This window comes from Tetrao urogallus (genome assembly GCF_951394365.1).
Source record: "Tetrao urogallus genome assembly, chromosome: 2".
NCBI lineage: Eukaryota > Metazoa > Chordata > Aves > Galliformes > Phasianidae > Tetrao > Tetrao urogallus.
The window spans coordinates 78,734,803-78,878,981 of record NC_136814.1 but is presented as its reverse complement, the minus strand read 5'-3'; the positions used below and the strand labels follow the sequence as shown (position 1 = coordinate 78,878,981).

At 37.4% G+C, this 144,179-nt stretch overlaps 1 protein-coding gene across 1 annotated transcript; it reads left to right on the top strand.

The window, feature by feature from the left end:
- Positions 1–50,518: 50,518 nt before the first annotated feature.
- Positions 50,519–120,512, top strand: MEI4 (meiotic double-stranded break formation protein 4; the record flags this gene model as incomplete). The annotated part of the gene is made up of 5 exons (XM_079550366.1): positions 50,519–50,579; positions 55,060–55,308; positions 67,482–68,041; positions 81,340–81,471; positions 120,261–120,512. 5 exons carry the CDS (start codon positions 50,519–50,521, stop codon positions 120,510–120,512), a joined length of 1,254 nt encoding a protein of 417 aa, XP_079406492.1.
- Between the last annotated feature and the right edge of the window lie 23,667 nt (positions 120,513–144,179).

Genomic DNA, 144,179 nt, shown 5'->3' with positions numbered 1-144,179 from the left:
AATTGTTGACACTGTTACTGTCTTCTAAATGATAAACAAGTCTAGCCTTACTTGAAGCATATATACAAGTACATTCATTTAGTGTGTGTTAACCACTGTGCACACCAATGAGCAATACGTTCAGGAAAGGATAACTGGAATTTTGGTACTCTGCAAATTTTATAGATAAGATCTATTTAGCAACAGAAAGCTTCCACTTCTACCAGAACACTGAATGGAAGAGAAAGTTAGGTTCAGTTGCATATATAATGGTTGCCTGGTAACACACCTGGGATTACAAGTTAGCAGGGTCACTGATGTAGGCTTATTTAATCACCAATACAGAGAGAGAGAAAAAAAAAAGGAAGAAAAACCCAGCAAAACATGTTGCTTGTCTAGTTCTGTTTTTAGTATTTTGTGAGCAATGCAGTGATGCCAAGCTTTTAGAAATATATGTTCTAGAAATGTAGAAACAGAATAGAGGGCTGTTAGTCATTGCTTTTGTTGTAGCAATAAGAATGCCAGTTTTGCCTTTGGGCTTGGATTAGATTTATTTTCATTCGCCTTGCATGTCAGTTTTCAAATATACAACACACTCTGGATGCTCCTCTTCATGCTCTTCTGCTTTAATAAATATTTGTTGATACACCTTTTGTAATAACTTTGGACCTGATCCCGAGTCTAACTTATCTTGAAAGTAAACTTTATTTAATAAGATCACTCGTGTCTTCAGCTACTACTCCTCATCACTAAGAGTGGTAGAATTAAATTCTACATAAATGTAGACTGATGAGATTTTCTAAGCACGTGGACTTAAATCTATACTTGTGTATTCAATTTCTAAAAAAGTATTTTAATTAGCTCTGACATTGAGTACTTACAGTGAACATCATTTGCCATGGGCATTTTTTTAACCTCAGAATGCCATGATTTAGACAGCAGTGAAAAATTTTGCAGTCAAAACATTCTTGAAATTGTTGGTTAGCAGATACAGTTCTCACTGCCATATTCTTAAGACTACTTTCTTTCTCCCCAAACATGTTCCACTTTTCTGTCAAAAAATCTTCTCCAGCCAAACTGGTGATAGATACAGAAGTCTGTGCAACAGCTTTCCCAAAGGAAATACCTTTTCCCTTGAAGTCTTTTATTTAACTTTCTCCAAATTTTTTATTTCTCTGTTTAAATCAACAGTGATTGATGACAAATCATACTGGCCATTGAGTTTCTTATGCCATAAAATGAATATTTCGGTTTTTTGCATAGATGGGCTCAGTCTGTGATCTTACAGCTGGTAACCTATGCTGAAGCATAGTTCAATAAATCATAAAGGGCCTTAACATTGGTTGGGGAAAATCTCTTTTGCAGCCCCCTGGAATCTTATCGTAAGGAACAGAAGAACTGTCAAATCAGCCAGCAATCCCTACTAGTGCAACTTAACCAAAACAGAGAAAAGGCAAAGCCAGCAAAAAAAAAACAACCCAATTCATTCCCATGTCATAAGATGTCATAATTCTGATGTGGGGAAGGATTGGTGAAGTTGTTTTTGTTTTTTGCTTCTGATTTATCCTCTTGTTTGGTAAATCCTTATGTCTCATCTTTGGTGCACTCCACTGGAGGATAATCATAGGATTATTTAGGTTGGAAAAGATCTTCAAGATCACTAAATCAAACCATTAACCAGACCTACAAAGTCCTATCACTAAGCCATGTCCCTTAGTGCCACATCCAGGAATTTCTTACGTAAGTCTAGAAAGAGGTACTCCACCACTTTCCTGGACAGTCTATATCAGTGCATGACCAGCCTCTCCATGCTTCTTAATATCCAACTTGAACCTCCCCTGGGGCAACTTGAGGCCATTTCCTCTCATCATATCACTTGTCACCTGAGAGAAAAGATCATCACCCTCACCACTGCAGCCTTATTTCAGGTAGTAACAGAGAGCAATGTGCTCTCCCCTCAGCCACATGTTCTCCAGAACAAAAGCCCCAGTTCCCTCAGCGACTTCTCATAATCCTTTTTTTTCTGGTCTCTTCACCAGATTTGCTGCTCTCCTCTGTGCATACACAAGCATCTCAGTACCCTTGTCATAGTGAAGGGCCCCAAACTGGACACAATATTTGAAAGGTGGTATCACCAATGCCAAGTACAGAGGGACAGTCACTTCCCTAGTCCTGCTGGCTACACTTTCTGATACAAGACAGATTCCCAGTGGCTTTCATGATCACCCGAGCACACTGTAAGCTCATGTGAAGGCAGCTGTTAACTAGAATTTCAGGCCTCCAGCCTGTACCAAGGCACTGGGTTGTTGTGACCCGAGTGCAGCATCTGGCACTTAGCCTTCTTGAATGTCTTGTGATTGGACTCAGCCCATCCACTCAGCTTCTCCAGATCTCACAATGTGATAGAATCATAGAATTGCTCAGGTTGGAAAAGACCTTAAAGATCATCGAGTCCAACTACAACCTAACCATACTACCCTAACTAACTACCCTAACTAACAACTTCCACAAAATTATGTCCCTGAGCACCAGATCCAAATGGTTTTTAAACACATCCAGGGATGGTGACTCAACCACCTCCCTGGGGACCCTATTCCAGTGCTTAACAACCCGTTCTGTAAAGAAATTTTTCCTGATATCCAACCTAAACTTGCCCTGGCACAACTTGAGGCCATTTCCCCTCATCTTGTCACCTGTCATCAGTGAGAAGAGACCAACCCTGCTTTCACTGTAAGCACCTTTCAGATACTGGAAGAGAGCAATAAAGTCTTCCCTCAGCCTCCTTTTCTTCAGACTAAACAGCCCCAGTTCCGTCAGTCTCCCCTCATAGGCCATATTCTCCAAGCACTTCGCAAGCCTTGTTGCCATTCTTTGGACCTGCTCCAGCACCTCGGTGTCCTTTCTGTACTGAGATGCCCAAAACTGAACACAGTACTCCAGATAAGGCCTCACTAGTGCTGAGTACAGGGGCAGGATGACTTCCCTGGTCCTGCTCACCACACCATTCCTGATACAAGCCAGGATGCCATTGGCCTTCTTGGCCACCTGGACACACTGCTGGCTCATATTCAGCCGACTGTCCATCAGTACACCAAGGTCCCTTTCCATCAGACAGCTTTCCAGCCACTCCTCCCCAAGCCTGTAGGGTTGCCTGGGGTTGCTGTGACCAAAATGCAGGACCCAATGCTTGGTCCTATTGAAAATCATACAGTTAACATTGGCCCTTTGTTCCAGTATGCCCAGACCCCTCTGTAGTGCCTTTCTCCCCTCAGGCAGATCAACACTCCCTCCCAACTTGGTGTCATCTGCAAACTTACTGTGAGTGCACTCAATCCCCTCATCAAGATAGTTAATGAAGATGTTAAATAGAAGTGGCCCCAGTACCAAGCCCTAGGGGACACCACTCATGACCAGCTCCACTCCACTGACCACAACTCTTTGGGCCTGGCCATTCAGCCAAGTCTCACCCAGCAGAGCGTACAGCATTTAAAAAGTGGGCAGCCAGCTTCTCCATTAGAATGTTGTGGGGGACAGTGTCAAAAGCTTTACTGAAGTCTAGATAGACACATGGGCAGCCTTACCTTCATCCACTAAGTGGGTCACCTTGTCATAGAATGAAATCAGTTTTATCAGACAGGATCCACTATTCGTAAACCCATGCTGACTGGGATTGATCCTTTGGTTGACCTTTAACTAGTCCATGATGGCTCCTGAGATTGTCCGTTACATAACCTTCCTGGGCACCGAGGTGAGACTGATAGGTCTGTAGATACCAGGATCATCCTTCCACCCTTTTTGAAGATGGGAGTCACATTTGTCAGTGTCCAGTCCACCAGGATATCCCCAGTTAGCCAGGACTGCCAAAGAATGATGGAGAGTGGCTTGGCAACCAGATCTGCCAACTCCCTCAGCACTCTAGGGTGCATGTTTGGATCATCAGTAGTTTGCCATATCTACTAAACAGAACTTTAACATCAAGTGTGGAATGTAAATGCTGCCACTTGTCTAAAAGGAAGGGAAAAATTGAGAGAATCATTACAACAGCTTTTTTCAAGCATTCCGGTCCTACCTTTGTGTAGGTGATGGCATGTATTGTCCAGAGGAGCAGAACTTCTTCACAGTCACTCTTTCCTCCCAAAAGAAATCTTAACCCCTTACATGCTTCTCATGTTTATGCCACACTTTGATCTATAGGGCATTGCAGATTTTGATGTACAGCAGTTTCCCAGTATGTGTTGACCATTTCTACCAATGGATAAATATGAAAGACCTATTTTCATTACAAAAAATGGAGAAAATACACATTGCTTCCTCCAGGTAACCTCACTCCATCAGTCTTGTTTTTCTGAAGTGAAATTCTTGCATTTAGTTTTTTTGATTTCTGACAAGAAAAATACTTTTTTCAATTTTCTTTGCCTTTTTATCTTTTATTCTAACAACATCCTTTAAGGTTTCATTTCTAACTTTATTTCGTAATTAAAAGACATAGGAAGATCTCCTCTCTACTTTCTATCTCCACCAAAAACGAAAATAAAAAGGAAGGTTTTCTCTTGAGCATTCTGACTCTTAATTATCCTCTCAAATTTGATTATTTTTTTGATACTCAAAGTAATTTTGTTTGCCAGCAATTAGCGCTAGTGTGTTGTACAACAAACTGTTCCAAACACTGGGGGAGACCTCAGGAAAATAGTTTCCATGGCATTAAGTCAGACCTGCACTACTGTTGCTTAGTGAGGAGAACAAGACTGAGGCTGAACAGCAGCAAAACAGAGAGGATCTGATGTTCTGGGTGTCAAACTGCCCATTTGGTCACAATGTCCAGCACTGCTGATGTGCCGTGCCACAGCTTGGATGGGGCATTTCAGCAAGTTGAATTTGTTTGAGATTCTTGGTCTGAAGGCCAGGTTATGATGTTTTTCTTTCTGTTTCACTTGCACAGTTCTGATGAATAAAAGATGATGCTAGCATCTTTTATGAAGGGGGAGATCTACAGAGTTCCCTCTATCAAAGCCCATGCTCTTTCCTTAGCTCACCACTCACGTGCAGGAAGATTTCACTGTTCCCTGAAAAACATCCCTCGGCTTCTTTGGCACTGCTCCAAAGCTTCACAGATTCACCCTCAGTTGGAGGTTGGCTACTGACTGTCCTGGAGCAGTAGCTCAGGGAGTCACAGCTGAAACCAGTGTTGCAACATTTTAAAGTAGAAAATGCTATTTCTTGTGCTATTCAAGGGAAGAAGGCAAAGGGAAAATCTCTCTGTAGAGTCATCTGCAAGTGGGACAAGTTCAGGTATAAAACTGTGCAAGAACTGAAGACTTTTGCTTTAATTTGGATGAAGGTGGAACCCGGATATCTAGCTCTATTTAGACAGGACTAATAAATGTCCTTAATAATCACACAAATGTGCGAAGGAACTTCTTTACAGTGAGGGTGACGGAGCACTGGAACAGGCTGCCCAGGGGGGTTGAGAGTCTCCTTCTCTGGAGATGTTCAAGACCTGCCTGGATGCCTACCTGTGCGACCTGCTGTAGGGAACCTGCTTTGGCAGGGGGGTTGGACTCGATGATCTCTGGAGGTCCCTTCCAACCCCTACAATTCTGTGATTCTGTGATGTCTGTGAGTTCCCACAAGGCATCCTGGTATTGCCCTCAGTCCCTCCCCCTCAAATTAAATCTATATGTGTATATATCTCCTGAAGAGAAAAGAGATGTGTTGGTCCTGCCGTGATTGCAAGCAAAATTTGTCAGATTCAGAGGCTTTCCCTGTATTTGTACTGGACAATACCTGCCTGAAAGCACTGCAACCATCTGGGAGCTTTAGAAGCCCCAAAATGTTCACTCAGTGGATGAAGGGCTCGTTTGTGCTGTGGCTCACACAAAGGCCTCCTGTTGCACATCTAGGAAAGATGGGATGGATAGCTCAATACTATTATGTCTCATGCTCCAGGGGAAATAGGGCCCTTTTTAGTGGCTGCTGAAGGGCACACTTTACCCTTTTTATCACCCTCCCTTAAGCATTATCACCAGCATTGGTGCCCAAGTGGCATGCAACTGTGGATTTCTCTGGACTCTTCCCCATGAAGCTGTGGTTTTAGCTACTGCATTACACTGATTTATCAGTCCCTGTTAACTCTCCATCCCCTGTAGATACAGCCCTGTATTTTGCTGTCAAGCTCGGAAAAAAAATCTTTAATGCACTAAGCCAGCTCCTGCCCACAAGTGCTCCATTAATTCCATCAAATCTATTTTGGTCTTATTTCTGCCATCACTTCTGCCACATTTTGCACCAGCTCAAACCAATAAGCTAAATTATTAAGCCTGAGAATCTTGCTCAGAGAATATGGGCACTTTCTGAGCAGCACAGGACAAAGGTTAGTAGAACACAGCAGTGGAAAACAAAGCACAGAAGGGATGTAGCATAATGTTTTTCAGTCCTAGCATTAATGCACTTAGTAAATTTTCCTTGTAATTTCGACTATCCTCTTCACAGTTAATTTTGTATCTGAATTGGAGGACTGGGGCTGAGAAGAACTCTTTTGGCAAAGGGGAGGCTACATTAACTATTTGAGAATTAAAGCAGAAATAGTAGAAATGGGGAAAGAAGCTGAAAAAATTTATCTGGGAAAATGTAATCCATTGGACTTTCATCATGCTATAAAATGAGTGTAAAACAGACTCAATTTTTGTGAGCAACTTTAGTTTAGAATGGTCTCAAAGCTCTTCACAAATTCAGGTGAGTTTATTCTCAGTGAAAGGTACACTTTCCACTGAATAATTATATGATTATAATGGGGAGAGATATGGGATATGGGAGAGAAAATTGGGACTAATTCCTAGATTTTTTCCTCCTAACTTGAGGAGTTAGGTGTTCAAATAGTATATCATACCACCAACAGTGAATGTCATCTGTTAGTGTGCCTTTCCACCTCTTGATATCCATAGTAGGGACTCCAATTTTGTCTGTATAGTTCACCCTCTTCACCTTCAGCGAACTCCCCAAACAGGCAGCTGCTTTGTAAGCAGTTCTGCCCCCAGCAAACGACAGAAGTGGTGAGCTAATGCTTTTCAAGCAATGTCCTTTTCCCACTTGAACAAGTTGTGATGGAAGAATCATCAAATTTCCAATTTCAGGAGTTCAAGACCCTAAAACTGCCACTGTCTATCTTTGCCTGCTTTTTAGATATCTGCCACTTGTTTGAGATGGCATTGCAATCGCTGAGGACATAATGTCAATCCTGGAATCAATGAGAGAAATTAGGCACATCTTCTTCATAAGAAGAAGCACTACTTAAGACGCAGATACACAGATTCTGGCCAATCACATTTTGAGACTTGAATTAAGAGATGTAATGTAGGCAGAGACTGGATTATACACGTGCATCAAAAACTGTGAACTTTATTTCTTTCATTGCCTTTCTTTTCTGAAAAATACGTTTCTTCTCCTCTAAAATCTGTATCAGAAGGGTGAAGCATGCTGATTTGTAAGATTTATTCCCTTTTTATTTCCTCATCACTAGTCTTCACTTGCATAAGCAAGAAAGCTTACTTCTCCGTAGCCCAGAGTTTCAGTTTCTATATTTCTTAGTATAAGCAATTCAGTCCCTTCCTAATCTTTCTTCTTACTCCCATCTGCACTCTTAAAAAGACTATTTTGAGATAGGCCAACCTAAGGACGATATCCCTAGTGTAATTGATTTATAAATGTGATTACAGTGTTTCTCATTTTATTCTTCAGACCAACCTTTTGTAGATTAACTTTTCATTTGTTTTTTTATTTCCATCTCTGTTAGGTAGTGACCCTTAGAGAACTGGGATTAGTAATTTAGGACTGCATCCAGATTTATAGTGGCATTCAATTTCAAATTGCCACCTCACAATACTGCCTATTTCCCCATTTCTTTCTAGTTTTGCCAAGATTATCCTGACCTATATAGTTTTCCTGTCTTGCTGTTTATCACTTTCCCCAGGGTAGATATGCTACACATACATAACTGAGCAAACCTAACATACACTCTTGATGTGCCACAACAGTCATCCACCATTCATTTGGCTTTTTTTCTTTTTTTTTTTCTTGTTTCTTACCCAGTTTCTAGTTTGTGGCAAAAAACTCACTGTCATCATTGAACTTCTTTTGCGTTCAGCATGAAGGATTTTTTAAAGGCAGTTTGAAAATCTAAATAAATTATGTCAATTAATTTTCTTTATCCAATAAACTATTTTCCTGACATTTTGAGATTGCTAAATGGGAAACAAAACATGATCTTCCTTCTAGCATATTCACCCCTCCAAACACTATGGGCTTTAGAGGATGTATAATTATGGTTATCCCTATAACCACTTCACAGAGTATGCATTCAAGAGATTAGAATTTTTATTCTATTTTATTCTATGTCTGATTTTTATCAGACATTAACAGTGTATTAGAATTAGAACAAATGCTTCTGAAAAATCTGATGCTTTTGATTTATTTCTGAGTAGCAAAAAGAGTTTAGACTTTGTGGAAACTTGTCTTTGTCTGCATTCAGCAGATAATCTTCCCTTTGCAAGTCATTTGTGCAGTCATTAGAAGGGAAAGACAGATAGTGTTACACTGATCTTTTAGAACATACAGGAGACCTCAATGCTACTGATGTTTTCAATTACAACCACCTTGTTTGGCAGAAAAGTAATTGCAAGATTTAGGTGAGTCATTCTTCAGAACCCCAGATTTGTTACATGTCAAAGCATGCTGGCATACATCAAACACCCTTAAAACATGAACTCTGTATGCTTTAGGGTTGATTTGGCATTAAAGCACTTTGACGTATTTGCTTATTTAAATAAACAGTTCCATTAATGAATATAAGCCATTGATTTGAACAGTCTTAAAAAGTAACTTTATGATTAAATAGAAGTTAAACTTGTTAAGAAGCAAATTAAAATGTTAGATCACACTTTTCCTTCACTTTCCCTCTGGAATCCTACATCGCTTTTGCACAGGTAGTAAATGTGAATGTTCCTTATGTATGTGGTCCAAATGTGTCATTCCTATATGCTAATCCCCATAGATCTCTGCTGTATTTCTGTCCAATCACCATTTTTTTCCACATTTTGAACTGCCAGAGTGTGTTATTAATGCAACTCCTTCTAACCAACAAGTAATTTTCTGCACATAATTCTTGTTTTCAGCTGGGATAAAAAATACTTTCCTAAGCTTTGTAAAGGTCCTGGAGGCCCAGAATGAAATAAAATATTTCAGAGTGTGAGCAAACCTATCCTACAATAGCCATCAAAACAGACAACATGCGTTGCCTTAGGGAAGTACCTCTTCACTGCCTGTGCAAAGTATATGATTCAACTCCAGGACTGCATGTACACAGAGATGCCTGATCTTACCCCATAGAAGAACAGTGGGCACCCTGCCCTCATGAACCAGTCTTGAAAATGCAGCGATGTGACTGGTGCTTTTTCAGGGTCTGAAGGAGCATGCTGGTATTCAGTGGTGCCTGATGAACTTTACGTGTCATACGCTGCATTAAGTAGATGTACCATAAAGGGCAAAGCAAATGTCAGATGGAGATGGCAAGTCCAGGCTCAGAAGCTGCCAGGAATGTGGATTTATTTTTCTTTTGACATCACCCACAGAAACATCAGGGTCTCACTTACAGTCTGGGGTGATATTCTAATGCTAGAAAAACTAATGAGAACCTTGTGGCCTTAAAATTATTAAGACAGGGATTCAAGAAAGCCTGGTGAAAACCTTTCGGCCTTAAAATTATTAAAACGAGGACACAGGACAACATATATATATTTTTTTTTTTCTGGAAAAGATTTAATCTCTTTAACTGATTCTAAAGGAATTTTAGACCTTTGGCTTCTTTTCCCATTTTATAAATGAGTTCCTTTCCACATGAATGTGTAGATTTTCTCCATGTGTATAGAAAGACAATTTAAATCAACTTTCATTTTTTATTTTACCAGACCATTGCTCTGAATAAATATTTAATGTATGATTTCCTGAAGAAAAACTAATTTTCATGATGGAAAGCCACTAGAAGAAATTTAAGTAAAGAACATTACTTCTGATAAGTTAAGACTGGTATTTGTATATTAAATGTTATGCCTTGAAAATGTTATTGTCAAAATTAAGTGATAAAAAAAATGGAAGATTCTCTAATGTGTGCCCCTGTATTATTTTACTCCATTTCCATGTGTTTACCTCATTTTCTCTTTGGAGCACAGGTTAGCTATTTACTCAGGCTAATACTGGATGTAGCCTAAATGTGACTAATGTCTTTAAACAAATGATTGTAAAGATAGCCCTTTTTCAATTATTCTTTCTCATAATTTTTTCTGCCACATGCTTTTTTTTAATACATCTTCTATTTACTTGTAATTCAACATTTTCTTTTCAGATTCCACAGAACAGAAAAATAACCAAGCTCTTAAATTTTATGTTCAATTTCATACACTAACTACTTTTTCTTTTCTATTTAAAAATACTTCTGTTATCATATCCAACTAATGTGGTGTCCTGTGCAATTTATCTTCAGAACACAAAAGGTTTGTCCATTGACTGAGCAAGATGTTTGTAAAGACTGTATGTGTCATAGCTCTGCTTTTGGGTATGCAAATCTCACCATCAGATGTCATATTTACAAGAAATGAGCTTGTTTCTATGCAGAAATACCATCATCTCTCTTTACAGCGGAAATATGTGTGAATGAAAACTTGATTTTTCAAGTAATTTTGGTGACTGTGTAGACACATTCCCAATTTGAAATTGTATTTTCCACTCATAAGTTTAAATTACGTAGCATGGAAATATATATATATATATATAGTGAAATTAAGCATATTTCAGGCACAGTATCTGAGTATGTCTGTACATAACCATGTTGGCTCTAATCTATGTATTGAATAAGAGTTACAGATAGTTGCCTTGGTAATCTACTCTAGCAAAAAAAAAAGCTAACTTTTTTTTTTCATCAAAAATTGCAGCTTTTATTGTAATTAGGTATTTCTAGTCAGGTGATCTAAATGGCATAAATCATACTGATTTATGTCAGCTTCCTGTATGCAGCAAGTGGGGAGTCTTTAATTCATTGAGACTTCCCAACTTGCTTGAATTTTCCATTGTGTCTCCTTCTATTAGTAGAATGGCATACAGTTTGTTCTCATCAGCTCCAAACTATCATCAAAACACATATACATTATTTTCTTGGTGGGTCAAACAATTCTCTTTGTGCTATTTTGAATAACATTGGGATTGCTTCTCCTTTGGAGGTTAAAGATCTTAATATTTTCCTTAATTTGCTGCTAAGAAAAATACTTTCCAAAAAGTCAGAATTTATCATGCTGATATAGGAGTTGTTAAATACTTTGAACACAGCTTAAATAAAGTCTTTAAACTTATGAAAGACTTTATCAGAAGAGCTTCTTTGAAAGAGAAAGATCTCATACAGAGAAAAAGCTAATTAATATTGGCAATGGATTCACAAAAAAGAAACAATATTCCTTTCATGTAGTCAAATAAATGACACCTATTTACTCACTGAATCAGAAAAGTTGTCACCTTGCCAAACAATATAGTTCTGTGGTCCAAATACCAGATTCTAAAACTAAACAAAAACAGATTTTCTCACATGTACTGGACAGTTTGTTCTCGGATTATGTCCTTCTTGGCAATGTGTTGTGAGCTCAAGTAGTGTCTCCAAAGGGCTGAGAATGGCCCAAGGGAAAGAGAAGGGTTCTGAGGGTGGGAGAGTCATGACAAGAAGGTGACTGATGGGCTGCATGGGCTTTTATGGGCAAGAGCCCATAGAGATAATACTAAAAAGAGCAGAGACTGACCTCTAACCAAGTACCCACGTGGCAGAGAGAAATATTTTATGGATCAGAGAGAGCTGGTTGCAAATCAAAAGTCACTGTGGTCACAGTAACCATGCAGAGAAGCAAGAACTTGCCTGTAAAGATGCAGTGGGTGGATGAGATTTGTTTATATACAATTTTATTTCTATTCTGTATGAGTGACTACAAGTTTTGTCTCTTTAAAAGGCTAATTACTTTGGCTTATATTTAACAAAATCTGCCCTTCAGATCAAAAAGTGTTTTGGTCTTCTGGTCTCTACCATAATGCAAGCGTCAAAACATCCACCTCGGAGCTTTACCTGGCTCTGACTACATAATATTGTGCACATCTCCTGTTTAATACTACACAGGGTTTAAATTTACCAGAATTGGTGACAAATCAAGATTTCCACCCTGTGAAAATGGCAGGATTTCAAAACTTGTTATGCATCAGACAAAAGAAATATTGACACATCTTTCCATGCATCAAATTTCATCCCATTCTTTTGTTTTGTTTTGTCATTCTAAGCTGAACAACACATCTTGACATTTCCACTCTGAGCTCAGCCAAATTCTTTGGATTCATCTTCATTCAGTTTACTCCGCAACTTGAGCAGTAAATATTGATGACCCAGCTTTCATACCTCCACTGTATGTTAACTCAATCCATGAAGCTTAATCTCAGCACTGTATAAACCAGTCCCAAACTAAATATTTCATCTCCCAGTGACATGATGAAATATTTTATCCTCTGCTTTTGAGTATGGAACTTGTGGTTTTTAATTTTGGAAAATTCCCAATTAAGTCTACTTTTCATGTATAAAAATCCCAGTCTTAATCTGAAGAAGTTTTCTGTCCTAGGGAGTGCAGTAACTCGTAAGTTATTTAATACTAACTGTTTTAAGTTGGCAGCATAAAGCATGGTTTCTTCTCCCACTGGCTGCTTTCCCCATTTGGACTCATCCAGGACTTTCAGAAAAACCTCCAAACATCATAAGAATCCTCTCTCCTCTCCTCTCCTCTCCTCTCCTCTCCTCTCCTCTCCTCTCCTCTCCTCTCCTCTCCTCTCCTCTCCTCTCCTCTCCTCTCCTCTCCTCTCCTCTCCTCTCCTCTCCTCTCCTCTCCTCTCCTCTCCTCTCCTCTCCTCTCCTCTCCTCTCCTCTCCTCTCCTCTCCTCTCCTCTCCTCTCCTCTCCTCTCTTCTTTTGTCCTTTTTTTTTTGTGTGTGTGTCTTCTTTTTTCCCTCCTGATTCACTGTAATTGCATTTTCTTTGTAAAGTATTAAGTTATGAGTATGGGTCTCTAGATTGTAAACCTTATCTTTCAGTACAACTATTATTATTTTGAGTACCCTTTTGTATCTAGGGCCTTAATTCAATTCCTAGAATAACTGCTATTTTCAGATTCTGCTTTCCTGCTTCCCTGTTGGTACTCTCTCCTTATCTCCTCTTGCACAGCATTTCCTTTCTCCCCTGCTAGCTTTGTGTGATGTCCTGCAATTACCACAAATACTACTGCTGAGAGCTGGGAAGGATCATCCAAAAAGCTTCTTGGTTCTGTGGGAAAGGCACAGATAATCTTGGGTTGCCAGAATTTATTACTTGCTTATTTATTTGCAGGCTGAGATCCTAATCTTTAGTTTTAATTGATTCAAAGTAATTTAGAGGTAGTACTCATTTTGGCCAAGCAGCTTACATCATTAATCATTCATGCTTCTCTGGTTTTAACCAGAGTTAAAAACTTGGGAGGTATGTCTGAGATGTTAAATGGCTTCCTAGTCTAAGTGCAAGGGAATATTTTAGGTATCTATCCTTTCTGCCTCATTTATTTTTTAAAGAAAATTTGAAGACACAATGATGAGTACCTAGGAAACTCTTAGAGCCATTCTTTTCTCCTTGCTTTCTTTTTACTCCCCTTTTTTAAAATATAATTCAATATTGAAACTGTGTAATTGTCAGGGTTTACCTTTAGTATGCTGTCACACTTTTGTACTGCTTTTCTTGTTTCCACAATAGCTTGTCCAAACATATTTTTGAGTTGAGAATTTGATAAGAACTGTATCACCTTTTTATTATGCATGCCTACAGTTGTCTTCAAGCACTAATAGTTGTGTACTAATCTACATGACTGACTAAAAGGTAAATGAGAAAACACTAAAGAACATCCCATTTCCTCAATAGTATGCAGTTTTATATCTATATGTGGATGTGTGTGTATATTTACACACAAACATACATGTATCCATTCTAAGCCTAACCAAAGGTTATAACTACTCTATGGCCGTGCGTGAATATTCTGAAGTTTTAAAAAATATACTTTTACGTTGATGTTATGTCCAATAGCCACAGTATTTATGATATTTTCCATGTTAAGTATACAGAACTGTATAATATCTATCTGATCATATTACTATTTTTGTTTAAAATGGCCTCAATATAATGTTGCCCACAATGGCTCTGCTTAGAACTGGGGGAAATGTAGACAAATAATTAGAAAATATTTTGCCGTATCTATTTTCTTTTCAATGTGTTGAGAATTTGACTTTAGATTATGTCATTTTCTTCTTTCTTGATATCAAATTATGATAGATGTCGACTTATTGTACATAAAACTACTTTCTTGGAACCTCTGTTATGAAATTTCATGCTGAAATAACGTATTCTCAATCTCAGTAGTGTATTTCAGGATATAAAGTCCTGGAAACAGCACAAGTGCCTTTCAGTGCACAGGTACTTCAGTTAAAATAATCAAATGTAATGTGGCACACACGCAACAACTGGATTCTGTGCCTGATTTGAAAGCCCAGAGGTAACCACTGAAAACCATGGGAAGTGAGGTCCAGTTTGAGTATGTGAACTCATGACTTGATCTAGATTTAGTGTGTTCTGGTTTAGGAAACTCTAACTCTGTTTAAAAGCCACTCTGTAATAAGCAACCCGTAAACAATAACTGGTTCAATCTACCTGTTTTCATTTTGAAGGAGATACAAAAGGAAAACTAGAAAACTATAAAGCAAACATACAACTAGATAGGAAATAATAGCATGTTATCACACTACCCACATGGTTTATCCTGTTCTGACAGCAGCTCCTAACTGCTGCTCCTAACTGCTGCATACATCTGATTTAAATGCAGAATGCCTAGCAGCAGTTACCAAGCTTTGTGTTGCTAGTTAAGAACTGTTTCCACAGTTTCCCATGAAAGAAGCTCTTTCACATTTCTTATTTCAAGGGAATAAATCTATTCCTTTGCAAGACATTTTCTGTTCTATTTCTAATCCAGTGCTAAGAATTTTAATATACTTAATTTTCACTTGATTTGTTCATCTGCTTGATTGTTTATACAGTGATCACTTGTGTAGGTGCCTCTGGGATGTGCTTTCTCTAGTATTTTTTATAAATTTGCAGTTCTTTGTGCTGCATACTTATCAGAAGAAGTCATCTTTGTTAGGACTCTTTTCAATTATATGGCTGTTGCATTTCACCTTCCTTATTTGTGTAAGGTGATTTCATCCAGAATGTTATTTGTCTTCCTCATTATTATGCAAAAGAGTATTTCCAAATAACTTTCTTCCTTATCTATAATTTGCTTTCTTATAGCTCTTTCTGACTGCTTCAAAATTGCCTTATTTGAATTCCCATAGTTTGACTCTCCTTTCAGCAGGAGAACAGGACAACTTGGACAGTATATCAAAGTATTTTGAAGTTGTTGGTATTGCTGATATTAGTTTTCTTTCCTTCAAGCTTTTTCCTACTTCCACTTTTTGCCCATCATGTTAGCAATATCCTTTCCTGCAGAGCAAGCATCCTTGAAGTAATATGGTGTGTTGTAGTTCTCTAATGCTACTTCTCTTGTTCTATTTCTTCTCCTATTTCTTCATGCTGGAAGATGTCCAATAATACAGCTCTGCCTCTAGTAGTGCAGATATTGTGATACTTAAAGAGTAGCAAAGTGACTTTTTAGATCTTCACACTTAAATGAGGCAATCTTGCTTTTTTATTTCTTTGTAGATATTTAAATACAAGGAAACTTTTACAGACTCTGAAAAGAATTGCTCAAAGGGATAGACCACAAGCAGGTTGGTTAAGATATCTAGGAACACAAAAATTCTAGTTATAAACCTTCAAAGTTCAGAAGATATAATTTAAAAGTTCTTGGCCTACCTTCTGATAGCTGCAAATATGGCTTTCTTACACCTTCTAATAAACATCCCTTAGAAGAGGTAATCTTTAGGTGCATAAAGGAAAATACGTGCATATGGACACTGTAACTGAAGCAGCAAAAGTATGGGCATCGTTATGGCTATCTTCAGTGATAATTTAAACTGATGCAATCAAATGTCTGTACTGATGAATTGCTAAATTAGTCCCTTGCACATATTGACCTGAGTGAAAAATAACCTCCTGACCAGCTTCACAGTACAGGCTGCCTGTGCCAGGGTCCTTTCCCAATAGACAGGTTGGAGTGGCTACCCTTTTTCAGGGGCTATGAGGACAGAATGGGCACAGCCAGCCAAAGCCATCTGGCCTGGGAATTCATGAATAAAGCATGGGATGAGTTAGTTCCCTATATAGAAGTCACTTTCTTGTCCACTGAGTGCTTGATGAGGTGGTAGCCAGCAGTGAAACTGTGGTTAGGTGGATGCAAACAGAAAGAATTTGGTCAGTTGTTTTGTGCAAGTTGTTTTTTGCAAATGAGATTTTGCTGAGGCAGACCTTGAAGTACTACCACAGATCCTGAAGATAGGTTAATAGAGGGTTACATTTCTACTAAATTCTTATTACTGAGATTACAGTTTTCCAGGCATATGCTGGAGGACATATATAAATAGTAAGGCTCAGTTATTACTTCATAGGCACAAGAGTAACAAACATAATGGATTAAGTCACACCTAGAATATGGGTTTTTGCACCATGATGAGTTGATAATTGAGTCATTAGAAAGAGATCAACATTTCGTAACATAAAACACAAAGGCAAGGATTAAGGAACAGTTTCTAGAGCTTCTACAGTGAGTTAGGAGCTCAGACTGAAAAAAAAACCAAAAAAAACCCCCATGTATCTGATAGTGATCCTATGATAGATTGATATGATGAAGCCATATAAAAAGAAAACTAAACAGAATTCCAGAAAGAGTTTACCTGGAATGTAATGTACAATTATGCAATGAATTAAGCATGATAGAAGGCAAAGAAACATAATTAAGATAATTAAGGGAAAAAAAAGGTTTTCTTCTGAGAGGAACTTGGCATTCTCAGTCTAACAAAGAAGAGGTCTATAATGTTGCATGCTAATACACCAGAGAAAAACTATTTGAACTAATGACAACTGGCACAAGAACAAATGAGCATATAGTGGCCATTAATAAATTCAACCTAAAAAGTAGGATTCTAATTATAAGAGCAACACAATTTTTGAACAGCTTTCCTAATTGCTGCCAAAAAATAATAATAAAAAAAAAATTATAAAATTTTAAAAAGTTGTTAGAGAGCATGATCACAACCATGTGAGTAAATGGTGTGATTGAACAGCAGAACTCAGATGCTTTTTTATGGCCTATATTACTTGAGGGAGACATTACACAAGGTTTTGGGTAATAGAAGCAAGGATCCTGGATGTGTGTGTGAATTCACTGCACACTAACAACTACATTTGTTTTTGCTGATTTTTTGTTTGCCTCACTTAATACTTGTTTTCTGTATCTCTTGTTAGTAAAGAAGAGTTTGTATACTTGATTAATGTTTTACTACTGAGATGTTTAACTACATTTTTTTTATTATTAAAGAATCAAAGTAATTAAATATCTCAGTCATTAGATGTGCACTAATTCTTTCAGTAATCATGTATTGTTACATTTCAGTTTGGCATGCTGATGCATAACGCACATTCCCCTCTCCTCTTAGATTTCCATTGGTTGCTATAGTTACCAGCCATTTCTCCCTCACGTCATTTATTGTAGGCTAAATTCCTTATGACACTAAATATCTTATGCCCATCTTGCTGTTCCAATTTCATGGAAAGGCAGTGCACACAGCTTGAAATAGGAAGAAGACTTAGGTAGAAATGAATATAGCTCATCTGCATGACAACCTTGGTCTACAGGTCTGCACTGCCATATATTTGAAGTCTATGTTAACAATAACCCAGCAAGGTGTTGCACATGCTGTAAAAGAGACTGTCTCGATATTTAGTATTTAATCTATTAAAACATTTGGCTCTGTTCACACACAGTTGGGGGACCAATTAAAAGTCCAGAAAAACCATACACATTTTCTCATGTAATTAGGCATTTCAGGGCATGCTATTAAGGGCCATCTGTTTTCCTGGTTGACTAAAACTGAGAAATGAGATGTTTGCTTTTGCAGTTGGGGTTCCGTCTGTCTTGAGTCTTTATTTGATTAGTGCTTTAAGGGGTGGAAGTTGAATTTATCTATAATGGCCTTAATTTGCATTATCTGCTAAGCATGTTTCATCAGATAGGATGTTGAACAGCTTACCATTCTAGATGCCCTTTATTTTTTCCATGAAAATAAGTTTCTAGAGCAATTTTCTCCATCATTTTTCTTGTTTACTTTTCTCCATCACCTTTTGCTTTCCCCCCCACCATTTATCCCATTTTTCCATGAAGTACATCATCACAACTAGAGAGAAATCACTGATTTCTCATGCTTATTGAATTTAGCCAGTAAAATCAAGCAGATCTTAGCATAAAAACAAAACATACATTGTAAAAATACAAGAATGGTCTCACTGTCAGCTCTGTAACTTCTGTGTAGTCCCACTGAAGGTAATGTAGAATATGTGATAAAGCAGAACAATGTGGAGGTACCCAAAATAACTTTTAATTCAGGCATTCTTGCTATTCTACCAGCTCTGTGTGTCACCTTTAAAAGGAGAGCTCAGCCCCTTTGAACTGGTACAGCTGGTTCTCCACATCTTTCTCTAAGTATCTTAGGGTAGGTTCATTTCACCAACATTTAGAGAAAGTTACTTATCAAGGGGTGAGTTACTTACTTTTATCTCTCCTTTTAAGGTCAGCAGATAATTATGAGGATTTCCAAGCAGCGATTATTTTCCCTAACTTAGAGAGGGTATATAATTCTATGTAATTAGCTTCCTTATTTGTAGTGAGATGAATCACCCAGGAGCCTGCAGCTCTTAACGCTAATTGCTAAACTTTGACTTGTCTAACTTTTGACTCCCATAAAGTTGATTTCACTCCCCCTTAACTCCACACACGGCTTCCTGGCCTGCAATAGAAAGAATTCAGCATTTTCCAGCTGTTCATAGATGACTGGAGATGTTCTTCCACCCTCTTGAGAAGCAAGGATATGCATTTTTCTGCAAGGACAATAGAAGTGCAGCCACTGTGACCACGAAGCTACAGCTGTTCGTGATGCACACCATAAGGAACACAATTAATAAAGTAGTCCAAAGTTTATTATCCAGTGAGAAGGAAGTGTGAACACTTCTGGATTTAATTGGAAAGAGAATTAAACCTCCTTTTCAGAGAAATTTCCCTGAAATAAAAAGTTCTTTTTTTTAAAGTGAGTGAAGTTGCTTAAAGAATACAACGAAAGCTATTAAAACTTCGACAGATGTTCTGCTCTGCTGAAATGTACAATTGCATGTTAATTTTAACCTAAACGACATAGAGTATGTCAGAACTTTTTGTTACAATGCTTTTGCAGACTGAAATATTTCTTTTCTTTTTTTTTCCCCCTTCAGAAATTACTTTGTCTCAAATTTGTAGTTATTCTGTAATCAGAAAATTGGAAAAATACTGAATTATTATTTCAGGATTTTTTATTTCATAAATAATGCTTGAAAGCATCAAGATTTGGGGGAACTGGGATCATCGGAGAAAAGGAATTTTCATCATTTTTTGCACTCTACTTAAAGGGTGGACCTCTTTGCAACCTCTTGCAAAGGTTTTATTTATCCTGGGAGCAATCATGCCTGCTCCACTGTGATAATGATGTACAGCATTTTACATAGATTTTAATAACAAATCACTGCAGATTACATCATTACAATAGCACTATGTTTATGGTTGTTGTTATACAAGACAAAATTTTCTGTGCATTTTAAGACTTGTGTGTTCCAGGTCCATATATGCACACAAAAGCTGAAGTCCAAAAAATGGCAGTGCAAGGAGCAGGATGCAGAAAGGTGACTTCTCCAGACCCCTTGGCTTTCCTATGCACTAGGGAAAGCATGCGAGCTCCCCAGGCTCCTCTCCAACCTCAGTAAACATGTATATAGTACTTACAAGTCTTCATTACAATCTGAATAGCAACAATTTCCATACAATTTTGATTGTGTGGCCAGAAATTCAGTGAGGTCTCTGCTAGTCGATGGCATGAGCTCTTTTCCTTCCAGTACTTCACTCAGATACAACAGCCCATTGACTCTCAAAATCTAAAACAAGATCCAGTTTTGGTGACATCTACAGCTTTCATTCTACACAGTAGGTCACAGGAGACCACCACCTCCTGATCCATCTGTAAGGGTCCATGAAAACTTTAGAGATGTTTTCTCTGACTGCCATGGGGACAAATCCCTCTTCACGTCATCATCCCTCCTGCATTCCCACTGAGAAGAAATTGTCTGTGGAGTTTGTTTGTTCTCACTGGCAGATGCTTTAAACCCCACACTTTTGTCCCTTGGCCTAATAAACTCTAGACATCCCTGCAATCTGTGCCCAGGTCCCTGCTGCACATCCTTATGAAATGGGTCTGGGCTAAAGCAGCAACACAAGAAAACCACAGCACCCAGCCCGTGGGGAGCTTCTATATCACTTGAATTAACTTGCCTCGTTTAAATCTTACATTAGTAGAGATACAAATGGGTGCATGTATGTGAAATCTCTCCAGTTAGGAGAGTAATTTAGACTCCATGCTTGATCTTTATTTTAATCAAGGATATAAAAAATACAGATTGAATGTTAGACATATTTTAACAGGCAGAAAGAAGGATGAGTGAGAGCTTAGCAGAATAACACAGGCTAGGAAAATAAGATTCAATGACCTTTTCATCACTGGCTTTCTGGGTTTGTAGAGGAAGATAATTTATTTTCCCCATCCTTCAGTATCTTTCAGTACAGTGGAAAACTTACTTTAAATCAGCCTTGAGAGGACAGATCTTAAATATTGGAAGTTTATTACGGGTTTTGATCAAAGCATCACACCTTGCTATTTACTTGGGTAAGTAAATTACATGTGTAGAAGCAGAATTTCAGTATAAAATAGGTCATCAAATGATGATGTGGTAAGGCACTCTGCTCTGACTCTGGCCAGAGGGTACTGGAGGACCTGTGGTATCGTATGAGACATTTGTACCATGAGCTAAAAAAACAACTGGACGTTAGGGAGCCTTTGACAACCTTCACAGGAAAAGATGGGTTATCACTTTTAAATGTGAAATTACAGATAATTACATTTTCCTCCCTCAGTTCCCATGTAGTTCCAATTAGAGATGCTATTTCTCACTTCTCCTCCCAAAGCGTGGCACGATGCTGCTATGCATTATTGAGCAGCTGCCTCATTTGACCCCAGAGGTGACTGCTTTTGGAACTGGATGGAGCCAGCCGCACGGATTCCTTGACTACACCACAGAAATATTGTGACTGGTTTAATTAGATAATGCTCAAGAAGTGTTGTGAGATACTTGGATTAGAAGCATTATGTAAGGCCAAATTAATTATGAGTATCAATACAATCTTGATCTAAAGAGTAATTTGAATAAAGGATAAAATAATAATGAGATCTTTGTGAGTCACATACAAGAGTGCTTTGCCTCACTGTGTAAAATTTCTCCCACATCATTTAAAACGTTTCTGCGGAGCAGAGCAGGGAGGGCAGTGCCGCTCAGAAGTGGCAGAAATACGCACTGCTGAGTGTGAGTCACAGCTGAACTCCAACACTCGCTCCTTTGTTCATGTTACAGGCATAAGACATCCTGTTCCCTACTACAGAATTGCCAGCAGTTACCTTGATAGAAGAGAAAATGAAGAACCTGGCAGACAAAAAATGTTGTTTGGTCTTGTTTAGAGGAGCGGGGGTTTAGCTTTACTCCATGTACAGATCTCTGGTAATACGGCACAGCCATTCTCATCACAGGGTGAAATTCTGATGTTTCTGAAATCAAGGACATATTTCCTCTGACTTCAGCAGAACCAGGATTTCAACCATTTTTTTTAGTGCCATTCTCTTTCAGGTAAGAAAATACAGAAATACTGAGAACAGCATAAACGTATATGCCATGTAGACAATTTCCCTACAAAAACAAAAAATGGAAAAGTCAGACTGAACTGATTTGACTGTTCCACAAATCTCTCTTGATAGCTGGGTGGCCAGCACAGCTTTCTGCTAAAGCTTTTGGCCCAGTAAGTTTTATACATTTTATTTGATATACCAAAGTAAAAAGTTTAGCATCAGATTTATTTTAATGAAATTTGAATGTATGGAGATCAGACTTTTAAGTATCAAGGTCTTTTATTTCCTAGGATATATTATTTTGATTAAATAAATATATCTACAGGATATAGAGGACATCTGCTTTAGTATGAACTGAGCTGCTTCTAGATTGGCACTGAGTCTAAGAGATATCTGCAGAAACTAAGTAAACTTAGTCACATGGACTTTATAACTTTCTACTTAAGTTTTGATAAGTATTTTAGGGCCTTTATGACACGGGGCTGAAACACTGAATTATTTAATCATATTAAGCTAGTTAGCACAGAAATGTGAGTACAGAATTGTATTTTGCTTTTAAAAGCAGAGTATCTTTGCAGATTTCTTCTTTTGTTTACTACATAGTTGAATATTTGAACTGAGCAATCACTGTCTTTTCAGGTACTTTTTTTATCCCTTATTGGTAGTTCAGGTCAGCAGTGATGATTCTGCCGAGAGAAGCCTGAGGGCTATCAGGAATGACTTCAAGGGACTGGGGAGGGTACTTGATGGAGCGGGCATGCAGATGGTTTTCTCTTCTATCCCTTCAGTGGCAGGGAAGGACACTGAGAGGCTCAAAAAAAAAACCTCCTCATAAATAAATGGCTTAGAGGTTGGTGCAGACACAAGAATTCTGTTTGTTTTTTTTTTTTACCATGGGGCAATTTACTTGGCTCCTGGCATGACGGCTGCAGATGGAACTCTCCTGTCTGCAAGAGGTAAAAGGATCCTAGCCTAGGAACTGTCGGGACTCACTGAAAGGTCTTTAAACTAGGTCAGAAGGGGGAAGGGGACAAAATGAGGGTTGCTGGGGTTGAGCAGGTAGTTTGAGGCTCAAAACAGAGCTTGATGGGTGATGAGGGTGAAGTTCGAAGGGATGGAGGGTGGCAGGGGGATGCTGCTTCCCTAAAGTGTCTGTACACTAATGCATGCAGTATGGGAAATAAACAGGAAGAGTTGGAGATCTGTATGCAGTCACATGGCTACGATCTCATTGCGATCACAGAGACGTGGTGGGACAGCTCGCATGACTGGAATGTTGTCATGGAGGGCTATGTGCTTCTTAGGAAAGACCGACTGTCAAGGCGGGGTGGTGGAGTTGCTCTTTATGTGAGAGAGCAGCTAGAATGTATTGAACTCTACCTGGAGGATAGCGGTGTAGCAGTGGAGAGCTTGTGGGTGAGAATCAAGGGGCAGGCTGGTATGGCTGACACAGCTGTAGGTATATATCCACATATGAAAGGTGAGATGGGAAAAGGCTATAGTGAATATCTCTGCAACTCTACAAATAGTAGAAAATGCCACAACAAACGCATTACGAGCAATCCAAGAGGAGGCATCCTCTTAGTACCAAGTAGTACTCCAAAACAGAATGGCATTAGATCTATTAATAGCTAAAGAAGGAGGGGTGTACACAATGATAAATCAGAGTTTCTGTGCTTACATACATAAGGATCTGAGAACAGACTTAAAGAAAATCTGGGAGCAAACAGAAATCCTGCATATTTTGTACTGCGTCCAGTTCTGGGCTCCCCAGTACAAAAAAAAGACAGGGATCTCTTGGAAAGAGTCCAGCGGAGGGCCACAAAGATGGTGAACGGCCTGGAGCATCTCCCCTATGAGGAAAGGCTGAGTGAACTGGGTCTGTTCAGCCTTGAGAAAAGAAGACTGAGAGGGGACCTGATCCAGGTCTATAAATATCTAAGGTGTGGGGGGCAGAATGGCGAGGCCAGATTCTTTTCAGCAGTGTGTGGAGACAGGACAAGGGGAAACAGCCAGAAGCTGCAGCGTAGGAAGTTCCACACAAATGTGCGCAAGAACTTCTTTAGGTGAAGGTGACGGAGCACTGGAACAGGCTGCACAGGGAGGTGGTGGAGATATTCAAGACCCGCCTGGACACTTACTTGTGCAACCTGCTGTAGGGAACCTGCTTTGGCAGAGGGGTTGGACTCAATGATCTCTGGAGGTCCCTTCCAACCCCTACAATTCTGTGATTCTGTGATTCTGTACTGGACAAATACCTCTAATGACTAGTCTTCACATGAACCCCTCTTACAATACCACATTTTCACATGCAGACTTCCTCATTATGTAAAACTTCAGTTGGCCGGCTACAGCAGAGCATATGAAAGATGTTCTGAACATTTAGTTCTAGTTCTTTTACTTTTGTTTACTTCCTTGCTTCATTATAATGAAATACACATTTCTGTGTGTCAAGGATTATAATTACTCATGTCCGTAGAGCAGCTCACTAGAGACTATAATTATTGCTCGCATTTTGGCTCAAGGCAAGAATTAGACTAGCAAGTCTGACACGGTCATGACTCTTACATTTTAATTTGTTCACCTCCTAGTAGCACCCAACAGATCACCTATGCCTCTCCTAATTTCTCATTACAGAGAGATGAAAGTCCCGCCTCTCTTTTTTTTTTTTTTTCTATGAGGATGCTCTTCATTCCTTAGAATGAAGTTCACATTACAAAGTTGCAGAGCTGTCTAAATTTTCACCTGCTGCACAGAAAAGAATGGCACATAGGGAAAAGAATGGACATGGGTCAATGTCACAGAAACGTCCAAGGCCAAGGAAGCATTGGGTAACAGAGCTTAGCGCACAGGGCCAGAAGGCATTTTCTTGTTTGGGTGAATTCAGTGAGGTCATGGGGCAAACTACCAATCTACCATGGCTGGAGAGATATATACAAGCTGGATGCAGCATGTTACTTATGGGCCTGGTGTGGCTGCTGAGGCATCCTTGAGGGTAGATGTTGCAATGAGAGTCAGCACCTCCCACTGATAGCCACCTTTTTGCTATTACATAACTGACAACTTCCTACTTATTTCATTTTCTCTCTGGTACGTAGTTCAATTTCCTGAGAATTCATTTGCCTCAATCTATCATAAGTCTCCATATTTTAACATGCCGGTAAGGCATTATGTTTTGTGCTACATCTTGGACTATAGTAAACAAGTTCTATCAAACAATACAAGCAGGTAATGTCCTTCCTTAGTCTATTACCTGTGAATTATGAGCCTCTAAACCACTGAAAAACACCAGGCATTCACATTTTGTCTGAGTTGGATGAGTCTGACTATTTGCAAAGATTTTCCTCCACAGAAGGGAGCCCTGACCATGTCCTGAGACATAAGCTGTGGGACCTTGATTTGGAAAAGACAGCCCCAGATATAATGCTAGCATCAGCCAAGACTTCTCCATGAGGCCTTGATAAGGTGCCTGAGTGCATGCAGAAGTGGCCTTTCTCCTCAACTTGTTACAACTGAGTGAACAGAGCAGCCATGTCTTCCTCTATACCAGGCATGTTCAACTCAGCCTGCGGGCTGCATGCAGCCTCACACAGCTAGTAATGTGGCCCCGTGATTAAAAACTCCTAACGTTATGTTTTTTTCTGCAACATTTTTCGTGAGCTAATCCAACATAACTAGCAATAGGACTAGAGGGAATGGCCTCAAGTTGCTACGGGGGAGATTCAAGTTGGACATTAGGAAATACTGCTTCTCCCAAAGAGTGGTCAGGCACTGGAGCAGGGTTCCCAGAGAGATGGTAGAGTAACCAACAGTGGAGGTGTTCAAGAAACATTTAGATGTTGTACTGAGGGACATGGTTTAGTGGGAAACATTGATGATAGGTGTAAGAATGGTAGGACTAGATGATCTTGGAGGTCTTTTCCAACCTTGGTCATTCTACGACTCTATATAGCTTGGCTGCGGACTGCATAGAAGGCAATAGAGCACTGTATAAATATTTTTCAGAAAGAGTGGCCAGGCACTGGAACAGGCTTTCCAGAGAGGCTACAGTGCAGTGCTAACTCTATCTTTTGTGACCACCACACAGGTGCAGTCAAATCAAAACCTGCCTTGTGGGAACACAAGAAAAAACTGTTCAGAGCAGCAGCTGTGGAGCAAGATAAGCAGTAGAGAACCAAGGACACCTTTTGAAGAACAAAGAACGTCTCACGGATCTGATTGGATAAGTGTCTGTGTGAATGATTTAAAAGTGTTAATGCCCTGTTAACATGTATAGAGTAGTGCTTAACAATAAAGTGGACAAATAGCTTTTAACCACATTGGTGTGCTGTTATGTCTCTGGCCATGTTCCTGAAATTCCGTAGGCTTCCCCACATGCCTATAGTTTTACATGCATAGGTGAGTACTTCTTCATTGAGACAAATCATAAGGCGCTATGCTTAATTTGTAAGGAAATCATGTCAGTTTTCAAAGATGACAATTCGAAAAGACATTACATGCAAAAAAACCGCTACCAAATTCAATGCATGTCAAGGAAAGTTTCCAATGGAAAAAACAGTGGAACTGAAAAAAGTCTAAAACAAGTAATTGTTGAAATGATAAAGTTACTACTCAAACAGACTCTATTATATAAGTAAGTTATGCAGTAGAGAACTTGAATGCAAAAAAAAAAAAAAAAAAAATATTTACTGATAGTAAGTTTATTAAACAATGTATGGAAAGTGTGGCGGATGTAATTTGTTCCAATAGAACAATTTTTCTAACATCAGTTTGGCTCACAAGACTATAGCCAAGCAAACTGAAGAAACAGGAAAATGCACTGAAATAAATTTGAAGAGTAAAGCTGCTAATTTCAAATTTTACACTTTGGCAACAGATAAAATAACTGATTCTAAAGATGCAGCTCAACTGGCCATTTTTATTAGAGATATTGATAACAAACATAATGTCACTGAAGAAATGGCTTCTTTGGTGCCACTGACAAACAGCTATGTTTTGTTACTTATATGTATTAACTAAACTACAGATTTTATATGCAGCTCAAGACAATTCCTGTTCATTCAGTGCCACCCTAGAAGGCCAAAAGTTTGGACACTTGTGCTCTATACCCTTTGCTTAGGATGTTACTTTCACTCTGTCACCACTTACAGTTGGCTGCAAGGACTTTATAAAAACCATGTCTATCTTGAAGCCAGGATAAGGAAATACAGCATCTCCAACCTTTTCTTCTTTTTTCTGCATCATGATTAATATTCTGTCACAACATTTTTAGTACTAGAAGCTAGTTGCCAGTTTGGCCATTAGGCGCTTTGTTGACTGGGATATCTCACTTACTGTTAAAGTGAAACAGGATTATAGTTTTTAAATTCAACATGGGATCAGAACTCATGGGAGTTCCATGCAAACACAACTGGACTTAAACGTACTATTTATCTCCTGCTTGAATTTAGCCCTGTACAAGCTCTTATAAAACAATATTTTTTTGATAAATTTTTTGATAATGCAGATAATTTTCTGCATTACAGAAATGCTGGAAGTGGTAAGATGGACTCACTCAAGTGAGTGAGTTAGTTGTAAATATTGCATTTTCTGTTTGAATAACTCTGTGTTGTAAATGTTCACCAAAAAAGTGTAAATCAAAAAGCTAGTTCCACATAATTTAAATCCACTTGCTTCTTTTATAAGACATCTCACTGTAGGATTTTAGGTGTTTTCACAAAATTGCTTTAAAAAAACAAAAAGATTATTCTGTAGTGTTTGCATACACTTGATATATATATTTGCAACTGTTTGTTCTCCTGAGTTCTTTTATTTACGGAATAAAGACTGTTTAAACTTTTACTGAGACAACTTGTAATTTCTTTATAGCAAATAATGAAAGCATTTAAAGAAGCATTTAAAGAAGATTTAAACACAAGAAAAAAGCTTTTCTGTGAGAGCACAACTCTTGAAAAATATCATCAGCTCTGACACTGAAATCTTTATTATTTAATGAAATCTCATTAAGCAGTACTTTATTTCGTATGTGTTAGGAATTTTCAGTCCAAGAGAATGAACTAATGTGTACTGTGGGAGAGAAAGGCACTGGGAAAATATTACAGCAAGACATCTCAAATTTAGTTAGCTCAGTTGCTGATAACAGCAGTTCAAGGCATATATGAGCAGGGAAAAAAAAGAGTCCTGTCCTGTCCCTTCCTTCCCTACTCACCAGCTACATTTATCTACGTTGATACCTAACTTGTCTCACTAGCCCTCTGCTCTGCATCACTGTGACCCAGGTACATCTCTTAACCAACCTACCACATTCAACAGAAGCTCTCTTTGGCCACCACACAAAACCCAGTCTCAGCCAGCAAGCCCAGGTGTGGACAAGGCTGCCAGTACCACATAGGAGGCTCTGGCTTCTGGTCCCCAAGGCACTGATGTACTGCATACAGCAGCAACGAGCCACACTCACCAGGCAGCACCTCCCACCTCCATGGTCATGCACAATTGGGTACCTTCACAGCAAGCAGGAGCTGCTGCTCTGCAATGCCTCTGTACTGTCGGTGGCACCTGCATTCCAGCATAGCAAGGAAATGCATTAAGACCCTGAAGCTGCAGTTTCTCCCACCAAACTCAGCTGTCTAAAGCTCAGAGATCTAGGTGCTGCTGTGCTCTCTTCCTAGCTAATGGACGGAGACAGGAATAGCTGTACTCAGAGCCAAATTTCCCAGAGGATCTCACCACTTTCTGAAGGCATCTGCCCTCAATCTGTGGGGAAGACAGCTGGCTAACACCAGCTGCATGTGACACTGATAACTGCTTGAGCCACTACTACGTCTCAGGAGTTACCAGAGTTTGCCCTTAAAGTACACCAAGTGCACTTCAGCGTTAAAAGAGCTCCCTTCCCTCAGTGGGCAATTTGCTCTACATAAGGAGAGAGATGCACACGGTCCTTGCCGTACCCAGTCCTGATATTTCAAATTTCCCTTGAAGATGTTAAAATGCAAGAGCAAAACAAACAAACATTGTTCTCAATGAAATACTGTAGTTAGGAGGCTAATGAAATAACTATCCCACACCTTTTACACAGGTTTGCCAATATCCCAAGGCTACTCTGAGTTCACTGGAAAGCATTACAGTGACTCACTTTTGATAATTAATAAAACATAAAATCACACTAGCTTTATCTGAGCAAAATTAAAGATGCAAGCAAAAGAAGTGGAAGCAGATCATTTGCACTCCTCAAAGGTTATTTCTGGACACATGTAAAAATGAAAGGGGGAAATTTAAGTTGATATGGTCAGAAACCAGTATATTTAAAGTAATACTTTCAAGAGCATCTCTAAAGTATTGATCCACTTGAAAGTGATATAACAAAAAAGAAAAGTATTCTTGTTATGTGAAGTGCTTTTTAAATTAAGAGGAAAAATTGACCTACTGAGTAAATTCACATCATTCAACACCTGCACAGAAGATAAATGTTATCAGTGAAACAGGAAAAAAAAAAAAAACACTAAGCCTGTTTTTGTTCAGTATAAAGTTTTTTACTTAAAATTCCTAAGATTTTTTCTTATGTCAATACCATTTGATTCTTTATATTAAAGATGTTTCTGAACAGAAAACCGAAGTCTTTTATTTGCAAATAAGAAATAACTTGAAATTTGATTAGATACATTTTGATCAAATGGCAAAGTATGGCACCAGTAAGTGACTGTGAAGCCCTTCAAGTATAGTAAATGATTTGCTTGATAAAAAATACACATGCTGCACTTATCTTTTATAACAGAGCTGTTTTGTCTGATTGTATAGTTTTAGAAGTCAGTGAAAAAAGAATGCTTCACTAAAGTGAAAGTCTTGATCAGGCACTGCTGCTTCTTAAAGCTGAAGTAAACACAGAAGCACATTTCTTAGCACACTTAGATCAAGCTTTCCATCTGCTCACAAATGGAGAAATCAGGAGTGGGTGTAGATTAGGAATTTTTCCAGGCCCAAAAAGAAAGATGGGGGGAAGTTTCTCCCTAAATTTCTTGTAACACCATACCTGTCTTCTCTTATGTATTTTCTGAACGAGATTTTCAACAGATTGGTGACAAATGTGGGTTAGCATAACCATCATGAGTGCTACTGGGAGCGAGCAGTTGTAAATATTTCTCCTAGACTGACCAGAGGGACACCTGCTCTTTTAGACAGTCCCAAAATAGATATATAGATGGATATAAAAGGCCAAGGCCAGTTATATAGATGAAGCTCAGTTAGTTGAATAGTCACTGAGCTTCAGCTGAAACAGTGAGGCTGAGGAGAGAGAGAAGGGTCTTCTGCCATCCCAGACATTGCAGGTAGTGCTGAGCTGGTGGAGGGGCAAGCAAACCCTAAATCCCACACCTCTTGTGTAATTCAATTTCTTCTCAGAATTCAGTAGACACCATATCTTTTTCTTTCAACCATTATTGAGATGAGGAAAAATAGCTTTCCACATCAAACAGTTGCATATCTTTTGTCTTTTCAATTGGTTCATCAGCACTGTCTTCTGAAATAATAGCAAGTCACGTAAGTCATGCTGCTAGATTATTTGTTTGATCCTGTGCAATGTCATGTTTTCCATTTCTAGCTCAGGAACTTATACCAGAGTAACAGTTTTCAATTTGTTGAAGAACTCACTCCTAGTTGTTTCTGCTTGACTACCTTTCTTGGACGCTGGGTTGTTTGGGTTTTCTTTCTCCTTGGTAGAAAGGTATTGTTTATTGATGCAGACATTCCTTTCTACACTGCATCCATCCCAGAACATGGAAAATGAGTTATGCAAGTATGAATGTGTAAATACACACGTATACATACAACAGGCACTGAGACCTCTGAGATCCACACTGAAAATTAAAGAGTCTGTTTGATATCAGAACACACAGGTGCCAAACTGAACTGAAAATTTGAATAAATCTTTACCTTATAATTTCTTCCTATTGAGACTGCAAATTTAACCAATATTGGTCACCTGTTGTCAATTAATTTTCTAAACTTTTTGATTTAAATCTATTTCTCACCTGTTTCAGAAGTGTGAGATTCCATAATTACATACTATTTCACTAAACGTCCTACTTAATCAGCTCAGTTTTCATTTATTTGTGAGAAGAATATCAAAGAATCTCAAGATTTTCTTTGATCTTCTTATAAAGCTTTAGAGATCTCCAGCAAGAATCAAGATAATGTTACTGATTGATACAAACAAGTTTGACACGTGAGAAGGAAGTCATTGAAATGACTGAAATACTGAAATTCTTTGAAGATGAGATTTCTTCTAAAAGATATCTCCCTCAAACAACTGACTTGGGAGTGCTCAATGAAAATGAAAAGCTTCATAGCTTCCCAGTTAAGCTAATATTAATTCTATTAACTAAGCATATTAAGTATTAGAAACAACTTGCCCTTTTGTTAACCAGTTTCTTGAAAACCAGTTTTAGCCATCAACCCTGGTGTCATGGCTGCACCAACCCAAAAAGGCTTAGAGAAATTTTGACTCCAGATAGTTTGAGCAGCATTTTCAACATAAAAATAACAGATGGTTTCCAAGCAGCTTTTCATTCTTTTTCCATATAACATTTAAGATGGATTTTTATTTTCTTAATACCAAGAAGGATCTGGGAATATTGAACTAAAGCCTAGATAGATGGTTACACATAAGATATTGAGTATTTGAATAAGATGTGATATGCTGCATATTGCAAATGACAGAAGTCATTAAAAACTTTAATGTTAAAGACACTTAAGTAATTTATGCAATGTATTGGCTAGCCCACACGTCGGTGTTTCAAGATTAATATTATACTCTTATGGGTTGCTGAACTGCCAGTGGTCAGTTACTTTCTTTTTTCACCACCTTATTTTGTGGTTGTCATTACCAATATCACCTAATACTTTACTGACCTTCCATTTGCCTGTTTTCCCACTGCAAAGATATATTTCGGTTCCCTGCAGCCTAGTACCAAGACAATACCATAAGTAATATCATCTTCAAAATTTAGTGCCATTATGCATACATGTAAGAACACAAAAATTTTTCAAAGACCAGCAAATATAGTCAAGTCAATCTTGGACAGCATTGTTAAATTATGATTTTTCTACTTAGATTTGTACATTCATTGAATTATAGGATCACATAGTTCATAAAAAATAGTAGGTTATTTCTACTGATTTTGCAACAATACACACCATTACATTAGAAAAACAGAACAGGAAAAGAATGAGAATTGTGTTTTTCTATTAATCATTGAACAGTGTATAAAATTCTACTCTGAGCTATTTGAAGTTTCACCTGAAAATTTTTAGTGGCAATTGGTTATCGAAATACACATATAACACAAAAGAGAACTTTATTAACTTCATTAAAATGGAAAAACAGATGTCAAGCACAAAGGATTCCACAAATTATTAAATGTTCCTTTAACACCATCCTTCCATAAGGTAGCTGCATAAAGAGATTACCTAGTTGTTGGATAAAAATACCAAGCCAAATGCTGTTACTTCAGCCTTTCATTTTTTAAAAAAGTTGCACAGTGCCAAAATATTTCATTCCTATAATGTGACAGTTATTTTTTCTCAGTATGCTTTTTTGTTTGTTTCACGAAATGAATGAAAAAAGGATAACAGGAATAAAAAGTGGAAGTTGGGGCTAAAACTATTTATAGTCTTACATTTCCCTGTAGAAATGCTAAATATCCTTGACCTGAGGATAATTGCAGCCTTGGGTGGCAAAGGGCTTAAAGAGACAGGTTTCATTGGTAATTCTCAGGCTTATAGACTACTTGCAGAAGAAGTCCACCTGTTCAGTCCACATCTACATCCCCTGACATGGTCACTCTTGTCATGTGTCATCTTGGAGGTTTGCTGGAGAGGTATGACAGGAACAGCCTTTCCTAATCCAGGCTGGTGCAAGAAGTGTCTGTCTCTTTTATAGCATGATTCCTTTGCATCACCCACTGATCCAAACCATGAAATTAGAGTCACTCTGAAGAAGAAATATAGATAAATCATTCTATGTTCCATCCCTGAAAAATCTTATTGTAGTGTAAATTACAATCAGTGAACAGAGGATGGATAAACAGATGTTATTCTGTTATTCTGTGTGCATTCCTCTTATGTTAATATCATCAATAAGAAAAATCCCTCACCTTCTCAGGCGGGCTGGGAAATACAAACATCTGAGACTTGACTAGCTTATTTACACAGGTATTTTTTGCTAAATAGACACATTCTTGTATCTTCACTGCACAAACAAGACGAGGTAAACAAATACCCCATGGAGACTGCAGGTACTTATTTAATCACAGGACCATTCACTTGATTTTCTTAAGCTCTCTGCATGTTACTCACTTGATTTCAAGCCCATCTATTAGAGAGAATAAGCAATTCACCAAACTTTTAGATTCAGACATCGGAACAAGCCTCATTTATCTGATCAAGTAAATTGAAAATAAATTTTCACAGTCTCTGACACATTAAAGAAAAATCTTTCCCTGGCTCTCCCTCACAAGCTTGCACCTTGTTTCCAGAAATTCGCTGGAGAAGAAACCTGTCAACTACCAAAACTGTTAACACTAAGACTGGAATTAGACAGAATATAGAATAGTGTTTCAAAATTAAGGCAGTAAAGAAATACGGCAATAATAAGGGCATTCTTATGCTTCTGTTTAGTATTTCCTCATTTGCGTTATTGGTTTGCAGCATCAGCATCTCCTTAGAATCCAGGCTAAAAAGAAGGCTTTAAGATAATAGATGTAGCTTTAGGCAAGAATGCTTAAAGGAAAAGGGACAATTTAATATTTTCAAGTCAGTGGAACTGAGTGCGGGCAGTAAGGAAGAGGGACTTACCTGTAAATTTAACAGGGAGCAATTACATTCCTGCAAGCTCTAAATCTCTTCCCCACTCCCAATTAAAGGTATAGATAACTCCTTAATGTACAGCAGCTGACAGTTCAGATGATTGAAAATCAGTATCTATCAGTCTTTGTTCACCTCCTGTTACATAAGGGGAATATCAGCCATTCATAGAATACATGGTGGACAAAAAGAGCTTGACTATCAGTGTAGAGATCATTTCCAGTATCATCCATCAACTCTCTCCAGCAGTACGTGACTGGGTGTTTCACTTGCAGAACACAGGTGGAGCTATCAAAAGAAGAAACAACAGCTTCAATTACCCTTTCAGGCAAAATTTCAAGATCCTAATGACTTTCTGAAAGTCTCTGCATGGTTTCTTAAGCTTCTTTTATTTGCTTTTTTTTCCTCAGAAAGATAATTGCCAGAAAAGTTGATTTGAACTAGCAAGAATTCTTGAGGAGGGGGGAGAAAGGAAAGGGTGTGGGATGTTAACAAGAACAATCAATCAACTCCTGAAGTCTCTCTTCAGTTTGCTTTAAAGCTTATTCAAACCTCTAACCAGATCTGTAAGAAGCTTTAATACTCAGTACCTCATCACAGCCTTTCAATGCTTAAAGAGGGCTCACGGGTTAGAGACTTTTTACCCCTTGTCCTATTCACTACAGTTTACAGTTTTAAATTAAACAAGGATAGATTTAGAATATATATAAAGAAGCAATTCTTTACTATTTACTATTGGGCCCTGGAACAGGTTGCCCAAAGAAGCTGTAGAGGCCTCAGCCCTGGAAGCGATCAAAGACAGGTTAGATGAGACTATGAGCAACCTGATCCAGAAACCTTGGATGTGGCCTGCTGTACTGGGCTGTGAAGCTTTTAGATCCATCCATTTAACATTATGTTTCATTATTTGTGCCTTGAAGTTCAACTACTTCATTAGTAAAATCCACCAGCAAAAGTTGCTTTCAATGCACAACACTGCTGTCTTGTAGCCGAGAAGGCTACAGAACAGTTCCTGATAGATCCAAGGTGTTCCATGTCTCCCCACAAGTTCTTCAGAGGCAAGAGAAACTTGCTCACATATTTCAGGACTTCAGTAGCAGAGTTAATGCCTGGGAGACTTGACCTGCATGGCTTATCTTCTTAAGCACTCTCGTAACTCTGATATATGCTCTTGTCTTTAAACAATCAATCTTGTACCTGAAAGTATATAAAAGGAAGACTGACAAGCTAAGCTTTGCAAATAGGAATCCAAAACAAAAGTCAGGATCACCTCTAAAATATCTGTTAAAACATCCATGTTTTCATATTAATTTTCAAGTTTTGTATTCTCTCTCTCAGCATTCCCTATTCATTTCACAGAAGATTCCAGGATGATCTTTAATTTATCATGGGGATTTTTCAAGGAATTTATTAAATAAGAGTTTAATGAAGATAGCTCATAATATCTTAGTGATACTAACTGTGGAGTAACCAAGGATACCTAAGACATGAATTCCATCTATCATTATTCATGGATCCAAACCAACAAGCCTACACCTTCAGACTTTTGGTACAGGCAGAACTGAATGAACTGCATGAATTGGTACTGGTCCTTAGAAGCAATGAAATTGCTTCTGATAAGTTCTTTGCAACACCAGGCAAAGCATCATAAAAAATGATAAAAATTACATGTAGGAAAAAGTCAAGTCACCCACTCGACAGAAGGTCTAGCTATAAAAAACACCTTCTCCAGGAGTAGTCTTCATCCAAGCTAGTCCTTAAAGGACCCCAGGGAGGGGTGGACCCAGAGTCTGCCCCTTCTGGTCACTTGGGAAGCACAATTGAATTACTTGCACCTCTGCTTCCTGGGCCAGACACCTCCTTCACCAGATGCTCAATCATCAGTTCAGGCCATGACATAACAGCTCTTATATAAATGGCTTACGTGTGCAGTATTCATTTGCCTAGGTTACTTGCTTGCCTGCCCTTGCAACTATATGGAAGTCTGGTAGATTCTTGCTAAAAGCTGAAAAGCAGCAAATCCTTCTGTTGTTTTCAGAAGATGCAATGACCTGAAAACCTACATCTCTAAGCAATGTGTGGAAGGAGCTGAATTAAACCTGTCCAAAACATCTTCTGTAAGAGAAAAATAATCTGCAATCTTTGGAATATCTTGAACGCTTTGTACAATGTTATATCTCAATGATATGACATTGAAAAATTAAATCAAAACCTTTCTGTGTCACTTCTGCTGCTTCAGGATTGTATTTCAGTCTCAGATTGGCAGCAGACTCGGGCAAAGTAAAGACAGCAGGTACTGATCTACACCGATATGATTTACCTCTTTTTTATTCATTGACTTAAGTGATTGAAGATCACCCTCATAACAACTGGCACCAAAAAGACCTGATCAGCTGTTTTTCACCTCACTAGTTATTTTACTCTACACCTGCAGCAGTATTTTTATATATGGAAAGAAAAGATTCTTGCTTTGATCTGAAAATTTCCTATGACTTTTTTATCAGTTCAATCACACCCAAGTAGCATATTTTTGTGTTTAAACATACTGCACAGAGATTTGCATCAAGAAAAGCAATGAAAGAAGTTATACTGATTCTTGGTTGATGTTTCCAGTTTCTGTGCAGAAATTTTCTACAGTTCTTTCTTCTAGTTTCTGAATCTTGGTGTAATTTTCTACTCTTACTATTACCGGGTATTATTTAAAGAAGAAGACATTACAAGGTGCTTGGTTGTTTTTATTTTTCTACTTCACACATCAGAAGAAGGCAATCTCCTCAATAAGTTTTAAAAACATACTTTAAAATGAGATGTTGCCAAATATTTCTACAACCTTTCAAAATCAAATATATTAATCTCTATACCTTTTGGTGTTACAAACATAATGTTAATAACATAATGATGTAACAACATCATTTTTGTAGCTTTTACAACTATGTTTGCTATGAAGCAGAATACTCCTCCCTCCCTCCCTTTCTTTTTTTTTGTCACTTTCTTTGAAATTAATCAATCAATCCCTCACTGAAATGTATCACATAAACACCATGTAAGCCAATCTAGCTTCTAAGAAGTGTGCCTAGACATTAAAAGGATCCCGTTAGCCTTCATTATATGGGGGAAAATAATTAAAAATATGGGAAAAATTTCATGTGGTTTTGTGGAGTCTCAACTTTAAGACTTGAATTTCACATTTATTTTTCATTTGAAAATAGCAATTCATATTTTTACCATTTTTTCTTTTTAGCTTGAGCTGTTTTAATCACCTAACCATTAGTTGTTCATGATTTTATTATATTAATAGCTCAGAAAGTTCCCTTTCAAGGATCTCCTTTGAAAACTCACTAAGCCTTTACAAAAGTCTGATCAGAGATGCATATATGATTTTATAGCTAAGGACCTGTCAGCTTTTCTATTATAAAGTTTTACTCTCAAGGACATTTACATCATCTCTAAATTCCTTCAGGGACATCTGAATGATTCTTTCAGGGTTTCCTATATTTGTTAGGAACTTGAAAGTTCTCTGTGAGCTACTTAAAACATTTAACAGAGACTTTCTTGGGTCTGTGATGCAAGCTTACTGTATACAAGTCATGCAACTGTGACTTAAGTACAGAAAATCAGTACGGGATGACATCTGACAGAGTACTTGATAGCAGGATTTTCAGGTAAAATCATGTAGTATCTCTGGGAGTTCTCGGATTAAAAAACAAAAACAAAACCAAAAAACCTGTCTTGCAAATTTGCAAAGATTTTAGGATTGAGTTTGGAATGACAGTTTGTACACATGCTAAAATCTACTCTTTTGAATTTATAGTCAGGTTACCTAAATACTTGGATTTTGAAAACTGCATTAACATCTCTGTTGTATCAATGTATTTGGAAAATATACAGGGATGTTTTACATAGCCACATCCTGGCTTACAGCTGCCACTCCTCCAAAGGAGGAGGAGGAAAACAACAACAAAAAAACATAAGCTCTACTCTCTAAGTTAACTGTTAATTAATATATTTGTTAATCACATTGGTTGAGTAGGATAACCAACTCTGTTGTGTAGAATGCTAGTAAAGAAGCTGAAGACAGAGTTTAATTTCTTACTCTGTGGTTGATTCCTTGTGTCACTCTGTTTAATAAAGTTTAAATAATGGCACTTTTCTACCATAAAAATGGCCTAGGAAAAAAAAGGGAAGATGCTCAGCTAAGGTAGTAATGAAGTGCTCAAAACTGTCTAAAAGCTGAAGCAAAGCACAAAGGAGAAAACAGATGCCAGCCAGAAGTCTTCAAGTAATTTTCTAACAGTCTTTCCCAGTGCTGTAAGAGAGAAAAATAAGTTAGACTCTGGGTCTGACCCACTGGGGGCTCTTCTTATGCTTTCTGTGTGCTTCCATGTTTGGTGTCACTTCTACTGGAGTTACCCGATATGGACACCCAGGTGAAACCATATTATCTGAGACTCTAGGGAGTGATCCATGTTACACTGGGATAATCTCTTTGCCTGTCTATGAATTTCAAAATGCCATAAAGTCCCAGAGCATTCAAATAGTTTATCCTTCTCTGTTTTCCACAGAGAAATTAAAAACGGTGAGGACAAGTTGGTATTCACAAAAATTGGCAGAACACTTTCTAGCTAGGAAAATGAATATATAGGTAATTATTACAGAGGGAGAGAGGTGTTCACCAGTGACAACACAGGCTTCTTTGAACTCTGGCAGTGCCTTAAGAATTCTGGAGCAGTCTGGAACATTTGAAGTATTATTCCTTGAAGATATTTGATAGTGTCATGAGGGTTACCTAAATAAGTATTTCAAATGAAGAAACAAAAAGGAAAGCATACTTTTTACTTTTTATACCATCTTGCTTGCAATGGCCTTAATTATGTTTGAGAATGAGCATCTATCATGACATTCAGAGGTTTAAGAACCTAACCTACATTTTTTCATATTTGTTCACCACCCAAAAATGAATTATTGTGAAAGTGTGCTAAAAATCCACTTTGGCTGGGCCTGAGTTGTGGAATATGAGCAAATAGATTTTGAATCATTTGAAAAATGTTTAGTGTGCCCTTTTATACCTCAATTCAAGTAATATTTAGCTTGACTTATACCTGCCTTTGGCATGTTTAAAGAAATCTGGTTTTTAAATCACCAAGTTATGCATCTTAAAACTACATACCTCAATCACAACTGAGCCTCATTGCATATTTATTAAAGGGCATATTTTCCCTTGAGAGAAAATGACTTCACTGAGAGTCATACACATATCTGTGTGTAGAATTTGGTGATAAAGCATAGATAAAATAGTAGAGTTGAACAGGGAATGAAAACTGTAAAAACTACTGGAAAATAGCTCCCATCCAAATGCAAGGTGCATGGAAATACAAGAGGATTATCTCCATAAATACATTGCTTGGTCCAATTTCACCTCAGATTCTCAAAGATAAGTGCAGAGGAAAACTTCTGATCAAATCTTACTTTTAACTCTTACATATCTTAAGGAAATTACATATAAGCTACATATATCAAATGTTACATATATTCTACCAAACTTGGATTACTTCATTCTTAGATATGAATTATCCAAGTAACCTACATAAGAATTTCAGTCTGCTGATTTGCTGTTTTATTTTTCGTTGTCCTCCAAATCCTTGAGAATTCAAGTTATGCAACAAATCAAGCTTATAGTAAAGGGTGTTAAACCAAACGTTACTATGCACTGATTTTATAGAAACAGTGAATTTTACAAAATAGTGAATTACTTTAACAAAAAGGCTAGAATCAAACTCAGAGCTGAACTAATTCAATTAATTTTATGAACATCATTTATACAGCAGCTTTTACAGATTTAAATGAAATACTCACTCACAGGAACCTTAGCGATGTTGTAAATCACGATCACTTGGTTTAGTTCCAAAATTACGCATATCATAAATTTATGGTCAGCTTCATTGTAATTCTGTCCTCGTAATCATTTATTTTGGACAAATTCCTTAATGAGTAATTGAGAAACCTTGTTAACTTTTTTTTCTTTAAAGTTCCTTATGATGTTTTTTTTTCCATGTATCAGAAATATGATTAAAGACAGCATGTGTATTTTGTCACATGGACAAAATCTCTTAAATACTCCTACAGAACGGGTATTAGTGGAATCTTACAGGCACGTGCATTTTTCTCCAGTTAAAATATACACAGCCCAGCCTCCATGGTTCTTTTCTGTAACCTGCAGATCACTTACACCCTGTGTATTTTGAGATGGCTGCAACAGGATCTGTTACAATTCCATTGAATCTGAAATCCTGTCACTTGAGCCATGCCATACAGTTGCATGCAATGTCATGCAGATGCTCAAACTCTATATCACCACCATTTTATTTCAGGCATGGGAACCACAGTAACCCGTCTCTCTCATGCTCTCAGCAGAAGCTCTTCTCCACAGCAGGAGCAGCTCAGCAGCTGGAAAAAAAGATTTTTTCCAGGTTCTTCCTTCCCAAATGGGCTTCAGGAACCCCAGGAAGCATAGAATATGAGTTTCAAAGCAGATTCAGTATTGACCGGAGCTCCCTTGATGTGTTAAAATTACGTTCAAACATTTAGCTGTAAAGGACAGTAGCCACTGAACTAGGATGTGATTTTTCTGAGGGAAAACTGCCTGTGTAGGGTAAAAAGTGTTTGCTTTATCTTTAGAAGCCAGTTGGAACATATTAGTCAGATAACAAACATTATTTTCAAAGCTTCTTTATGATAATTTGTTTCACTTCTTCACTTGTAACTGTCTGCCTATGTATCAATTAATCTAAATGTGTGTACATACATCGGTATAAGTACATATTTCTGTACATGACCTATTTGTAGTATATATTGCATTAGAAATTAAAGCTATAGTTCTAAAAAAATCATGGTTTTCTGAACAGTATTTCTTTTTTCTCCTGTCTGCTTTCTCTATTTGCTAGATACAAGGAATTCTGGGCTTCAAGAATCTACATGTTAAAAAATTTAATCTGAAGCCTACATTTGACAGTAGGAAAAATGAATGTGTTAACTGTTTAAGCTTGTTAAACATAGTGGGACACATTTACCATTAGAGCAAACTGACAAAACTCCTTTGAATTGAATGAATCCATGATAATTTACTTTGCTGATTAGATTGTCCTCCACCTCCCCATCTAGCAGAGCAATGTATGTCTTTTGAGGAAAGAAACTGCCCCAGTTTTGAAGATCAAACAGGACTGCTTGGCCCACAGGAGTAGGTCACTAACCACTAGTTATGTGCATGCCTCTGTATGCGAGTGTGCATAGGCTTCCACAAAATGAGAAAATGTTTGCATTCCTTTTTGTGGACTGAAGGAGGAAAATTACTTTGGGCCACATCCAGTTCACAGGCTCTAGGTCTGGAATAGCAATGTCTTTAAACTCTGAAGCACAGCCATCATTCTGATTATCTGCTTCGCCTTTTTTCTTGACCTGGATTTGTGTGAATCTTTTTGTATTGGTTTCTGAATGGTGACATTCTTCATGGGAAAGGTTTTCTTTCTGCCTAATGTGTACCATGTAGAAGAAAACTGAATCTATTGTCATTATCTTATGCGTGCATCTAATTTTATAGTGCTATATAAGTGAGACCCTGGAGCGTGTTCAGAGAAGGGCAACAAAGCTGGTAATGGGTATGGAGCACAAGGCTTATGAGGAGTGGCTGAGGGAACTGGGAGGAGGCTCAAGGGAGACTTTATCTCTGTCTACAACTGAATGAGGGTTGTAGAGAGGTAGTGCTTGGCCTCTTTCCATGTAAGCAGCAACAGGACTAGAGGGAATGGCTTCAAGGTGCTCCAGGGGAGATTCAGGTTGGACATTAGGAACTAGTTCTCCAAGACAGTGGTCAGGCACTGGAATGGGCTGCCCAGGGAGTTGGTGGAGGCATTCAAGAAACATTTAGATGTTGTACTAAGGGACACAGAATCATAGAATGGTTTGGGTTCAAAGGAACCTTTAAGATCATGTAGTTCCAACCCCCTGCTATAGGCAGGGACACCTCCCTTTAGACCAGGTTGTGCAAAGCCCCGTTCAGCCTGGCCTTGAATGCTTCCAGGAAGGGGGCATTCACAACCTCGCTAGGCAACCTGTTCTAGTGTCTCCCCATCCTCACAGTAAAGAATTTCTTCCTAATATATAGTCTAAACCTAGTTTAAAACCATTTTCCCTCAACCTGTTACTACGTGCCTTTATAAAAAGTCCCTCCCCAGCGTTCCTATAGGCCCCTTTCAAGTACTGGTAGACCACTATAAGGTCTCCTCAGAGCCTTCTCTTCTCTAGGCTGAAGCCCCAGCTCTCTCAGCTGGTCTTACAGGGGAAGTATTCTAGCCCTCTGTTCATCTTCATGGGCCTTCTCTGGACCTGCTCCAAAAACTCCATGTCCTTTTTGTGTTGACGGGCTCCAGAACTGGATGCAGTACTTCAGATGGGGCATCACGAGAGCAGAGCAGAGCAGAGCAGCAAGAGCGGAATAGAGGGTCAACGTCGTTTTATGGGAAATATTAATGATAGGTGGACAGTTGGACTGAATGATCTCAGAGGTTTTTTCAAATGTTGGTGATTCTGTGATAGCATTTAAATAAACCACTCTGAAATATCTCTTCATAACAGAGCATACCATGGTAACCAATGACATACTGCCTCTTATTGGTAGCAAGTTGTTTCCCTGTTCTCAAATTGTGTCTAACTTTTTACATTGCTTTTGGAAAAGGGAAATTTTTACTGCTTCAGCTGCTGAAGTGTAATCTCCTTCCTGATGGTAATGCTTTATTTGTGCAGTAACAAAGAAGTCATTGCATAACTCCCTGAACATCCTAAATCAGATGATTTGTTTAGAATTGCAGATTGTGATCAAAGGGGCTAATAATATACCCGAACCATATTTCTGTCATCACAAATACATACAAAATAGAGCAATTGAAAACACTTTACAATCCGTTTTGAAGAGTGTGATGCCAAGTAATCAAGACACATGATGCCAAAATTTTTATTCTTAATTAAATATGCACTGTAACACAGAAGAATGAAAGCATGAATGAGAAGACACTGGCACTGTTAGTGATTTTCACTCATTCTTCTCAAGTTAGTAAGCACTTGCTCCACATCAGCAATACAAAACTGCAAACTACATCATTTGAGACAACATATTTTGTACGTGTTTTCAGGCACTTTCGTCCCATGGGTAAATTGAGACGCACGAAAACATAAAGATGTCTAATGAATTCTGACAAACTGTAGTTCTCCAAATGAAAACTTTTACTTTCACATTTGCTTAAAATGTTGTTGATACTGTAGGCATCCAGTAACAGCAAGGCCTGCATGTTCTACAGTGATATAATTTATTTATACTTAACATTTGATTGAAGGTTGTGCTCTTGTGTTCTTAGTTGACCGCTGACCTGTTTGTAAATATTCAGCATATAGATTGATTAAATACTGAAACTGCATGACCTCTAATGTGATTAAACACCTGCACTGATTTTATATTTAATTATTAATAAAAGCAGCTAATTATTTTGCATGACCTTTTGCCATGAATATATCTTTTGACTGTTTTTCAGATCAAAAGGCACCTTCAGAAATAGATATCAAAGGAATTTATCTTCAGCTAGTAGAATCGGCTCCCTTTATGATCTACAAACGGCTTGTTTGAAGTCAAAGCTTGGTTTTACTTTTGCTTTGCCTGAGATTACATGAACTGCTAATCACTCAGTGTTTGGATATTAAAATGGAAATTGGATCTTATTTTTTATTTATTGGTTATCCTTAGCTTGCACACATGCACAGATCTGCATATGCCCACTCACTGTTACTTGATTACAAAGCTGATCTGATAGATTAGATAATCACTGAGAATACCGAGGACAAAGTTAATACAAGTTTAAAAAAGCATTCAAATTATTTTTGAAATGTGTTCTTCCATAGACCAGAATCATATATCTCAAAGTGAACCTGCAGTTGATTGCACCCTTATTTGCTTGAAAATTCAGTACAAAACCAGAATGAAAATATACTCTAAATTATTCAGTCAAGCTTATTTCTATCATTTGAAGTCTGAAATGAAAGTTCCAACGTGTTAATATTTTTCTCGAGTTGAGATGGTAAACTTATTTTTCAAATTAGATTTTTTAAAAACACAGTAGCTCAGAAATCTAGCACTATGTCTCTTGATAAAAGAGCTTTTATGAAGGGATGGGCTTAAAGTGTTAAAAACAAAGCTGTGCAAGTAATCTGAGAATAAAAAAATGGGCTTGAAAATTGTAAAAGTATATATTGCTTGTCACATCTCTTTACAAAGACCAATCTTCCTATACTGAAAAGTCTCATACATTCTGATCAACCTAACTCCATCCCATGAAACTGGCTGTTACTTGCCTCCTTCCCTCCTCAGCTGCAGACTCCATTTGTGGCCCAGATGGCCTTAATACAAACTTTTCAATACTTCGTGTAAAAAATATAATTGTACATACAATAATAACTTATTTGATAAGGGGAAAGGGTTTAAAACTAGAGGAGGGAAGATTAAGATTCGATGCCAGGGTTTTTCACTCACAGAATGGCAAGGTGCTAGTACTAGCTGCCTAAAGAGGTTGTAGCTGCTCCATCCCTGGAGGTCTTCAAGGCCACGCTGGACGGACCCTGGGCAGCCTGATCTATTGGCTGATATCTTTAAAGAGACTCAAACACCACGATCAAGCTTCATTCTCAGTACTGCTACTAACTGGGCTTGACACCAAGCACACATCAGTGCAAAAACGTGTGCAAGGCCATTTTAGGTGACTCAGCTGATAATGAGCTCCAAATAAAAGCACTACTGTATGAATGGAATGTTGTTTCTGCATTAGAACAAGATAATTTACTAATAGTTCTTTTCAGAAGGGTCTTTTTACTTCATCAGAGGTCTCTGATAGTCTTCGCATGCTCAGCAGATAGATATGGTCACAGAGATTAGGTAGATGGAGTAATTTATAGGTAGAAAGAGTTGAGCTCTTGTTTGCCCAGCCATGTGCAATACCTCTGAGCCTTGAGTTAAAAACAAGTTAGCCCACAGTGTGACAAGCACATCAATAGGCTCGTTATGTTGAATTTTTGGTGCTGGACACACAAGACCTGCGTGACAGAAAACTTGAGAAGTCAGACAATGAGCAATACACATGTTTAGATAGCAGTGATTTATGTTTAGCAGGTATCCATATATTTAGTTAAGCGTTGGGAGGATTTGTGAACCTGAAGTACGCAGCCGATGAGGAACCAAGGGAGGGAGTGTTGGGTAATAGGGCATAAAAGATGTAATGCTGTCTCTGCATTTGCAGAGACGTATTTGCAGGACGTCCGCCATTTCAATCGCAAATAAAATCTGCTGAGCAGGGCCCATAAAGCCTTGGATCGGGTGACTGCTCGCCTCAGTGCAGTCCCTCAGCACGGAGCCGGGCCGCTACCCTCGAGGAGGCCGCTTGGAGCCGAGGTGCGGCCGTGGAGCCTGTGAGCACAGCTTCCCGCCACTGCTCCCCTCCATGGAGCCGAGGTGCGTCCCCCAGGGTGGGGAACTCGCTGCAGGTAAGTTGGGGCTTCCTGGCAGCCTCGAGCTCGGTAGGCTGGGGAGGCGCTAAGAGAAGCTAGGCGAGCTCGCGGCCTCAAGAGATGCCCTCGGCACGCCGCCATTTCGGGGCCGCGGGGGGCCGGTGTCTGTCGGCCACGGCTGTTGCGGCGTCTAAGGACTGCCGGAGCTGGGCATGGCTGCAGGCGAAACTGATCATTTTTTTGTTTGTTTGTTTCTTTTTTAATGCAAATAACACTTAAGCACGTTGTATTGTTGCTAAATTGTCTTCTATAGATGCGTTTTTGTTTGTTTGTTTTTAATGCTATTCGGCTTTTAAAAATAAGTCTTTTTTCATTCCGTGCTTTTATCAGTCACTAACAGAGCAAATTGTTTCCTTTTCTTAATTTGAACGAAGTAGCTCTTAAATTGAATTAAAGTGCAAAACATTATTTATTTTGTGTGGTCTTGGTTGTGAATGCTTGGCACCTCACGTTCTTAGTTTGCTGTCTTTCAGTGCTTCATAAATTATTACTCAAATGCTTCGTTGTGATTATAGTTAAGTTAGTATCTATAATGTAGTAAAGCTTTGGTCTTTTACTGTATATTTTCCATAGGCTTCTAGGAATCTATCTCTGCCTCGTCTCAAGAACATTTGCTTTCTTATGGGCCATCTCACATTTCATTCTTCCAGTATAAAATTTGGGTAGGAAAGCCAAGCTTTCTTGTAAGTTATTTAAAGGAAACTTCTCCACTGAGAAGTACTGATGTGGCAGGTTTAAGATCTTGTATGAGAATGGAATTACTTGGATAAAATTTGAACAGTATGGTGGTGTTCTATTCAACGTATATGGGAAGAGAAAAGGTGCAAAATAATCTGTGTCATCTTCTAGACTTTTTTTTTTTTCAATCTGCTCTGAAATCCTGTGTTTAGGAATAGCTTGTTGCACTTGTTGTAATAAGTAGAACTTGGAGGTACAGCTGCTTGTCAGCCTGAGATTATGATTCAGGGTCCAGAATACCAATTGTGGTTTTATATTTAATGTAACTGAATGTTGTTGGCACATGTGAATATTTGTAATTGACTAACGGTCTGACTTCCACTTGTAAAGCTGTGATGAAAAGCATATCCTTAATTTCCAAAGCAAGTGGAGTTACATACAATTGGTTTGATTACACCTGTGTTTTGGAAAGGAAGCATCTGTGTCATTGTAAGAGCAGAAAAATGCACACCATTGAGTTACGTGTTAGTTTCTGAACAGCAGGCTTTATAGGATAAGTTCCCTTTTGTGTCCACCCCTGAAAAAGGTGGGATTAGTAACAGTAATGTGTGGCAGATTGACTAAGTAACATTGTAAATAACACAGCAAAAACAAACAAACAGATCTCATTGAAAAATAAAACCAGTGCAAGATGAATTCTCCACTTGTAGTTGGAATGTATACATAATTTAAAGCAATTGGAAATCTCTTGCTTACATTATGTTTTCTTACTTGGTCTATTCTGATGGGAATAGAACAAAAGCAGAATCTTTTTACCTCTTTAAGCCACCTGTATTTCATACACTGTCCTTGCTATCAATTGTTTGTAACGTTTCTTTAATAATAGTGATAGGGTTGAATGTTTGAGTGATTTAGGATACTTCTTTGTAAAATCTGATATGTTTTTTTCTCTTATAGAAGCGTCACTACAACAGTATGTTGGGGTGGCTGGGGGAGGGAGAAAGGTTTTAAGAGAACCAACCCTGTCAGCTGATTCTATTCAGAAAGCAAGATGTCAAAACAGCCCAAACCTGCAAAGAGCTAAATATGTAATATAGGTATGGCAGTATTGACATTCTTGTTGTTGAGAGAGTAGTTTTCTTTGGTATCTAAAAATGGGAGTTTGCACATTTTCAAATGCGAGGAAATAAAGTACAATTTCTTCACATGATCTTACTGAACTCTAGTGTATACTAACATTATGAAAGGCTAAACAGGTTGGTTTATGCACGTTTAATTCTGGATGTGCTTGATGCTTAACTTGTCTTACTTAGCACACGTATGCAAAGTTTTCTGTTCGTGAATGCTAAGTGTTCACAAGGCTGTTCTCTTTTTTTTTTTTTCCTGTGTTTTTTGTGTTTTGTTAATTTCTTCAGAGATATTTAGAAGACCTAGAATTACAAACTTCTTATTATTGTAAGTGCTAATTTTAGCCCTGTATCATTTTCCTGCTCGGTTAGGCACTTTTTTGAAGATCTGAGCTTTAATTGCTTGTGGTGCACTCATCTCTCTGAAGTTTGCTGTTCACGAGATGTGTTTGTGCATCATGTCTAGTCATCTGAACTCCCTCTGTAGCCCAGGAAGGGAAACAAGTGTTTCTGGGGCATGACTGACTTAATCACACGGCAGATGTATGAATCGCTTCTCTCATTGTTGACTTTAGAAATCCCTGTTTCTGCCCATTGATCTTAAAGGAAGTCTAGACAGTTAGCTCAGCTGAAGTCTTCTACTCTGTAGATTTCCGTATTCAAGAGGAGATAAATCCTGCCCCTTAAGTCTCACTGAAATCCGGAGGGGGTTATGCTTGCTTATGTACTTAGTGCTAGGCAATATTTTATAGTTGGTGAATCTAAGAAGCTCTTTAATTATTTTTTGGGAAGTTATCTGACTTCATTTCAGAGGCCAACATGATTTAAGAATTAAATTGTTTGAAGAAATAAATTTCACAATACGTTTTAATTGAGTTTCTTTGTGCTTTTGACATATTTCAGAATTTTTTGTTTGTTTGTTTCAGTATCATTTTAACATCTTGTTCTTTTTTATAAAAGGAGATTTTTGAAAATGGCTATGCTGAAGGTGTTGTTTAGACTAATGGTAATAAAACAATGTTTCAGTAAGTATGTACACGTTATATATCTTTGTTTAAAAATGACACTGCCAAGCAGCATTGGTTTAATAAACATTTTACATATTTTACAATAAAAGCTGCTTAATTGGAACACAAGGCATACTTTAGTTCATCTTGATTATACAGCTGTCCCATTATCATTATTTATTATATACATAAAAGACAGCATTATGTTAGGCATACTAATTAAATCAAGTTTATTTTATTGTTGCTTAATGTTATAGCCATATGTGTCTGCAGCTCAGTTCTGCTAGAGCGCTTGCATCATTTTGTGACCTATTTTGTGTTCCATTATAACAGGTCAGTAACTTGGTTGCCATCATGTAATGCATGAGATCACACAGATATGGGTGATTTTTCACCTTTATCTGCAGCATGTAATTGACAAACCTGTTGAAGTGAAAATTGTGCAGACAAAACTGTTTTTCCTATTATGTTTGTACCATTAATGCCAGACCATACACTTAATTTGGATTGTAAACTTTTAAAATATTTATAATGTGATGTTGTGTGGGACTGTTAAATAACTTTCAGCTGCACAGCAGCGGTGGCAGCAATTTAGTGCTACCCTCGTAAGTCCTTTAGTTTGTAACCATCTATTTCAAGTATGAGGAGAACAGAGCTCTTCGATGCCTGGAAGTTAACTGCATTATAGTCTATTTTGTGTCTTACTGCATGAATTCTCGTAGTCTTCAATTTTGGATGATAATGGTCTGAACAAGAAATTGATGTTCTCAAAACAGTAAGGTTTTTGTCAGTGGCATTTGAAGTTTCTTCCATTATTAGATGTGAGTTATGTGTGTGAACTTAAGGTTGATACCCAGGTGTGATGTCCTGTAACAGCAAACAATTCTTCAAATACTTAATGATTTCAAATAAGTTCAGGTTTTGGTTTTATTTTCGAAGGCCTTGCCACTTTAAATCTGAGTATTTTCCTGTTTCTGTAAAGACCACTGAAACTAACCCTCCTATCATTGTGGTTTCCATGTCTTCAAGGTCAGCCAAAAATTTATGGGTAGGGTTCAGACAGATGAATTATTTAAAATTCACCTCCCTTACCCACAAACACTTCCTGAAGGACTTCTTAAAAGTTCTTGAGCAGAAGCTTTGCCTGTGTGAGCTGATTAGCTAATCCCTCAATGTCTGGTTTATGCAGGCGTTTCTGTGATAAGAGCCTGATAGAGGAACCCAAAACTGCCTAGGGAACACTCAGCTCATCCCAAGGTCACTGTTTTGGTGGGGCTTTTTTGTTTGTTTGTTTTACTTCATCACTTTCTTTTTCTCCTTAGTGAGCAGTCCATTTTGATCTGACCGCTGACTTTAAGTTTTACCCTTTCTGAGCTAACTGAGGTTCAGGATGGACTTTAGAGAAAGGTTCTTCACCAAGAGACTTCCATAATTCCAATGCACGTTTTGATATTCTTTAACAATAATATGAAGTCTTTGGAATTTAGAGTAGTGCTACATATATGAAGTTTCCAACTGAGAATAAAGCGAACTTTAAAGATGATTATCTAAAATATATGTTTTTTTCTTATTTTTGAGTCTGTCTTTCTGTTTACTTGTTGTGGGCAGCCTCAGAACTGGGGTGAGATCTGTCAGAATGGTATCTTCCTGTACCAAGTGGTACAGGAACTGGTGTAGGAACTGCTACAGGAACAGTATGAACTGCTGCATCAAATGCAGCTGCAGAAACAGCAAATCACTGTAGAAAGGTAGTGTTTGTGTCTCAGATTTAACCTGATTATTTCTGCTTTCTTGCTAATTTTCTTACCTGAAGGAATGGCATGAAGCTGCTTCAGAGGAGGGTCAGGTTGGGGATTAGGCAAAGATTCTTCACCAGAGAGTGTTTGGGTACTGGAACAGATTCCCTGGGGCACAGGCCCAATCTTCTGGAGTTCCAGGAGCATTTGGACATTGCTCTCAAACGTAGGATTTGAGAATTTTGGGTGATGCTGTGTGGAGCCAGGAGCTGAATTCAGTGATCCCTTGGGTCCCTTCCAAGTTGGAGTATTCTGTGATTATATCTAAGGTCCTCAAGAGATCTTTTATCACCTCTTTGTTCCCCTTTGTCATCTACCATTGAGCTGTGTAGGGCAGCTCGGGACTGCTTGGTTTGAGGTAATCCTAAACAAGTATATAAACTGGGAGAAGAATTCTTTGAGACTTAGGGGTCCTGGTTGATGAAAAACTTAACATGAGCTGGCAGTGTGCTCTTGGATTACAGAAGGCCAATGGTATCCTGGGTTCCATCAGAAGTAGGGTGGCCAACAGGACTGTGGAGGTGACTGTCCCCCTCTACTCTGCCCTTGAGAGGCCCCGTCTGGAGTACTGCATCCAGGCCTGGGGCCCCAATGCAGGGAAGATGAGAAGCTTTTGAAGAGGGTGCAGAGGAGGGCCACAATGATGATCCAAGGTCTGGAATGCCTCTCCTGTGAAGACAGGCTGAAGGAAGGCTTGTTCAGCCTGAAGAAGGGAAGGCTGCAAGGACACCTCATGATATCTAAAGGGAGTTTAGAAACATGTGGGAAAACAATTTGAGTAGATAGTGATTGAAGAAGGGGGAATGGTTTTAAACTAAAGGAGGGAAGATTTAGGTTAGATGTCAAGGGGAAGCTTTTACTGAGAGAGTGTTGAGGTGCTGGAACAGGTTGCCCAGAGGCGCTGTGGATGCCATGTCCCTGGAGGTGTGTAAAGCCAGATTAGATGGGACCCTGAGTAATCTGATCTAGTTCTTGCTCTAGTGGCAAGCAACCCTGCCTTTGACTGGTGAATTGAAACTTGATGATCCTTGGGGTGCCTTCCAACTCAAGCCACTCTACAAATTTATGATTTCTAAAATTTTTTGGTACTTCTTTCAGCATCTGAACACTTACTCAGTGATCTTCCACAGCTGAGACCTATCTTATCTTTAGGTTGGATATTAGGAGAAACTTTTTCTCTCAAAGGGTGGTCAAGCACTGGAATGGCTGCCCAGGGAGGTGGTGGAGTCGCCGTCCCTGGCAGTGTTCAAGAGGCGCCTGGATGAGGAGCTACGAGAGATGGTTTAGTAGCTTGTGGCACTGATAGGAATGGGAGGGTGGTTGGACTAGATGATCTTGCAGATCGTTTCCAACCTTATGATTCTGTGATTCTTAGTAGGGTTTGAGAGCAAGAGGGCTGGAGATAGGTGTCAAGAAGATAGGTGTCTTCTTTGTGTCAAGAATCTGGAGACACCAGGCCTGTTTGACATCTGTTTTAGCTGATCCTGTCCTCTGACTGTGCTCTGAGTGAGGTTTGAGGCTTTGCGTAGGAAACTCGTCATTGGTCTGTATGCCTTAGTGAGGGTGCTACTTCTTGCTGGGCTGCTGAGAGAACCAGAGACTTCCTCCTTAGCACTGAATGCAAACAGAGCTTTCTAAGTTGTTATTCTTACTGTAACTTGGGTACCAGACGTGAATGATTCTTCTTTCTATTCCTGTTGATATATTTTGACATTAGGAGCTAGGATGCATGATGACTTCTTTCTGCTCTTGTCATGGTCATGTTTTGTAATTTCCAGTCTAATATAATTTCTGGTTTAGTTCTTAACCTTTTTCTTCCTAGTCTATAGTGTCATTTCTATGCTGATGTGAGCAAAAATATTATTGATATAACTGTAGCTGCCAATATGCTTTTAGAGGAATGCATTCACAGTTGCTTGTCTTTGGTGCGATACTTCCTGAAAGCAACAGCTTGCCTTGCAATTTTTGCTAATGCACAGTTGGCAAATCTCTAGCAGCATCATCCAGTGTGTAATTTTCTAGGAGCTTTTTATACAGTGGTTTGTGAGAGAGCAGCTTTCCATTTAGGGAGGTGTGGGAAACTTGAATTGGTTTCTGCGATACCTGCTTTTAGTCCTGGAAACATCTCTTTCTGTAATCATAAAAGGAGAACGAGATAGAGATAGGAAGAGCAAAAGAAAAGAGAGAAATAAGCTGTTTATTCTCTATAAAATCTTCATAAAATTCATTGTTTCTAGAAATGCATGTAGGTATATCACTGCTAACCGTGAATTACCTGGTTTCAAGATTCCAATAGTATTATTTCTCCAAATATTGGGGGTTTTTTTGGTCGTGTTTCTAAAGAAAACCATCTTTGTTATCAGTACTGTTTTGTGGATTTTTTTGGCTTTTCTTTGAATAGCAGCCCTACGAGGGTTTTTTGCACAAAAGTAATTCCCTTTTTTCAGAGTAAGAACTGTGACTGCAGAAATCTGTATGGAAATTTAAAGAGGAAAAAGCCTCTTTAAATCCAAATCTCATTGCTTAATTCTGTGCTGTGAGGATTAATGTGGATTGCTGTTAAGTGTTTTGATAACTGGGTTTTAAAGCAAAGCTAGAATGGTTTATGTGATTTATTTATTTATTTACTACTGTGAATCACTGGATATTTCAACTACAAGGGCTGAGAACTTGGAATATTCAGAAAGAACTTCCTTACTTCTTGGCCTTCTAGTAACGTAGACATCCTTTCAGTAGTGGATTTTCAGAGGATGTATGGACTTATTGATTTACTTTCATAATGAAGAGGTATGGGCCAAGGCATATGAAGGGCAGGATCATAAAGCATCAGTGGTCAAACAGACAACTGATTGTTTGCTGTATGAGTGGAAATAAACAACATAATAGAAAAAAGGTATTGATGTTGATTTTTTTTTTTTTTTGAATGATAAAAAAGTGTGTGGATAGTATTTAATTTGAGTGCTTTGTGACTGTTTCCTGCCCCATACCTTCTTGCAGCTTTCTTGAATGTAATTTGTGAAAAAATGCTTGTACTGACAAAATATATTACAAAGCAGAAAGTTAGTATTGCCTTTCTCTTCTATAAAAGCAGGTGAACCAGAAAGATTTTGCAAAGAGTTCCCCAGAGAACTCAAAATGAGAAAACAGCAATAAAAATCCATTTGAAAGAAGAATTTGTCTGCCTTAATCTATAGCTCTGCTCTGCAGACAAACTTTGTAAGAATGGAGCTTGATGTGTGTGTTGAGTGATACCTGGGTGAAACTTATGTTCAAGACAATGAGAATCTGGGAAGTGTATTTCAAGTTCAAAGGCAAAGGTCTTTGATCCTTAAAAGTTACTACATACTCTTCTTTCTGTGTGATTCTAGGTATCTCATTTTATGCACAGCTTTGATGGTAGCTCAATTACTGGCATGGTTCTGTGTTTGCAAAGTACTTCCTTTGATGTATAAGGCAAAAGAGCCTTACAGCAGTTTGTTGTCCCACAGCAGTGTAGATTCTTTTGGGGGGAAGTAACTTACACTTTTCCCATGGAATTCTTAAAAAAAACTTGTGTGAAATGGATTTCAAAAGGCAGAAATCATGCAAAGATATTGTTTATGTATTGAATGATGTAGGTATATAATGGTATAGATAGTGTTGGCTAGTTTCTGAGATCTTGCTGTTTCATTAATCGTTATCAGTACACTGATGCTTAGGCTAATTGTTTTTTGCATGGGTAGAGCAGAAATGTAAGATTTCAAGTGGAGAACAATAATTCTGAGCATGGGTCTAGATGGATCCCTAGGAATTTCTATCATCTTACACTTTGTGCTCATGCTTCAAGATGTGAATGGTGTGTATCTGAATGGGTGGCATGCAAGGAATGTACAGGAATGTTCAGTAACATTGGGAAGGTGGGGGAAAAAAAAAAACCAAAAGGCATCTATTTTTCTAAATGCCTCTGCTGGGTAAATAAATACATAATGTGAGATGACTTACTGTCTAAAGTTGAGGGGGAAATTATCAGTTTAATGATTCAGACAATCTGATGAAAGGATGGCATAAAATACCTCACTAAATTCTGTGCTGTTACTGTTTCAGATATTCAACACAATTTATTGTAGTGCTTGATTCATAGTTTCTTGGATAAAAAGACTTAAAAAATAGGATGATTGAGAATTTGTGTGTTAGGGCTAGGAGAAAAGCATAGGGAGGATTTTATTCAGTGAAAGTTTCTTTGCTGTTGCAAAGAACCTTACTGATGTGAATTTGTGTAAGTTACATGTGAACACGTAAATTCCTGTTTTGAATGGAAAGGACTCACTTTACAGTTCTTGATGGCAGGAATTGAAGAAAAGGCACCTTTACTCCAGCCTGAGTCTGCATTTTGTTAGCAGTATCTCTGAAAAGACTTTTCTGCAAGCGTGAGATATGATGCTTATGAAGACTTAAAACCAAAGGTACAGCAGTACCAGGTACCCAAAACTGGAAGCTACCAATATCCTCAGGTGTTTGTTTTTATTTTTAGAGAATTTTTAGAGTTTTAGAGACTTTTTGATACCCTATCAAGAAATCATATGTGTTGGGTCTAAACTAATATAATACCTTTCTTCAGCCATAGGGTTATAGTGATTTTTCTTTTATTTTTTCCTAGGATTTTTAGCATTTTCACTTCTGTTTTAGTTGAAATAACATTGCTATTTAAATGTTGCTAGTATAAGCCTGTTTGAACTGTTTTCTGATTTCCATAATTGTTATCAAATGCTATGTTTATTGGTGTTAGTACTGAAGCACAGCTCATGGATGTTTTAGTCTCACATTGTAGACAGCTATTTATATTTCTTGTGTTGTCCTAGGTTGATTTTTGGATTGTGGTAGAAATAAGATAATTGGTCTCACTGTTAAATGGCTTTCAAAGCTAAGGAAAGTGTGTGCAATTTGCTTTAATAAAATCACGGTGAAGGTATTTTTTCTTTTTTTTTGTATGCAATAGGAGTCAAAGACAGAAGAGAAAATCAAATCTGGTATTTGAAAATATCAAAACTGGCACTGGCTTTTGCCATTATCCACTCCAAACCACCAGGAAAGAGCTGCAAAGAATACACTGAGCACCTTGCCAAACTTGTATCTGAACAAGACTTCGACTGGAAATCGAAAGTTAAAGCACTAGAAGCTGAAATTTTTCGATTACGTCAGGAGCTTCTTTTGAACAGGATCTGTCAGAGAGTCTGCTTGGAAAATGGTGAGTTTCTGAAATCATTTCTGACAATCGCCATGCTGCAATAGCAAGAAATAAAACAGCTTCCATGTAGCCTGCTCTGTTTCTTGTATGTAGATACTAGAGTTCTAAGTGCTAAGGTGCCTTCGTGGCTTTCCAGAAACCCTTAGACTGTAGAACAGTTACATAAGCTGTGATGAGATTTAGCTTGAAAATTTAATACTTTGTCAGAACTTATTTTAACCCTCAAAATCAACATGTGTCATATGGAATAATTCCAGAAAAATACAAATATTACTGTATGCATGTTAATTCAAAATATTACTCCATAGTCTGCAAGATGCTAGTGTCTTAAAGACATTGTTTTTTTTAACTACTTTAAACAAGCTTAAAATTAGAACATAGGCCTAATATGTTGAAAGCATGAATCTCTGATACATATGACAAGGAAAGGTAGGACAGGCAGAGAACTATATGCATGCTCTCTCTGTTAATGTGAACAGACACTGGATTCTGTGGGTATTTTGTGGAATCACAGCTCTCCAAGATCATCTGGTCCAACCAATTTATTATTATAAATGATGTATTAATGTAAGTTTGACATTGTAGGGTCCAGGAAAACCTTTTAAGTAAGGAATATGGTAATTAAAGACTATTTTAGCTGGAAGGAAGGGTATCTAGCTAGTTACTTTCAAAGTTGTGATTATTATTATTTTTTTTTTTTAGGAAGTTATCTAATGGAAAACTTGATGAGGCTTTAATGATGTAATGGGAATAAGTGCACTCACAGCAAGTTTACTGATGACACTAAGCTAAATGGTACAGTTGATATAACAGAAGAAAGGGATAGCATCCGAGGGGACCTGAACAAGTCTGAGAAGTGGGGCCATGTGACCCTAATAAGATTCAACAAGGCCAAGTGCAAGGTGTTGCACTCAGGCTGGGACAATCCCAGATGTGTACAGACAGACTGGGAGAAGAGAGCATTAAGATCAGCCCTGTGGAGAAGGACTTAGAGGTTCTGGTGGGTGAAAAGCTTGATGCAAGCCAAGAGTGTGTATTTGAAGCCTGGAAGGCCAACAGTGTCCTTAGCTATATCAAAACAGATTGCCAGCAGGGCAAGGGGGAGGTGATAGTCCTGCTCTACTTTGCCTTTGTGAACACCTGCAGTATTACATTGAGGTCTAGGACCTCCAGACGAAGATACAGAGCTGTTGGAGCAGATCTAAAGGAAGGCCATGAAAATTATCACAGGGCTGGAGCATTTCTCTTAAGATTAAGGTCTGAGGGAGCTAGGCTTGCTCAGCTTGTGGAAGAGATGCTTCTAGGGAGACCTCCTTGTGACCTTCCAGTACTTAAAGGGAACTTAGAAACAGAAGGAAAACTGATTTATTGATTTATTTTTACATGGGCTAATAGTGACAAGATAAGAGGGAATAGTTCTCTGCTAAAAGAGGAGAATTAGATTGGATGTCAGAAGAACACCCTTATTTAGAGGATAGTGAGGCATTGACACAGGTTGCCCAGAAAAGCGGTGGGTGCCCCATCCCTGGAGGTGTTCAGTGCCAGGTTGGATGGAGTCTTGGGCAGCCTGATCCAGTTGCTGGCAACCCTGTTGACAGATGGGGGTTTGGAACAAGATAATCTTTGAGGTTCTTCCTATGCCATTCTGTGATTCTGTGGTACTGGAATGCTTTTATATTAAAACTGTGCCATTTTTATTGCCTTGTGAAAAGATTGAAAAGATTTCTAGATTATAAATTTAACTGGGAGGGGTAATGTGTTAGACTTTACTTAGAGATTTTAATAATTTACTTTTTTTTTTTATTACTAGACTCTCTAGAAAAGTGATTTACTAACTATTCATATTTAGTTATTCTTTATATGCCTCTTTTCTGCCACTTATTCCAAACATGAATAGTAGTTGTGGTTGTAAGATGGGAGATCAGCAGAACATGTCAGTAGACTACAGATTAAATCAGTTTGCACTGCTAGTAAACCTTCTAGTTAGAAAACATTTTGACATTTTAAATATTTATAGTTGTTCACATCAGCCCCTCCTACCTCACATGATGTCCAAGATGAGTAGGACATTCACATTTTTTCACAAGGGCTTTCCTTAACATTAAAAATTCCGAGTTCTTGGAGTCTAATTTTGATATGTTTGTCTTTTGTGGTGTTTCTTTTGACTGATTTGACTCTTCCCCCTCTCCCCCACCTCCCTCCAACCTTATAAAGTTTTCTGATAATGAAATTGAGCCATCTGTTCTCTTGGAAGGAAGATACTCTTAATCAGACATGTGACTGCTGAGTGAGCATTCATAGTTACGGTTAAACTGGAGACATGCTCAGCCTCTTATCTTTGAGTAAAGAAACTGATAGGATATCAGTTGGTGAGTTCTGTTCACTCTTCTGTTGGTCTAGTTGATAATTTGTATCAAGAGCTAAAATTAAAGGAAGATGGTTGTAAAGGAAGATGATTTGTAGGGTTGTAAGATGATTTGTACCTGAAATAAGGGACGTTCTACTACTGAAATTTTCTGCTCTGGAAAATAAAATTCTTCTCTGTTGCGCCTGTCTTGAGATTTTCAGGTTTTTGGATAGGAGCCAAAAGGTGTCTGCTGCTGAGATAGGAAGGCACAAGGAGCATGGCTCCCTTTTGGAAAGAAAGTAGTGTAAATGGGGTTCCATCCTGTTTGCCTGAAGGTTACTGTAAAGACACCAAGTTTTCTACCTAATGTTGTACCAGAGAAGTTCCCCTTTGGGCTGAGAATAGATGGGATTGTTCGTAGTGCCAGGTGTCTAGAGACACCATGGATTTTCTTCTGCCTCCGTTTGTTTCTACAGCCATGTATTTGGAGTTGGCTTTCTGCCTAAAACAGTGCAACCTTTTAGAAGAATTTAGATCCTCAGCTTTTCTCTGGCTCTCTTGTGTTCTGTTTAACAATTCTATTAATGCAAAAATAGCAGGGTTTCACAATCTGTCACCAAAAATACTGTCACAGTAAGAGTCAGATACTGTTAGTCTCCTGCTGCCAATTGAGAGCTAAAGAGTTTGTCTTTCAGCCGAGGTTCACCTTACAGCTGAATCTTCCTTGCACTCTGTTCTGAATAATAATAATAGTTTTTTTTTCTGAGGCTTTGGGGATTACTAGAGATGGCCTATGGAATTTTATTTCCTTCATGTGGGAAACTTGTGAGCTCTTTGAAACTGTGATGGTTGTTTTCTTCATCTAAGGATAAACACGGAATGGATGTACAAGCACTTGAAGAAGAAAACAAAAAATACCTGTTTTTAAAGCCATATTATCTGAATTATTTTTATCCAACCTTGCTAAAGACCCTAAGAAGTGTATGTATCCTGGATGAAGGGGAGAAACATGGTTTACTGAACTAATTTGTTTTTCAGTATGAGTTGCTACATTTTAATGTGCTTTTTATGACATTGCTGTGGTATGCATTCACTGACTGTGTGGAAATACTTATTTGACTTCATGTGAAGTTTCTTTCTGAATGCAAGGACTTTGGTATCCCTTTCATATGGTGGTACTTTGTATGTCAGCCATCCAAGAAGCAAAGCAAATCTTTTTGTAGAGAGACTGTGACAGACTGTGCTAATGTAACATCATGCAGTCCAACAAGAAGTGCTAAGTCTTGCGTTTTGGGAGAAACACCTCCAGGCACCTGGGCATGCTGGGAGCCACCCAGCTGGAAAGCAGCCTGGCAGAAAAGGGCCTGGGTTTCCTGGTGAACTCCAAATTGAACATGAGCCAGCAACTAGCCCTTTCTGCGAAGAAAGTTAATAGTATCCTGGGCTACATTAGGCAAAGTATTGACAGGGAAGTGATCCTTCCTCTGTATTCATCAGTACAGTACAGCATCAGTAGTGCTGATGCCGTACCTCGAGTGCTGAGTCCAGCTCTGGGCTCTGCAGTACCAGAGGGACATAGACAGGAGTGAGTCCAGCAGAAGGTCACCAAGATGATGAAGGAACCAGAGAATTTCACCCATAAAGAGGCTGAGAGAGTTGGGGATGTCATCAGTGTATAGAAACATCTGAAAGGAGGGTGTAAAGAGAACAAAGCCAGGCTATTTTCAGTGGTGCTCAGTGCCAGGTCAAAAGATAATAGATATAAACAGGAATAAAGGAGATTCCTTCTGAATGTGTCTTAATTTCAACTGGGATGAAATTTGGGGGATTTTTTGGTGGGTTTTTTTTTTTTTTTTTTTGGTCAGAATGTCTGGTATGATGCTGTGTTTTAGTTCCAGAAGAAAAACAATGTTGATGATACACATGCACACTTGTAAATATAGTTATAACGATGATCCTTTTCCTTTTCTCTAGGTTAGTAAATAAATAGTTTGATCTCAACTCATAAGCTGTACTTTGCTTTTTCTTTTCCCTCAATTATCTCCCACAGGGAAGCTGGGGGAAGTGAGTGAACAACTGTGTGGTGCTTAGCTTCCTGCTGAGTGAAACCACAACAATGCAAAGAAGCACTTCTGTGCTGTGCTGGTGATGGAGCGCTGGCACAGGTTGCCAAGAATGTTTGTGGGGTCTCCTGGTTGGAGATGCCCAAAAGTCACATGGGGCAAGAAGCCAAGAGTGTAGGATCAGTTGACCTCCTGAATTTTCTTCCAACCTTGTAATTCTTTGTAGTTGTTTATTTTTCACCTTGCCAATATTGTCCTTACAGCTATGCCTATTGGTTTAAAAGAAAAAAAAAAAAAAAAAGTTTGACTTTCATTTGATTCACATTAGAATTTGATGTAGAAAAGGAGGCACTACTGAAGAATGAGAACAAAACATTTGAACACTGTTGCCTCTTTGCTTTGGTGCTGCATGAAAAGACAAAAGGTCTTATAAAGTATTGATTGATTTATTCACAGGTTGAAGCACCTGTCATCTAAAGCAAAGTTCTTAACCATGATCAATTCATCAAATCAACAATCGTACTGTTTCTTGGCAGCCTCTGCTGAAGAGATCTGGAAAAGCTTGCAGCTGTTACTGCAACTCAAGAATGCATAATGGAATACTCAGCCCTTTTTTGCCTGGCAAATATCTGGGGAATGACAATTTAGAGGAGATAGATACGTTGCTTTGACTGTTTTAGGCAGATAGGATTGACAGATTCCAAGTTAGTTAGCCGGGACATATTAGCAAAACTTGTACTGCACGTGTCTTTTGTTTTGCTTATCTTCACCATCAGTCTTGGTTTTTATTATTCCCTTTTTGTGCAGGGGACAGAAATTTACTGAACTGGTTGCTTCTTTAATAAAAATTAACAATAAGGATTTTTCCTCTGTTTTTTTAGTATTATTTTACTCATCCTTTCTTGTATCATTTACAGAAGGTCTTCATCTTCCCTCCTGTGTTTTTAGCTTCAACAGTAGCATGTAGTTGCCAGCACATCTTTCTGTGGTGTGCCTGTGTGTGAAGGTAGAAGCCGAATTCTCATTCACTGTATGTGAGCAACATGACTGGTTTTTTTTTTTTTTTTTTTTTTTTTTTTTTTTTTTTTTTCAGCTGTTTCTTGAGGTTGCATTTGACTTTTCAGGATTTTGTCCCCTGATTTCTGCTTTCTGCGCCAAGACTTTTGTAGCAGTTTTTACCTCTTTAAGGAATAAGAAATAGGGACAAAAAACATTTTGTATCCCTTGTTTTAGCTCGTTTACTTAGTGTGTTTCTCAAGATATTTAGCTGTACCTGTGGAAAAAGGAAGCAGTTTTCTTCCTAGATTAGTATGAATGAAGATGCTTCAGTCTATTTTCTTCTTGCTGTGAGTTACTCTTTCTGCAAAAGCAGATTCATACAGTATTAGAATAAGCCAGATCTGAAGTAGAAACCGATAAACTTTACAGAACTCCATTTAAGTATGCTTGTTTTGAGACAGAGTTCAGCTGTATCTTCCATTTCCGCTTCCCTGTAAGTCATGGGTTGAGTATTTCTTGCCCAGCAGATAGTGACAGAACTTCTGGGTGCTCAGCTTAAAGCCCCAATAGCTTAAATAGCACCTTGTGGTGTTTCCCTTCCTGCTTATATTAACAAGAGCAGTGGGAGAACATAATTGATGTGTGTATATATATATATATATATATATACATGTGTGTATATATATATATATATACGTATATATATATGTGTGTGTATATATATATACGTGTATATATATATATATATGTATGTATGTATGTATGTATATATTATTTTTTTTGCTTCCCCTCCCCATCTCTTTCTAGAGAAGACAATTAGGTGAATTCAGATCAGACCAAAACATTTGCATATTTCTCAGTGAATGTATCTGGAATCTTGGAAAGAAGTGTTCCTCTTCAGTGGAGCATCTTTGGCTTCTTTCTTTCCCTAAATTACTACTTCTGATGTGAGAAGATTTCCTGTTGGGCAGAAGTCAATGTTTAGTTTGTTGCTATGGAAAAAAGATATGTTTACTTCTGTCTCATGTTTAGGGATGTGGTATGAAGAGATTTTTTTTCTTCCGTCCTCAGTGACAAAGGTGGCCTTCTGTCCATACAGATCCATAAGGGGAGCCCAGTCTACCTAAGCACCCTGTCTCTCTAATGCAGACAGTACTGCAGTAATGAACAATCAGTTGACATCAGTGTACTCTTGTGCTTCTACCAGCAGTACTAATGCAAGTGGGCAGCATTGCAAATTGTCTTAGAACCATAAAAGTATTTTAAGGAGGAGAGTAGGACAATAAAAACAGATATGAGGTGACAACACTGAGGTTGAAATGTGCTTAGTGTAGAACACGGCTTTTGGAATAAGATGATGAGATAAATCTGTTCCCTGTAATAGTAGTGACACAGCGGGGAACTTAAGGAGAGCTGAGGCCTTTTCAAGATAATAAGTGAATTTGCAATCTGGAAAAAGCACCAGCTGGAGCATAATCATTCACTGAAATTTCAGAGTACTGCTCCTTCCATGTATTGCAGGTCTATTTGGATTGTAGAATTTTCTCTTTGAAAGCTGTCTGTCTAGTCAGGTAGAATTGCTACAGTTGTCCTAAACACATACTTGGAGCGATGGGATTCAAGAAGCATCTTTTTCCTTCCAAGTTTCTGTATGACAAACTCCCTTAGAAGTGAAAACAAACCCATTATCCCAGCAAGACGAAGAGTTTGTGGTTATCACGTGCATTTCTTGTATTTGTCAAGTTCCTGATAAGGTGCACAGTAATTTTTAGGACTGAAGCTCATGCAAGCAAGTGGGATTAATAATTCCTTTCTTTTGGTAAACAGAAAAATAATACTAGGAAAAAATGCGTAGAGTAAAAACTAGTTTAAAAGTGTTGCCATGGCAACTGGGATTCTCTTGCTTGTAAGTCTACTATGGAGAGCTAAGAATAAGTCAGATTGTTCTCATCAAAGGCAAAGTCTTGGAATGGCTGAGGTTGGAAGGGACCTCTGGAGATCACCTAGCCTGATCTGCACAAGCAGGGCCATCATGAACCACTTTCTCAGGACCATGTCCAGGCAGCTTCTGAATATCCCCAAAGAAAATACAACCTCCCTGGATAGAATTAGCTTAACTGAAACTTAAGTTTGAATTCCTCAATTAGCTCTTCTTTTTTTATTTTTTATTTTGGGAAGGACTGGGTGGATATGTAAACATAAATGCCAAACATTGGCATTGTTTTTAAAAAATATATATTTTTAGAAGTGTATAACCCAAGTGATTTCTTAAGGAGAGTATTTCAACCTTGTAAGGTCATAAAGAATAACTGGAGCTGTATTCCAGTTAATAAAGTCACAGCCAGAGGATTGCTGTGTGTACTGGCTGATATTTGTCACTTAGAGTAGCTGAATTTGTTTGAAGATGTCAGCTATTTTTTATAAGACCTTATACTGTACTTGCAGTTCAGATAGGTAGTCTTCATGGGTAACGTGAAGCATGTCAACCTAAAATACCTTAGCTTTTAACAGGAGAGTTTTCCAAGCTGGTATAAAATCCACAGAAATGCTTAAGTTTTGAATGCAGGTCTTCTAAAAATTTTTCTTTAGAAGAATCCTGGAAGCTTATTATTACTATTACTTTGAACTATTCAAATAATAATAGCTTGAATATGTGAGAGATCTGAAGAAAATTTGATGCGTACAGAATTATACCTTGGTTCCAGATCAGGACATGGTGTGCTAACCACATAGAAGTTTGACAGATTTTTTTTTTCCCCCCTCAAATAGCTTTATTAATAATAAAAACAGCAAAACAGAAACAGGCATTAACAACAAGCCTATGAAGAAAATTAAAACTGTTCATGTATGCGAGGAGAACAAACTTGATTCACCGCTCATGGAAAGTGCACCTGTAGCAGATCCAGCAGTGAAAGTTAAATGGAAAATAAGAGCGCTGAAAAATCCAAAAGTGGAAAGTTGAAAGAAATACAAATTGTTTCATATATTTCATCTCCATTTAGAAGCTACTGACTGAACACTTGGAAGCAGAATGCAGTGTCAACAAAGGGGTTTCTAAGGTTCTGAACATTACTGTTAGTCTCATTTTAACGTGTTTTTGTAAGTGAACTGTGCACATTTCAAGCAAGCTTTGTGTTAATCTATGTGCACTCACAAGAAAGAGAATAAAGACAATGCCAAATGTTTGAAACTGCACTATTTTTTTTTTACTTTGTATATTTCCAGTGGTCTTTTCTCTTTGTTTTTCTTACATCTGCCACCTTCAAGCCTATCCTTTGAGAGAGTGTCTTCCACCACCATCCTTCTGTTACAAATGCTGCCTTTCTTATTGGGTAGGAAGAACTATGAACGTTCCTTTGTCTCTTCTGATCTCTGAGAATCCTTATGACTGCATTTCTGGCTGCAAGCACTCTGGCAACAAATGGTTTTCCTGTACAGATTAAGCAACTGATTACTCCTCTCTTTTTTGTCCGTGGTGTCTCTGGTAAGATAACTATTCAGAAGTGACAGAATTTGTTCCAGGGGTAGGGTGGATTTGGTGTTGAGAGAACTCTTCTTTCTCAAGAGTAGCTGGTAACTCCACTTTCTCTGACCATAAGACAGGTTGGCATCACACTTCTGTGATAAAAGCCACTGTGCCCTGTGGTCCAGCAGTAATATGTTGCATTTGAGTTATGTTTCACAGGGTTTCTTCAACCTTACTTACATACTGCTCACAATATAGAAGTCACATTCTTGTTCCTTGAACAGCTGCTGATTTTCAGGCTGGATGGTTTCCACAGTGGTGGATATGTGTAGAAGGGTGCCAGTTCTTCAGCCTTTGCACCCCAAGGCTTTTCTTGCATCAGCACCTTGCTTTATCTGGTGAGCACATAATTGTGGTATTCAGCTCAGGATCTTCATATGGGGAAAAGCTGAAGTCCTAAAAGGGAATTGAGAGTCTAAATATTTCATTGATATGATGTGACATTTTTAAGGAGACTATAAATTATTCATGAACAAATATTTCATTACCTATATAAAAGCAATGTATAATTTTGTGATTAGTGTATAATGCTCAGTATTTTTTGTTTCTTCAGTGTTTTTATAGTCACATTTTCTTGAAATTGCCACTGAAAGATTGTTGTTACTGTGAGACAGGCTTAATACTGTCCTTTTTTTTTTTTGTTATACTTGATAACTACATGGTGTGAACATCAAGACTATTTCCACATTTAAATGATAGGTAAGTATGAAGTGATCAGTTTTCCTCCTTTCAAGAAATAAATGCTGTTTAGACATTTTGAGGGAAATCATGAATCTCATTTCCTGTTTGGTGATTTATTTATTTATTTTAAATATAGCTTCTCATTGCTCTCCATGTAACTGGAAAAAATAAATCACCAAACATTTTTTAAAGTGTTTTCTGTATTAATGGAACTGGAAATGTGTTGCTACTGGGGGCTTACTGTAATACTTTTCTGAAAGCTGATCGTGACAGAGAAGTTTTCTATTTCAGTGAATAGAAGCTGAGACACAAATGCAATATTTGTCTCCTGCTGGTAGGAGTATTTTGTTGTATATGCTGCATCTTTGGTTTTGAGATGGTTTTGTGTTTGGTTCTTACATATATATTTATGCACTGTTAATTTCTTCTCATCGTACTTTTTCTTCCTCTTTTCTTTCACATTATTTTTTTTTTCCTTCAGATAATTAAAAAAACCTCAAACATTTTTTTCGTATACTTCTGTGCTTTGCTTTTTTGAACTCTTGGAGTTATGTCCCCGTAAGTAGTTTCCATGTTATCCCATGGGACTAAGAACTGAACAAAATATTCATTAGTGATCCTCTAGGACCTAGACTAGAGGAGCTATGACTAGGTGGGTTCTGTAGAAGAGCTTTTCAGCAGCAGGAAAAAGAATTTTCAAGTTGTTTTTTTTTTTTTCTGGAGTATCTTTTGCTCGAAGCAATAGGGAGAGAGGACATGAAAGACTGATACCTGTTTTTGGTACTCAGACTGTGCCAAGAGTGCTTTTCATGTTTGCTTGCTTACTGAGTTTGGTTTGCAGGGCATCTGGAAACTCTTTGGTAATATCTAAAATCCCAGGCTCTGCTTCTTCTGCCTTCTGAAAATGTCAGTTGATTTCCCCGCAGTTAGGCCTTTCGTTGTGAGTCAGTTGGTGCCGTTCAGTTTTGGCTTTGTCTGAATGTTAAAGGGGCATGAAACTAAAACTAAAATAAATTTATAAAAAAAAAAAGGTTCGTGTTAGGTATAGGGAAGAATTTCAATACTCTGAAGGTGGTTGGATGTGGAAATGGCTTCCTAGTGAGGTGGTTGTTGTCCCATACCTGTCAGTGTTCAGGAGACATCTGGACGATGCCCTCGATAACGTGCTGTAACTTCTTTGATTAGCCCTGTTAGATGTGGTCAGGTGGTTGGACACAATGGTCTTCGTTCCCTGAAACAAACCCACAGGTTTTCTACCAATCAGAAGCAGTGCTATTAGGATTGAAACTCAGTACCAGAGTATGTTTTTAGTGACTGAAGTCATGGTCAGGATTCAATTTGAAACTGTGCATTTAATTAAATCTTTATAAACTTTAAGCAATAGTTTTTTTTCAGTAGTATATGGAATATAGCAGATTGCTGTCATGTGATGCTTTCAATATTAAAAATGCTTATTAATTTGTCATGGATGCTTTGAAATGCATTGTGATATGCTGTTATTATTTGCCAAACCATTTATATATTTTTAATTCATTTGGGAATGCAGACTCAGAAGGGTACATTATCGCTTGTGGATAATGTAAACAGTTTAAAATTGAGTGGACCGTGTGTGACTGCTCCGGTAAATGAGGCACAGCAAGAGGTTGAGCAGACAGGGCTCTAGTTTTGTCTTGTAGCACTGAGATGATCACGTGTGTTGTTTTTCCACTTCACTGCTCTAATATCTCTTGCACGTTTTAACAGTAATCTTTTGCCATAGGCTGGATGTAGCACAGTGAGAGCCTCTTGTCATCTGTCCCTATGCACCGAGGCATCAATTTCGTCTAAGATGAAATAAAATGATTAAGATTGTACACTGCTCTAAGTAAAATAATTTCTTAGCAGTGCAGATGTAATAAATGCCATCTGAAATACAGTTTGTATGTTTTTGAAGAAGATAGTGTAAAATAGAGTTGAGATTTTTGAGTGATTTTCTTTGTTAAATAATAATAAGTTCAAATGTAATGTTCTGTTCAACTCTGACTCTGTTAGAATTCCTTACCTGGCCTAGTGCAAAAGAGTGTGGGTAAAGGAGAAAATATTATGTAATGCAGTTACAGTAATAAGTCCTTTCTATATATATATTTTTTAAACGCCCTGAATTAATGAGAATAAAAGTAGTGAAAAGTGTTTTGGAAGGCAGAAATCTGCATGCATTTCCTTTCCTGGGAATCAGCGGTGGTACAGATATACGTCCGCTTAAATTTTCTATGTGATGTCCACTTCAGTTATCCCTGTGAATACTTTGAACCATCAGAAATCTCAAACTCAGAATTGTTATACTACTGTCTGCATGAAACATCTGGTTCACAAATGTGTTACTTCCTAATAGTTTTGACTTGAAAAACATCACCTTCCACAGCAGCTAAATGTCAGTCATGAGTAGTTCTTGGGCAGCAAGCACATATCATGTGATTTTTGCATGGAAGCAGAAGGAAGGCAGAAATGGGGCATACTTTTTTGATGTATATAAATGTTTCAACTACACATAAACGTAACTTTCACATTTGTATTTCAGGAAAGCCAGGTGCCTCTGCTGAAACTCTTCTGGATGAGGAACGTATAAATCCAGTGAATTACTCAAGCCAGTTACAGGACTCTGGATGTGATGTGTCTAATGACTATGCATTCGAGTCTTTAGGGACAGCTTCTGATTTCCAAGACCTTGAGCATACTGCCGACACATCTAAACACTGGTTGGAAATAGTTCCCTCACTGAATTTTTGCTGTTCTAGCAAGGAGGAACCTTTGACTGTCCCAGTGCAGTTTTTTCAACATCTGCTTGAAATAAGAAAACTGTCAGAAGGAGGAATGCTGCAAGCAGACTTCACAGAGCTTGAGAATGATTCTTTCACTATATGCAATTCATTGTCTCAGCTGCTTGATGGGCTAACAGTTTTTTACAACAGTCCTAAATTTCCAGTTTCAAGTTTTCTTACTGAGGCAGTTTGTGTTTTGATCAGATTAATAGCTGACACTAAATTATCTAATCATGTTCTGAAGAAGTGTTTCAGGAAGCTTGAAGAATTTATGAAAAATTTAATTCAGATTATTTTAAGAAACAGCAATGTCAATAGGGTAAGTTTTAAACATCTTCCATCTTTTCTATACCACTTAAGTGTTATTAATATTATTATTATTAATATTATTAATTATTAATACTCTTCTGGTTTTATACTTTTTAAAATACTGTCTTGCTACATTTTGAAGAGTACTTCTTATGGGTGGTTTTTGTGGTTGTTTTTGTTGGTTTTTTTGTGGTATGGATGGTAAATGCTGCAAAGCAGTTGGAAAATTTCTGCTTATGCATGCAGATTCTTCTTATCTATTCCCAAGTATAGGACTTTTAAACTGTTAAAAAGGCACTAAAAGAAATTGGTAGAAGAAAAGAGACAAAAGCAGGTTGTTTGTCTCTTGCTGAGTATCTGCTCAGAAAATACTCAGAAAATAATGACCATATAATTTTTATTATTATTCTTTTTAATGCACCTAGATAAAATGTTATTTTGCTTCAGATCGCATCTGTAACTCTCTAGACATTTGCAGAGTTGGGTTTTAAAAGTAAATCAGCAAATGAGTAAAGAATACGGGAGTGGCGCATCCATGGCACATAAACAAGTAGGACTAAGCAGCATTTTGTCTATATTCATCACTTTTTATTGTTCTGTGCATCCCCTTTAAGTTTCATCTTCTGGTTTAAAAAAAAAAAAATCCCTAGTTTTTCTTCACAGTAATTCTACTGTATGAGTTTCATTGTCTGTCTTAAGATTATTTTTTTTTACTTTGACTTTTAGGATAACTTTAAACAGACTTTTAGGATAACTTTAAACAGACGTGGTGGAATTGTTTGAGTGTTAAACATCTCACTGTAGTGTCTACATAAGCATATCTACACCCATGATAATAAATGTAGTTTGTATTCCTGGAACCTGAAGAATGCTGCCTGGATCTCAGGTGTCTGTTGTAGGATGAGCTCTCAAGTTGCCTTGAGCAAAATGAGAGGTTGGACATCTTCTGTGCCTGTAGATACAAATGTGCATTTGTCGTAATTTAGAATGAATCCCTGGGTCACTGTGTGTGTGTAACTCAGAATGTAAACATAAAAAAAAAATACCCAAACAACCAGAACCCAAAAAAGAACAGCATTACCAAATTAAAGGAGGGGAGGGGACATGGATGTGCCTGGATTTTATTTAGAGGTAGAAAAAGTAAAGCTTTCCGAAATAAATGTGTTATACAGAAGTTTTCCAGGACTAGAGTGTTATGTCGCTAACACAAGGATGCTTTATGTTTCAGTGTCACTGTAGTGTGATACTTATTTTTTCTGTAGATATGTCCCTACTCTGTATCTTGAAATGATGTCAGCATGCTTAATGTTTGTGTGATATCAAAAATAGCCATGCAGGTGTGTCTCTTCTTACCTGTTTGAGCGATCACAGAATACAAAGAGAAGACATGAGTTCAGTGAGGCCTGCTCCATAGTTGATGTCTGTTCTTTCCACTTGTTCCTTTCCTCCACTCAAACTGGAATTTTATAAATAATAGAAAATAAAGTTAATTTTAGATGCACAACTGAGAGGCTCTCCAAAAGGGGATTGTTTGTTGATTGGAGGAATCCAGGGGGAGAACAGAGCACAAAGAGAAGGTAAGGGAGAAATGTTACAGATTAAATGAGAGAAAATATCCTGATTGTTATGGAATGTTTCAAGTCTGCAACATGCTTTTAGAAATCATTCAGGAAGAGTGGAATATACCCACATAATTTGCAAGTGGCATCTTTCCTCTGAATAACTTCACTAAACAGATGGCTTTTTATGAGATGTTTTATATCTTGCTTCTACTGCACTATTGACTGAACAGTCATTCATGTCAGCAGTCAATACTCCAATCAAACAGCTTTCAAAGTCTTGAAAAATGTCTAGGACAACAATTAAGGGATAATCCTGATAATTTCCAGATATCCAGGAAGAGGGGAAGATGTGTGTGGTAACTGCAATGTTTATAAAGATTTTTCTGGAAAAAAAAAAAAAAAAAAAAAAAGTATATTTCCACAATTTTGATTTGTTTAAAATGAGCTAAAAATGGAGATAAACATATAAATTCCAAATTAGTAGTGGAAGTTGTACAAATAATTCTTCACGTGCTGTGTAGCAGATACCTCCCAGAGACACTTCATGCTTCACTGTTAATCATCACTGTTTACTCAAATGGTGATTGAAATATCAAGATTATAGGTTTAAAATAAAATTGCCATTAATTACGAGGCTGTCATCTGAAAAGAGTGGCAAACTATGAATTTTGGTCCCAGGAGGATGCTTAAATGCCTGCAGTATAAAACCATTACGAACTGTGTTGAATCTAACCCTACTAGCTGTCAAAAAGCGTTTGTACAGCCAACCATAGGTGCAGCTGTAGGATCTGACGCAACTTTCCCTTTGCTGTCCTCACCTATAAAACTGTCAGGATCTGTCAAGGAGGACAAAGAGCTGAACGAAACACCTTCAAAAAGTGAACAAAGACCCAAATGGCTGTGGATTATGCTGAATGCCTCATCTTCAGAAGTAATCTCGGCGTTTTGCAGAGTGAATTAAATAACGTTAAAAGAACCTTTGAGAATAGTAGGAAAGATAATTATTTCTGCATTAGATGTAAAGAAAGAAAAACAGCAGTAAGATTACTTGCTTTAACTACCGAGTCCCATTGTTTGGGAGGTTTCTAATTATAAAGCACTGGAAGTGCTTCAGGAGCCAGAAAGACATTTACCTAGAGCTTCTCTGCCTGGATTCAGTTGCGTAAAGATGTGCACTTTGGATAGAATTTTTGACCTGAAACTACAGATAGACACAAAGCAAAGAAAAAACATCTTTCATTTAAGATAAAGAGGTAGAGTAAAAGGAAATATTGCATAAAATGTAAAACCATTTAAAATCAAAGAACTCCAATTAACCTTTTGAATTTCCCTTTTTTATTTTTCTTTTCTCCCTCCCTCTATGTACAACTGGCAAACAGTCTTTTTGCAAGGAGCCATCTGGAAGTATCTAGAAGGGGTCTTAATTCATTGCTGCTAAGGATGAAGAATGAATGTGCTGAGGATAAATCATCTGTTAGAAGACTTATCTTTGCTCCTTCTGCCAGCATGATCACACAACCCCGTTGTGCTGACACAGAAAAGCTTGTGAGCATCTTGTATCTAATTCTTGTACAGATGAGCTCTCACACTGTGAAATTTGTGACAGTCACTGCTATCTTTGGATCAAGCTCTTATCACCCATTTGTGAATCTTCATCACTGAGACTCTTGGAGTTTCACGTGAATGTGTTGCTGTTGGTGTTTGTTACCTCTCACTGTGCGAACTGTTCATTCAGTTAAGAGTCACTCCTCTGTCAGCGGAGCCACTGTCCTATTTAGACAGATTCTTTGCAAGTCCTGCTTTGTTGCAAAAAGAGTAGTGCAGTCCACTTAATAGAAACCTTTGTTAGACTGTGCTGTGTTCTGGGAGCCATCAGCTGTACTTTTCAAATGTTCTGTTCTCAGTACCTGACAAAACAGACATCCTTGCTCCGTGATAGTTGTGCTGTATAATCTTAGCCCCAGCAGAGTAGAAACTTTGCTTCTTCTGATGAGATAGAAAGCAAAGGGATGTTTCTTCTGTTTAATCAGTCTGTTTGAGAATTGACAACAGCTATCTCACTCCCCTTTCTCAGAATCATACTAAATGAATGTACACCGTGCCTGCTTTTTTGTCCTTTTTTTGATCTGTCCAGCTCCAAGATGCATTACTTACTCTATTTTCCATGGTGCACTGGAACTAACACTCCTGTCTCCTGTTGTACAACAGTCAGGGACACTGGGAATTCCAAACTCCTGCAGTGTTCAGAATGCTGTTTGTTTCATGTTTCTAGGGAAGGTTTTGCACAGCTCCTTGAAGCAGAGCATTTCTGAGAGGACGCTGAATTCCTTTTACATGGAAAGCTTCCTGGAGCCTGCCTGCAAATCTGCTGTGGGGAATTTGAGCTGGCTGTAATTTCATAGCATATGGAATTAGCTTTAAAAGTCAAATCAATGTAACATAAATGGAGTTACTTTGTACATGTCTTATTTACATCCTTTGTATATACAGCTGTGCAAATCATCAAACCAATTATTGGCAAGTGATTTAGAGTGTAGTTCAGTACTTTGGAGAGAACTTTTTCGTGTTACTTCCTTCAGTTGAACTGTGTTCAACACTGTAGAGGCCATATACTGCCATGGGGTTCTGCATTACAAAGGATCGATGTGATGTGATCCCTGGTGATGTTACACTAGTTTATCGGCATCTTGATGTTCACTGCTCTAGTTGTCTTCCATTAGGTGTTGCTGATAGTGTAATTTGAAGTGTAGCTAATGCTTCAGTTATGTGCCAGAAGATCCTAGCCTTCACTATGGGTTCCTTATGGAGAACTGTGCCCGTTTTTGGACCTCTTGTTTTAAGGACTGAATGAAATCACTGAAATAGAAGGCAAATTCTGCGTTGCTTGAAGGATTCCAGACTGCATTTGTGCTGTGTAGGATTCTCAGGCTATACTATTTTGTAGTGCTTGGTTTTGTTCAACAAATACGTCACCCATCCATCACCCCCACTCTTCTAATCTCTTTCAAACAAGGCCCAGAAAGAAAAGAGCCCCGTTTCAGTGAACCGTGATTGTTTCCTGCTTCTTTGCTCTATTTAACACATCAATACTGACAAAAGATGCTGTCAAGAGTCACGAATTGCCTGCACCATTTAACAAAATGAAAAATGTTATTTGCTGTTTCCTTCCATTTTCTTTTTTATTTATTTTTTTTTGCCCTTGTACGTTGAGAATTGGCTACTCTATCTCTAGGTAGCTGTTTGAAGTTTTTTTGTGTGTTAAGGAATATCTGAAAGGACGCTGAGACATGAACAGTTTGTAGAAAATGTATCCTGTTTGAAACTTTGCTGCCCATTTTAATGTTCCTTGTTTATGTTCCATCTAAAAGTCTTCGTGAAGAATTTTGCAAAAGTTCAAATATTACTAATAGTATGTGTAGTAGAAAAGCAAATGGAAGAATTCCTGGTAGTCGCTTCATGCTTTTATAAGGAAGGAGTCACAAACATTAATGAAAATTCCAGGTTGGAAATGTAGTACAGCAAAAAGAAGAAAAAGGGAAGTAATTGAATCTTATTAGCAATTGTGTTATGAAATATATGGAAGTTTGTTCATGCATTTGAAAAAGTACCATGAACTAGAACCAGGGTTTCAAATCTTTTCTTATCTAGGATACAACTTGAATGATTCATTAATGACTGAAATTGCCAAGTAGAGAGCAATCTTATAATTTTTGATGGTTTAAATATATGGAACTGGCAGTAAGTTCCCCCAGACAAGTATGGTTTGCAGCAAGTTCTGTCAGCAACTGCCAGGACAGGACTTTACTCCTCGGTTTATAAAAACCTTGCCTGCTCAGGGGCAAGTAATAATTAAAAATAGTTTCTCATATCACCAGTGGTTCTCAAGTGTGAAACTAGTGAGTTTCAGTTTTCTGAAATTAATTGAGTTCAAAGGGGAGTATCGTGGCTCTTGAGAAACTGTGCGTTTTGGTTGGCCAGAGAATTTTGCATACATAGTGGAACAGCAGTTCATTTACATGAATATTAGAATGTGTAGCTGGAATTTTATGGTCTAGTAAGAGTCAATGTTTGAATCACTTGATTGTTGAATTAAATTTTCTCAGCAATCTGTTGTCCTATGTGGAGAGCTATTTAAGTCAAATGGTAATCAGTGTCCATTGTCTTGTAAATCGCTACAGTCTAAAGCAATCACCAGATTGACTGACTCATTTACTTCAGCAAAGTGGATCATAGGAGTAGCTGAACAGGAATGAATGAAATAAAATTTTGTCTGCCTCTGAGACTTTTGTCCACCTTCCCAAAAATCCTCAGATGATATACGCCATGAACTAAAGCTGCAAGTTTTAAAGAGTTATGGGATGAAGTTAGCTGAATATTTTTTTTTCTACCATTAGGACAAAGGTTTTTTTTTTTTTTTTTTTTTTTTTTTTTTTAATGGTATCCAAAATGCCTCTATTGCTGTAAACATGCATTGAAGTTTTGATCAGTTTTTTTTAAATGTTTGTATGTATTGAATAACAAGAACCATAGAATTTCTCTGTTCTTTTGCCTGTTTGCTTTTCTTGCAGCTTAAATTGTCATGCTTCTCTAGGAAATACTTGTGTGCCCAAGTAGGATGTGTGTTTTTCTTGCAGAAATAGGTTAGAAATGAAATAACCTCTATAAAGCCCTGTTCTCTAAAGCCAATTGCAAAAGGTATTCCTTGTATAACTTTCAGTGCTCAATTCTGCAGTGAAATCTGCAACCCTGAACAAGGTACCTGTTCTCTTCAATCAATGAATGCTAGGTACTTTGCACTTCTAGTGGATTTTGTGGTGTTCAAAGTTGCTGGCACGTTTTGAACAGAAGGGAATGAGAGATTGAGAGATAAACATCTGAAATCCATTTTCATTTCCAGTGATTGTCTGAATCTTAATCAACTAAATGAGACATTGATTTGCATTCTTAAAATTCCTTAACGGTAACCAGCTCATACTATATTTTTTAAAGGTTAAAAATGAAACAATACTGATTTTATGTGATTTTATCCAGTACCTATTTCTAAGCAGTCTTCAGATTAAAAAATTGAATTTATAGCTCTTCTCTTCTGGCTGAGCTCACTCTTGTTGCTTAGTGTCTTCTGCATCTTTTAGGGTAGTGCAGGCACCCAGCATCAGCAGACAGGTGGCAGTTCTGTACACTTACAAGCTTCTGACCATTGCTATCTAAGAAGAGAGGATCAAGAGGAGTATTAATTTGCATCTTGCAGACAAGGAAGACTTTGCATTTAGAGCTGCTTATAAATAATCAATAGCTTACTCACATTAGTTATTTAAAAAAAGTGGGCAGCAGCAGCACACATTCACATGAGCGGTTGCTCTGAGACTGTAGTTTGTTGAAGTTTTCTTAACTGTTTCTTCACTGTTTTCTTGTTGACAGTGTTTACTGGTCCCAGACTCTTGGATGATTTAGGTGTGTAGATGCCTGCTTCATGAATCGTGGAAAAGGTTCAAATATTGACCCCTGCCAATGTAGCATTGCTTAAAGTAGTGATGAAAAGCAGGATTGCAAGTGTATTAAGTATTTAGCTGGATTTCTTTGTAGATCAATTTCTTGTATGTAGTCTTCAGAGGTACTCATAAATTGTGTGTTTGTGCACCCTAAAGTAATACGTCTTTTCTCTAAAAGCAATGGGGCTGAGGTGCTGTAAGCAAGATGGAAATGAGTACTACCATGTTGTGATAGAATAAGAGTTAAATTTGACTGTGATTTACAGTCCTGAATTCTTCTAAGATTTTTTTTTCTTTAAAACAACAACTCAAGAGATTACCACACTACAAACAAGAAAAAAAACACACAAATCCACAACAGAGTTTGTTATATTTATTTTATCTGATCAACAGGATGTTTTTGTTTTATGTCTTATATTTTCTTGAGTTACATTCAAAATTGGAAAGAAAAAATTTTATCTCATTAAACTGAATGGAAAAAAGTAAAACTAAGTTTAGAATAAAAGACTTGAAGATGGTGTTATTGTAACTATAGAATTTCTAATAAAGCACGTTCTATAATTAAGAGAAAGGTATGAGGAAGCTATTGGGTAGCAGTTTATCTCCATAGCATACAAAGCTGTATGTCACACTGTCCATCAAAAAGGTTTTCAGCCAAAGCTCAGCAAAACAGTACTGAGGTACTGCAATATAAAAAAAAAAAGAAACTTACAGCAAGGAAGTTGGTTGTCCTAGCAGAGAAAATAAGTTTTAGATGAGTTTTAGAAGCATGAACAAGATTATAAAGGAATAAGTGCAGAGGATGGGTTCACAGCAAAGCTTACAGAGCCAATAACGTAACAAATTCCTGGATTTGGAAGACAGGAGAAATAGCACAGAGTAAGCTGGGGAGTAGATGAATGACAACGACCAAATTAATGAAAGAAACAACACAACAGTAAGATAAGGCATATTAATGCTCTCTGCAAATAAGTGATTACTTTCAATTGACCTTGGTGATTTAGGCGTGAAAGTTAGGATGGATTAAACAAAGTGCAAAGATAATGTAAATTCAAAGGCAAAAATATTGCTTTGCTTTTAGTACCCCATAATTTGACGATACCTGTTTAATTATTTGCCTTTGTCTTATGCTGCCACATATGCCAGTTGTTTGGAAGAAGAGTGCTGTTAATTGGCATGACAGCTGTAAGCAGCTGAAAAAGAAACTAAGATTCAATTTTCATAGTCACAAGATTTACTGAATCATGTAATTCAGGAAGGAATTATTTTGCTTGCGTAAGAACTAACAATTTTGAAACTCACTTTTTGAAATTGAAAGAATTGAAGTCTAACATATTCTAAACATATAGTTGATATTTAAAGGTTTTTATCCCAGTTTTCTGGAGAAACAAGTTTGAGCACTGTTTGTCTTGTTGATCACTCTTTTACTTACTAATAACTTTTGAAAATTAGCCTGTTTGAAATTGCATGGCAAGAGCAGTGGAAAGTCAAAAATACCTTCCAGGGGGTTTTAAAATTGGCACGTTGCAGGAGAGACCGAATTGATAGGCCTGAGGCAAGCAGAACATTGATACTGTGTATTCATTTTGGCAACACACATCCTTCCCAACCACTGGGAAAGGTTGCTGTGCATCATGAGGAACGTGGGTAGAGAGTAGAAGCTGGAGTGTGGAATGAGGGTTATGGGCTAAGCGTCTACCAGACTCCATTGTTTTCTTGTTTCTGGTATGTTTTTTGTTGGTTTGTTTGTTTATTTATTTATTTGCGATCTGGTTTTCTGACTACTGAGAAATCCTGAACAGCGCAGGTTTCATTGCATCTATACCAACTCAAGGGATTAAAAGATTTCTGTTGTTTTTTTAATGTTTGGTTGATAGATTTGAGAGCTGAGGAAGTGCTTTATTTTTAATGAAACTACATACTATTTGAACTGTTATCAGTTTGAGTGTTTCTAGAGTTTAATTAGCAACATATGAACATCACTTTGAAGAACGAAGTCTTGCTTTTCTTCTGTATTTGTGGATTGCTTTCTAATCTAATATAAATTTGGTGTGTTTTTAATGTATATTGCCTCTGAGGGTTTTTTTTTTTTAATTCTTTGCTTTCTCCTTTTTTTTTTTTTAATGTACTAAGATACACCAAAATGCAACATTGAATCTGTGCTCTTTAATAAATCACTAGCAGGTGGGATTTTTCAGAGACATCAATACTCATATCTCAAGTTCCGTAAGTACCATCATTATAAAATCCCTATGTACTTAATTTAGTAGAGGCTTAGGTTTTAAATTTGAAGATTCCCTATCACTTATTCCTGCATAATTCCTACTAGAAAATGGTAACTCTTGCCAAAGTAGAAAGAATATAGACTCTTTTTTGAAAGATTCTCTTTCGAGAGTGTTCTTTGGGAAGAGTAGCATTGAAAAATACTTTATCGGACCTAAGGCAGGCTGTGCTATTTGATTTCTGTCTCTGAATTATAGTTGAATCAATGAGTTTTGCCTGTCTAAGGAGCATGGAGTACTGAATAATGTCTAATGAAAGCTCATTAGTTTGTGAAGGTGTCTTCAGATCACATTTCATCTTTTAATTCCTTTATTTGGTCTCATTTTGCTTTTTTTTCTTCTAGTGATAGCTGCAGGTATTTTTTAATGGAACATTTAACTTTAACATTTTAATCTTGCAGATTTTCAAAGCTATATGTACACAATTTCTGAATTTTCTTTAATGTAGAGATTTATTATTTATCTGTGTCAGCATGAAGACTTGATGCTGATCAGAAAAACTTCACTGTCTTTTATAATTTTCTTGTATTTATTTGGAGATTACACCTAAAGGAGGTGATTAATAGCAAAGATTCACTAACGTTTGATTGTTAAGATTGTGAATGGGAGATTGTCTCATAATGGGCAAATAATAGCCAAGCCGATTGGTTGTATTAGGCTGGTAAACAGGCATTACATCAACTATTGACCATTGTGGAAGTAATTGGAAAGCTACTGATTAACGGGTGAGAGGAGGAAGATGCTGGATTGCTTTAGCAGGGTGTGACCATACTGACCCTCAATCATGAAGAAATTAAAGCAGGGTGACTGTATTTTATTACTTTCCTCAAGGATGTGTACTCTTGGTAGAATTAAATGCTAAATAACTTACAGGATATATATATATATATATATATATATATATATATATATATATATATATATATATATGAAATCTGTATATATTCAGGTAGTACATGAACTTGAGAACTTGAAATGTAAACTGTGATATCCTTGAGATTATAGCTCTGTGGAGAAGCGAACAGTAGAGAATGGGAACCACTACTAGTTTCACATTGGAATGAATATAGTCTCTACACCATAAATTGCTGGGATACAGTTGAAAGATCTGTGCTATAAATATGCCTGAAGATAATGAGTCAGTGTGGGTGCTTCTTTGCTTCCATAGGCTTATAAAAGTCAAAAGTGTATTGTCTAGGACTAATAGCTATGTAAGTGTCTAGTAAGGTGTTATTAAAATTGTAACTCTTAGAAACCTTAGCTAATAAATGATAGTTAATCCATTTAAGATGTGAAAATAAGTAAATAAATCTGTAAATTGTATTCTTCTTGAACCATGGAAACCTGAGCACTTCAATGCATCTTAAATGCCATCACAATACTTAAAAGACTGATTGATTTCATGCTTGTGTAAGAATTGCTTTTTAAGTAAAATGAAAGATATAATTAGCAGTGTTTTTGTTGGTAGTAGCAGTATTTTAATAGAAACTGGAACCAGTTGACTTGGCAGGTAATGTTTTGAAACAAGGCAAAAATGTAAATCCATATTCATTGATGTTGAAAGATCCAATTCCCTACTCAAGCAGGCTCAGTCAGGGCAGGTTGTCAGGGGCTGCGTTCAGTCATGCATTGAATATCCCCAAGGATAGAGACTCCACAATCTCTCTGGGCAACCTCTATCACTGATTACTATCACAATAAATATAAATAAATAAATATATTTAAATCATATTTAAATAGAAATTCCTGTGTTTTGTCTGTTGCTTCTTGTCACTTCACCAGGTACCATTGAGAAGAGTTGGGCTACATCTTCTTTACTTTTCCCCATCCGATATATACATTGATAAGATCCCTCCAAACCTTTTCTTCTAAAGCTGAGTAGTTGGAGCTCTATCAGCAGCTTCTTGTGTTTCAGACATTACAATTCCTTCATCACCATCTTTGTTGGTTTCACTCCAACATGTTTCCTTCTTCTCTGCTGGAGAACCCAAAAATGAACCTCAACACTCCAAATGCCTTTCACCAGTGGTGAACAGAGGGTAAAGATCACCCCCCTCAATCTGCTGGCAGTGCTTCTGCTTTTGCAGACTGGGGTGGTGTTGGCTTATGTCATAAGGAATATTGCTAGCTTTTTCAACTTGTTGGTCACCAGGAAGTCTACCACTCTTTCTGCTTTTGTATTGTCTTCAAACTTGCAGTGGAGTGCAGTCTGTCCCATCATAACAGAAGTTACTCGTGAAGATGTTAAACAGCTTTGGTGCCAACAGTAAGCCCTGAGAAATACCAATAGTGAGTGGCCTCTGGCAGGATGTTGTACCTCAGATCACAGTTCCCCAGGTGTGGCAAATTGGGCAGTTATTAATTCCTCACATTGTCCACTTACTCAGTATTTCATACATAATACTTAAAAATTTTGTTGAAATGGGTTTTATGGGAGACAGTGTTGAAAGTCTTATTGTATCAAGGTAGGTCGCTGTTCTCCTTGCACCCATTCAGCTAGACATCTAATCCTAGAAGGCTATCAAGTTGTCTAAGCATTCTCTTTTGTAAGTTCACATTGATGGCTCATCATTACCTTCCTGATTGTCAACTGTTTGGAAATGCTTTTCAGGAAGATTTGTCCCATTCAGACTTGTTAAGTGGTAGTTTAGTTGACAATGTGAATATATATAGAATCATAGAATCACCAACGTTGGAAAAGACCTCAGAGATCATCTAGTCCACGGGTCCACCTACAGTATTTCCCCTCTAAACCATGTCCTTTCATTCAACATCTAAATGTTTCTTGAAGACTTCCAGGGACAGTGATTCTACCACCTCCCTGGACAGCCCACTCCAGTGCCTCACCACTCTTTTCAGAAAAGAATTTTTTCCAAATATCCAACCTGAACTTCCCCATAAACTCATAGCCAAACAAAATGGACAAAGAACAGCAGTTGGTCTGAGTACAGATAAGCATAATCTGGCTAGAGGAATTAACTACTTGCAGTAGTGCTTTTGAGTGGTTAAGACAAGGTCAGAGTACTGTTTTGTCAGTCAGGAATATCCATCTGCAGTGTGTTAGCTGTTTCAGCAGATACTGTGCAAGTGCTACTGAATAAACTGAATGCTGTAGGCGTATAAAGTTTTATATTCATTATATTTAATTTTTTTTCTTTCAATTCTTGCATTAGAAAAACATATTCTAGTAGTGTTATATTAAATGTTTTGTTGCTGTCTAGAGCAGTATGTTATGTAAAGTACAGCAGCGTATAATTACTGTTGCATTGTTAATTGTTAACATGTTAATTACATTGCATTTATGGAAACTAAGAAAATAGATTTTATTTGTTTTAAATAGAAAGGAATAGCAATCATAATTCTCATTTAAGTTCACATAACTCATTTTGTGGTTCAAGAGACATGCCTAAATAACAGCCAGTTAAAAACAAATTGCAAATGAATTGTTTAAACTTGAAAGTCCAATGCATCTTCTATCAGTTTGCATTTAATCAAGTTTATTCTTGATAACTCCATTGACTGAAACATCCAATATATCTCTTAGCTTGTTTATTTCAAATTATTTGTTTGTTCATTTGTCTATCTATGACAAAATTAGGCTCTGTCTGTGCAGAGTGATCACTCATTTGCTATGACAGCAGGAAGGGCATGATGGCATCTAATGCCCAAGAGCTGCCCCCTGCAGAGTTTGCACCCTTGGAGACATTTCTTTATATGGTGTAGTGCTAAATTTAAGAGAGCACATGATTTCTGAGTAAAGCATATGGGTTTTCGTAATGGTATATGAGAATATATGTCTCCTATATGGTGTATTACCTTAATTACATACATAATTTATAAGAAAAAGGAGTTTGATTTCATTCTTAAAAAAACAACATGTAAGTCTTGTTTCTGTTTAAGGGATTCATTTGGGGTAAAAAAAAAAAAGAAAAAAAGAAAAAAAAGCAGGTTTTGAAAGATTACATTTCTTTTTAGTTTCAGGCACTGGATGCTGTGTCACACACTCTTGTTTTGCTAGGAAGGAACAACACACTTCGAAATTCTTTAATGTCTTTTCTACTGTCAGAACTACAGAAGTTTGCTGAGCAGATGTTGCAAGCTTACCAGGTACTGCCATCTTTTCTTCTGGAGAAAATCCAAGCATTGTTGTTATTTTTTTTCTATATATATTTGTTTCATGGAATGTAGTCAGTTCATCGTTCTACACAATGTTGTACAGAGTCTGGCTGGGATGGAGTTAGCTTTCCTCACAGCACCCATACAGTGCTGTGCTCTACACTTACAGCTAGAATGTAATTGATTTACAGCAGTGTTTTGGCTATTGCTGAGCAGTGCCAGAATAGCATTTTAGTCAGTTGATATAAAATGTGCAGGTTTAAGAATCCTAATTCTACCAGCAGATTCAAAAGAGATATAAAGAAAAATAAACATTCCTGATAGGCAAAAGTAAAGTGATCAGAGTATATAATAGGCTGTATAGGTTCTAAGATCATGCTGAGTAATTTGGAAAATACTTGAGTTAATATTAAGAGTTAGTTGAAATTAATTCTTTAAGGATGTAAATTGTGAGCTATGCGGGCATACGACTTTGGTATCCAGCTGGACCCACAAAGAATTGTCTCTTTTTCCATTTGTACTTGAGATTGAAAGTTGTGTTATTTTTCTTCAGAATTAAATTTGTTGCTTCACATTATATTAATTTACATGATACAAATGTTATCCAGCACTTAAAGTTGTATTTTGTTGATTGTAATGAATAGGAGATGAAAAGGGAAATGGAGTGGAGATAATATATTTGGTAAAATTGATTTTTTTATATGGATTTTTGTATTGAAATGATGTGGAGTTTGAATAGATAGAACCAGCATAATTTTTTTCAAGTAAACTATAGAGTTGGAAATAAAGAGAGAATGAGTAGATGTGCCTTTTAAAATTTGGAGAAGATGTGAAATCATGTAGGTTTTCATATATTTTTCATATATTTTTTTCAGTGGTATACATCTAATTAAAAATGGTACAGTCTCAGTTGGGAATATGACTTGATCGGGTAGTGTCCTACAAGGATCAATGAAAAGAAAGCATGCACCTTGTTATTAAGTGAAAAATGAAGTCATTTGTATGTCTAAAAAATATTTATCATAGGTGTATCACCAACACTGTGGTGCAGTTTAAAAAATATCCTACTTGTTGCTTGAGTAGTCTTTATATTTTTCTGTAAGTCACAAAAAGGAAAGATTACAAAACTGTATTATTTGAAGTTGAGAAAACCAGAGTAAATTAGTATGCTATGATTTTAACCACAAAGAGTTCTCCTTAAGCAGTAGCGACTTGGATTTTTCTAAAGGTAATTTGTTTTTATTACTTGCAGTGTAATTTATATATTTACAGGAAGAAAACAGATTGGATTCATACATAAATATTAAAAAATTGGTGATTTAATCCTTGAACAATTCCTGTACAACAGCTGGCATAGTAAATGAATTAAAAGTCTGTTTCTCAAGGATGGCTTGATGCCCTTAGTTGTTGTGTACAACAGTTTTGCAGTTTGTTTTTTAACCAACATAAGCAGAAAGAAATGCTATAAGTGGTTAAAACTTGTGCAAGGAATAGGAGTTTATTCTGTAGAGTTGGTACAGTGGAAAGTCTAAAAGATGCCACAGAGTTTTTCCTCGCTAATAAGTTGTTTTCCTATGTAACCCTTACATAGAACACCTACCATCTATCCTGCCCTTCATCTGGAGGATTTTGGTATGAAATGTTTTTGTGTAAAGAGCTGGCCCAGTTTCAGAACTAAGGAGAATTTCTGGGCAGACAGAAACTTGCATTCAAAAGAAAAAAATGAAGATTCTTTTGACCTGTTTCTTTATATTTACCATATGTAAAAGTAAAAAAAATCAGGTTAGCAAAATGCACTTGTTACTTGACTTTTTCAGCTTCAGGGCCAGGCCTCTTTTCAGGTAGACTCTTTGCTACCTATAGGTCTTCTGCTGTTACATTTTACTTACATTTGTGCTTACTGCAGGTCTTTTCTGTTATCAATACATAATACAGATTTCCAGATTTTATGCTTATCAGAAGCCTTCACAAAATGCCTCCCACCTTTAACATGAGATGTATTTTCACTATTGTGCAGAGGGAAGCATAGAAAATTTTCTGACTATGAATTTTAAAAGCTTAATAACTTAATGAGGTTCCTTTTTACCCCTTCTCTAAACAGCACTTTCTGTGCACCCCTCTGAAGATCTTTTTGGATCATCTAGTTCTCTCACATCCGAGAATTTAGAAATGTGTTTCCATAAAGAAAGTTTACTGCTCTGCTTCTATGTCCTTCCACTGTTAAAAATCTGCCTTTGTTCCTGAAGTGATACACCCTCTTTTATGTGTTTATTTCTGTTTTTATTTTCTTCCCAGCAGTGTTGCACAGGGGTGATGAAGGCATATTGCCTTCTGATTAAGGAATTTGTGTATTTATATTTTTCCCATCTAGTGTTAATAGTGCTTCCTGGGAGTTTAATTGACCTTGATCAACCAATTGCAAACTCAGGGCTGGAAAAGGAGTTTCATATAGTCCTACCAAAGCTTAGGGTGCTTTCTTTCAACTCCTTTTAAAACATGATGCCTTTAAGTATCCATCAGAAGAATAACTGAGTTTCATATACATAGGAAATCTCCAGTGTTTTAGAGTAATAAAGCAGTCTGGAAATGTTCACTGACAGCATGGAGGTCAAACTTTGTCTGGGAAATGGAGAAGACTCTAGGTGACGGAATATGTAAGTACAGGAACTGCATGCAGGTATCTCTGTAGGTGACCTTTTTAGAAGTACAAGATCTTGACAACTGGAAGTCCGTGTAGTTCCCTGTACATAACTAGAGTTCCGGCTTGCTGAGAAATGAATATTTTCAGTTTCATTGATTTGTGTATTTAGTTTTATGTTAATTTATGCACATTCATGTCTTATGTTTACTTACAAACCCATATACATTCTATAAGTGATCATTTTTCTGAAATTTTTGCTTAACACAAGCTTCTCTTCTTAGTACAGTAGAACACTAAACTCCAGTATTTCTGACAGCCTGATTTACAGATCTGTTTCTGAGTGTTTCTGACTTTATGGAGCAGTACCTTTGGTAGGCACTATCCTGAAATAAGTTTTAAATCCTTTTTCTTGTTTTATAATAAGTGTAACAATGCACTTCTTAATTAGAAATATTCAAAATAACAGTTTAAAAAAAAAACATCTTAAATATGTAAATTTGCAAATGGTTAAAACTTTGTATGATTAACTTCCATTAACTGAATGTTATCATTATCCTGCTTTATTACTTAAGCAAAACTTCTATTAATTGCAAAGCTATTTCATGTCTTCCATTTCAGAAAATGGAATTAGAGACTCTCAGGTTTAGTTATGGTAAGAGATGAATGTTGGATGTCCAACAGGAATGTTGGATGTCTTTTTGCTAGCCTGCAATTAATTCCTAAATATTTGGTGAACCACAGAAATTGAAAATAATGGCTTTTGCATCCAAGCGAATTTCTTTGATTTTGTACAATTACTTAAAGTGCTGTTTTCTAACATTGAATTGGATTGAAAACAAAATTCCTTTTAATTTTTCTAAATGGATCCTGTAGACATTTCAAGGTTTTTAGTTTAATTTTAATCGATTTGTAAAATGCTTGTATTCCCGATTATGTAACTTTCTGTTGTCTTGACCCAGGTGCAAGACCTTGCACTCGGTTTTGTTGAACTTCATGAGATTCTCCTGAGTCCACTGCTTAAGGCTGTCTAGGTCTCTCATGATGACACTTAATTCCTCGGATGTGTCAGCCATGCACAGTGTGGTGTCATCTGCAAAATTTTTGAGGATGCACTCTATCTTAGTGTCAGTGTCATTGATGATGATATTAAAGTTCCAGTACTGTCCCTCGAGGGAGGACAACACTCAACACTGATCTCCATCTGGACATTGAGCCACTGACCGCTACTCTCCAGGTACAATCTTACAACTAGTTCCTCATCCACTGATCTGTCCACCCATCAAATCCATATATTTCCTATTTGGAGAGAAAAATGTTGTGAGGGACTGTATCAAAGACCTTAGTGAAGTTCAGATAGTCAGTGGCTCTTCCCTTGTTCATTTGATGCTATCACAGAAGGCCATGAGGTTGAGGCAGGACTTGCCCTTGATGAAGCAATGTTGGTTGTCCCGTATCACCTCCCTCTCTTCCACACATTCCTTAGCGTAGCTTCCAGGAGGATCTGTTCAATGATCTTTCCTGGCACATAGATGAGATGGACAAGTCAGTAGTTTCCTGTGTTGTCCTTTCTACCCATATGTCTAATCTCTTCAGATGTATGTTTGTGTTATAAAAATTGTAATAAAGCGTTTACATGGGATAGAAAAATTCCTTGCTACTTTTCCCAGATATGGTGTAAAGTGGCTTAATTTGTTGATCAGAAGAAAGTAGCTGAGCATATTATGTGACTAAAAGATACTAAAATGATTGTTCAGCCTGTTTGGATTTTTGCATTTTCTACTGTTGACTTACATATCAAATTAGTAATACTTCACCCATGTAAAAGAAAAGAGTTATGCTATGAGACCTCATGAAAATAATTAAACTTGCATCTGGACATCTGTTCATCCTTTTTAAGATGTCATTTCTTTTCTTGTTAAGTTGGTAAGCACAGATTGTAACATACTTCAAACTGTGAATGCTGAAAGTTGTTGCAAAATCGTGCCCTGGCTAAGTACAGAATTATGTTTTTATTCCGTATGACTGTTGATGCTACTGGAAAGAAAGGAATTAATGGTTTTATATAAGGACCAGTGGATCTGCTTTTTTTTTTTTTTTTTTTTTTTTTTCCCCTCAAAGATACATACGTGGTTTGGAGATACGTATTTGTGAAGTCATAAATGTTTCCCCTGAAAGACAGCAGCGAAAGAATCATTCAGGACTCACTGTATGTTAGAAGAGGGCCATATATCTTTGAAGCATACACCTACCTTTGTGTCATATGTCATTCTCTGTAAAAGATTGGATTTTAAGATGCATACAAAACAGTAGGGCATGTCGAAACCAAAAAATTAAAAATGGCTCCTACAGTTTCTCTACTCCCTCATTCTATCATGAAATGATAGCATTGAGGAAAAAGGAGTTGAGAAGTGTTCTTACAAAACTAAAGGGTAGTAGGGTAATGGTTGGCAAAATTGGGGATGACATACAATCAAAAGAACTCAGGTGTGTTAGAGAATTGAAGCACCAAATACTAATTACATGAGGAGGACTTGACATATCTGTTGTCCAGAGAATTATTAGTCTTAATTTTGGTGAATCATCTCATTCATGAAAACATAAGTACCAAAAAAGGGGAAATGCCTGATTTCAAAATTCAGGATATGCCATTCCTTAACAAATAAAAAGGTATTACTCTTAGAAACCCTTGTGTTTTAAATCATCTGAAAAATCTAAACTTTCTAAAAAGACTGGTTAGAAAAAAAAAAAGTAAATAAACAGAAGTTAACATGATAGTAAATAAAAACTTAAATACTTGAATTCTTGATACACCTTACAGTAAATAAATAAGAGATGAATGCTTATCTGGGTTTATGATGCAGTTTGCTTTTACTACTTCCTTATTTACTTCTTGTCCTTTTCCTGTTGCTTTCTTTACAACTCAGTTAATCCTTTGGTAAACTTGAAAGTACACTCTAAATAGAAGAAGCAACATACGTTGCGTACACGGTCATTATTGCCTAATCAAATAGATGTGCTCCTGTTAACTTGCTCTCTTCACAGGACATGCCAAGCTTTGATGTATAAAACAGCATGATGTTACAGAAAATTAACCACAGCTTCCTTACTGCTTTTGGTTATCGGTGTTACCTATGTGAATTAGTTATCTACCATATGTGCTCTTAGAAGCTCATTTTGTAGGTGAGGTAATTTTTAATATCAGGTTTACCTTTTATTTTGGACTTGTTTAAAGTCATCATTATGATGTTCTTCTAACACAGCTTCACCAAATGCTTTTCAGGAAACAGTATAAGTGAATAGCTCCTCTGTCAATGGCTTGCAGTACATTTTCTGTTAGTATTTTATATCTGCATATAATAGAAATGGGAAGCATTGTAGCCCTAGAATTTCTAGCTAGAAGTTACCACTAAATGGATTTCTGTTTGAAAGAGTAATTACAGTTTAAACTGTCTTCTAAATAATCACCTAGTTAAAAATAGTAAAATGTAAGTGGAAGCTAAGGAAGCTAGTGACTTAACAGTGAAATCATGACTTTTTTTTTTTTTTTTGTCCAAAATGATCTTTTCATTTTACAGGACACATTATATATTTAAGTTGCTTCACACATATTTCCCTCTCTCTAAATATGCAGGATGGTTCTGTTCATAAAGAATTAGAGCATTGGCCTGCCCCATTGGGATCTTATTTGTAGCTGATTTTTTTGTTGTTGTTAAAAAGTACCTCTGAAGCTGTGGCTATCAACCTATTGAGTTTTATGCATAGTCATCACTACTGAAATCACAGTGTCTGGAGGATTAGTTGATGTTTGTTCAGTAGTTTCTGAAATGTTAAAGCACTGTGAGATATAACCATGAAGCACATGCACAACGGTGTATCTTCTGTGGTGTTCCATCAAACATAGAAATACTGTTTCTGATCCTTACATGTTCTTTGATAAGCAGTATTTTTGCTTTGCAATCGGTTTATCTGTATGCTTGGGCTGAGGGTCTACGTTTTCAAGGGACCATATGGCTCGGCTTAGATTGTTGGTTGGGATGGCTGCAGTGGACTTACACCTGATTTAGGTTTAGGATTGCAAAATAAGGTTATCAGCAGAGAGGAAAACGTTTGAAAGGTAACATTTGTCACAACCTAACAAGCTGTGCTTATTTTGCTGCCTGGGTTTTAGTCAGGCTAGAGTTGTATTAGAACAAACTCCCTAGATATGCCCTGAGCTGAGAATGTCATAGACAACGGTTGTGGTGGTGGTTTGTTTTTGAATCTGCTCTTCCTGATGACCTGCAGTGAGTACCACATCTAGGCGGAACTGCTGTCCCCGGTTTGCCTCCAAAATGAGCAGACCTCACTGCTAGGTTTTGAGTGATTTACAAGTGATAAAGAGAGTGGTTTGTGGCTGGGCTGTAAGGATTGGCTGTTTGAGGTTTGTTTTGTAGCTAAGGTTTGAGTTCTGGCTCGTGTGGCTGAGGTGTATAGTAGATTAAATCTAGTTCTGTAGTTTAGATTTTTGGTGTCAGCACTCATCTGGGTGGTTAAGGCTTGGTCTAGCAGGGCAACAGTGATATTAATTATGTTGTCCAGAGTGGGAGGTAGGTTTCAGGACTGAAGGCAGCAGGAACTCCCAGGATTCACAAGATTTCTGACATAGATTTAATTTAGGGAGATAGGATGTGGTGAGCTAAAGTTAAACACGTTTATAGAGCTAGACTTAGAGTTGTCATGCCAAGGGCTTATGAATTTGGAGTATCAGTTTTAATCAGGCCTTCTTGATGCAGCCTTCTCAATCCACAGCTAAGTCTATGAATGTAATGTATGCTTGGGTGAGTGCAAGAATGAGAAGTGAGTTTGTTAATGAATTTGCAATACTAGGAGATTGGAGATGCAGGAAGAAGATGCTGTACTAGGTTTGTGTTGAGGGAGAAAAGCAGTAGCAGCTGACTTCATTTAGATCTGAGTATCAATGACGTGGTCTGGTGTTAAGCTAGAGAGCAAGGTTTGTATGGCCATGATTTGTGCAGCAGAGAACGTCTTGGAAATGTTGGGAGTATTCCCGATAGAGGTATGCTTGAGCAAAAAAATAATTTATATGGTTTGATTAGATTTAGAATTAAGATGTTGTTGATTGTATTCATTAACTTGAATGAAATACATGCAACCTGATACTTTTGTTCATCTGAACCACATTTGTAAATGTACACATTCATAGAAAAATTTACAGTAGCACAATTTGTATTGCTTGTCTTACAGGCTTATTTCTTTCCTGCTGAAAGACATTTGAAATTAATACAGCACTAACAGAATTAAAATAGTTTTAGGAAATAATTGTCTTCAATCTACTCAAGTTCACTTTCCTACTGTTTAAGATGGTGCATTTTCTTTTGGTTCCAGTAACAGCTGGCAAAGGAAGAAATAAATTGAATCAACTTCACAGGGAAAGAAAATGGGGAAAAAAAATACGGGAAAAATAGGAGAAAAAATTTGCTTTTTGATGTCTTTTTTTCTTTTTAAGTGTTGGCATTCCAAGTTACATGATTACAGCTCAACCTTTGAAGATTTAACTTGTGTTTTGTATTTTCTTTTGTCTGTCAATCCCTGAATTTAGCTGGCAAAGCACAAGTAAATCTATAGGTGTTAGGTCTTGAAACTGTTGGCTTTATTTCATCCTTAAAATTAGTTCTTTCATTAAAAGTTACTCCTAGTCTCTGTGTTTTCAGAGAATCCAACTTCTAGCTGAAGTTGCTATTTTAAAGAACTCTTTTTTTTTTTCATGTAGCCTCATTATTTAATGAAAACGCTTTTACTGAGCCTAGCTATTACAGTTCCCCATGGTATCCTATATTAAATGTATATGAATGAGAGAGAGGTTACAGAGATTAAAATCTGAGTAGTACTTCTGCCTACAGGAATAAATTATTGGCAGAGCTCAGTTTAGGCTAGAATATTCAGTTGTTCAGTTTGACTCCTTCCTACAATTGTGAGCTACAATTCAGTTCTGTTAACTTGCTTAAATAAAGTAGTTCATCAGATGACCATAGAGTTAATAAGATTGGAAAGGAGCTCTGGAGGTGACTTAGCGCAGCCCTCTGTTCAAAGAAGGTTGCTCAAGCTGTGTCTAATCAAATTTTGAACTTTTTCAACTATGTAGACTACAACATTCTTTTTGTGCAGCCTGTTCCAGTGTTGGGTAACCTCTAGCAGCTTGTAATAAAAGGCTGTCAGGTTGTTAAACATGATTTGCTTCTTTGTAAAGCAGTGCCAACTACTCTTTCACCATGTTGTCCATCATATGTCTGGAAATAGTTTCCAGGATTATTTGCTATATCACCTGCCCAAGGATCGAGGTTATGTGAACTGACCTGTGTTTCTCTGGATGTTCCTTTTTGAAGATTGGTCTGTCATTCTTTATCTTCCATTCCTCGAGAACTCTTTCAGTTTCCAAGACCATCTAAAGATAATGGCCTTGCCATGACATTGCTCATCTCTCTCAACAATCTGCATTCCGTCTGCATTCCGTCAGATCCAATGGCCTTATGTGTCCAGTTTCTTGAGATGTTCCTCAACCTTGCTCATCTCCACTCAGGGTAAATTTTCTCTTTTCCAAACTTTCCCACTGGTTTCAGACATGTGATGCTCCAGAAAGCTGATCTTACCAATAAAGCTCAATCTGAAGAAGGCACTATGCCCTTCATCATCTGTTCCTTTGCTACATTTTTCCTTATCTTCCTTTTGCTCCAATGTACCTCTGAAAATTTTGATGCACTTCATATTCCTATCCAGATTCAGTTCCAGATAGAGTTTTATTTTCTTAACCCTGTCTCTTCAAATTTGGACGGTGTCTTTATATTCCTTCAGAGTTACCTGTCCTTGCTTCCACACCTTACTGCTTCCTTTTTTATTTTTCAGTTATGTCAGAAGCAACTTGTTCATCCATGCAGGAGCCATGCAACTTTTGCTTACCTGTGTATCAGGTCGAGCATTCTTGAACTTGAGCCTTGAAAATTATCTCTCTCACATGCCTCTTCTCTGCAAAGTCATATCACGTTGTATTTTTCCCAAATACATTGCTAAAGAGGCTGAAATATGTTCTCCTGGTACCCAAGGTGGTGACCCTGCTTTTTCTTTTTGATAAATTTTTCAGCAGTAGGTGAGATTATAGTTGCAAATTAGTTGAGTTCTTGAGGGAAATATTAAGTCATAAAGAGATAAGTCACTTTTCCAACCAGCAAGGAACAGACTTTCTCAGGAAGTTTTATGGATGCTTCAGTAACACCCTCAAAGTTAGCAATCTGATTTATGTGAAGATAATTTTTATTGAATGCAGACTAATAATTTTCAATTTGTGGGAGTATAAGGTGAATACTGAGACGTGCTCTTAAACTCTTCCTTTACATTGAATTCCCTTTTGTATAGGTAAGACTGAGTATGGAATCTGTTCTGGAGGGCTCTACATACTGGATTAGTCCCTAGTTTTCCATAGCCAAAAGATATTTTTGAATAATTTCAAGCAAGAAAACATAATCATTAACAAATGCTGCTTGGATCTCTTAGAAATTGCTTTGGCTTTCATCATGCTGTATATCAATTTAATTTATTGTATTACAATTTAATCAATTGTAATTTCAGCTGCAAATTTTCTTGATAAAGCCTTCTTTTGTTTGCTTATATTAGCAAATTTACTTTCTGCTTTCTATGCTTCTGAGCAGTGTAGAACCATAGGATGATTTTAGTTGGAAGGGACCTCGAAGATCTCATCTAGTGGTGGGCTGGAATACTCACCACTATATCAGGCTACCCAGGACCCTATCCAACCTGGCCTGGAACACTTCCAGGGATGTGGCAATCTGTTCCAGTGCCTCTCCCTCCTCACTGAGAAGATTTTTTTCATAAAATCTAATCTGAATTTCCTCTCTTTTCGTTTAGAACCATTAACTCTTATTTTATCACTACACTCATAGCGTGCCCTTCTCCAGCTTTCCTATAAGCATCCATAAATGCTAAACGTTTGTGTTTTCTGACATAGAATTGTAGATTCCTTAGAGTTGGAAAGGATCTTTAAAGATAATCTAGTCCCACTGTCCTGCAATGAACAGGGGCATGCACAGCTAGATCGGGTTCCCCAGAGCTTGATCCAGCCACACCTTGATAGTCTCCAGGAATGGGGCATCAACCACATCTGTAGGCAAGCTGTTCCAGTGCCTCACCATCCTCACTGTAAAGGACTTCCTCCTTATACCCAACCTATATCTATCCTCCTTAAGATTGAAGCCATTTCTCCTTGCATTGTCACCACAGACCCTGCTAAAGAGTCTGTCCCCTTCTTTTCTGTAGCTCTCCTTTAGATACTGACAGGCTGCTATCAGGTCACCTGAAAGCCTTCTCTTCTCCAGGCTGAACAGCCCCAGCTCTCTCAGCTGTCCTTGTAGGAGAGGTGTTCCACTCCTTGGATCATATTTGTGGCCCTCCTCTGGACGTGCTCCACCAGGTCCATGTCTCTCCTGTACTGAGGGCTCCACATCTGGATGCAGTACTCCAGGTGAGGTCCCACCAGCACAGAGTAGAAGGACAGGATCACCTCCCTCAACCTGCTGACCATGCTTCTTTTGATGAAGCCCAGAACAGGGTTGGCTTTCTGAGCTGTGAGGGCACATTGCTGGTTCATGTCCAGCATCCCATACATCAGTACCCCCAAATCTTTTGGCAGGGGTATGCTCTATCCTTACAATCCTCAGCTTGTATTGGTAGTGAGGGTTACCTTGACCCAGGTGCAAGGTCTTATATTTGGCTTTCTTGAACCTCATGAGGTTTACCTGGGTCCATTTCTCAAACCTGTCTAGGTCCCTCTGGATGGCATTCCATCCTTCAGGTGTGTCAACTGCACCACACAGCTTAGTTTCATCAGTAAACTCACTGAGGGTGCACTCGACCCCTCTGTCCATGTCATTGATGAAGATATTAAAGAGTTTCGGTCCCAGCGCTGACCCCTGTGGGACACCACTCGTAACTGATCTCCATCCAGACACTGAATCATTCACCGCCACTTTCTGGCCTCAATTCTGCAGCCAGTTTTTCATCCACTGCACTGTCCACCCATCAAATCCATATCTTTCCAATGTGGAGAGAATGATGTTGTGGGCCAGAGGCCTTACTGAAGTCCAGATAGATGACATCAGTGGCTCTTCCATTGTCCACTGATGCAGTGACATCAAAAAAGGCCACAAGGCTGGTCAGACAGGATTGGTGAAGCTTGGTGAAGCTGTGCTGGTTCTCCATTGTCACCTCCCTATCTTCCATGTGCCTTAGCATAGTTTCCAGGATGATCTTTTCCATGATCTTTCCCTGCACAGAGGTGAGACTGACAGGACAGTAGTTCCAGATGTCTGCAAGGTCATAAGGCCTTGTTTTCACTTGTTTGTAAGTTTTGGCAAATGCTAACCTTTCAGGCTGAGTGTTTTCTTAGAGGTATCTACCTCAGGATTTTTTATATGTGTTTTTTATTTTATTTTTGCTTTGTCAGTGCATGAGTGCAAACTTGAAGTTCAGCGTGTGAGAGCTCACAGCTTTGATAAAAGCCAGTAGGAGCTGTGTTTTGAATTCGTGCATCTCTGTGTAATGCCAGACACTGTAAAATCACATCCAAGTTCTCTAAGTGTGCCATTAGAAGATAGTGTGATTATTTCAAAGATTCTGTTGTAATAAATAAAAACATTACCTCTCTCTAAAACTGCTAGTGAATTATAAGTAATAATGTAGTGTATGTGAAATTGTAGTAATGATTGTCATTAAAAAAATAAATCTGTATTCAGAGCAGAAAGTGAATGCTGTGCATTTTACGTTCATGCGTATAACAAGTGTAGAAAAAGTACTGAATAATAATATTCCTCCTATTTCAACATGATTAGTAACAGAAGCAATTATCCTTGTAAAAACAAAAACAAAACAGTAATTGATCATGTTATTAAAACCATAGACATAGGAGAGTCAAATTAGGCTTACAGTATCATTGTGTTGATTTAAAATTGCTATTCCTAATTGAAAGCAGGTAGCTAGCATCAAGAAACCATATATAATAAATCAGACAATTATTTTACAGTATTAAATAACAATTTGAATTATAACCCTTAATTTTCTCAATGTTTCACAATTCTGCTTATGAGATGTTTGACCAACCCTTGGAATTATATACAGCTGGCTCATTTCTGCATGGTGGTTGCTCAGGTATCGCTTGAAATTAGGTACACAAGGTCTGTACAGTAGGAACTGGAATCATCAGAGAGAGGATGGATGGTAAGAGCAGCTGTAATTTGTAATTTTAAATCTGTGATTCAGAATGGGAGAAGTTGCCATTATGGCTCCTAAAGTGAACAAGAAGCACACTGGTGATTAAGTGTTATAAGCATGTTTTGTTGTTATTGTTAAAACACTTTATCAGTTGAAGAGTAGATTATTGGCTGCATCATAGCATGTATGGATTGAGCACACAGGACCGGGCAACACAGATGACTTCTCATTTACGATGGTCTTCAAGTACATCCATCTTTTCGAAGAGATTTCAGTATACTTAACCTTGGGAGTTTGGACTGGAAATTAATCACCTGAGGACTACTTCAGCTGTAAATCAGAACTGTGCTCACATTTATTTATTACATTAGTATTTCTAAGTATGATCAAAATTTGAATCGGTTGCAAATTTAAAGGGAGGGAGGGAAGAAAGGAAAACTTTACTGGATACGTGATCTGTAGATTTATGTGGAAAAAAACTAGATAAATTATGAGCAAAGCATAAGCAGTTCTCTACATGATTAACATTATATTATATCAACTTGAGTCAAAAGTATTAACTGAATATTGACATATTTATTATGTATTTGTTGTTTATTTAAGAAAAATCCATTTTTACAGAAGTATGATTGGGTTCCCTTTTAGCTGGGAGTTTATAGTTTTCTTCAGCTAGAAGATACTTCACATCGGTCATTTTTATTATGGCCCCAAGTAAAGCATAATGTGATCATTTCTAGTTCTTTATGAAAGCTCTCTTAATGCTGCCTGCACTTATCAGTGATGTTTGCCTTGGTAGTCTGCCCTATCGGATGCTCTGACATAAATCTCCCTTCCCTGCAGAGAGTACCAATTTTAGCAAACTTGAAGTGCTCTGTTTGCATTCAAAAACTTCTTATCAATCAGTGCTGTTATTATTCATGTAAGATGGAAAGAGTAACAGTAGTATGTATTCAGTAACAAATGCAAATATCAGGTTCAAGGAGAAAACAGTAGTGTAAATCTCTTCACAATTGTGATCAATTTCATGCCATCATATTTTTTGTTTGAACAGTTTTAAATTACTGTGCAAGATAATTGAGGAAGAAGTTGGAGATTTTGAGTGGCTACAGGGGTACAAAAAATAAGATATTTGAGATTGCTCTAGCAATTCAGTCTTATTTGTTCTTAAAAGGAGAAAGATGTGTTAAGCTTTTAGTTCAGCCTCCTCCCCTCCCCCAAGGATATGATTGCTGTATTATTTTGGCTATGAAAAATACACAGCATTGTTGCCATGGCATTTGTTCTTTCTCATGACAGTCTAAGAACTTAAGAGGGCTCTTGCTATACTGAATGACCTTGGCACCGCACTGGTCTCAGGTACTGTGGCACAACAACCAGCCCTGACAGCCCAGCAAGCAGTAGGTTTTCCCTTTAAAGCTGTAGGGCCATTTGCTGCCTCAGCACCACAGCACATCTATCAATTTCAGTTAACTGGTTGAGTCTTCTACCTAAAAAGTAGGGGCAGAGGAACCAAAGCCAGGCATTTCCCATATCCTTGTGGGAAGTTGTAAGGGGACTTTAGGAAAAATCTAAGAAACTGTTAATGTTGCTGGTATGCACACCTTGTTCTTCTAATAGGCAGTGTAGTATTAGGGGAGGAAAGGAATTGGGTTTTTTTTTGTTTTTTTTCTTCCTCACTGGTACCAGTATACAGTTGTGGTTTCACTGTGGGTGACTGAGGGTGACTTATGTGTGCAGAATTAGTGGCTCCCAATGAATTTCTGCATTAAGCAGAGCTGGTTTAATATATATATGGGAAGTTTTATTGTCGTTTGTATGCAGGACACTTTTTTTTTTTTTTTTTTTTTGCATTTAATTTATCAGGAGGGAGATTTGTGGAATTTCACTCATAGAGATGAGATGTTTGTAATCATTTGGTCTGCAGTATCTTATCTATGCCAAGGACCAACTTGCTTCTAAGGAACTTGCTTCATTAAGTTTAAGGAGAGCCAGGAGTTACTATTTCGCGTGATATATTTGACTGGCATATTTTGAGGAACTTCTATCAGTGTAGTTATAAAATTGGGCTGACAGTACAGCCTGTAGAATTTTATTTATTTATTTATAAACGGAGGCAGATTGATTTAATTGTCCTAAAGATCTGCATAAGAAGCGGTGAACAATTATCTCTCATTTTTTAATTGTTTATATCACTGAGAAAATGCCTAATGTAAAAGCATTAATCTGAAAAACAAACTCAGATCCAGTTGCAGCTGACATATTTCTAACAAAGCATTCAAGACTTTGTTGCTACAGTGGAATACTGGCAATTAATGTGAAATCTAATAAGTCAGCTTCTGCTAAGTTAATAAATAAAACATAGGTTGGTTTTACTAGCTGCCACTTGTGTCTGGAAACACAAGCAGTGAACTGTGATAAATTGGCATCATACAAATACTGCTTGAGAACTAACTATAGTCTCTGAAATGATTAGCCATAATAACAAATCTTTCTTTTCCAATTCTTCACGGTATTTTAAAATTAATTAAATATATAGAAGTAAGTTATGATTTTTTTATTTAATCAAGTATCTGCTACTATGAGGGTCTTTCTGAGGCAGAAGGAAGATCTGTGTCCTTCGATGCTCCTCATTTGCAGTCCAAACTGTGAAGTATTCTGTTTGTATTGTACATAGCACATTCTTGACCAGGAAGTGTTGTGCTTTTTTAATATTTAGAGTGAACATAGGTGGCAGAACCTTGTTCCTGTTCATTCATAACTTTATATAGGAATATAATACGAAGGAAATCTACTTTGCAGGCAAAAGCCCCATTGCCTTTTTAGCAAATGCTTTATCCTGTTGAAATAGATCCTCCATACAGTAATCTAGGGCTTAATATACACACATCTGATGTTTTAATGTGGATCTTGACATTATGAAAGAAACATCAGAAGGGCGCTCTGAAAAGAACATTGGGAGCATCCCTTATTAAAGTGTCAAGCTGTTGCAGATGCTGTTTTATATGCCCTTTTTTTTCAGTTCTGCACAGAATATCATAGGAAATAGCCTTTCATTGTACTCTGTACAATTGTATAGCAGTAACTTGACTATTCCTGCCTTTTCTGCTTAACTACTTAGTTTTCATGCCTGCTTATAGCTAGGGTCCCCTTGTTTTTCTGTGGTACTGTTTTTATTTCTAATACGCTTTAATGTTCTTTTTATTTCTTGTAATCCCTTTGGCTTCTCTTATCAATCACTTGTGTTCTAAATTTTTGCTTTATCTTCAGTATCGTTAATTACTTCTTCTATGTGTACATTACTTAATGCTTTATCAGTGCTTTCATGTTTTAATAGGTTTGTTTTTACATCAGTATACTTTTTCTTCTGTAATGTTGGCACATATGTATTCCACTGACAGATGATAAGAAAAAATGGTGACTTTCATAGTTTATCATCTGTAATAGAAAGCTAAGTGCTTTTCTGAAAGATGGCTTAAATGCAATTCCTAGTTTTAAAAAACCATGGTTTGTTCCTCGAGGACTTTAATAGTATCATAGAATCACAAGGTTGAGCCCCTCGCTGCAAGAAAGACATTGAGGCCCTGGAGCGGGTTCAAAGAAGGGCAGCAAAGCTGGCAAGGGGTGTGGAGCACAGGGCTTATGAGGAGCAGCTGAAGGAGCTGGGAATGTTCAGTCTGGAGAAGAGGAGGCTCAGGGGAGACCTTACTGCTCTCTATAACTACCTGAAGGGAGGTTGTAGTGAGCTGGGGGGGCATCTTCTCACATGTAACTGGTGATAGAAGTAGAGGAAATGGCTTCAAGCTGCGCCAGGGGAGATTTAGGCTAGATATTAGGAAATACTACTTTTCTGAAAGACTGGTCAGGCACTGGAATGGGCTGCCCAGGGAGGTGGTGGAGTCACCGACCTTGGAGGTGTGCAAGGAATGTTTGGCTTTTGTGTTGAGGGACATGGTTTAGTGAGTACTATTGGTGATAGGTGGATGGTTGGACTGGATGATCTTGAAAGTCTTTTCCAACCTTGGTGATTCTGTGATCTAGTTTCAACCCCCTGCTGTAGGCAGGGACACCTCCTTCCAGACCAGGTTGCTCAACGTCCATCCAGCCTGGCCTTGAATGCTTCCAGGGAGGGGCATCCGTTCACAACCTGGGCAACCTGTTCCAGTGTCTTGCCAGTAAAAAATTTCCTCTTGATATCAAGTCTAAATCTACCCTCTTCCAGTTTAAAACCATTTCCCCTTGTCCTCTTGCTGCATGCTGTTAGAAAAAGCCCCGTCCCTGCTTTCCTGTCAGCATGGTAATATTAACATTCCTGTGGGAATATTAAATGCACAATGACTGGGAAATTCACATCTATATTGGCCTGCCCTCTCTACAGCATCCCACGCTTACTCCCCGCTTTGTTCTTCACACAAGGCATTTGCACTTGAAGGAGAGGATATAGAAGCCTGATACAGGCCTATGCTGTAGGAAGTCAGGGTCTGTAAATGGCTGTTAAAAGCTACTTTAGATGGGCTTCTGGAGCCAGCTAAATTTATTCTTAAATTCACTACACAAAGAACTGCTGAAAAATCCTAATCACTTTCTATGTTACTTGCACCATGCTGGCAGGTTTCCCTCATGGCCTAGCAAAATGGTAGTGAGTATGCATTCGAGGGAATGAAGGCTTGAACTTTCCTAGGTAGAGAAAAGCCAGTAAGTGCCTGAGCCCTCATTATAGAGATACTATACTAACTATTGCTGTTTTATAGGAAAACAAACAAAAACAACAACAACAACAACAACAACAAAACAGTTTTTGGTCATTTGAAAAATAATGGTAAGTGCTATAGTGCTCCTGTCTCTGTGATGGGGCAAAAGTACATATTGTAGCCCTGCTTACAGGTCCACATTAAGAAAGACTGGAATACCAGACAAACTCTCCCTCATCACCTACAGTCCAACCGTTCCAACATTGGTAATTCTGTGATTCTGTTGGAAAGGACCTACAAGATCATCTAGTCCAACTGTCCTCCAATGTGAAGCTTTGTGGTTCCTTCAAAATTTAAAATTGAAGGATACATAAAAATATCACACTACATTATTGTGCTCTTTAACATCTTCATAAACAACCTATTTGTATGGTACCCACTTTAGCAGGGTGGTTGGAATCAATTATCTGTTGAGGTGCCTTCCAACTTTTGCAATTTTGTGATTCTGTGTGATATTGACAGTGCGATTGAGTGTATGTACCCTCAGGAAGTTTGTGGATGATACCAATCTGTATGGTGTGGTCAACGTGCCCAAGACACAGCTTGTCATTCAGAGCAACCTAGACAGGCTGAAGAAGTGGGTCCAGGTGAACTTCATGAGGTTCAACAAGACCAAGTGTGAGGTCTTATGTCTAGATTGTTGAAATCCCTTCTATCGGTACAAGCTAGGGGTTGTAAGGATGAGCAAAACCCCTGCTGAAAAGGACTTGTGGGCACTGGTACGGATGGCAAGCTGGACATGAGCCAGCAATGTGCCCTCACAGTTCAGAAAGCCAACCATATCCCGGGATGCATCAGAGGTAGTGTGGTGAGCAGGTCAAGGGCATCTTGAATGCTTTGTTAGAAATATGTCAGCTGCAACTGATTCAGATTGTACACCTAAGGAGTATGTTTGTTTATGATATGGATGACACTGGAACAGCTTGCCCAAAAAGTTGGTGGAAACTCCATCTTTGGAGATGTTCAAGGTCAGGCTGGCTGTGGCTCTGAGCAACCTTGTCTAGCTGTAGATGTTCCTATTCATTGCAGGAGAGTTGGACTAAATGCCCGTTAATGGTCTCTTCCAACTAAAACAGTTCTATGATTATTTGGTATAGGTTCAGATGTGTGAACACCAAGAACACGAAATTATTTTTAAGGAGTGGAATTACTTCTGTCTGTTTCTTTTATGCAGGCATTTAAATGCAGGCATTTGTTCTGAAGAATCTGGATTTGTTTTCTTAGTTTTTACACTCTTCCCTTCCCTTCCAGGCTAGTTGTGCTGTAGAAATGGCAGAGAATTCATGTGAGTGTAGGATTAGGAAAGGAAAAATAGCTGTCATAACACAGCAGCAGAAAGAAAAGCATTTTGAGAATTAACTTGAAAGTAAGCAAAGTAGCAGCAAAGGAGGGTTTTTGTTTTATGAACTGTGTAGAATTCCAGACTTCTACAGTCCGATGTACACATACACAAAATAAAATGTCACCATCTTAAAGAAAAGCTAACTAAGGACAGACTTATTGTAAATTCTGAAATTCTGATTTCATATTGCAGTTGACTGCTTCTGGTTCTTCATTTTCTGAGTGCCTGAAGCTAACATTTAAGCAGTATTTGTGATTTTCTTGTTAGAGTACACTTCTCAAACTGGGCTAGCATGTCACTATCGACTGTTTGGCTTTTTGCTGTCAGTTTTTGCAGCTTTTTTTCACAGCTTTCTGCAACTTCTATATTTCTTGATTAAAGAAAACAAGCAAAACAGAAATGCTCTGTCTTGTAAAACTTAAAAAGTTCCATCAGGGACATAACTGAAGAGGTAACAGTGCTTCCACCCATGTGTGCCTAGTTCCCACAGTGAAATCTTTCAGTAAGCTCCTAATACAGTGCTCAGGAAGAGTATTTAAGGACAGTCTCGACAGCAGTAGGTACGAGTGGGAGACAGCTCTTCTATGAAGGGAAGTTTAAGAAATGGATGTTTCTTAAATTTTGTGGGGGTTGTTTTGCGCAATTCACCTGAGAATTGCAGTTTACAAACTGAAGTTGATTTTCTTAGTTGAACCAAAATCTTTTATTTCGAGTTAGAAATGGAAAGGACAAGATTTCCATATACTGTTTTAAATGAGGTCATTTGCTAACAGTGCTTCTAATGACCTATTTTCCTAGGGTGTTGCTTTTGTTAGAAATGATGTCTTTGTAGAGTTTACAATACAGTTTAATCTCTGATTTAGACTAAGATTGCCCTGTTCTTTGCCGTTTACTAAGTTTCTACCATGTGATATGAAATACCACTCATGTAATATTCACACTAGATTAAGGAAGGAAGCAAAGCAAGACCAGTCCAGTATTAAATAGGGAATGTAATTCATACAAAGTACTTGTTTCTTGTGTCGCTCTCCATAATACTCATGCACTACAGAGAGTTAGTAGAATCAGGACTACACCTGCCAGACACATGGCATTTTTACAATCTTGCTAACTCATAGCTTCATGTCAAAAATATCCTTAAGTATAGTACCTTATTAATCTTACAGGTTGTCTATATTTGTGTTGCTTTCATTCCTTTTGTTTTGTTACAAGCCCTGTTAACATCCAGAGTTCCTTCTTAAAATGCATCCTATTTTGTGATGTTTGCCCACAGCGTCAAAGGCAGATGTTGCTGATATGGCAGTAGGAGTTGAACCTTCCCACCAATATCCCATTATATTTTGTCACTGTGCAACAGATGTCAGCAGATGGGCAGTCTGATAAAATGGTGTCTGACATGGAAGTGTGTACAAAACAAGGTGTGGAATTGAATTCCTCCATTTGGAAAAAATGGCACCCATTGACATTCATTGACACTTGAATGTTTATGGAGACTGAACAGTGGAAGTGAGCTCAGTCAGCAGTGAGTGGTGTGTTTCAGCAGTAGCAACAGTGCTGATGCAAAGTTTTAAGAGTGTAGCACGCTTGTTCATCACTGATGAAAATGCATAGCTAATGAGGGTGACTATACTGAAAAATAGCTGAGAATTTTTACAGCTGAAAATTTGCTCAATCAAATGGTGTCAGTGTGCTCTTTGTATCTTTGTATCTTTCATGGTCATAAGTGGTAATACCATTATAGAGACCCATGTACTTGTCGTATGTGCATTAGTCTTGTAAGTATTTGTATTATTATGTTCTAATAGTACTGTGCTGTAGCTTTCTAAAGCAGTTCAGAACTCAGTTGTCTATCTCTTTAGTGAGCACTGCAGCTTCTGGAATAATCATGTACTTAAATAATTCAAGTATGTAAAAAAAAAAAAATGACTTAAGAAATACTTTCGGATTTGCACAAAGTCAAAATAAACTAAAAGATATGCTGCATTACTGTATAGTTATTCCTAGTTAGTAACTGCCTTCTTGAAGGTTTTAATATAAATGCAAAGGGGGCATTTTAGAAGAAAAATAATTGAAGGCTATTCAAAACTGCTTGCAAATATGAATATTACAAAACGGATAGAATGGCAATTACAGTCTGTATAGAATATTAATGTGCTACTTTACATGTAGTAGGTCTTTATTATGATCTCATTTCATAGGTAAGCCAGTGTAGGTTGTTTTCAATATGAAATATGATAGGCAGCTGTGTTAATAAAACCTTGTTGCACATAGAGCCGTCTCTTAATATGCAATTAAACACAGTTTTAAATTGTAAAATAAATCATACTGCAATACAGAAGCAGCAAATTAAAAAAAAACTCCAGGTACTCTGTCATTTTGTAGTAGTTTAGTGTAGCAAAGTGGTGCTTACTATTTTAGATTTAAATTTGGAAGATTTCAGTTAGTGTAATTTTTCATTTTTAACTGTAATGAATGATTACTTTCTTTTACTGCTATGAATGAATTTCACATTATTTGCAGAAAACAGGTTGTGTTAGCTGTTATTTCCAGGCAGAGCAACTATTTTAAACTTCCTTTGTTACTAACTACTTAGTAAACTACTTACTAGGACTCTGAGATGTAGATTTTGAGTTGCAGTAAGCTTGGTCAGCTTGTCTTAGAAAATACATAAAGAACAGAAGGGCTTCAGATAAGAGCAGCAAATCTGGAAACCTGCAAGGCCATGTCTTGAAATTGTTTTTTAAGGAACTAAAAAAAAATGAAGTATACAAGGCAGAGAAAATTTTTTTAGTTCTAAGAAACTTTCTCTTGTTCTAAGCTACCATCTACTATATTTTCTTTCTCTGCCTAAAGATCCAATGCCAGAAATTTCTTGCTACTTTCTCCATGTGGGAATTCCATGAAAATTCTCACTATATGAGCTAATTCTCTGGATTTTTTTTTTTTCCTCCCTTCTCTGCTTTACTTTTTATCTTTGTACTATTGATATCACTTCAAGTTTGTTACTTTTCAAGGTAGTAATTTTCAGCCAGTATTTTATGGTTCTCTGAGTATCCAAAGGGTGAGAAAGAAAATCAAACATGTTTCTAACATTTATTGTGTTCATAGAAAACTGACCCTGACGTTTTTAAATGCTTCCAAAACTTTTATAAATTTCTCAGAAGGAAAAGGGGGCACCTAGGCAGCTGGCCAGGATGGGAATGTCATTTACTAAGTGAAACTACTTCCTTTTCTCGGGAGTCTCCCACCTTCAAGCACTAGATGTTTCTAGGAATAACATATGTTGATTACTTCCATAGAAATATTTTTAAGTGATACATAGCTTATATGTTTTCAAGCTGTTTTTCTGGTACAAATGACTTCAAGGTGGTAAACAGCATTGGTTTAGGAAGAGGGTGATGTTCAATATCTGACTCTCCATTCTGTTACATTAAGACAGATAGCAGGACACTATCTCTCCTGCTAATAGCCAAATATATTTCTTCTTGTTAAACTTGTACACATTTGCTTGACACTAAATATGTGAATCAGGACAGGCAAGATGAACTTAGTGAAATATATTTGTCCTGAGTGATGATGATTTTCAACTTCTGAGTAAAGATGGAAGAAAACTGCCTTTTCAAGTTCTACTGCCCTTTTTTTTCAGCATTTAGAATAAATTCACAAATCTTTGTACAATTTGTGCTGCTAGTAACTTCATCTGTTAACTCAACAAAATAGCAAGAGCCACTGACTGTACCCAGAAGAAAGTCTTGTGTGTCATTCTTAAGCACCAGCAGAACATAAATATATGGTCTGCTATCATTTTCATTCTTGCTATTGAAAAATCATGGTATATTAGAAGAGTAACTCTTGAAACTACCTTAATTCATTTACCTCACCTTGTTTGAGACCATCTAGCTTGAAAATTTGGCTGAGAAGTTTCTGTCTTCACATCACAGAAATCAGCAACTGACTTGCTGTTGCAAGTTCTGCCATTCCATGAGCACAGGGATTCTGCTTCTCACAGTCTTCCTTTTCTTGGCTGTTGGCTGAACACATGCATAGGAAAGGCAGCACATTTCATTCCCTCTTTACAGATCAACTACAATTATCATCTCCATGAAAGTCATGAGAGGGAGTACTTCATTGTTGAATGTATGTATACTCTGTGCTTCTGGGCAAAGGCTACATTTTTTTGTCCTAGCCTGATCACTGAGGTCTTTCAGCCTTTAGGCAATACATCCTTTGTCATCAGATGTTGACTCAGTATCCCTGTATTAGTAAGGCCATCTTAAATCTGATAAAGTCATCACAAAAATAGCCAGTGTCAAGCTATCTGATGAACTGATAAATTAAAAAATAAATAAAAAAGAACCAACATAGACAACATAGATTGCTTGAGTTTTCATTTGGTTTAGCTGCATGGTGGCGGGAGTTGTTACTTCTGAAGTTACATGGGATGTAGATGGTGGATTATAATTATAGAACAGTGATACTCTAGAGATGAGACCTAGAAATGTGACAGTGGAACTGGGAAGTTCTTTGCATCATCAGTTTCTCCTGGCTAGATATCAGGCTGTCTGTACAGATTCAAAGTTCTGCATGAACTGGACCTTGCTCCTATTTTTTTTTTTTTTCCCTACTGATTTCAAGTAGTTTTCTTTCCAAGACTCATTCTGTTCATTGTGATATTGCTACAGGTAGCAATGGATGTGCTTGATACTCCCTCTCAAACAAAGGCCGTACCATTCTTGTGAGAAGCATCTTCTAGTTTTAGTTGGTAGTGACTACCTATTTGTTCTTTCTGATGACATAATGGATGAGGTCTTTCATTAAAGATTTTAGGAGCAAATTAAAAGCCCTTAGCAACACTCCCTGGTTGTTCCACCACTAAATCCATTGAAATGGGATTAGTGTCACCCAGTTGAACACCTCTTTGAGTTTCACAAGGTACCTATCCTCACATTGGAGACGTGCTTAAAAGGCCTGATGCATTCCTTTTTCAATTCTCTTATTTTTTGCAGTTTTCGCTATTATATGTAGTATGTGCATTTCTTGAAGAATAGAAATCTGTGTGTAAATTGTATTAGCACAGCTAGAAGCTGCTAGTTTTCCTGTATGCTCATTCTGAATCATACTAACCCTCCTTCTTTTCAAGGATACTGTTCCCGAAGATCTTTTAGGACAGGTTGGGTTTTTTTCCTCCTTTCCAGGATGAGAAGCAGTTTTCTGTAACATAGAAGAAGGCTTTGCAACTTATGGACTCTTATCTCGAAAAGATATAGGATGGAAATTGGTCTAGAACACAGTCATTAGGTTCCTTCATCTGTATTGAGTTGATAACTCTTGGACTTTCAAGGTCAAGGGTAAAATACATACATGAAGTGCTTTCTTGTTTGTTGATAAATTCATGTGTTTTCCAGGGGCTAGGGAAATGGGAATAGGTGTTGAGGCGTTTTTTATTCTTAGAAGAGATAATTGTCAAGAATCCTCATTGTTCCCTTTATGGGAAGGTAAAGCCACAGAGTGGTATTGGCCTCAGGCTGCCCTGGTACAATTCTGAGAACAGAGATCCCACTGAGGGAACAAAGATGGGAAAGATCTAATTATCCCTTTAGAATTAAGGAATTCAAAGTCTTTCAATTCTTATTGGCCAGAGGACTGAGGACTGAAAAGATTGTTAAATGAACCACGTGATGTTAAGCCCTCCGTGTATGGGAGGGAATGTAAAATACATGGTAGTACGGAAAAGAGATGGGCCTGTGGGGGAAAAAAAAGAAATAGATTTTTTTAAAAGAATTTACTAACCGGAATGCTTAAAATTATTTCAAAATCAATGGCTATATGCCAATATAGCATAGAAGGGGTGGAATTAAATTGAAATGAATCCAGTCTGATAGCAGAAACAATCACAGCACGAGTTCCTTGTTGGGTAACGTGGTGTCATCAGGGAAACCTCTAGGAATATATTTAATGTCTACTCTGAAGCCATTAAGAATGTAGCAATATTCTTTCCTGTTCGTCGTCTGAAAATTGCTTTATTGTCCCTGAATTTTTCTCTCTGCTTGGTTAGTGCTCTTTCAGGGAATATGTGAAGTAAAAATTAAATATAAAAAAATAAAATAAAATTGGAATCAGATAGTGACTTTCTTCTAATGAAGAAACTTTAATCATTAAAACAAGAGTTCTATTAATACTGCAGCTGTTTTCTCTCATTGGTTGATAACTAGGTCGTACAGATGACATCTAAAAATAGGCAACTAAAATTTTACTAGGTACAGCATAACAAAGGTGATTGGTGCACTTTAATTCTGATTGCATTTAATTTTATTTCTTCTCTCATCTTTTAATGAGTCAGTCTGTAATGATTTCCTGTCATATTTTTCTTAATGTAATTCCTGCAGTCTATGTATTTAGTATAATTTGTTAATGCTATATTTTAATATCTTGCACAATAGTTTTAACGCTTCCTAATAAATTAAGCATTATGTTAAATTGCATTAAGTGTGCAGCATTACATCTGTTTGAAGTAGCAAAATTTGATAGCTGAAGAAAGAGGAATGCTACTGTATCACTAACAGCACTTAGAAAAGTATTGCTGCATTTCTGTATGCACCTGCCATAAACGGAATCAACCATTAGAGATTTTTTTGTGCAAAATAAAGTATCAGCTATTTTAAATTAGCACATCTGGTCCACGGCTAGAAAGAAGCACTGTTTCATTTCTTCTTCCAGAAAAATTTAATGTCATCAATATACACACACACACATCTCGTCTCAAACTGAAGTTTAGCTATCATTTTGGAAAGTTAGTTATCCTTTGAAGTGTCAGAAATTTCCTAATCTTTACAGGGCAAATTCATAATAAATACTGTGGCATATCTAACATTACATTCTTACTGCACAATAAATCTGACATTTGTGTTGCACCCAGTCTGCTTTGTGCGCATCTAATAATTGGCAGGTACTGTGACACTGACAGGAGGAACCTGTAGGTTACCTTAATATAACACTATTTGTTACCTTCTGGTATGATGCTATTTGTTATTTGACAACAACAGTCATGTTGCTGTCTAATGGTTGGAAGAATTAGGGACTGTTCTCTGTAATCTCCTTGAAATTGTGTTATGCTCCTTAATTATTCAGTAATTGTATGTAACATGATCTTATTGCATTTTAAAACTCTACTTTTCATACAAGCAGCATCCAGTATTGTGAAGTTCATAAGTAATAACTTGTTCCTGTGGGAAGATCAATTTAAAAAAAAAATAAAAATCTTTTCAGATTCATTATTCAGAGATTCAAAGAGCAAATGAGTTTGTATGAGATTAGTGGAGTTCTGCTCTTGGCCTAAAAGAGAGGCAGCTATCATACCACATCCACATAAGTGATAGCTTTTTTCTAGGAACTTCAGCTTTCATCAGGGTTCCATACGGGTTCCAGTAAGTGAGTTTATGTTAGCATTCTGCAGTAACTCTAGCACCTCAATCCTCGTATGCTATCTTTTAGGTTTCTCAGTGCAGGTGCTGTTTCACTGGTCTTTGTTCAAATCTTATTGATTTTGGTTACACCTTAAGTTCTGTTTGTGCAGTTTATGAGGACGGATTGAGAGAGCTGGAGCTCTTCTGCCTGAAGAAGAGATGCTCCAAGGAGACCTTATAGCGGCCTTTCAGTACCTGAAGGCAGCCTACAGGAAACTTTTTATAAGGGCAGATAGTGACAGAACAAGGAGAAATGGTTTTAAACTGGAAGAGAGTAGATTTAGACTAGATATTAGGAAGAAATTCTTTACTATGTGGGTGGTGAGATACTGCAACAGATTGTATAGAGAGGCTGTGGATGCCCCCTCCCTGGAAGCATTCAAGGCCAAGGCTGGATGGGGCTTTGAGCAACCTGGCCTAGAGGGAGGTGTCCCTGCCTATAGCAGAGGGCTGGAACTGCATGATCTTAAAAATCCCTTCCAATCCCAACCATTCTATGACTCTATAATTGTTTCTAATGAATGCTGGAATTCGTGATTCTACTCCAAACCTAATTCCTGTAAATTTCTATTACATTGCTCCGTTGTTTAAGAATCTGATTCTGAGGGACTCAATGAAATGCAGTACATTGCTCATCATTTTTAGTGTTATTTTTCTGAGATATTTGGCTTACTGTAGATACTTGATGTATTTGGTAGTACTGTTGCTAAGGTACTCAACTCTTGGATGCCCAAGCTGGGGCTCAATAGTACTGAGTTGTTCCTCACAGAATCCTTGTAAAGGACGAAGTGACTTGTACTTCTCCATCAGCTGTCAGTTTTAGGCAGTGTTAGTGATCTGTGCTGATGATTTGGCATAAAAACAAAAGATGTCAAAGAATGAAAAATCACATGCTTCTCCATATGTTAATCTTCTAAATTTTCTTTAACTTTCTTCTAGGTCATTTCAAATTCCCAGATTCATCATTTTGTGACGACATCCTGCTAGCACAGTAAATAGGTTCTGCTGTAAGTGGCAGTGTGCTTGCTGAAGATGTTATACGTTCAAATTTTTATGCAACTGCACTTTCTAGAATCTTTTTTTTTTTTTTTAAACTAAAGCCAATTCTGTCTTTGCCAACTACTGACAAATAAGACTTTCAGAACAGTTCAGATTGGAGATTCGGCCATGCGCACAGCGTTAATTGCACAGCAGAGATCTTGTCCCAGGCTACATTAGATGGGAATCTTAAGTATTCCAAAGTTGGGAATAGGAAGCCTTTGGATTAGGTTCAGCTTGGTATAAAATATCTCAATAATAATAATGCTTAAAACACAGACCTTTCCTCTAAATCCCTTAATGATTGGTTCAGATTATATTGTAATGTAGAATTGTGTTTTTTTTAATACATAATCCTGTCTGTGAAGTTTCTGCTTCAAAATTTGAAGGAAAAAATATTTGGTTCCTAACAGCTACATTGTCATGTGATCACTTTCAGGTTTTCTTTGTTGTGGGTTCTTTTGTTTGTTTGTTTTTCGGTGTTCTGTCAGAATGCTACAATGTGTTCATACAATACTGCAGAAGTTCGTCATTTTCAAAAAACTATTTTTTCATGTAGCTGTCCTTAGAGAATCCCTCCTGGCATTCTGAATTTGTAGAGCCAGTCTTGAACTGCATATCGCTACTTTCCAGCAGAGGTTCTCCTATGACACAAGTTACAAGCTGCTACTCTGAAGCTTTTAAAACCCTTCTTTTTGTACTTCTGTACTTCTATAGCGTTTAAAAAGTAATAAATAAAATACATGCAAATTTCTAGAAAACTACTGGTCTGGGATTTTCCAAGACAGCATGACATTAAATTAATAGAAGAGTAAACTTGCAGGAGAAACCATATTTGCAAACAGTCGTACCATTTAGTTACTGTAATGCCTAAAAAGATTGCAGGAAATAATCTGTTCAATTTTATGTTTTGTCATGTTCTAGGCAAGGGAGTAGTTGCTTCTATAATTAAGCTTTACAGCATGTATGCAATCTTTTAGGTATACTATGGTGTGCTCTTTCCTGATATTTCATGTTGTGCATGATTTTCGAGTAAATATTTTGTTTCTATAATTCCTCACAATTTTAAGCTGAATAAATAACATTGTTTTCATATGATTGAATTTTAGCAGTCTATTCAGTAATTATTCTATAGATATATTCAATATATACAAATTTTGTTGAACAAGTAGCACTACTCATGTCTATTGTCTCTAATATTCATGAAATTACAGTACCCTACTATGCCTTTCATGGCTTCTTGTTAAATTCTGCCTTTGACAGTATCCTGTGAAAGTTTGGAGGAAGTTTTTGGTTTTGGTGACATAATTCCAGTGGAAAGCTGGTGTTTTATGCAGATATTTGAATCTTACCGAGCTACTTGAGGTGACCTGGTCTTCGCTAACAGAGAAGGACTGGTGGGAGAAGTAAAGGTTGGGGACCGTCTTGGGCAGTGACTACAGAATTGTAGAATTCTCCATTCTTGGCGATGTCAAAAAGTGGCCAGCAAAACTACCTTCTTGAACTTCCAGAGGGCAGACTTTGATCTGTTCAGGGCACTTGTAGCGCGGGTCCCTTGGGAGTTGCTTCTCAAGGGTAAAGGGGCCCAGGAAGCCTGGACACTCCTCAAGACCGAAATCTTAAAGGCACAAGAACAGGCTGTCCCTGAGTGCCGTAAGGTGAGCCATAGGGGAAGACGACCGGTGTGGATGAGCCGGGAATTACTGTTGAGACTCAGGGAGAAAAAGAGAGTCTACCTCTGGAAGAAGGGACAGGCTGCTTGGGGAGATTACAAAGAAGTAGCTAAGGTATGCAGGGAGGAAGTTAGGAAGGCAAAAGCCCAACTTGAGCTCAGGTTGGCCTCTGCAGTAAAAGACAATAAAAAATCCTCTTATAAATATATCAACAGCAAAAGAAGAACCAAAGATAATTCCCATCCTCTACTTGATGCAGCAGGGAATGTGGTCACTGAGGACAAGGAGAGGGCTGAGGTCCTCAATGCCTTCTTTACATCTGCCTTTAACAGCCAGATCAGTTATCCTCTGGGCCCGATCAGTTATCCTGATAACTGTTTGGCCCAGCCAGCACGGGTTCGTGAAAGGCAGGTCATGCTTGACCAACCTCATCTCCTTCTATGAGGCGACCCGTTTCAAGTGGTGTCCCCCAGGGGTCAGTACTGGGGCCCATCCTGTTTAATATCTTTATTGATGACCTAGATGAGGGGATTGAGTGCACCCACAGTAAGTTTGCAGATGACACCAAGCTGGGAGGTGGTGTTGATCTGCCTGAGGGTAGGGAGGCACTTCAGAGGGACTTAGATAGGCTGGACTGCTGGGCTGAGGTGAATGGGATGAGGTTCAACAAGGCCAAGAGTCAGGTCCTGCACTTTGGGCACAACAGCCCATGCAGTGTTATAGGCTTGGGGCTGAGTGGCTGGATGAGTGTGAAGAAGAGAAGGACCTGGGGGTGTTGGTTGATGCTCGGTTGAACATGAGCTGACAGTGTGTCCAGGTGGCCAAGAGGGCCAATGGCATCCTGGCCTGCATTAGAAACAGTGTGGCCAGCAGGAGCAGGGAGGTGATCATCCCCCTCTACTCAGCACTGGTGAGGTCGCACCTTGAGTACTGTGTTCAGTTTTGGGCTCCTCACTACAGGAAAGATGTTGAGGTCCTGGAGCGTGTCCAGAGAAGGGCAATGAAACTGGTGAAGGGTCTGGAGCACAAGTCTTATGAGGAGAGGCTGAGGGAGCTGGGATTGTTTAGTCTGGAGAAGAGGAGGCTCAGGGGAGACCTCAATGCACTGTACAACCTCCTGAAGGGAGGTTGCGGTGAAGAGGGATTTGGCCTCTTCTCCCAGGCAACGAGCAGGACACGGGGTAATGGCTGCAAGTTATATCAGAGGTTTAGATTAGACATGAGGAAGAACTGTTTCTCTCAGAGAGTGGTCAGGCACTGGAATGGCTGCCCAGAGAGGTGGTGGAGTCGCCGTCCCTGGCAGTGTTCAAGAGGCGTCTGGATGAGGAGCTGCATGATATGGTTTAGTGCTTGTGGTGGCAGTGGTGATGAGGAGACGGTTGGACTGGATGATCTTATAGGTCGTTCCCAACCTTGTGATTCTATGATTCTATGAAAGAGAGAGCATCAGTGAAGACACGACGAAAACAGAGTTTGAAATCCCATTGAATGAAAGATCAAAAATGCTTGAAAGTTTGTTTTGTTTACTGTAAGTTTAAATAAGGAATTGTAGGTGGTGTGAATTTTGCACTGAAAGAGCATATAAATCAGTTTGAACTTCCTTGCAGGTTGATGTGGTTAATGGGGATTATGATTACTGGGAATGCTGTTAGGGAAATATGCATTTCAAAAACAAAACAAAAAGCAATTAAAGAGAAATGCTGATCTTCTAAAGACTAAATCCTGAGGCACAGCAATTTGTAAGATAATTACCTTTTAACAAAAGACAGTGGTATTAAAATCAGAACAAAAATATTTCCTGTAAAGTCTTTCATCCATGCCTGCCTTAAATATTTTAGAGATGCTTGTCAGCACATTATTGAAACACTAAACAGCAATTAGAGAGACCCTCTATTATCCTACTGTGTGCTTACTTATATGATGCGTGTTGATTTTTTTTCTGCTTCAGTTTCTACATAGTAGTTATTCACATGCTTGTGGAACACTGAGTTAAGTCTTTGTTGTTGTGAAGTAAAATGCTCTATTATTCAAACATACCTGAAGCATTCTGAAAAAAAGTGTGTGTTGTGCTTATGACAAGAGCACAGCAGTGCATAGACTGAACAGGGATTTCTCCAAGGAAAAGCAACATGTCAGGAACAGAACTCACTGTTAGAGTTGATCTTCATACAATGAGAAAGAGATAATGTCACTGTCCGAGGAAGCAATTCAGTCATTCTTGAAAGATATTTGCTACAGCCTCTGATTCACAGGCTGGGGAAAATATTGGTTTTACGCCTGATGATGTATTAGAAGTGAAAATTTTCAACTAGGATGGTGAATTTGTTCACTGAAAAATTCAGCATTTGAATGGTAATTTCCAATCAGTCAATTTAGAAATTCTTCTACTGGAAAGTAAAAACTATTGCTTCTAATTTAGTGACTTGATTTTGATGATACAGTTGTTAGGACAAATATATTGTTTAAATACTGCAAATGGTTTCAGGGCAACATTTTTTCTATATGTATCCAAAGTGAGCACAAAAAATAATAATAAAAAAAAATTCTGTGGACTGGGATGTCTGTATTTAGTTTGCTGCTGCCTTGTTCTTTAGTCTCTTAGCTCTCCTTGGACCAACCCCTTCCAATTCCAGAATTCAGTACAACAAATCATGGATCACATTCAAATGCTATGAGTAAAGAGACACTGAAGCAGTAGGGAACATTTTAAAGTAATGCACTCTAATTAAGGTATTTTTAGGATAGAAAATGACAAATACTGAAAATATGAATATGGTGCTATTTACAGTCTTGTCTCCGTCATCATTTGGTTGATTCTGTCACCTAATCATAAAATACCAGGTTTTGTGAGTTGAATCTGTTATTGCCTGGCTTTGTTTTGATTACCACTTAATGAAGATGTTCTTTTCCAAGTTTTCTTGTACCGAAATATTTCCAACTTTTCCATTATGTTTTCATCACAAGTAAAGCACAAAGAACTTTCTGCTGCTGCTGGACTGTATTTTTTAAGGATGTTGTTTTCATCTCCAGACTTCTCACTTTGTTCTTACTGTAGCTTAGTAGGTCTGACATGTAAAACCCCGAAATTATGAAGAATTTTGATAGGAAACGGTCAAATTCTACTGTTCATTTACCAGAATCATGGAAATACTTCAATACCCTGCTGGGAGGTTACTGTGCTTTTTCTTGAACCCTATTTTGTTTTCTTTAGGGAAATTCTCTCGTCTCTGTTACAAACTAAACATGTCTTCTAGATTAAAGCACTAACGAAAGCATTGGAGTAGCTCACTATTAAAACAAGCAGTCCCAGGATTGTCTGTCTCTGGAAACATGTAAATGATACTCAAACATTTTCTAACATTCTGGTCATGTTGCACTTCAAAGAGGAGGTATTTTTATCCGTGCCATGTGGGATGTCAACTTACACAAGTTCTGTGGCCTCTTAGCCCACAAATCTTTATTTTCCTGCCAAGAAATCAGGCTGCACATGTACCTGCCTGTGCCAGCAGCATTTTGCAAGGAACCGAGGGATACTGAAACTATTCACTGAGATGATGTGTTGGTTGGTGATAGACTGTTTTAAGATAAATATGTGTTCTTTGCCTGTTCCTCAGTCCTCTAAAGAATTGATAGGAGCTTTGGTTCCGTTCGTCTCCCTGAGATGGGAACAGCTCATGGAGAAGTTCCTGCTGGGAATGGATGGGTAGACTTGGTTGTTCTGTTCTCTACTCCCTAAGTATAGGTACTCCCTAAGTATGGGAGTGCTTATTTCAGCTGAGCTGCAAATGCTGCAGCAAGCACTGTCTCTGCTTTGCCTGAAAGGCAGCATTAGCATAGCTTTAGCAGGCCGTGCTTGTTTTGGTCTTTGTTTTCTGGGAGAAAAAAAAAAAAAAAGTATGCATCTGAAAGAAGTACCAGCTTTTAGCACTTGGTATTTCAGTGAAATCTGAAATAGGCAGAGAGACACCTCAGGAACATACAAATTACAGCTGCTGAATAGTAAAAATTTTTCAAGATATGGGAAAAAAAAATCAAGAAAAAAATTATAAGAATAAAACTCTTACAGTATGGAGATTTGAGAAGGTTTGGGCAGGATAATTTTCTGTTAAAATAGCCATCTAATATAAATGCCACTTTTATCCCTTTTTAAATATCAAATCTGTTGTATAAGCACTCATCTTTCCAGTTTGATTCAGATTTGTATGAGAGCTTTTGAAATTTCTGTTTGTATTTTATGTACTTTATATAGCATACATTAATATTTATTGCAGCACACATTTAAACTCGGTTTATACGTAGTTCTGGAAACCCTAGTTTCCATACTGGTTTCCCTGAACATATTCCACGTCTTTTCACCTTAAAATATGCTTACATTTATAAGGGTTGTGTTGTCTTCACAGTGTAGGTCCTTTGAGGCATAAAAGGAGTAGAAGTTATGTCCCTGCACTCAGAAGGTAGTATCGGTCTTGCGATGCTGGTGTAAAGTTTTAAAATCCTCAGAGCTCCAGAATGTCACCAGGAGCAGAACACATACTTTGGTTAGCTGTTACTTTTCATTTAGCTGGAACTTTATGAGAATACTGTCTGTCTTTATAGGACAGCTGAGCACTGATCATGTAACACTCCTGTGCTTTGGCCCTCCTTTTCACTGTTCTTTTATCTGTCTTTTTACATTTCCATCTCTTTCCAAATAACCCGCCCTTAATTATATTTTCCTCACTGGTGCCTATTTTGCTGTATCTGCACCCGGTTTTGGTGTTGCTGATACTGCTGTCCAGATGCAGTGTTAAAACTTGTATTGCTGACACAGTTGCTCATTTGTCTTTGTTAGTGGATTCCTCTCTCCCCAAGGTCCCCGCAGTTCCCCTTCAGCTGGCTGTGAATCTCCACCTACAATCAGCCATCCATGACTTGTGTCAGTTTCTCCCATCGTTACTTGTCATATCCCACAATTTGTTGCATGATATCCAGGAGTTTCCATGTCAGTTTTGGTTACTGTAACCTTGAGCTTAAGGGCTGAGTGGTCATTTACCTGAAGAACTACAAGTAACAGCATGCTGGCACTTGTTTTCTGCAAGCACATTTTTTTGTCATCTCTGGAGCAGTCGTTTCAGCTTCTGATTTCCTAAGTGCAAACATCTGTTGTACACAGAATAAAAACATTGCAATCCTTACCTTCCCCTTCCAGATCTCATTTCCTAAATGGAACTGACCCAGTTGAAAACTCCCCCTGATGTAGAATAAATGTTAGATCTCAGCTAGATGTTTTATTCAGAGAGCAACTACATGAGCTAGCAGTGGTACAAAGTAGGGAACACATTGCCTTCAGCTCAGCAGGAACATGGACTAACTCTCTCCCAAGCATGGCTGGGTTCTGCTCTCTTGAATTGCTGCTTGTAAAAGCTCATGAAGTCACACTGAATATCCCAAGTTGGAAGAGGTCCACAGAAATCAAGTCCAACAACTGGCTTCACACAGGACACCCCCAAAATTCAAACCATATGTGTGAAAGCATTGTCCAAACGTTTCTTGAACTCAGGCAGCCTGGAACCATGCCCACTGGCCTGTTGTGCCCAACCACTCCTGGGCCAATTGGAAGACTGCATTGGCTGTTTCAGCAATACCCTACAATTTTGTAGAAATCAATGTATGGGAAGAATGTAACACTGTTTACATTAATCATTTTAATTAGCGCTGTTTCGGGGAAAAAAAATATGCAGCTATGAAATGTATGTTGGAAGGAGGGAGAAATGCTTGTGGTTAGGATAGTGACTACAGGTAAACAAGGAAAGAGGAAATCTTTATATTGTAGTAGCCCAAATGTTGGAAATAATTTTTAGAGAACTAAAGTTACCTGCCTTAAACTTGTAACATTTAACCATGTAACATTTAATTATCTCAATTTTGCGTCCCTGGAAATGTGCACTGAGACTATCAAACAGCTGTAGAGAACTGTAAAGAACTGATTCAAAGCTAATATTTACTCTCCTGTTTTTGTTTTGTATTTATATTACTAAGAGTGTTGAAGTAAATGTTATAAATGGGCATGAACTACTAAGGCAAGAAAACTAATATATTCTGCCATCATCTGGGAATTTTTACTGAGTCCTATTGAATAACCCAGCCTTTGGAAAAGACATTCACTGTTCCATGATGATTACTTGAATTATTTCTGTGTGTTTACAGACTTACTTTTTTGTCCAATTTATTTCTGTAAATGCCAACTCCTAATCTGTCTACTAAGACAGCAGTGGCTTGAAAGCGTACGCGGGGCCATCTGATAATATGTTGGCTGTTGCTTTGCAAAAAGGAAGTATAATAAAGGCCAACATGAATACAGATTGACTTTTAGTATTCTGACTGCTATTGCTGCCTAAATTTTTGAACATTTTCTTTTAACATATTTGAACTGTTGTGTTTTATTTTCCATGATAGTATTATAAATAAGACTAGTTATAGAATAGTTACAGAATTTCTCCCATGCTCTCAGAGTATGTAGTAAAAATGTCTGCTGTGGTTACTCTCTAATATTTGAGAAGATGGAGGAATTTATTGAAGCCTTTGATTCATTTCCTCTGTTCTGCATTTGGTGATATAGACAGATGAATTCTGATTAATAGATTGTCTGATGCAGCCAGAATATCCTCATACTCCTGGTTTCCACCTTACGTAAAGCTCAATCTTCTATAGTTAATAATCTTTAAAAATACTTTAACTCTGAAAAATGTTTTGGATTGTGAAATCAGAATAAGAAAATAATTTCTAATGTTAAATTGAAAACTGAACTGTGTACCAAATGCACTTTACTGTTAAGAAACATGTTTCGAAATACTTGGTGAGGAAAAGAGGAAAATATGTCAAGGATTGATCTCACTTAAAAAATAAACAAACAAACAAATAAAAAAACAACAAACAAAAGAAAACCAACAAGAACAAAAACACATTTGTCTGATCTGTGAAAGGATGATTATCTTAAAATTCTTTCTGAAAAACAGGGTCAATATAAGACTTATTTATTGTTGATATGAATATATTTTGGAATTATCGTTCATATAAAAGGCCTGCATTATGAACATAACTTCTGAACTTTCTTGGTAGATTAGGTATGTTGGTGTGTGTGTATGTCTGTGCGCATCATGTACATATGCTGCTACTCATATACATTGGTGAGCAAGGAGAAAGGGTTGTTACCTTATTAACCATCAGTAGCTGTAAATGTTCCTGTCTACTAATTCTAAGGCATAAATTTCTGTTGGTAGTAATTACATCAATTAGTGTACAAAAAAAAAAGGTTTTGTGGAGATTATGTTAAGTGGGCTGGAAAGGTTTGTAAGCCTTGAACCAGAAATTGTTGTAGATGGATTTTTTTTTTCCCCCCTGGTATTATAAAAGTGTTTTGAAGTGCATTCATCCCTTGCAAATTACCTAAAAAAAAACAAAAAACAACAACAACAAAAAAAAAACAACAAAAGGCTTCCTCCTTGCTCTCATAGAATTACCTTTTGTGTAGCTAAAATCATTTTCTTTTAGGGAAGTAGTACTTGTAGATGAAAGGCAATTAGTTATCTTGAGGTTTCTATCATATGTAATCAATTAGGTAGTTTACTAAGCTGCAATTAGGTGCACTTTTTGAGATCCACTGAAAGTAACACAATTGTTTAACTGCTTCAAAAAGCTGAAGGTCATAGGGATAAGTGGAGTGACATAATTCACTTTTCTAAAGTATTTTCTGTTGATCACTCATATGAAAGGAAGATATGAGTGAATTTCCAAGTCCAGTGCTTAAGACTTAAACATAGATTTTTGCTTGTAAAATTGTACTTCAAACATTCACATTATAGAAGCTAAAAGCATAGAACTTCAATTTATGTTTCTGTGTTTCTATTTTGCTGTGCAGAATCATACTTTACCACTGTAAGTTATTTTTTCCTATAATAGTTAATGAGAGATTAATATAATTTAATAAGCCATGAGTGTTCTGTTACAGAAGGAAAGAAAATGTATTTTCAGAATGTTAGTCATACAGTGATGATATAGTGTCTTCTAGCATGCAACAGCAAAAAATCATTTTCATCATGCAAATCATAGTTTGAAGTTATAGAAAGAGGTTTTCTCTAATTATTTAATTGGATTTAATTGGACTCTAGAAGTATGTAAGTATTTAACACTGTGTTTTTATTTTTTTGCTATCTGTTGTGTCAGTGTTTAATTGTCATGGGGTTTTGAACTACAGGTTATTCTTACCAAGATCAAGAGAGACATAATGGAATGTGTAAGGCTAGGGGTAATACTTTCAATAATTAACTTGATTTTCAAGATGTATAGAAAACTCAGAAAAATAACTTTTCTACACCAGGAGTTTGCAGTAAGATGGCTGTAGTGTCTTAGCGTTATCACTGATGTAGGAGCTGACCTGAAAACTTTACACTGGAGGCTTCAAACTCTGATTGTGGATTGAAGAGCTACTAGCTCACAATAACAGAGTAAACAGTCCCCCTTAGCCACCATCTACCACAGAGGTATGTGCCTTACAAAGGGAAGGCAAACTGCTGTGTTTTCATTAGATTCTAGTGGAATCAAAAATCGCTTACTTGGTCAATAAAAATAACAGTTCTGTTATATATTTCACACACGTTGAAAAGTCTAGCAGCATACTGTTGAGGGTGGTGCCGATTTAATAGATCCATGTCAAAGCCTAGATCCAGTACAGCCTGATACTACAGGCCCAAATGTAGACATGTTAGAGCTACCGATCCATTTTCTAAAATATGTACTTGATTTTCTAGCAAGTTTGATTAACTTTGAAGTTCTGATCAATCAGCTGTTGTAATTGCAGTCTTTTTCAGAGCAAGTTTATCTCATATTATTGGTAGGTTTTACTATTAAGCAAGATCCAGAATTTCACTCCAAGGAGCCAGTCAGCTCCACAAGGTTTAAGGTTCTGTCTTATCTGTTGTTCACTGTGTACAGCAGAGGCTGTAAAAACTTCAGTTTGAAAAAGCAGTTTCCAAATGCAGGACAGGTACATTAGAATGAATTCTAAGTTTGACAAACTGGCTCTTTCCCTTTGTAATTGACTCAAAGCTGTAGTACAGAGCTGGATATTTTCTACTGATACTGAGAATTCTAATGTGTTTTGGGTTGGTTTTTTTTTTTTTTTTTTTTTTTTTTGGTTTTCTAGAAGCATCATTTGAATAACAATTCTTCATACTACAAAGATTTTTTAAAACTTTTTTTTTTAATATCTCAGGAAGCAAAAACCAAACAAGTTTAATCATATGTCTAAAACAAGAAAAGTTTTGTTGTTGTGGTAAATCTATAGATCATAATTATATGTCACAGTCTGTGGATAATTAGAGAAAGTCTTATATGGACAAGATGTTATGTTGACTTCTCATTTGACAGTTTGATGGATTGTTAGCTGTTTGACTTCCCAAAGAAGAAAATTTTCCTTAGAAATCATGTCTGAATATATAGCCATTCTAATTATAGAAATATTACTTCAAATTTTACCATTATTCCTTCAACTATCATCTGAGATAATGGGCTTCAGAAGTATTATCATACTGTGTTTATGCGTCAATTTTTCTTTATTCCCAGATCCAGGCGATGTATGACATTACCCAGTATGAGAATATTTTTATTTTGTTTACGGTTCTGGAACAACTTCTTCACAATGGGACAGAAGAAAGTAACACTTCAGACTCAGGCTATGATGGAGAAGAGAAAATCAAATTTCTGAAGAACCTTGATCAAGTTATTCTTCACCTTTCAGATGAATTCCCTTTGTTTTCTTTATATTTATGGAGAGTGAGTGTTCTTTTGAACTCAGCTCAAATACAAATTGATTAAAACAAGCAACCTACTTTAAAGCAGTGCATTGTTGTGAAACTGGATTGGAAAATATTTGAGTCAGGCAGGGAAACTGTAGTTATTGAAAAATATTTATTTTAAACTTCTATGCTATGCTTTCGCTTCAGAGATAATGAAATTTATTTCCAATTTTAAATATTCAGAAATGTAATAATTCAAGCCCTGTTCATTTGTTTTGTTTTGTTTTGTTTTTAATAAATACTATTTCGTGTAACAGAAAACAATATATTGGTATTTGCATACACAGTGAAAATGGTAACAAAGAAAATAGTTTCAGGTAATGCTTCCTATAAGCACCCTGAACTTTAAAGTCAAGAAATAATGAGTGTAGAGCTAGGCTTCTGTATTAAGAAACTGTAAGTTGTGTACCTTCTGTATGCTTTAGAGACATTGGGTAGTTGGGCATATTGATAATATGAAATAAAAGACTGATAATCAGAAAGCAGGTGTGTTGCCATGCTCCGTGTGATGCAGCAGAGGTTGCTGTCTGATGATGAAATCAGAAATAACAAAAAGAATAGTTTTAAACTTGGTAACATCAGTATTCTTCTAGGATAGTCTTAGTTTTTTGTTTAATCACAGTGATTATCTGACCAAAATAAAATCTGATGCTTGGTTTTACAACTTTCTTATTCTTGGCTTTACTTGTGTATGCATAAGCATCAGGCCTAATTCACTCTGAGTTGACTATTGACTTCAAATTAAATTTAACTCCTTCTGTGGTTGCTTTAGACCTTTTTGTTCAAAATAAATGAATAGTGATAAAATATCTTTTGTATACTTATGTACTGATTTTTTTTTTTTTTACATTTTTATTTCTGTGCAAGTGTATTGATAGTAATTATTAAATTCGTATGTTTACAGAAATATGTAAGGCCTGTAGAAATGAGTTCAACAATAGCTTAACCAATACAGAACAGCTTTGATAAATTTGGGGCAGGAGGGTACAAGTTTTACGATGATAGCATTATTTCTAGTAAATAAACATCGTTTTAGTTTTGTTGTGTCTTCTAGTAGGGTATATTCATCAAAAATAGAAAACATTTCTAGCATTTACCTTATTCTTTCTTTAGAATTTTTTTTCAAATCAATTTTTAATGCCCAAAACATGCTCTGAAGTGTGGCTTTATTACTGTAAGTAATTGATCTTGTTAATATTTATTTTGTTAGTTTGAATGCACTTATTTAAGATAATAAACCTATTTTTTCTACATAGTTAGAAGATAGTAACATTTGCAAAACAAGTTACTTTGATGTTGAATTGGTATCTGAAAAGAGATTCTTATAATTGTTCATATACTGTCCAGCATTGGTATGTTTCTTAAACTTACTATTTACTGTGTTCTATTGTAACATTTATTTCTCTCTGTTAGCAAACTTTCAACAGAAATCTGTCTTATGCATGCAAAAAGAATATCCACAGTAGAAAATTAGATAAGTCTTACTAAATTAAGGAAAATAAATAAGGATATAAATTTGGCAGCCACACAAGAATTATTGTGCCTTTTCAGTTGTCTTATTAATTTTTATTTAGACAAGGTTCTTCCACCTCCTTACATAAGTTCTGTAAGAGCAATAAAAGCATGATTACAAAAAGAGCAAGGAAAAAAATAAATAAAAGGGAACTGGTATCCATTTTGATATGGTAATTTGTGCAACATTTGGTCCTTTTCATATTTGGAAAAAAAAAAATAAAAATTCAAAAATGTCTTGAAGACAGGAAAATAACAGAATCTGAAAAACAGTAGAATGTGTATTGTTTCATGACTCCTTTCCTGAAAGGCTTCCTTCCTTGCAGAGCATTGCATTTTCTCATCAGCAAACTTGCTAGGCCACTAGAGGAGCAATGGATGTTTTGGGAAATACATGCATCATTCCTATGTTTTGAATCAACTTCTGGCTTGAAACATTATTTATGAAATCTTACAAGGTTGTTAAACAGTTTGTTATGGAGTTCTGAAAATATTTGAGCAGGGTGAGAGTCCCCATTGTAATACCATTGTAGCAGTTCAATTACTAGCAAGTACTGTTTACCCCTGAGCTCTCCTAGTCTGTTCTATTGCAAAATTAAATAGTTGGTTAATCCATGTTAGTGAGCATATTTCAGCTTTGGTGGGAGAAATAACCTCTACAGCTGGGATAGCTGTTTATATCTGTCTGAAGTTTCCTGAAGAAGTAGTTCACCAATGTGGGACTTGCCTCAATAGGATGATGGCACAGATGTAGACATGTAGATATCTCTGTGTAGTTGGGGTGTCTAAGGTATGAAAAATCTACAAAATGGAGCAATATTTTGTGCTGAGTCTCCAGGTGCTACAGCAGAAGAATGCAGCACTTAAAGAAATCCTGTGTCACACATGCTGCTTTTTTTTGCGTGCAGTTGCCTCTAATACCCTGGAGCATCTTTAGTAGCACTGTCACTATAAGTGTTTAGGAAAATATGTCGAGCAGTGATGGTACTTGGATATGTAGCTAACTCTGGCAACAAGATGCATTTCAGTGTCTTACTCTGAGAATTAAATCTTACCCTTGAGATGTCTACGTTTTTGGGAGTAGAAAAGCCTAAGTTTAAGTCCATGCTCTTCAGACAGTTTCTGCTTTTGCCCAGTAACTGTTAGCTATGACTTATGGAAACACCACTGTCTTTAGTTTTGAAACAAAACATGATGAGAGGGCCAGTCCTATGTTTAGATTTTACAGATATATATTCTGAGGCAAGGATTTGTATCCCAGCTGCAACCCTTCTGCAATTTGGACTTACTCAATGTCTTAAGTACTTGCTCAGTAGGTATGTCAAAGTTCAGCTTTTAAATATCTGGCCTCCAAAGAATCCCAAATCCGGTGAAAAAACATATGGTCTTTGAAGAATGGAGAATATTAGATGTCTCTAAAGAACAGTCTAGAAGTCTATGTGCTGAGCCTAACTTATCCTAGCTCAAAGAACAAGGAACTGTAAAAGAAGAAAGTGGTCTGACCTGTTGTTTTCTGGGAATGTTCTACCTGAGTTAGCTGTACAGTTTTAGTATTAATAATTCAGCATTTATTTCATCATACTGATTTTCTTTTCATGAATGTATGCACTTCACAAATTAGCAAAATGCCAGTGTTCTGAAAATGCAAAGTATTCAGGCTTTTATATAGGTGTATGTAGATATATATTGACCTGGTCAAATTATATTCATTATATATTTTTGTATATACTTTAAATATTTATTATATATTTATGTGATCAAATTAGCATTGTTAATTCATTAGTAGCCAAGTGGTTAGTATTTTGTAATTTGTAACTTTGCCACATTCATAGCTATCCAGGTGATTTTCTTTTTAACTGTCTGCATCTATTTTAAATGGAATTTTATGTTAGTGTGTCTTATTCTATGAACAGCAAAATTACGATGCAAGGAAAATAAATGTTTATTATTAGTAGTAGTGCTTCTCCATTGACTGTTCCATTCACTTAAGAATTTTACATGTCTGCTAATAATGAATTTTGGAGTGATTTGAAGTGAACTGTCTCAAAATGTTATTATAAGCTTAATTTGAAACCTTTTAAAAATATATTTATGATGTACTGATTTGAGATAGTTCTTGCTTATATCTGTTGGTAGTAGTAGAAATGAAATTTTACCTCATTTTAATCCTATATTAACATCTTGTTGTTGTTCTAGTTTTCTGTGTGCTGCTAACTTATAGTTTACTTTGACACAACATTCAGCTTATGTTCATATGATCATAGGAGAACTTGTGTTGAAAAGGACCTCAAAAGTCCAATCAAACCTCCTGCTTGAACAAGCAGGGTTTGTTTTGAATTTAGACCTAGTTGTTTGTTGCTAGTTCAATATCCAGTCTGATATTGAAAACTCTAAAGACAGACTGTACAGCCCCTCTGGATAACCTCCTCTTCTGCTTGACTGTCTCCATGGTGAAAAAGGTTTTACTTATAAACAGTGTAAACCTCTGTTTTATGCTCAGTGTCTTTAGTCTTCCCACCACATAGAGCCTGGCCTTGTCCCCTTCGTATCTTCCTCATAGATCTGGAAGCTGCTTTTAGGTCCTCCTGAAAATATCTCTTCCTCAATCCAAGCAAGCCCAGCTTCCTAAAGCCACCTCACAAGGCAATCCTGACCATCCAGAAGGTTCTCCACTGAACATGTATCAATTTATCCTCTTTTTATTGGAGGAGCCTCAAATAGCAATTGTCTGATGTGAGATAAGAAATGCTGAGTAGAGGTGAGCATTACCTTTCCTTGAGCTGCTTTTATACTGATGTTCAGGTTGCTGCCAACTAGACCCCCAGGGCTGTTTCTCCGCTGGGCACTGCCAGCCTGTATCACTGCACAGGGCTTGTTTTTCCAGCTGGGGCATCTTGTATTTGTCTTTGCTGAATTTCATAGTCTGTCAGCATGTTCATCCAGTCCACGTTTGTACCTCTAATGGCAGCTCCACTTTCAAACACATTGACTGGGACTCCCAGTTTGATACCATCTGCAAAGTTGGTGAGGATGCCCTCCATCACCTTCTCCAGACTAGCTCCTTGTGATAGTCCACTTGTGACAAGCGTCCAGGTACAACCCATTAAAGGTTAACCCGTTAACTACCATCAAATCATTTTAAAACCCACCTGGTTTTGCATCCATCTAGACTGGAATCTACTAAATTTGACATCCATAAATCCAGTCATTTTATCCTAAAAGATAATCAGGTTGGTATGGTATGATTTACCTTTAATAAATCCGTGCTGCCAATTTCCAGTTGCCTCTTTCTCCTCGATATGTCCAGCAAAGTGCTCCAAGAGGACTCTCTCCACAATTTCTTCTCCAAACCCAGCACTCTTCCTTCCTCTGGAAAATTGTTGGTTTTGATATCAGAAACAAAGGAATATGTTTTAAGTCAGAAAAAGAAACATTGAAAGATGAATTGTTTAGTTTACTATCTGCTACGTAGTGACTGACCCCTTTGAACCTTTTTTTGAGGGAAGAAGGGTGGGAAGAAGGACTAACTCCATGGGTGGACTCTTTGTACCTGTTTTCAAGAGTGATTTTCAGAAGGTGTCAGAATGTGTCACTGATGTTTGTTTATCATCCTGCAATCAATATCAAAGCTTCTCAGGCCTTAGAGATAATGGAGAGTCAGATACTCTTTCATTTTATTTTAGTAGCTATCCATAAAAAAGATCCCACAAGCTGATGTAATTCCATGTTATCCTTTCCTGCAGCTGTCCTGTCCTCAGAATACAAGGAAAAAAGAGACAGATAAGATGAACAAAGAAATGAGACAAACTCTTATTGGACTTCCCAGAAAGTGTAAACTCCAGTGAAATTTTTTAAAAGCCTTCAGCAGTGTCATCTTTTTGAGCCATGTCCAAGCTGCATGATGAAGTAACCTGATGAAGCCTTGCTGTGTCCTTGCCATTAGGCTGGAGCTAGCATTCCCACAGCCTAGTGCCGTGTCCTAAGTCCTGTGCAACCATAGGGTCTGCATCACTGGTTGGTGAGCATTGCCAGAGGAGCCACTGGCACTTTTGGCAGAGCAGTTTGCTACAGCTCATCTGAATAAAATTAAAAATAGTTTCCTTTCTTAATAGAAATCTGGTTGAATTTTTTCATATGTTGCCTTTTTAAAAATAAAAATAAAAATGTTAAGCGTTCTCTCATAAGTGGGTAATTAAATTGCTAAAATCCCATTCATTGTTAATTTTTCCAGCTAATTATAACTTAATTTCTAAGGCAAAAAAATTAAACCCTTTACTTGCTTCTTTTCTTGTGTTTGTCTGAAGGCTCTTTTAACAGAGAGAATTTCTAAGAAATTATGCAACATTTTAAACATTAGAATATAATGGAATAGATTATTTTATAGGCTTTTGATGCAGCAATTAGTTGTGCCATTCAGAAAGCATTTTGTACTGTTTGTTCCTTAGAAAGTACATTCATATATTAGAAGTTAATAGAAGCCAAAGGAAGCCTGTTCCGCACGGAAACCACTTGAGTCCCAGTTCCTTGTGGCACTAAGGTATTGTTACAAGCACTTCTGTGTAATACTAATGTAAGTTTCTTTAGCAGCATGCTCTACTTCCCTTTTCTTTTTTTTGGTCCAAGTGATTATATAAAACAAAATTGACGTTCCAAACTGTAAGAAGTAAACAGACTGTGAACTTTAGCATTCTGTTTGGCACTTGTAGTTTTTTATTCCAAATGAGAAAGAAAATCTGCTTAAAATAATTTATGTTGCCACATGAAAATAACTGAATGCAATAATTGAAACAAGTGAGTTAAATAAATGTGTGTCAGTCATGTGTATCACCGGAATTATTTTTGACACCTTCTGTTTTTTCACTTACTAGTTTGTATTAGTTAGAAAGAGTACTGGAGGCAGCTTACTTTCAATTCATTTTGCTGTGAAGTTAATGATCCTGTGCCAGACAAAGTGCCTTTATGTTTTTTTGTTTGTTTGTTTGTTTGTTTATATATATAAATGAATGTTTTTAATGACTAACAGGGGAAAACATTGACAATTGACGTGATCTGTTGCATTCTGTGTCTGGACTTCATGCAAATATCACATCTACCATTACTGTTAACACCCTTCCCTCATTTCTTCAGCTTTGATTAAGCAGACTATACAGTTAGAGTTTATCAGCTCCTGTTGGGCAATTAACAAGATTAAGTATTTAAATTGTGTCGTCATGATTGTGTGTTTTAAAACAAAATGTTCAAGAGGCTTTCTTACCTATTTTATTTTTGCAATATGTTACATCTTTATTTTGGTTGCTGCAAGCAGACAAAGAAAGCTGTTAGATTTTACACTCCTTACTCAGGCTAATTTAGTGCAGGTGGGGTTGTTTTTTTGCTTCAGTTTCTCATTAGTTTTTAAATTAATCTATTTTAACTTAAGAATGATGAAATGAAAATTAAGAACATGATGCAAGAATTAAGAAAAGAGCACTGTCATGAACCCTGTGCTCCCATAAAATTTCTGCCCCAAAAGCAGAAAAGATGAAAACCTTATGGATAATATTGATGAAGCCTGTGTATTTTTTTCTTTTTTCTTTTTTTTTTTTTTTTGTTTTCTTTCTTTTTTTTTTTTTTCTTTTTTCTTTTTAATGTATTTATTCTAGATAAATTTCAAAAACTTTCTGAAGAAAACTGTTTGTGGTAATCAAACTGTCAAATCCTGTTTTAGGCTACACGACAGAGTTCTTTTCAGCAACAGTGTAAATTGAAAATTAGAATATATAAGTGAATAAACATCATACTAATTTCCAGACTGATGAACAGCAAGTTGTTTTACTCGTCTTTGCAGTGTGCTACCAAATATTACTAAACAGGAATACATCCATTGAATATTCTGTACACCTGGTTAGGACTCAGATTCTTAATTTGCTTTCATTTACTCTCTTGACTGTTTCCTACTATTCAGTCTTTTCTGAAGAATGATTTGATAATGTATTTCTGATAATATTATTATGCTTGGAGAGTAATACTTAAATGTGAGTGAAACTTGAGTGGATTGATTCTATGTATGACTGAACTATACCATGTCCATGTTGTATGTGTTGCTTATTTCAACTGAGATGAGTTTTGGCTGTAAGCAGGAGAGCAATTCAGCTGGATGTGAGGCCACCATCATCTCAGTCACGGGCAGCTGGAAGTAATTTGGAAAACAATTTAAAAAACATTTTGATTTCTGGCTCCTGCTTTCCTCTTTGTGCATTTAATTCATCTCTCTCTCTGCCTCTTTCCTTTCGTTTTCTTCTTGTGACAGATACCTGTGTTACTTGCTTTACCCGCCACATAGATTAGAGGAAGACAATGTGATCTGTAGGACTTCCCACAAAATGCATTTGTGGCTACCTTGTTTCAAAAGTTGTTCCCTGAGTGCAGTAGTGAAGATGTTTGTGCTTTCTTTTTGTGGAGTATCCAAGCAGGTCACTCACTGCTGTGTGGAAAATCAATGATTCCCTGCTCAACCTTTCAAAGAAAGGCTTGCGGACAACTATTTTCAGGAAATGAAAGCGGCAGCTCCCAAGTCAGTCGAAGTACTTTCCTATAAAAATGTAAATGGTTACATTTAAGACGCATTCTCATTAATCTCGTATGAACAGAACATGACCTGGATAACTGTGTTGGCATTAAATGGCCGTATGCTTACTGCACTGTGTGCTGCAGACTCTGAGGTTTGCAAGACTGGTGAGTCTGGTGAGGCTCAAGATTCAACAGCCACATTCATACCACATACAGCCGTGTGGCCAGGGGCTTCCTCTAGCCTACCTGTACTCCAGCTCTGGCCAGTTCAGCGCTCTTGGTCTTCAAAGCAGAGCTGCCATGTACAAATCGGGAGGAGCAGTCTCTGAACTGTACCAGATGACTGGGCTGAATTGTAAGGAATTGCTTGGAGGGTTGCTAATGAGCAGCACCAAATGCATAACAGGGACTGCTCTGGCACTACAGTTTGATAGATGATTTACTCTAACACTCTGTAATTGTGCAACAAAGTCCTTGGGTTTCTGAGGTCATAGAGGGATGGAAATAGGTTTTTGTCATTGGTGGTTTTTTGTTTTGTTTTGTTTGCCAATGTATCTGTTGTCAGAAATTTGTGTATGTGTGTCATGCTTTGTCTAGAGTCTAGTTACGTGTGTATTTAGAAATTCCAGTGGAAGGTTTGTGGCCTTTGCTTTAAATGTCAACATATCCAGAAGGAAATGTCAACACAGGTTCTCAGGAGGCCTGGAGAGCTTGTCAGAGGAAACCCTAGAACAGACAGGGAAAGAGAGCTTTAGGCAGTCAATAAGCCACAAAGTTCCAACTCCCAGAAAGAAGAAAAGAAACTCAGAAGAAAACGATTCCTGAAAGATAGAATTAATGTCTGTGATTGCAAAGTACAAGAGCTAGATCACAATTCAACAGTCTGATATGGGAGATTATCCTGGGCTAAAGCCTCAACTATAATTGAGACTGTATTTCTTCTGGAGGTATTAATTTTAATTTTTCTGTTAATTGAAAAATTCTAGTTTTATTTATGTCTCTAGTTAATCTTTCCTCTTGATTTCTTTGCCTTGTTTGTGATTCGTAAGTTCTGTCCATGTACTCTGTTAGTGTTTCAGAGGATCACTAATACAATCTTTACTCCTTCTTGCAGATTACTTATAACAGCATCAGCCAAAGTCAGTTTTAACACCATTTTCTTCAACACACCCCAGGATGATTGTCTGCAGTCAGCTTACCATCAGTAGGCATTACTTTTTTTAATTGCTTCTTTGGTCAGTTTTTAATTCACTCAGTTTGTTACAGATATTAGCCCAGAGGAAATTTCCAAAGGGAAATTGGAATGACAGTCAGAATAAGGTCTCTGAGGCAGAGGAGAACGAACCAGACTTGGACAAGGGATGATCAAAGCTAGAGGTCCTGTTATTTATTCAGATTCCATCTTCAGCACCTGCTTAAATCTTTGATAATCCCACTGATTTTATCCTTACATCAACTCTGGTGTTTATCATCCTAAAGGAAATAGTAACAGTAGATGGGAGCAGCTGACAGTAAAAGAATTAAGGCTCAGGGGAGGGGAAATCACACAGAATAAAGAAAACAAGATCTTGTTTTGACCTTCAAAAGGACAGCTTTAGTTGAAACACGGCCTCCAACTATACTCTGGAAAACTTGTACAAAAATCTGTGATAATTTTAAGAAGTGCAATAGCAAATATCAACTGCTAAATGAAGACTTTCTCCTGAAATGGCTGTAGCTGCATTAGGAAAACACTGAAAGTGAAGATAAGTTCACTGATCAGCGTGCAAGAAATTCAGTAACTCAACAAACATAATACAATTGGGGCAAACAGTGGCAAACAATACTGACTTCTTCAGCTTTAATAAGCTGATTAGGGACTGTATTAAAATTGAGCTTTATGTTACTGGAGATTTCTGTTCATAGCACTTTAAACTTTTTTTTACAGTGTTGCTAGATGAAATCAGGGGAAATAATTTTTATTTCACAGTTGAGAATTAGACTGATGAATTGGAGTTGGTAGTCTCTTGTCAGTGAGCTATTCTATTTGCTACTTTCATTAGAACTTTACAATCAGTTGCTGCTTTTCTACTTTTCATGTGTTGTTTTCTTTTTTTTTTTTTTGTCAGAAACCACTAACTTCATAAGAAATATGCAGATTTTGAAACCTGTAGTTTAATTTCTGAAAAACAGAGGTCAGTTATACTCTGTACCAACTGGTACACATTGAAGGCTAAATAATTAGCATAGAGTTGTAGCATCACAGAATGGGACCTTTAAGATCATCTTGTTCCAACCCCCTGCTACAGGGAGGGACACCTCCCTCTAGACCAGATTGCTCAAAGTCTCCTTCAGCCTGGCCTTGAATGCCTCCAGGGAGGGGGCATCCACAGCCTTACTGGGCAACCTGTTCCAGTGTCTCCCCACCCTCACAGTAAATAATTTCTTTCTAATATCTAGTCTAAATCTACCCTCTTCCAGTTTAAAACAATTTCCCCTTGTCCTGTTGCTACCTGTCCGTATAAAATTGTATGCAATTTAAACATAGAGCAAAATTGTTTCAGTGTTTTGTATTCAAAAAAAGCTTTAGACAACAAGTGGCTCAACACAGAAGTAATATTTCAGGATTTCATTCAGCAGATTCATTAAGAACCGCTCAAAGTTGTTTAGACAAATGTCAATGATGAATTCTGTGGAAATAAACGTTACTCATTAATGAGTTTGAACCCATTAATATGCAACTCTTTGAATAAGTAAACTGTAATTATATTGGAATGTAATCCTCTGATGGAACAGCTCCGAAGTTTGTCTCTTTCTAAAAAGCTTTTCCTAATGCCTCACTGATTTCTATTTCCTACTCAATAAATTATGTTCTAATTAGTGTAGAGCTTCATTGCAGAGAAATAGCTTTCACTGTTTTAAATGTCAATCTTTCCATATTTGTACTTTCAACAATAGTCTGTCTACAAGTGATGCTGTTCTTCATTGAAGTTACTATTTCATTTATGGTTGCAAAATGCTGAGGTGATGAGAGGTGTGAAAATCATGATTCTGCACACATAGGCATTTACTTGTTTCACAGCTGTCTATTTAAAGAGAAAACAGGAAACAAAATTCAGGAAGAAAAATTGAGGAAACAGAATTTTTACTTAGTGAATATTATTATTTATTTAAGACTTTTACATTTACCTCCTTCCAGTGCAGTAGAAAAGAAAGCTTGAACAGGATAGATCTCTTGCCTAGATCCAAGTGCAGGCTCTGCTGCAATCTGGACAAGGTATGAGCTTGAACCTCTTTCTATCAAACTGTGTGCCTTAGTTTACCATTCAGTCTTTCACATTACTAGTATTCTTACTGTGATTAAGATCTGTTTAATCTGGTATTTTAAATCTGATCAAAATTTCTACTTCAACCTAAGAAACCTTTCCAAATAAGATTTTTTTCTTTCCTGTAATAAGGCTTTTATCAGGTGTATATTTTCCCCAAAAAATATATATGTGTATTTCCTAGAATGTTACTAGTCAGCTCTATTATGCTGTTGCAGGAGGAAAGGGGAGCAGTTTGCTACCATAAATCAAGCACAGCACTTACAAATAATTTATGGAGCAATTAAAATAACTACTAAGATTTTATGGTGTGCAATTATGTTTCTTCCATCAGAACATTGTTAAGAGGAAACTTGTTTACCCTTGCAAGTAGAGCTTGTTAAACGTAAAGAAAAATGCAACTTGCAAGTAATAAAGGAACAGATTAAGGGACAAATAAGATGTCCAAGGAGTTCTTTATAAGTGAAGCTTTTTGTGTGCTCAGTTTTTGGTTTTGTATCCTTTTCTTGAATTGGAGCTTAGCAAATCTATTGAAGCCCAAATAGTTGACTGACAGATATAAATGGAAATTCGTGGATAAGTAATTAAAGATACGAGGTTATAGTTAAGTAAAAAAGTTGCATACACTGAATTTACGCATTCAGTAGTATATTGTGACATTCTCCTATTCATTCAGACATTTAGTCAACCTTCAAAAGGCATCTGTATGATTTTGAGAAGTGTTGGAAAGTTCAGGCTTCAGAACGTCTAGTTCAACTTTCTGCTTAACGCGAGATCAGTTGGAAGATTGAGCCAAGTTGCTCAGTGAGTCTGAAGCCTCTGAAGACAGAGATTGAATGACTTGAATCATTGAAAGTTTCCCCAGGCTTGTCCACATGTCAGACTATTACCCTCTGCTCTTCTTCCGTGAGAGTACTAATGATACCAAGGGCAAACTGTGAAAGATTAAATGGGATTTCAAGGCTCTGGGTTTTGTTTTCTCGTTAATCTTGCCTGTGAGGGGGTGCGACATAAAGAAGAGTAGGTGGGTTTTGCAAGTAAACAACTAGTTGCATCAGGAGAGTGTCAACAGGATGGGGCCAAGCTTTTTTCTGTGGTGCCTAGCAATACAACAAGAGGCGATGGGCTCAAACTGAAACACAGGAAGTTCCATCTGCACATGGGAAAGAAATTATTTACTGTGAAGGTGACTGAGCATTGGAACAGGATGCCCAGAGACATTGTGGAGACTCATTCGCTGGAGATATTAGAAACCTGCCCTGATGTGATCCTGACCAATGTGCTTTATGAGACCCTGCTTGAAGCAGGTGGTTTGGACTAGACGTTCCCAAGTGGTTCTTCCAACCTTAACCATTCCGTGATTCTGTGAACCACTGCTGAGAAACAATTAATGGAAAACTCAGAACTACGTCATACTTCATTCTGTGTTAGAAACTTGAACTTTCTGTTGAAATTCAAAAAATAAAGATTAAAAAAAAAAAAACCACAGATGCACATTCTGTTTAAACCTTTGTTGGGAAAAATAGAAACTGAATGAGAATAAGGTCTGTTTAGCTAAGAGAAAATTTCCAAATCGTATCTTCACGTAAACTATCCTCATGTTTTAGGGAAAAAGTGAAGGAAGGAAGAAAAACTTCCCTGTTTACTTGAAGGAAAAGTGAGCTTCTCTTTTCCTTTGCCAGGCCATTTGAAAGTGTTGCTTTTTTTTTTTTTTTTTTTTTTTTTTCTGACCAGTGCTCCTGGAGAGAAATAGAAGTAGTAATTCTTCTCTGCAACAGTGTACTGGATTTCCAGGTATCCACACTGAAAGTGCATTTAATTTCTCTTTGCAGACTATTGCAAAGTCTACTTTTAATAGTAGAAAAGTCTACTATTTTGGCTGATGGTGTTTTCTTTCTGAGGTGTGGCAGTTCATTCTCTCCTTTAACCTCTGCAGATAAATTGATAGGTACTTAATAACTTGAGCAATACTTCCACACAACTTTGTTCAGAACAGCCACTCATTCTCCTCAATTGTCTTGGCATCACTTACTAGACTGCACTACAGGTAAACATGGGATTTACAAACTAATGAAAATATAAATTTCTGCCATAAATAATTATGAATCTAAATTAAATGTAATGCAGCAGTAAGCCAGAGTTAGAAGAATAATTTTAACAGCATCTGTCAGAATATCGACTCAGCTTATATGCGCAGATTTTTAAACTTTAAAATTAAAGATAATGTCCAAAGGTCAATTATGATACATTAATCCACATTCAGACTCAAAAAAAATCTTGGATTTTTCTGGTATTAAAAGCACATAAAGTGGGATTTCAAGTTCTACAGGGTGGAACTCCCACACACTTTATATTTCTGGATATGCATATGACAAGCAGTTCCAGACTGAAGGCTTGTTTGCATTTGCAATACGTGTAGGTTATTTCCCAAACATTCCTGCTTTTCATGCTCTGTGAAACATCTTACAAAAAATGTATGATATTTCTCACTTCCTTTTCTCATCAACTACCTAAGATAAGTGGGATATTTTATACATGGTCAGTATACAGGAATTTAATTTGTTTTTTTATTTATTTATTCTGCCATCAGCCACCAATGGCTGTCTATGCAGTGGCTAAGCATTGCCAAAAATTACTGCACAAGCATGTCCTGAAGTTGCCCCCTGAATAGTGAGACTGGAAGCCTTTTATTCAGCTCTGTATCTGGAATGTATTGTGTCTTTGGGCACCACCAAAGTTCACTCATCCCAAGTCTTCAAAGCTTCTGAAAGGTAATCTGCTTAGTGACCTTGCACAGGAGATCCTGGTTCCCTCAGTTTTTTCTGTGTAACCCATTAGCAAAGTCTTTTCTGCACACTCCCGTCAGTTTATGAACTCATTGCACAAGATTGCATTATGTATTCTTTGCCTTTATCATCTTCCCCTTTCTGGAGATCTTTTTCATGAGATAATTGAATCTGAGAGCTCATTTCTCAAGCTCCTGGCAATGTCAACATTGCATCTCCTTAAGCTGTTCAAACATCTTTCTAGTTTTGATAGTATCTCCAGGAAAGTTAAAAAAAAAAAAAAAAAAAAAAAAAGTAATAAAATGAGTTCTATGGCATGTACTCTGTCTTTGCAGAGAGTGTATATTTATGTGATCCCTGCAGTTTGTGAGGTACATCTTATTCAGAGAATTAGTCTACCTGTGTTCCATACAAAACTTTGTATCCAAAAACTGGAATCCTTCTTCAGCAATTTCAAAAGGGCTTTGCTTTTCTCCACAGGAAGAAGCAGTCACCAGGGTTGTCTCTGCTGGAAACTTGGAAACCTAAATGTATTATCTCCTGTGAGAGAGTCTTAAACTGGGTAAATGAGTTGTACTGTGGTCCAGTGAGACTAAAGTATTGGAGACTATCCTGAACACCCACTAGATTTCAACAAAAGCTCTGCCTTTATATACAAATAGCTGTAGGTAGTAATGATACAAGAGGAGTCAGTAGTGTTGCCATTGCTGATACCAAACAGCTACCTTCACCCAAATGCAATTTATTAAACAACATAATAACGCAGTGTGTTGTGTAACTGATAAGTGCTGGCTAGTTTGGGCCTGCACTTTCTGGTTTGTACAGCATATATCTGAAATTCATGTTGAGTCATACACAGTATGAATGTGTCTATAGGCAATGACTCAGAGACATAACAAAATGATTGCTCAGCATATGCATGTTCATATGCACTACTGTGCTTTTTCTTACAGAACCTGTAAAATTAAAAAGTGAATTACTCTTGAATTGCATCTGCAGTGGAACCACACACGTATGGATCCCTATGAACAGGTGATGTATTTCTTGAATCTGATTTATGGAAGCAATGCTTTTGATAGACAGATGGATGAGGAAGACAGTCTGAATGCAGTTTTGTATTGCCAGTCTCTGAGCAATAATTGCAACAAATTTCTAGAAAATCTACTTCCCTTATCTATAAGGCTGACTGATACTGTTTTAGACAGTGTGTCCTGTTCCAGCACTCGTGTCTATTTTTCAGTCTCCTGGTTACATGTAGAAAGTTGGTCAGTCTTCATCTCAGCCTCTGAATACTCTGTTTTCCTCTTCTTGAGTCTGGTTCTTCTTTTCTCATTTTCTTGGCTTTCCCTTGTTCTTGTCTGTGCAGCTCCTGTATTTGCTGCCTCTTTTGCCTCTACTCCTCTCATGCTCTCCAAGCCCTCATTTGTGCCTAACTAATAGACCTGATGACCCCCATCAAGAACAACACTGCTCAGGCAGGGTTTTCAGGCCTCTAAAGCTTACTTCTTTTGGACTTCCTTCTCTCTCTTTTATTTTCAAATTTAGTTTTTCTTTAATATAAAGAAGTTAAGATGAAAAGAAATGGATGATGGAGCTATTACTGTTAATATTTCATTAGTTAGCTCTATTCTTAAGTCATCTGTTTATTTCTGCAAGAGAAGCATGAATGGAAGTTCATTTTAGCAATGATGAGACTTTAGGATTTGAATTCAGGGAAAGTACTTTAATCTCATTATTTCTCAGCAATTAGTAACATTTATTGCACTGTCCTTTTAGGTGAACTTCCTGATACAGTGTCCTAAATTAAGAACAGGCATTCTGATTTTTGAGCTGTTAAATCAAGGCCACAATGGCAGACTCTGCAGATTGGTAAGAAAGTGATGGATAGATAGGTTTTTCTGTGTGTATAGTTGGAAACAATAGATATAATTCATCTTTCAGCTGTCTCTGTATGCACAAGTATTAAAAAAAAAACACAAAGAAACAAGCCTTTTTTTAATTTGAGTCTCATGATTTATTCTCTACTAATTTAGTGACTTGGTAATTTCAAAAATTAGTTGCAAATTATTTTTGATTCATTGATTGTTTATTCCGTTTTTGATTTAATATATTTATTATTTATTGTTATTTTAATAAGCTGAACAGATGACAGTAATTTAGCCATTTAGTAATTTAGTCGTTGTTTTATTTTTATTCACTTATTTCTGCAAATCAAAATCTATACACAGCAAAGAGAATTTCTTTTTCTTTGCAAAAAGTCTTTCAAATTACACAATTAACTGCAAGATTGTGAATAGCAAATTAGCAAATAACTTCAGTTTTTAAGTCATTCTTCTAAATTACTACTTTTGTCTGCCAGAAAGATAGTCAATAGTGAAAGGCAAAGGAGAAAAGTTGGTGCATTGAGAGGAAGATATTCAGTGGCAAAGTGCAAAGCAGGGAGAGCACAACTTGCAGTGTCAGTCAGGGTCTATTTGTGCCCTATGAGAAGCACAGGATAAGATGAAGTCTCCCAAGGAAACTGTGAAAGGAAGAAATGTGACATTTGGACTGTCCTCCAATGTCCTGGGTTCAATCTGTGCAAATAATATCCTGAGCAATCCTGTGTAAATACCTCTGAGCAATTCTTCTTGTTTCAGGCAGCATGAAAAGCTCTGGGCTTTCTCAAAGGGTCATTCGAGAGCAGTTAATTCAGCTGCGCTAATAAGCATTAGAAAGTATTAGCACCCTTTGATCAAAGTGCAAAACATGCTTTTTTTGATACCATAAGATAAGCCTAGAAGACATCGATGCTGAGCTCTTGCAGGAAAGCTCTCTATCCTCCCGTCCCCCTCGCAGCCTTTATTTTCACTTTTGTAGCTGAAGTTCATCTTTTTTGAGCATTCATTATCTGATACATACACATGACTTAGAATGTGATTTCTCCCAGTCCTTCCTGGTAACTAATACTGCTCTAATAGCATCACTTTTTTTTCTGATACATTTCCACAGTATCTCATTAATGGTTCATTTATCCCATGATGGATTCAGACTCCTTTACCTAAACCTTCTTCTGTGGTTTTCAGCTAGGTAACTGCATTTTTAACACATCATTTTCAAACGTGTAGCCTTCTCTGTTCTTCTCATTTTGGTACATCATTATGTTTTGGTACATTTGATGTTTTCCCACTTTGTGTCTGTCCTTTAATTTTGTTACTGTATTCCTTTAATTATGATAATACTGATATTCTTAAATAAGATTGGAAATCCTCCTCTGTCCTTTTAGTTTAAGCAGCTGTAATTTTCCTTAACCCAACTGCTGATGCCCATAACTATGTATTTTTTTCCTATATATGATTTTAAAACTATAGTACTGTTCTTAATTACCATCTTACAATAATGCTGATCTGTCGGGTTCAACTGTCAATAGATGTATCCATGGAAGCCCAGACTGCTGCATATGCTAACTACATTTTTCTAATTATTATGCATGAACCTTTGCCTGTTTATACTTCTTGAGATACCCAGAGCTATATATATTTTTCCTCTAAGAAAGCAAATATACTCATAAATCTTGAGACTTGGCCTGACACAGTATGGAGCGCTGAAAAAGTTCTGTGATGTTCTCAAGACATGTTATTCCTCACTTTGTATGACAAGCTTATGGGAAATATTTGTGGTAAAATGTTCTGATTTATTGTCTTTCCATGGTAGATTTACTGAATGCATAAGAATGCAGTGAAATTAAATAGGATTTTCATGAAATTATGCATGCAATATCATTTTGGTATTAGATCACAATTTCAATTTTATTTTAATGTGTGCTTTGATCCTTTACTTCTTTATCAGTTGCATAGTCTTTTCAGCTCTGGTATTTTCTTGCAAATAATTCAATTGTGCTTTAATGTATTTATGAATAAACATGGCAATTTAAAGTACTAGGACTTTATTTAGGTATTTTATTTTGATGGGTTGTTAATCTGTGATAGAAGAGCATGCATGCGTGAAATAAAAAATGAGAAATCTCATCTCCTCTAAACACTATCCAGTGATGTATTTTAAGCAGAGCTCTGGTCATTGATATGAAGAAGAGGCAGCCCTCTCATGAGCAGTCAGGGTAGTGTGTATACAGAGTGAGTGAAGCATTAAAGCTCCTCTAGGGCCAGTTGCAAGAGAAAGAGAAATGTAGGTGCGTTTGCCCGAGTGAATGACCTCTTAAAATACAAAACAAGGAAAACATAAAGAGCACATGTGATTAAAAGCAAAAGACCTTCAGTAGGCTGAGACCAGAAATCATGCGCTTGGAAAGAAAAGAGTATTCTAGTGCAGAGTATTGTATAAGAGTAACTATTTACTTGAAGGCAGTAATTAAGTGTTCCTTGGAAACACTGTGAATTTGGAATAATTTGTAGATAAACGTATAGCACTTGTTTCAAATTTGGCAATACATTCTATGGTTTCAACTACACTTGAATTGCATGCAGTTGTTCCTACTAGTCTGGGTTTGGAATAATTGTCATAGAATCATAGAATCCTTTGAAGAGGGAGACTTAAAGGCCATCTAGTCCAACTTCCCTGTAATGAACAGGGACACCTACAGCTAGATCAGGTTGCTCAGAGCCCCATCCGACCTGACCTTGAGTGTCTCCAGGGATGGGGCATCCTCCACCTCTCTGGGCATCCTATTCCAGTGCCTCAACATGCTTATTTTAAAAAACTTTTTCCTTATATCTAATCTAAATATCTCCTTTTAGTTTGAAACCATTTCCCTTTGTTGTATCGCAACAGACTCTTCTAAAGTGTCCCCTTCTTTCTAACAGCCTTACATATTTAAAGGCCTCTATCAGGTCTCCCCATTTCTTTTGATATAGCCCAGGATAGGCTTTCTGGCCTATGAGGGCACACTGCTGACTTGTGTTTTTCTTACCATCCATCCACCAGTACCCCTAAGTCGTTTTTGGCAGGGTGGTGCTCAATTCTTTCATCTGTCCATTTGTACTGATAGTGGGGGTTGCTTCAGCCCAGGTGCAAGACTTCACATTTGATTTGTTGAATCTCATGAGGTTCTCCTGGACCAACTACTTGAGCCAGTAGAGATCTCTTTGGATGGCATCCCAACTATGCTGACTGCAGTACAGAGTTCATGTGATATAAACTCACAAAAATCTATTTTTTTTCTTCAGATCCCCAAACTAACATCTGAATTTTAAAATAGAATATAATTGTAAATTTTGAAGATTATTAACAGAGCAGTAGTAATCAATCCATGCAGTCTTTTTTAAATTCTCATTCTTCCCTTTTATTGTTACTGGTAAATAGACTCTGCACTGATTAAACAGTAGGCATTTTTTCTTGGTAATATTTCAGAAAAATCAGTCTAAAGTAAGAAAACTTTTTCTCTGAAACATCTTTCTTCCTAGTCTTAAATATACTTATCAACAACATCTCACTTCTTAATCTTTTATGTTGTAAACCTAGGGAAAATAATAATCTTCAAAAGGTTTGGATAATTTTTGGTTCTGAACATTTTCAGCATGTGCCACCAGGGATGTGTTGTGATCGCTGGAGCAAGACTGACATCCTTTATTTATCAGACTTTGATAGGAACAAGTTTAATGGCAGGAATCACAGAAGCTTAACCAATTTACCTTCTACAGTGAAAATGTTTCGCAGTGGAACAAATAGTCTTTTTTAATTTTTCTGTACAAAGTTACTCATGAAGTACTTTAAAACAAATTGCCAAATTGGTGTTAGAGTTTACAAGGAAACTGTTCTTTCAGAGAATGCATTGAAAGAAGAGACAAAAGCACAAAACATAAATTATATTTTGTGTAAATGTGAGCGTTAGGAAACACTGCAAAACAAAAATATTGATAAAGCTTTTATTCGTGTCTCCTGCAAGAGCCACCTATCTTTGCTGACTGATAAATTGCAGTAACCCAGGAGTTCAGAATTTGACAGACTCGTATTTGAGAAGTAACTTAATAAGTTTTATTGCTTCATAAATGAATGTCAATACAATCTGCACAATTATAATGTTTGCATTTGGTACAGTTTGTCCCCTGGAAAAGTGTTTTGCTTTTTTTGTTTGTTTTTTTTTACTGTTGAGTAAGTAGGCTGAATACCATGGGAGCAGAAGGAAAGTTTGAAAAAAAAAACAACACTCCATGCAACGCAGAATCTCAGAAACACTCCTACATCTCTCTGTCTTTGTTAAATTTCAGCAGTGTGCTGTAGTTGAAAAACAATCCCTGTAATTCATTATTTCCATTAAATTAGGAGTGGGATTTTTAACAGGGAAACTCATTTATTGATTTCATTTCATTTAACCTTTCTGCCTCATCACTGGAAATTGTGGATGTTTGCCTTTTTGATGTGAGATAATAAAAAAGGGCTAAGACAAAATATGATGAATGTTAAAAATGTTTAGCAATTAGCATTATACCTTTGTTACAAAATTTTTAGTAGAATTCTTTAAAATTTCATAATTATTCAGTAATCTTCAACGGTCTGCCAGTGACTGTTGCCTTTAATACCTCTGTGGAAGTTGTGCTTCAGAATGCAAGAGATGGGACGGATTCGGAGCTAGTGAAAAAGGTGCTGCAGGAGATTTGAAGGAACTCAAAAATGAAGGTGTTCATGGCCTATACTGAAAATGAGGAGGCAGCAGACTCTCATATCTGATAGCAAACTCTCCTTCCACACTTTGTCAGGCACCAGGATTATTTTACAACTCAGTTTCCTGTGATAATATTTTTATCATAATTGCATCTGCACAGAAGTCAATAAATAAATAAATAAATGTTGCATATTTTGTATTCTAAATCATAAGAAAGCCATAGCTTAATGACAGAAATACTGCCCTATGTGGTAATAAAAACTCTGAGATTTGATGATGAAGCATGCATGCAGGTTACAGTGGAATACATGCAGAAGACCTCACCTAATGATGTTATTTGTCAGATTTTTAAGGTGAAAAATCACTGTGCAATTAAAGACCCACTTTACATTTGTTGCATATCCCATACTCTCACTAGAACTTTCAGTAAAAAGAGGAATTGGTTAAGATGGAAGGAAACCCAAAGGACTTCTGCATTGGCTCTTTGGTCTATTTTAAAATAATTCTGGGCCTACCACATAATGTATCATGAAAGTTTCATAAGGTAAACAGTGCTTGCACTTCTGTGAAATTGAAGGGTTGCTGCAGAGGAACACATTTTATCTGCTCTGAAAACACAGTAGCTTTTTTTTTTTTTCTGCAGAAGTGTATAAAATTTGTACAAATTTACTATGTGAATGTCACTTGTTGTAGCATGATGATTTATACACATCATTCTGGTAGCCATAGTAGGAGGATTTACTATCCCATGTTACATTTCTCAGCCTAGCTAATGAGAAAAGAAAATATGATGAAATTATCTGAGCAACAAGAAAACAGTAAATCTCATTTTGTTATGAGCATATTTTACACCATGTCCTCGTGTTGTATGCCTACAGAAACATACATTAGGGTTGTGTCTTACACCAGCGAAAAAGTTCTGTCAGTACATGGGTATAACAAGGATCAGAATAGCAGGGTGATATTTATCAGCTTCTGAATCAGCTTCAGAAGCTTTCAGAAAGAAGCCCGTAACAGGAAGTTGCATGATGAGAAAGAAAGGGAAAGAAAAATAGGTTTCAGTGTCAAAGGCTAAGGTGTAGAGCAAGTTCTTAATTTAAGTCAGAGGCTCAGATAGGTAGAAAGTCTTCAGGATATGCAGCACAGTGCCAATAGAGCAGACGGGGTGAGGGCAAGATCAGAGGTGCTGAATGAACACGGAGGAGGTTGTGCAAAAGAGGCCTTAAAGTCCACTGGAGATGCTTAAGAGAAGGAGGAAAAGTTTTAATTTGATTTGCAAATGCCACAGAGGCTACGTAAAATGATTGATAAGGTGCAGCTTCTACATTAGCAAGTACATCCCACTCGACATGCAGTGCACTTACTGGGAAGGTTTTAAGAGAAGATGAGCGACAGCCAAAATGAGAAAGACTACAAGCCTGAAAGTATTTAAGAAGACAGTTAAGACAGACACTGGGAAGGCAAAGATGAATTGTATTAAGATTTCAGGGCTGGGGATAGGCTTCATTACAGTAAAAATGATATGACAGAAAAGCATTTGATAGCTATGAAAGGCTGTTAAGCTTTTCCTGATAATTGGTCTCTAAGAACAAAGCCAAGGCCTGAGATTCAGAGTTGTTTAAGGTGCTCAGCAGAAAATTTTAAGTTTGAGTCTGACTGATCCTTTGCACATCTCCAGCTGAGATACACAGAGAGCAAGTTCAGTAAGGAGGAACAAGAGTATTGCATACAAGATAAAATGAATACAGCCTTGTTTCTGTAAGCTTTAGCCATTCAAAATAGGCAATCTAGGCACTCAGAGCCTAGAATTAGACAGCTAAATCTCGTATGAGCAGCAAGAGGAAAAGATTGTTTAAATCTAAACAGGTGCAGTATGAATTCAGGAGTTAGAGAGCATGGCTGTATGAAACTATCTGAAGAGGCAAATAGTATAGATAATCTGGGACCCTGGACCTCCTGATTTCTTGATCATTCTGGGACCCTCAGCTTGAATGCTTGCACTCACGTTTTTTAAAGAGTTGAGAGGGGGCCCCTCAGGTGTGTGATGGCTGCTCTGTGCCACAGCTTGTAGGACACCAAAACACCTTTTGCTGTGCTGGAGAAATTCTGTCTTGACTGAATATTGCTTTTGAGGGTTGCCTTTTCTTCTAATTGAGGTTCATGCAGAATAACTGGGACAGACTATGAACCCAGCTAGGTTTTCCCCTGGGATGTTTAATTTGTCCAATCCCTTTTACCACCACTCTGCAATGTGCTAATTGCTAAGAGTTTTTGCAGCCTCAGCAGTGCTAGTAATTTGTTTTATCTTTTACTTTGCATTGTTAAAGAGACTGTTTTCACCACGTCTGGAGTAGGTGATAAGTGAAAAGGGCACAGAGCTATCACAGCTGTTTTGTCATTCACCAACATCTGAAATGAGATGACAAAAGGATCCAGAAATTAGACAGCTATTTAGGAGGAATTTGAAGGTGACTGGAGTAGAATGAAACATCTGCTCTATATGGAAGCCAATAGCACTATACTAGAAGTAAAATCAGCTTTCCTTAAGCCAGATGTCTCTAAATTAGGAACAGACTTACAGAGGACTTAAATACTGATATACTGTGCTGAGATACTATAACACTGTTGCTTGGATTTTCTTCCTGACAAAGGAATCCAAAGAACAGTTAGATATGCTGTCATAATACCATTCAGGACTGTCTGGCCTGTGAGGGTGATAGCCAAACAGCTAAAGCACTGAGCAAGGTGTTATGTAAAACTGGCTCTGCAGAGGAGAAGAGGGATGTATGCTGAAGTCCTGCCTTGAAATTTCAGCAGAGTTTTTCCCAGTACCTCTGTGCTGGCCCCTCCTGGGAGTTTGGTTACTGTGTGCATAGCTATCTCCACAAAGAATATGACTATGGTTTTTCATAAGCAATAGGGCAAGGCTCACTCTT